The sequence below is a fragment of the Periplaneta americana genome, chromosome 14 (assembly GCF_040183065.1).
Source record: "Periplaneta americana isolate PAMFEO1 chromosome 14, P.americana_PAMFEO1_priV1, whole genome shotgun sequence".
Taxonomy (NCBI): Eukaryota; Metazoa; Arthropoda; class Insecta; order Blattodea; family Blattidae; genus Periplaneta; species Periplaneta americana.
This window is the reverse complement of record NC_091130.1, coordinates 68,328,816-68,472,994: the sequence shown is the minus strand read 5'-3', so window position 1 is coordinate 68,472,994 and position 144,179 is coordinate 68,328,816. Positions and strand designations below refer to the sequence as shown.

The 144,179-nt window shown below is 34.9% G+C and overlaps 1 protein-coding gene across 1 annotated transcript; it reads right to left on the bottom strand.

Moving 5' to 3' along the window:
- Positions 1-33,496: 33,496 nt before the first annotated feature.
- Positions 33,497-99,039, bottom strand: LOC138713409 (tektin-B1). Its single transcript, XM_069845491.1, has 7 exons — positions 98,869-99,039; positions 53,704-53,922; positions 50,639-50,858; positions 44,325-44,539; positions 40,965-41,187; positions 38,746-38,969; positions 33,497-34,152 (listed from the first exon to the last, which is right to left on the bottom strand). The coding sequence occupies exons 2-7, from the start codon at positions 53,904-53,906 to the stop codon at positions 33,957-33,959; spliced, it is 1,281 nt and encodes a 426-aa protein (XP_069701592.1). The 5' UTR covers positions 53,907-53,922; positions 98,869-99,039; the 3' UTR covers positions 33,497-33,956.
- Positions 99,040-144,179: the final 45,140 nt, after the last annotated feature.

The following is a 144,179-nucleotide window of genomic DNA, read 5'->3' as shown; positions in this document are numbered from 1 at the left end:
CAGTTGAAAAATGATACTTAGTGCACCGGTACATGAGTGATTTAATATACATTAAAATAATTTTGAAACCTTGTTCACAACACCCGGAAATCTAACATTGAAAAACTGAGTCATAAGACTGGAAAATGCATCTAGTGAAGCAGCTATCTTAACTTTTGGGAATATAAAACATCAATGCAACGAGAAAAAAAATACTTTAAGGACACATTAAATACTTTCAATAATGTAATACCCTATTAATAAACTACAAACAGGAATATCATTGGTCACACGATACACGTAAAACGTATGAAAAAGTAATGTATAACTCCAGTATACCGATTATTTTAATATAATGATTATCTAACACAACCCAAGCTTCTCTCTACAAAGGTGAAACTACACTGTACTGTACAGGGAATAATGAGAAATAGCACAATGCCGGTAAGGAAAACGGGAATACCCGCGAAAATCTGTCTCAAACAAACTTTGTTAATATCAATTTTCAAGCGTTAAATGTGTGATGAGATTGCGCTATTTAAATTGCATTAAATTATTTCATACACTGGACTTACGTACAGGGTGATTCACGAGGATTTACTGTCCCTTACGGAGCTTATTTTCCCAAAATCTTCTGAGCAAAAAATGTCATATAAACATGTTTCCTAATCTCAATATTTTCAGATTTGCACTAATTTGAATTTGTTTGTAAAATATCACTATTCTTTAGTTTTAATGCTAAAAGAATTTTACAAATAAAGAATGAACTATTCAGGAGTATCATTTCTTTAAATTAGCTAGTATTCTGAAGCTAAAAATGTGTGTGAATTCCATAGTTGTTTCGTTCAGATTTTTTTTTCCGATTTTTATCTACAAAATTACATTTGTCTTATGCATTTATCACAACAATTGTTACAAATCACGCCACTCTTGTAAATTCTTCAAGACTGTAATTAGAATCTATAATTAAACTATAAAGAATCAAGTTCCTAAAGTCGTGCACGTGATTTGTAACAATTTTTGTGATAAGTGCATAAGAATAATGTAATTTTTAGTTAAAAATTGAAAAACAAAATCTGTACAAACCAATTAACAATATATGTTTAGCTTCAGAACATTAGCCAACTAAAGAAATTATACTTCTGAATAGTTCAATCTCTATTTGTAATATTCTTTTACCCTTAAAACTAAAGAAAAAAGGTATTTGTCTTCGGAAATAAACCCTGTAAGTGGCGGTAAATGCTCTTGAATCACTCTGTAGAATCCATACAATGGATATAGGTCTATATGGCATTAATTATTTTAAGTTTCGATTAAGTTCTCTCACATGTAAATTCAAGTAGGGACACTTAAAGGAAATTCAAATCTGAGTACAGAGATTTGTGGATGGAGAATTATCTCTGAATTAGAATCAAGTGGGAGGGGGAGAGAGAGGAAGGACTGAGAGCAAAGTAAGTTCATTCTTGGAGGGACAGAAAATGTGACTGCATTAGCAAACCCTTTTGCGTACGCCTTGGGTAATATCGTATCATTTTACAATCATCAATATTTATTGTTAATATACTAAGATTACTTTTTTCGTAACTGTTTGTGATTCTTATATTTTGTGTAACAATTCTTTTTCAGATTGCAAACACGGTGTACGCCTACTTCGCTTTACTAAAGCGGCTGATACAATAAATAGTAACGCCATGCACTGGCCATTCGTTATCTCGTGAAACCAAATGCGTGCGTCTCCGAACCTTATGGTGGAGGTTAGTTTGCTAATTAGCTGCAAGTGAAAGCGTAGCGAGAGAGTGAAGCTTCTCAGTTCACTTTGTTCTTCCCCTCACGCGCAATTATCACGCGACAAGGAATGGCCTATGACTGCTATGAATATGAAAAAATTAGTTTAGCGTATTTCATGATAACGCTTTATGCACGAAAACACTGTCTCTGCACAATTTGTGTCATTGCAAGTAGGGAAGAATTAACAAATTATGAATTGATTATGTGAACACATATATGTTATGCATCGGAAATGTTCATGTAGATTCTTGATAAAATGAGGACAGTTAGTGAATGATCCTGGAATTTAACTTGTAAGCCGAAACTCATCATTAAAACTGAAGAAGGAGCAGATATAAAAAACAAAGATAAGAAAGGGAAAGGTAGAAGTACATGGAGTAGAATGAAGAGCAAGAGGAAATGAAAGAAGAGAAAATTAAATAGTAGGAACAGGAAGATGAAGAGCAAACGAAGAAATGAGAAAGAAGAGGAGAAACAGTAGAATATAAGTACTGGAATAAAATGGATCCTAAGATTAAAAACAAAAAAGTGAAGAAATAAACAAATCGAAATCCTACACAAATTAAAAAAATTAAATAAGCAGGAAGTAGTCACAACACAAATTAAATCGGATGGTATATAAATGAAGAATATACATATTTTTTTTTTACCAGGTCTCTTCTGACGAGGCTTTTTTTGTAACCCACTTTGAGATTGGGACGCCTGGAAGGCGGAGTTATGGTGCCCCGATTATTATGATAGGATGACTATGAATATGTGGCGCCAGGAGAAGTCTTAAACTTATACTTAACCTAATTTTCAGACCATGGACGAACACAGGAACAATTCTCTTACGTAAAAATTTCTGTGTTCTCATCGGGAATCGAAACCGGGACCTCATCGTGAACTGTAATCAGAATCTCTGACCATAAGGCTAGTTAATGAGGAATAAATACATACACTGATTTGGTAGTAAAGAGAGAATATCATCGAAATGATAGCCGTCCAAATCTTGGATTTAAAATATCGGCATCCAATCAATTCAAATGAACAAAAAACTAAATGTAAATTAATGTTAAAAAAATACATAATTAAATTTTAAAAAAGAATATTCTGCGACAAGATGTAGTGGCTGTCAAAACGATAAAAATTTATTGAAAATAAATAATATACATAATATACATTGACATCAAGCCTGCAGTGGTAGTATTTGCAAATATTGTACAATTTATGAACCAACTATCCCTTATTACAAAACATCATATAAACTCATGGATATAGAAGTATCGGATTAATGGTAGGCGCTAGAGGACCATAACAAAACAATTCGTCTCATTGTGTCATAAATTTGGAGTCCCAACAACAACAACAACAACAACAACAACAACAACAGTAAAATTAAGGAAATTTCTATGACAGCTTTGAAGGGTTCTCTGCAGATTTTACGGCGACACTTGTACTTCAATACAAATTACAATTGAATTTTCTTATTCTATTTTATTTTTCTGTTTTTTATTTTACTGCAAATATTCATTATTGTAAACAAATTTCTTGTAAGACATTTTTAATATCACATCTTAAATATTACTGTTCAACATTCTTCGTCTTCGGCAACCTCAAGAAGATTAAAAATTATTATTATTGTTGACGACGATATTATGTTTTTGTGTAGTGACGATGCCAGAAACAGATAGGCCTACTTGTAATTATTAGGCTAATAAAGACCTATCTTTATCTAATGTTAATAACGCACAAAACTAGGTTATGTTTTGTAACAAATAAAAATAGCAATAAAAACTATCAGCTTAAACACAAACATTGTAGTCATTATCTAAGGCTTATATTACAACTTTAATAAAATAGTGTATCAATCTTAACATCATTATATATTGTCGGCTTACAAGCAAAACACATTAAGTAAAAAATATTACCCCTAAAAAGAACAGGCATTTTGAAACCTCTTAACAAAACTGAATGCTCAAAAGGTTTCTTTTTAGTAAGTTGTTTCTCTTTATGTGCTTTTAATTGTCCAATTCTAATTTTATATACATACATTATGTAGGCTACATTATATACGCCTTTTTCTCAGAAGTAATAGTTTTGACTTAATGTGTTTTGTTTGTGAACCGACGATATTGTGTTCAACATAATATGCACGATGTAATTGAGTTTCTTAAATATCATGTGTAATAGAGATCATAACTCAATACTTATTACAAATTCACAATTTTAGTAAGGAAGTGATAATAAATTATTATTATTATAATATTATTATTATTATTATTATTATTATTATTATTCCTATCGTCATAATCATCACCATAGTGTGAACTTCGACATTAGTAGTGTGTTATACGTACATCCGTTCATAGTTTTCTGTGGAAGGGCAGATCTTTCACTGCGAATCCAGCTTTCCTCAATCTTCCCTCTTTTCCTTTTTTTCTCCTCCTCTCCGCATGTGTAATCTATATATACATACTCCCAAAATGTTGAGCCTTATAAATAGAAACAATGTAATTTTGGAACTCTAACAATGAGACGACGAGACATATCTATTAGTCCCCCTAGAAGAGAGTGGCATGGGCTGAGGACTGGCCTGGCACATAGACCGCTGATCGCTTGGGTGGGTCCATTGTAATGTGCATTCCCTAAGGTCCTATGTGCCCAAGATTCTCCTGCGGGCCACCCCCGAACAACCCTATAGTCTGCAGAATTCTTTTACCTTTCCACGTATGCGTCACCGCTGACCCTCAAGCTCAGTCCCACAGTATCATGAGCCCCAAGGAAGATCCCACGGTACAGAGCACTACCACCAGCAGCTAATGACCCCATACAACGGTGTCCAAGTTAGTTGATGGCCCGAAGTATGAGAAAGAAACGGAGATGATGGAGAAAGAGGGTAAGTGTACGACGAAGGTTACTCAGCATTCCCTAAGGAAAGCTCGGGAAAAACCACAAATAGGTAACTTTTTCCAACCAGGATTTGAACCGGTGTCCGCTCATTTCACGGTCAGACATGCTAACCCTTTACTCCACACGAGGAATATCTGTTGCCTGCCTTGAAGTATGGCCACACTTGAAGCACATGAAAAGATAACTTTAGTTAAATAATTCAATTGAATTTTGGTTGATTGATTTTGTTTCTAATTGGAGACGCGTCTAGCAATGAAGCCATTAAGAGACCTAGCTTACCAATATTTGCATATGATGTTTTCTTTTGCTATGAGAGCTCTACAGGATGCAAAGTGTTTATCACTCAAGGTAATTTTTAATTGGTTTATTTTACGACACTTTACCAACTGCAATGATTATGTCTAGCATGCGAGTGAAATGGGGATGATAATACCAGCGAAATGAGTCCACGGTCAAGCGCCAAAAGTTATCCAGCATTTGATCTTAATGGTTGAGGGAAAACCACGGAAAAATATCAACCAGGTAACTTATCCAAATTAGCATTTGAATCCGGACCCGCTCGTTTCACTGTCAGACATGCAAACTGTACTCCACAGCGGTGGACTTGTCCAGGATATCTTTTTCGTGACATAACGGGATAGTTTGGCGTGTTGACAACATGTAGTTCATGTCAACTGAATTATTCATGTATTCTATTTTTATTTTTAACCTAATAACAGTTAGTGATAATGTTTGTGACTGTTCAAGACACTCTGCTGGGAGCTCACGGGTGACTTACATAGCAATCGGAGAATGTCGTGTTGGCAAAATCCGCTGGAGGGATGTACAATATTTGGATGGCCAATAGGAAATTCACATCATCCATCTCTGTGGTATATCCGGGGTTCAAACTCCACTCGTAGGGATTCCTCTTAGCTCTCTCTCCTTGTAATTGTACACATAATCCATCACTCATAATCTGGATACCGAAGTACTTACGTCCGCCCCCTTCGTGTACACACACACACACACACACACACACACACACGACATACGGTACGCTGTTAGTTAATTTCTTCAAACAAAACTAATGTAACATCACCCATACAACAAAACCACTTAAGGAGCTCTTGACTTTCTTCTATCGCTAAAATCAGTGATTATCAACAAACGTCGATTGCAGTTCATAAAAATCCAACTAAAAATAAATAATAATTCATTCTTCAGCGCTTAGTGAATCGGTTACTGTAAGGATAGCACGAGTGATATCAAACGACGTTCAGAACCTGAATTGAATCCTCTGTGAGAAAGCGATTATTTTCGGATGTAGAAAATGGATCACAGTTTTCAATTTCTGGAAAAGTTATTACCACTGTTAGAAAATTAGCCTACATTTAGAGCGCCATTGTAAAACACACCATATTAGTCTATATGGAGATGTCGTAGGAATTAATCGTGAAGCTCTTCTGAGTGATCTTAGTAATAAATTTGGGATAGAAGCCTAGATCATGTATACCGAGATTGCTCGGCCTTATAGGCTTTGACAGTAACAACTTTTTATCAGGTTTACTATGCTGCCATCTAGTTATTACATAAGGAGTCATGTCATAACTCCCATTTGAATTGCATTAGCGACTGTACTGCCATCTCGCGTTCGTTTATGGCGGACGTGTGGCGATCCTGGCGGCTGTTCTCTTCAAAGTGCTACCGGTTTTAACATAGGGATGAGCTATCTGTTATATATACAGGGTGTTTAAAAAATACGGGGCATAATTTCAGGTATGTATTTCCCACATGCAGACAATCAAAATAGTTCATTACAACATGTGTCCGAAAATGCTTTATTTCCGAGTTATGGCCTTCACAACATTGAAATTCACCGGAACGTTTTTCTTTCCGCAGGTCGTTGCCGTCAAATGAGACAATAAGAGGGCACTCTGACAGTTCATTCCGAGGCGAAAGTTACATTCAGTGTTGTGTAGGCGTTAGACTGTGCGACATGTATTCAAATCAAGAGCTGGCAGAGATACACTTCATGTACGATAAGGCGGACGGCAATGCTGCGCTGGATCGTCGTTTGTACCAGGAGAGGTATCCACAGCGACAATGTCCAGATCGGAAGACATTTGTACGTCTTCATTACCGTCTGTGCGAGTTGGAAAATTTAACTCTCCTGGTTTGGGAAGGGGACGACCAAGATCTACAACTCCAGAAGTACAGGAGGAGATTCTGGGGGCTGTGAACATGACTCCTTCTATCAGCACACGAAGGGTAGCGTTGCAAGTCAATGTTCCTCATACGACTGTCTGGAGACTGTTGAAAGAGTATCAATTGTATCCTTATTATTTGCAACGTGTACAGGCCCTGTCACCAGCAGATTACCCTGCACGAGTTAGGTTCTGTCAGTGGTTCTTGCAGCAGAGTGGTGTAAATCCGAACTTTCCTGCCTTAGTATTATTTACAGATGAAGCACAGTTCACACGAGATGGCATAACAAATTTCCACAATCAGCATGTATGAGCGTATGAAAACCCACGTGCAACTGTTCCATCTCATCACCAGGTGCGGTTCTCCCTCAACATGTGGGCCGGTATCATTGGTGATCGATTAGTTGGACCCCATGTACAGTACTTGTAAACAGACTTACGGGGCAGGCGTACACAAACTTCCTGGAAAACACCATACCTCATGTTTTAGAAGACACTCCACTGATCAATCGTCAACACATTCACTTCTTGCATGATGGCTCTCCTGCACACTTCAGTCGTACGGCTCGCCGGTACTTGGATCGAAGGTTTCTTGACCGATGGATAGGTAGAGGTGGCCCAGTTGCTTGGCCTCCACGCTCACCTGATCTGAACCCTCTCGATTTCTACTTGTGGGGCCATTTAAAATCATTGGTTTATTCGTCTCCAGTGCCTGATTTGGAATCCCTTCGGAATCGAATTGTGGCATGTTCTGAGGACATACGCAATACTCCTGGAGTTTGGGATCGTGTTCGCAGGTCAATGAGACATCGATGTGAGGTCTGTATTCAAGCAGGAGGTGGACATTTTGAACATCTTCTGTAATGACAACGACCTGCGGAAAGAAAAAACGTTCCGGTGAATTTCAATGTTGTGAAGGCCATAACTCGGAAATGAAGTATTTCCGGACACATGTTGTAATGAACTATTTTGATTGTCTACATGTGGGAAATACATACCTGAAAATATGCCCCGTATTTTTTAAACATCCTGTATATGTATATATATATATTTATTTATATATATGATTTAGGATAGAAGTAACTTTATTAATCCTACTGTATGCCATGAATATGTTATGTATTTTATCAGATATCTCTCTTCTAGAAAAAAATTGTTTTTATTTTAATTTCTTTCTCAAAGACGCCATTTCTTCACTTTATATTCTTTGTAAATATGTTGATATTTTTGAATCAGCTAATATATTTACATTTAAAGAAAAATGCTGAAAATATAAATAATTTCAATGTTTGAACAATTAAAGCTAACTATTATACACGTAAGTAACTTATTTCACTTTGTACCACTGAAACAACTCCATAATTCTTTATCCATCCTCACCCCATTCAGCTGGGAACCGATTCTACGGGCATGAGATGTGCCCGACGTTTCAGCTTTGCACAATGCATGAATCCTCAAACTCTTCAACAGTACTCGTGTTTTATTTAACGACGCTTTCAGTTACTAAGGTTAGTCAGTAGTCAAAATTGAATGTGGACAAGAAGTGACCTACAAATTATGCCCCGAGCCCTCTATCAAGAACAATATTCTTTTACGAACCGTAAATATACGACACGGGCAACTCAGGTTCACTTCCTTCGCTCAGTAAACCATGCTAAGGATTTTATCGCGGCCCTCGGATCCAACGAATAATATGGTTACAGCTGTATCACAGAGGACGGCTTTTGTTTTCGAGGTATATGTCACCGTCAAATTGGATAACATCGCTTTGTCTGTCTGTCTGTCTGTCTGTCTGTCTGTCTGTCTATCTATCTACATATTTATTTATTATTAATATTTGTGTGCTGAACAACAGCCAGAGGCCAATTATAGTTCAGCACAATAAACAGATAGAAGATACAAAGATGCGAGAATAAACAAAATAATATCTTAAACAAACAAAAACATACATAAATAGAATTGATAACAAGAACAGTAAATACTAATAAGCGAAAACTATACTTTAAAAGGATCTAAATTGTTCCCATGCAAATTGGCATATTTTATGCATCTACAGACTGAAGAAAGAGATTTTGAATTTCTGTTGTAAAAATGTTATGAAATCTTAAACCATTAGTAGGAATACGAAGGCTGATATTGTTTATGATAGCCTCACAATCAATATCACCCTTGATAACTTTGCAAAAAATTGATAATGAAGATTTTCACGTCTAGAATAAAGGCTACAACAGTTAAAATATTTACAGATAATCTCATAATTAAAAACAGAGGAATTTGGTATAAATGGAGAAGCACATAAGGAAATAAATTTTCTTTGAATATTTTCTAGCTTCACCGAATCAGTTGAAGTAATGGAATACCAGACTACAGATCCATATTCAAATTTAGATGGAACCAAAGTAAAATACAGAATTAATAGAGACGCAGGAGTAGAAAAAGAATAAGTTATAGATTTTATTAAACTAAGCATTCTTATTATAGAGTTATAAATATATTGAACATGATCATAAAAATATAATTTAGGCTCAAGTAATACACCAAGATCTTTAATAGAATTTTTCCTAATAATACAGACGTTATTAAGAGAATAATTGAATTTTATGGAAGTAGTTTTTCGTGAGTAAGAAATGACAAAAGTTTTTGTTTCATTAATTTTCATTCCGTTATCGTCAGATCAAAGTTCAATAGAGTTAATATCATTTTGAAAAGTTTGGCAATCTGGAATAATAATAATAATAATAATAATAATAATAATAATAATAATAATAATAATAATAGCAAAACAAAGAAAATAGATTATAAGGGCTCCACGGTTGTACTTTAAGTTAAACGGAGTTCTTCAGTGGACAAACTTTGAAAAACATTGGCTTAATCTACGAGTATCATCTCACAAATTGTTTCAAAGTTGTTTTTCACATATTGTATTATTTACATCAACCTCTAGCAAAGAACTTGTGATTATAATAACGCTTAGTGTAATTAATTTCGTTCAATACATTTTCATGAACTGTGTTATCGTGGCAAAACCGATGAATATTGTATATGTTTTGAAGCTTTTCGATTACTAGCAACGGGGTGTTATACATTATTAACTCAGTCTTTCTTTTCGCATGCAAATTGCAAGTTGAATGATATATATTTGCTTCGTATAATTACAAAGAGGAACATGCAGACTTCCATTTAGTTATTACATAATATAGACCTACTGCACGCCGCCGATATGTCGGTAGCTACATCAAAGTGTTGTTCCTTCACAGAAAAGAAACTATCACACGACCATTCCTTGTTTATTAATTTGTACCATCACAGGGAATTTGCTAGACATATGTGACCTTGTGAAACTAAGTACAGAGTGCGCGGCGAAGATTTCGTTCACAATATACGAGTCCTGTATTCCACAATGGGGTGGTGTAGAGGCAAAGAAATAAATAGTTATCAGGCTTTGACTGAGGTGATGAGTCGTCTTGTTTTGATTGACTCATTTGCTTCGCTTTTCTTTTCGTGCCTGGACCCGGGAAGGATCCTGCTCTTATGCTTACATTGGCCCATTGTGTGCCTTATATAATCCGATGACTATCAAGTCCGACAGGTGACCTGGGTGGCGTTCATGAATGCGATGCTGATAGGTAGGCCACTGTTCCTCAGCCCCTGATAGAATCAGGTCCCATTCGCAGCTGAGTAGCTTGATAAGCCCCAGTTTCTTTCCCCCTTTATTGCATACATCGTTGACTAGTAATACATATTACACTAATCACACCTCAGATCTATACAAACAAGTATTGAATAATTTCAAGGAAAAAATTGTTCCGGAGCCGGGTATCGAACCAGAGACCTTTGGCTGACCGCGCCAACGCTCTATAAATTAAGCTACCCAGGAACTGTAACGAACACCGGCTCAATTTTTCCCTCTCTATCCACATACCTCCCGACATGGAGCTATACCTGAAAAACCCAGATCACGTATATAGCAGATTGATCATCCCTATGTTAAAATTGGTAGCACTTTGAAGAGAACAATCGCAGGAGCGCCACCCGTCCGCCGTAAACGAACACGAGCTGGCAGTACAGTCGCTAATGCAATTCAAATGGGAGTTATGACGTGACTCCTTATGTAATAACTAGATGGCAGCATAGTAAACCTGACAAAAGTTGTTACCGTCAAAGTCTATAAGGCCGAGCAATCTGGCTATATATGATCTAGGCTGAAAGCCAAATTTACAAAATATACGTCACTGTTCGTTACCAGAAAACCACAATTCAAGTCACAGAGAGAGTTTCATTCTGGCGTCTTGTTAGCCCACCCATGAGGTATGTGGATATAAAGGGAAAAGTTGAGCCGGTGTCGATTTCAGTTCCAGGATAGTTCAGTCGGTAGAGCGTCTGTGCGCTCAGCCAAATGTCTCTGGTTCGATACCCGACACCGGAACAATTTTGCCCTTGAAATTATTCTAGTCACCTTCACCTACCTGAAAGCCAGATTTGCAAACAATTATTGTTCTTCCTCTGACACATCGTAAAGTGAGATGTACAGATGTACTTATCAATCAGAACCTCAGTAAGAGGATAGTTTTATCTATAGTGATACAAAAATACACCATAAAATAATTGGCCGGTAGTCTCAGAAACTAATTTGTTTAAATATAGGATTCTGAAGCATGAATATCGCGGTACAGGGAAGCTGGTTCTGTTATAAATATTATTACAGAATACAAACACTTTTAACGTGAAACTATTATCAGTTAGACATTCGAAGAATCTGGTCACACTTTCAGTTAATACAGTGATGTCATTAATTACAGTAGGCCTTCGATGACTGAAATAATTGTGTGTTTAAAACAAAAGAGTATCGAATCCACCCAGCCGTGATAAAATATAAGGGGAAAACAATTGAATGTGACATTATAATGAAATAATTTTGTAATGTGTAAAAGCTGAACAAAATATCGGATGGAATTTGTAGAGGACAAAGCGGACGTTACATAGGGTATTTCTCGGGATACTGCCACAGTCTAGTATATAGTCACGAAGCTCAATATGTAGTAAACTTGCATCCATAGATAGTTGCTAACCACTAGGATCGCTAGTATCGCCTCATTACAGACAATGCGAAATAGTACCGGCATAATCTATTGTTCCTAGCACCCTCAAAACTCAAGCTTCGTGGCTATATACTAGACTGTGATACTGCCGTGTTCATCTTTCATTCTACCAACATTCATCTTCTCATTTTATCTAATATCTTCAGTGCTTAAAAATACGCTGGAGTGAAGTTTTGAGGATATTACCGGTTTCTGATGCTGTTATAAAAAGGATTTACAGAAGCTAAGGATGTTCGAGAATAATGTGCTTAGGAAAATATTTGCGGCTAAGAAGGATGAAGTTACAGGAGAATGGAGAAAGTTACACAACGCAGAACTGCAAACATTTTATTCTTCACTGACATAATTAGGAATATTAAATCCAGACGTTTGAGATGGGCAGGGCATGTAGCACGTATGGGCGAATCCAGAAATGCATATAGAGTGTTAGTTGGGAGACCGGAGGGAAAAAGACCTTTGGAGAGCCCGAGACGTAGACGAAAGGATAATAGGCCTAATATTAAAATGGATTTGAGGGAGGTGGGATATCATGGTAGAGTCTTCCTCAGGTTAGGGACCGATGGTAGGCTTATGTGAGGGCTGCAATGAATCTTCGGATTCCTATTCTTATTGGGCAGAAGTGTGTCTTACAAATCGCAATTTCTGAGATGTAATTCATTTGCTAGTCAGGATCAAATAGATCTGATTTCTTCCACTCTCCCAGATCTGCGTTAAGACGTCTTCTATTGTAATGACTGACATCAGATCTTCTTATGAAAAGTTAATTAGTTATTGACATGTTTCCGAGTTCTAATACAGAAGTTAATTTAGTGCCTATAATTTCATTAAGCAGGAAGATTTTCAATTATCTGTACCTCTGATGTGATGAGTACATTACATTTTATTTATGTTTTGCGTGATGAATTTAATCTGTGTGGAACAGCGAGCCATATAAGTTACTGTGTATATGTACATGACGGTTAATAATTACGGTAACCCTTCTTGTTGACTTGACTTGTCATCCAACTTCACATAATCACTTTAGGTACAGTTTATATGCATGGATCTCTATCATTAACTAAATAAAAACACGTATTATATTATGTTAATATCACGTACGTCCAACCAGTAAAGAACCATGAAGTAATTGATATTTGTTATTGGAACTTTTTCTGTCAGTTAATCAAAATCTTTTAATTTATACAATACCGATATTAAATTAATTTTTAATTCTTCTTTCCTTGTTATGCCCTATTAAACTGTAGGCTACTGCGTTACTATTGTATTTCATTCTAATTCATTTTTCTGTAACGTTTTTTATTAATTTATGTTTTTACTTTTTATTCTTTATGGTCTAATGTAACTTCAAATTTTGTTTCATATGCATATCTTGTTTTCAAATTATACAGGGACATCATTTCATTTTTATTTCATTTTTATTGTACCTGAGTTTTCGAATGTACTTCACTCCCACACCCTCTACTAGTAAATTTCCAATCGTCCTCCAAACAGAACGAAGGCCGCGTATTCAGTCGAAGTCGCCTTACGGTCATAGTAAACAATACTGATTTACGTAGTGAGTATAGTACGTTCCAGAAATATGTTCGCGTTTTCCAGTGACGAAAGAGTTTTCAATATTGGATCAAATTTTTGCACAGGTACTGTCGTCCGTTTGCCTACGTCGCATTCCGGTTTTCCCCACCGGCTTCCACTCGCCCCTCTGTAAAGGCTAGTGGCTGGACTGTCTTAGCTCTTTTCTGAAAACATTAATTTGTGTTAGAAATTGGACGTCTACGTAATATTATACAACTGTTTAAAATAACTTAAATAAAACGGTCTCGTCAAGTAATTAACTGTCACGTGATTCCCCCCTTTTTACGACCCTGCGATAAAATCAACTGGACGGACAGCAGATAGCATGTTTGAGTAATTTTATCTTTTGGGATCGGGCAGAAGTGAAGACTGAATTTACAGTATGTAAGGTACTCTTTTATAGAGTAAGTACAGAATTTTTTCAACATACGTTACTAGTAGGCCTACGAAGGACGACACTGCTAATTGTAATTAGGTACAGTAGTCTACAGTGCGATAATATGTACAAAATAACTGAAGTCTGTATCGAAAAGAACGGCCACAATTTTCAAAAATGCGTTTAAATATCCATATCATGATTATTTTTCAATTAACTTCATTCTCTAAATTGTACGCTAATGTGCTTTAGACAGTATAATATACACTGCATAAAGAATACGTCCGAATGGATAGCTCAGTTCGTGAGTAAAAGCACTTATTGTTAATACAGTACTACTGTACTTTGATTAAACAAAAACCTAATGAAAATTATCAAATTCAAAATCGCGATATTTCCTAGTTTACGTAAATGGATGAACTACGTTTCTTCTCTCCTATATCTAGTAAGGTGATTTGTTTGTATTTTACGCCAGTATCATCGAACTCTAGTCGTGGAAAGGAGTAGGAAACAGTGTTTCAGGTTCTCAACCGTTAATCGAAAGGTATAGCCAGGTTAATATTAGAAATGTTAGTAAAAATAAAATTATGTCCCTGCACATGTTTCCTGTACTTGTCTCGGTTTGTGCACTTTGTCTTTTGACAGCTACTTTTTAGGAAGTTGAATAAAGTTAAGGTGGGTTAGGATGGTTACCAACTCGTATTTCCCGTGATGTTCTGGCTCTCATATTTCTGTAGATTTCTCTCTCATTGTTTGTATCATTTAATAAAAAGTTATAATTTTTAAGTGCTAACATAACATTTTATAGGTAGGCCTAGTTTGATATTAAAAAGTAGGCATTAAAAATGAATTATATCAAGCAGTGAAATCATTTTAGTTTATATATAACGGATAAGAATGTTTACTTAATCTCAGACATATGGCAGACCTTAACATTTTTGTTAATAAAATGTACTATATAGATTGTAAATTATTGAACTGTACTGTTATAATTAGATAGGTATAATGTCAAATAATAATAATAATAATAATAATAATAATAATAATAATAATAATAATGATGATAATAATGATAATGATAATCATAATAATAAATGTTTATTCTAGTGGTGTTAAGGCTATCAGGCCTTCTCTTCCACGCCACGAGGAATGTGTAGCCTATCATACAAAATTTTAGGAAAGCAGCAAAGAAACTAATTAATAACGCTCAATTACACAAAACAAAAACGTTTACGATTACAGTAACACAAAACAAAAAACATAATACAAAAACATTAAAAATTTTAAATTTGTACACTACTAAACAAAGCTTAAGATCCATAGTAATATTATTAATCTAAAAAGGGTAACTAAAAGAGGAGTAACTAGTAATGCAAACACTAAATACAATTATGAATGATTAGAAAAAGTCTGTAATCGACACATCTAGTAACTTACTAATAACAGGGATGTAGTGGAGGTGGAGCGGAGCGGACGCTTCGGGACTTTGTTCGAAGGTGGACCGGAGCTCCGGTACTGATTTGGAATTTTAAAATCTGTTTTGACATCACAATAGGCCTACTTTCCGAGCTAACGATATCTTAGTTAATGTCAGAATATTTAGTGATTATATTTTCTGTGCTTCCTTTAGAAAATCGGAAGTAGAAGGTCGCGAGACTACTAGAAGCGTAGACAGGGTGTGTGGTAAGAGATGGAGGAAGAATCAGTGACAGGACAACTACCAAACTAAACTTTAGTGCCTGCGCGAAATGATCACATTCCTAATTCACTTTCGTTTCGTATCGTATTTCGTTAGTTTTCGCGTATTTGTACGATACAAGAGATTGTGGTCATCAACTCGATGCCCTGTGACGTCATCTCAGGCAGCTCTGAAGCCCGCTGCGCTCGTGTTTCGCTGCCGCGGGCACAGCGGAGGCTTGCAATGGTGGTTGCTTTTTCGTGATAAATATTTCTCATACTGATCAAATTAAACTTAAAGTAATGTGAATGCCTTATACTGGTATTTACATTTATGAAAGCAATTGGTTGATAAGTTAGGGATGAAATGAAAGCTGAATAAAACTAAATACTATAGCCTACTGCATTTTAAATTTCTACTTTTTCTTTTCATTTTGTTAATGCATGACCATTAGTAAAAATATTTCTTGATCTTCTGTAATCCTAATTTTACGAGATTTTTTAGCCTCTTTATTGCGTACTGATTGCTCAATATTATGCACTATGATCTGGGCATGATCTGAGAAAATTCTGTAGATTGTAGTCAGATGAATTAGCTAGTTCTGTGATGGGATTTACTTATTTTTATTAAAGAAAACAATGTTCGTATATGTATGTGGATCCGAACATGCACAGTCTGTCGAAAGCTGCTGACGAAGCCTTGAAAATCTGACTAATGGAAAATGTGAATAAAAATCACACAGACATTTTCCTACTTTTATACAGTACTTATATCACCTTCAGTTCATTATCACACTATCAGTCTATCACATCTAGCTGAAGCTAAGCAGGAGCACAATCTGCATCCACAGTAGATTTTTAGTAGGTTATTTTACGACGCTTTATCAACAGCTTAGGTTATTTAGCATCTGAATGAGATGAAGGTGATAATGCCGGTGAAATGAGTCCGGGGTCCAGCACCGAAAGTTACCCAGCATTTGCTCATCTTGGGTTGAGGGAAAACCCCGGAAAAAACCTCAACCAGGTAACTTACCCCGACCGGGAATCGAACCCGGGCCACCTGGTTTCGCGGCTAGACGCGCTGACCGTTACTCCACAAGTGTGGACTTCCACCGAAGATGGTCTATGATAGAGATAGGGAAAAATAACATAATAGTACTTTCAAAACAGTTCCGAGAAAATAACAGTTCCAGAAAAAGAACTATAGGTCGGAACACTCTGTTCCAAAATATCAGTAGGAGTTTTTGACAAAATCTTTCTCATAGGAACTGGAGTACTGTGTAACGTACTGTCCAACTACTGTATCTTGTCTGGAACACTCCAGATACTCTCTCAGAGACCATAACAGTTCCAGCCTAAATGTTCTCCTTGGATGTACAGTAGTTCCTTCAGAATTGAGTATGTTTGAAGAAGAGCGAAATTTTTTTACTACAATGAATTTGCAGGGCGCGTTTCAATATTAAATAATCAATCTGATTGACGAATCAGCTTCAGTTACATTGTTTGCTATTAATATAGCAATAAGAATAAAAAGAAAATCAAATTGTGAGATTGTGCCTATTATTATTATTATTATTATTATTATTATTATTATTATTATTATTATTATTACTAAGACTACTACTATTATTTCAAAGTCACTGTTTTACTATATAAAATGAAAAAAGTTACACAAATTTGTATACCGCACTGTATTGTGTTATAAAATTTGTATATTGTAACATGTCTGCCTTCTGAAGGATACACTGGACGGAATGGTGAACAGGAGAAGAGTTTGGGGCAGAAGAAGATATCAGATGATAGACGACATTAAGATATTATATGGATCATATGCGGAGACTAAGAGGAAGGCAGAAAATAGAAAGACTGGAGAATGGTGGATTTGCAGTGATATACCTGCCCTTGGGCAGAACACTATGAATGAATGAATGAATGACTATGGTAATAACAGTGCAAGTCCACACCTGTGGAGTAACGGTCAGCGCGTCTGGCCGCGAAACCAGGTGGCCCGGGTTCGAATCCCGGTCGGGGCAAGTTACCTGGTTTTTTTCCGGGGTTTTCCCTCAACCCAATACGAGCAAATGCTGGGTAACTTTCGGTGCTGGACCCCGGACTCATTTCACCGGCATTATCACCTTCATTTCATTCAGACGCTAAATAACCTAGAAGTTGATACAGCGTCGTAAAATAACCCAATAAAAACAGTGCAAATGTAGCTCAACTAATTTCAATGTTTATTACAAATAAATTAAGAAGCTTTAATAGAGACTAATATCACGTAGTAGCCTAGTAATATCCCCTATTTAACAGGAGGAATGATCAAATTATTGCGATGTCTTATGGTTTGTATAAATTACTGTTACACCTGACTGTAACAGCTGTCGTGGTTCGAATTGCTTATGGTCTAAGATTTTTGAAAACGGAACTAGTTCCGAAACAATATAAAATGTTGGTGATTATTACTTTGTCAGACGCTTGCTGTTATTTCTGAACTGTTCTTTGAAACTAGTACTTTCTTGGAAACGAAACTCTTGGAAAAGTTCCAGAAAAAGAAAGATTTTTCCCAATGCTAGACTATGAAAATCTTGGAATCTGACATCATACGTTCAACTCTTGAAACTGTGAATGAAATTCCTGACGACTGTTGAGACATAGCCTACTACTTCTATTCAACATTGCAGCTAGCTTCTGCCAAGAGCCGCTACTGAACGGGAGATAGGGTTGTATAATGCCGAGCACGAGGTAATGCACGCTTGCCCCGCACGGAACCAGAGTTGAGCGCCCATGTCCGTTTTCAGTCGAGTTGATGATCACTGATCTATGGTGTTACCTACCGAAATGTGTTGTGTTTGTTTCCCAATTATTTTACGAAGTGAATTTTAAACAGTTAATTTACTGTCTATAACGTGACTAAAAGACTGCTTGAAACTTCTGTTTTTATCTATTGCCCTTCAGAAAATATGTAACAAAATAAAGATAAACAAAAAAACACTAACTGGTTTCTTTTCTCGTGCCATTGGTGTTACTAGTGGAGTTACAAAAGCTTCCTCTTCTAATATTGTTGATATCTCAAGCCCTTGCTTCTATTTGATGAACCTAGTAATTCAACCAGAGATAGCCTACTGTTATAAAAGACCAGTTCTGGTATGACTGCGAAGAATATTCAACGTCATAATGTTCAAAATAGTGAAAGCCAAAAAGTCGGCCTGCATGGTGAGTGGTCGAATGTATGGAATGAAGAAAATATGTGGTCAAGAAAAAAAGAAACTTATCCGGGATTGATTGTAAGCAATGTAAGCTAGGCTGTAAAGTATGTCATGAAGTAACTACATTAGGTGCATTAAAAAAGAGTGTTATTTCTGTACCTAATGAATGGCGCTCATATTTAGTAAATTACTACGGATCGAACAGATCAGCTTAAGTCACTACGAAAACAAAATCATTGAAGATAAGAAATCCAATGCTCATATATAGCACAAAAAATTATTGATACGTCTGAAAAGCAATCATTTGAAAATGTTGGCGAATAAACAAGTGCAGCCCACCGCGAAGCAACAAAAGCGAAATTTATATCAGCTTATTACATTGCGCAGAATGATCACCCTTACAGTGACCATTTCGGTTTACCTGAGCTTCAGAAGCTAACTGGAATAGGTATTGATTGGTGTTGCCTTGCATTCTACTTACAGTCTTACTTTATGGCATTTATTTCTTTGTCTTTTTTTTTTTTTTGCATTCAAACCTTCCCCCTTTCCCAAAGGTTAAAAAATATACAGAGCTCCGGCACTGTAAAGTTTGGGACTACAACACTGATTAATAATGAATTTTATTAGACGAAAAATGCTTTTCTAAATTAATTTTGAATTTCGATAGCATCTGGAGATCCCTGATGTCACTAGGTAGAGAATTCCAAAGACGAAGTAATGATGCTGTATAGGAGGATAGTACAATGATGTGCTGTGATGAGGAATAGAAAGAAATATTTGATTCTGATTCCATAGCCTACTATTGTGAGAAACTGAAAACATGCAGCTAGGTAAGTAGGCATAGAGGTATGCAAGAGTTTAAATAGCAGTGTCAGTGAATCAGAGTCGTGCAGATTGGTCCAAGTCCACGGGCTTGCCCTCCGCTGACCGCAACAGGCTGAACAGTGTCGCACGGAACTAGCCCGTGCCGTCACCCTGCACCACTGCACGGGTCGCGTCGGACTGCTTGTGGAGCGGTTTAGTGCAGTGGACTTGTTTGTATCAAAGCATGAGCCCAAGCTTCCGCTATCAGTTACTTATGAATTGAGTTGCCGAGGGGTTTGTGCTTGTATGTACGGTTCGATCAGCTACTGTTTCAAACATTTGATTTCTTTTTTTCAAGATGAGTCCAAATAATGGTGCATCACAAAGAAAATACAGTCTCTGTGAGGCTGCTATTACGCTGTCAAAGTTCTTTGACAAAGAATATTATGATAAAATATTACATCAAAGATCTTTGATAAAGATAGGATTTGAGGTATATTACACTACATGAAATCTTTTCAGAAGATTTTATCAAACATGACCTAAAATTAGGAACAAATCTCTCCTAACACTTGTTCCACAACAATGAACACGCGTTCCGTGGATTTGTTGACACTGTTATTTACGCGTTAAGTTTATAACACCATGAATAAATATCTGGTCAGGGCTTAAACCATGGATTGCAAGACGTGATAAGAGAGGTATACATCTAAACTTATTGAAAGAGCTACAATGAGAGGACTTGATAAGTTATACAAATTATTATAAAATATTATTTACTTACAAATGGCTTTTAACGAACCCGCAGGTTCATTGCCACCCTACATAACCCCGCCATTGGTCACTATCCTGTGCAAGATTAATCCAGTCTCTATCATCATATCCCACTTTCCTCAAATCCATTTTAATATTATCCTCCCATCTACGTCTCGGCCTCCCCAAAGATCTTTTTCCCTCCGGCCTCCCAACTAACACTCTATATGCATTTCTGGATTTGCCCATATAATATTAATATTATATTATAAAAATATTTATTTACATTTCATTTGCTTCATACTCTGATGTCAGAATTTTTGTGGTAGCAACAGTCCAGTTATATTTGCGTGCCGCCATATTTGTTTCACGGTATATAAATATTTTATCAAAGATAACAAGCTGCACTCACATTTAATAAAAGATCTTTTATCAAAGGAACTTTTATAAAAGAAAACCCATTACACTGTCATATATTGTATAATATATATTTTATAAAAAAAAGATCTTTGCAAAAATATTTTGATAGTGTAATAGCAGCCCGGAAAAACTTTATCACAGACACCAGCCATTAAAACATACATTCTAAAATACAATCTCTCTAGAGAAAAAGCAGTGAAGGAGAAAATCGCAGTAAGAAAGTTAAAAAATACAGAGTCGGATGAAAATTTTAAGAACTACCATAGGGACAGTTTTTAAATCTGTGTTCGACAGCAGTGGAAAATATTTTAATTTTGCACAGTGTCCGGTGTGCTCATGCCACACATCAAGCGAAAGCACAACTAGCGCCAAGCAGGAAAACAGTAGAATGCAATCAACTGGTGGGATGATGTCACTACAGTGCTGAGACGAGTGCTGAGGAGTGCGGTGGACTAAGCTGGGCTGCGAAGCCCACCGCAATAGGCTAGGAAGCGGCCGCGCCAAGCAGTATTTGTCATGGGTGGTCTGGGCTGCTTATGCATTAGAACTGACAGTGCTGCGCTGAGGGCCAATCTGCACGACTCTGGAGTGAATACATGATTTTTCGTTCCTTCATGCTAACCCATGATATAAGCTTGAGGGATGGTGTTACATGACCAAATTTGTGCGTATTGCAGATGAATCTTATACACATATTACACAGGTCTACAAAATGAAACAAATAAACATACAATAACATACCCACAACATATACTTAATACACAATTACAGTTCAATACCCACACATTATTCGATGTCATGATACGTCATGACACACAAACAACCAGCCCCCACCATACGAGCAACACATCCCCACCCTTATAACTGACGAATGCAAATCGCAGAATTCAAGATCACCAGTAGTTCAGGAGACACTGATGAAGACGCAACATCGCGTCGAAACGGGCTGTCTGTCCAAGGTATATAACCTTTTTTAAAAAATTTTAACACTTTTTAACGTGTGACTAAACAATTTTATGTTTTTAACAAAGTGTTAACGTGAACTAGAATCAATCAAGAAATATTAATCGCCACAGAAGAAACAAAACTTTTCTAGATCATTTTTTCACTGTGATTACGGAAATGTCTTCACTTTTCTTCCATCACATACAGATTTGGAATTATAATTAACATATAAAATTCATGATTACTTAATAGAAACTATTTAGTACGGCAACATAAATACTTAGCGACTTTTGATAAAAGAGGACTTGACACACACATTATAAATATTATAATTGAGTTGTTACTGAACTTATATTAAAGGTAAAAGGTAAAGGTATCCCCGTCACATGCCATGAAGGCACTTGGGGGGCATGGAGGTAGAGCCCCATGCTTTCCATGACCTCGGCACTAGAATGAGGTGGTGTGGTCGGCACCACGCTCTGACCGCCTTTTACCCCCGGGAAAGACCCGGTACTCAATTTTATAGGACTGAACTTATATTAATATTTATAAATAACAAGAAAGTACATAAAGCTAGAAATGCTTTTGTGAACTTTTTTTGAGTCATCACGATATAACATCCAGCAATAATCCGCCATTATGGACTCATTCCAGAGCCCTTGGTAAAGTTTTTCCATTAACTTAATGTCTTGGTGGAATCTTTCACCCACATTTTCACTAACATCACCAAGGTTTGTTGAGAAAAAGTCTAAATGCGAATGCAGAAAACAGGGGCAGTTATTCAGGTGAAGTAGGTGAAGTGCTACTTTTCCTGTTTATGTGTAAAACACAATTTTATCTAGTATTAATAATTAATTCTAGTTATGACCGGTATCGTATTTATAAAATGAAATAAGTTTTCTTCTCAGTCGTTATGAACAGTGTTTAGTTGTATAAATTGTACCTGTAACCGTCCGTTGAATGGAATAATGCCAACTGTTACGAACGCCGAGCAGTGTCTATTTGAACTTATTTATTTATTTATTTATTTATTTATTTATTTATTTATTTATTTATTTATTTATCTAAACGATAACAGCTCCCTGTATTAACAGGCTGCCGCAGAGACAGAGCATATTGAGCAATAGGCAGTTGGAAGTATAAATAATATACATATGTTTAAGTTGAAGGGAGTCTTACAACAATGACAAGAAATGACTGAATAAATAAGTAGCTACTAATTAATTAGTTGAAGATCATTGTTGACAGTAGAGATGGTTGCGGAGTATAAATATTGATCCTCTCAGAGCTGCAATTGCCTTCCTATGTAGGCCGAAACGTTGCCAGGTCTGGAAGAAGAAACTGGGAATAGTTCCGCGCTCTCCAACCATAAGGCCTATTACTTCAATTTGTTGTAGACCGTATTTGTCCATGAAATATGGAACGGTACGTAGAGGTGAAATTATTTGGGTTCCCATTCTCATACAGCACTTGGTTTCTATGGTAACGTGACGTCACTAGCTAAAGAAAGATTGTATGAGTGAAGTGCGTTTCTGAGTCTTTCAGTTACAGAGAACTGTCAGACTTGTAGGTGGAGTAACCAGTTTGCAGATCTAACGGTACTAATAAAAGAGAAGGGTTGAAACTGGTCTCCAAGGCCGGGGCATGGATAAAATTATGGTGAATGTAGAGTATCCAACGCCCACTGAACGAATATTTCACTTTTATCACTGCCAATGTTGCGCTATAATCGTATATGCAAGGTAGGCTATAACAAAAACCTAAACTAACCAAACCTAACCTGTCAAAGAAGCAACAAGTTATACTAAATATGTGTAAAATTGGCCTATGTCTCTATAGTGGGCGGGACATAAGTAACATTGACCAAAATTATATATTCATCCATGACTGGGGCCTATTGTTTAAGGGCTGTGAAATTTTACAGTATGTACTACCTGGCTCGAGAATAGTATTCTCATTCCCTGTGTCCAAGCAGCCACCCCTGCAGTGGTAAATTAGCTGGCTCCATGTTATTTTATCAGGAATACACCTCACATACATGTGCAAAGTTTAAAACTTGTTTTCCGCGGCATGTATTATTTCTTCTCATGAGCTCAGCAGTTTTGTTCGAGCTCTTGTATTTGAAAGTTTAATGCGCGCGTGAATGTACACGTCATGTAGTTTAATACTGTGTACGTATACAGTATATTAACTTATTATTTAATGTATTTAGAGTATATTAGTGATAAGTAGACTTCGTGGAATTGCCACGAGAATCACAAAGTTTACTGCGCACACAATATAGACTGTATGAAAGGGGCGTGAAAAGGATTGAGTATGCCTCTGATGTAAACACTGAGCAGTATACTGCGGTTACAATAAAACCTGTTTTCTTCATTCAAGAAATATAATGAATGATCATTGAAGTAGGAAATGTCTAAACATGTAAATTCACAATTATTTTATAGTGAGATATATTCTTGAAAATGTGCATTGCAGTGAAGAGTTAGTACATTTTGAGCAACTGCAAAGTAATTTCCACGGATGGTCACTTAAACAGTTTTTATATTGAGAAATGTACGTTCAACATCACACGATGTAATATGTGCATATTTGAAGAACAGAAAGTCACTAATTTTTAGTACATCTTGTCGTGACCTGATAGTACATCATTTATAATACAAAGTTGTGAATAGGCAGAATTTTTAGCAATAATGTCTCTCAACTTACATTTCACTTTTTCTGAAATTAGTGAATTGTCATTTTGGATAACGGTTTGTGATACTTTATCCACTATAATAAGGGCTTCTGAGAGTTGTAGTTAGAGACGATTCCAACAGGGTGATGCTTTTGGACACGATTTTAAAATTAGAATCAATGAACTCAATATCTTCCAATATTCAGAAGGCAATGAGTTTACAGCGGAACTGTCTGTGCTGTGCAATGCATCAATTACCGTAAAGTGGGGTGACTTTGAACAGTAATTTATCTCCTTTCTAAATTAAATTCTGTACCCAATTGCGAAAAAACTGTTTAAGTTGTCAATAAATTAGTTCAGTTTTTTCGCAATAGGGTACAGCATTTAGTTTAGAAGGCCGCTAAATTACTGTTCAAAGTCACCTCGGCGTTCAAAGTCACCCCACTTTACGGTACCTCCATTATTTTGCTGCGGAGGTAAGGGTATTCCAGGGGCAATTGTTTGTAACAGCAACACACTCATTATAGTATGTTTGATTGAATTCTTGTCTGTAATGAACAAATGTTACGCTTTGACTATTCCAACCACAGTAATGCAAAAACAAGTGCTTACATAGGTATACATTAGCTGTAGCTGCTCTATTTTTTGGACCAGTCACATCTCTTAACATGAACTGCTTATACTACAAGTCCGGAAGGTCGCTCATCTCTTCTATACTATCGTACATCGGCAACCTGACTGCATGCTGCGTGTGGCAATTCAACGAAGTCTAGTGATAAGTATATATATAGTGTATTAATCCTACATCTAAGTCTATATTATATGTTTAATCACCATAGTGCTATTATACAAATACGAGTACTTAGGTACCAGTACACCGAAAATGTTGATAAATGAGTGCGAAATATGTATTCCGAAAATGACACAGTTGTAATTTATTAGAAATGCCGTTTTGTACACTTAAATATGAGGATAAAAAAAAAGATGTTTTAAATTCTGAATGACCTACAGTCCATTGTTCTTTGTTTTAAAAAGTGCTAAGAAAATAGAGAAATTGTATAAAATAACTTAAAAAAAAAAGTCTTCCGATGAAAGAAGTTTTTCTTTTTCAAAATATTGAAAATTTCACTAGAAATGCTACATCAAAGGAGAGATTTCCATCACTAGCCCCATAGTTTTGCATAGAGATATACTGTCCAACGTCAGTGTTAAACTCAGACATTTTATGAAGACACCATCGACAAGTTTGTTGCTTTGAAAGATAGGAGGATTGACTTGGTATGCAAGAAATTGGGTGAGTCCTGAAATAAATTAGTTTTCCTGTTTGCATGTATTCTAGAACTATAAAATTGAACTATAGTTTACGGATAGTAGGCCTACTTATAACATTGGTAAAACTGTTCATGCATTTATTTATGTGAAAGCACTTCACCTATTTTTTTACGGCAAGTCGCTACTGGCAGAAAATGAAGTTTCAATGACATTTTGTAGCATTCAAAGTATTTTCAACCATTTCTTCCTCCTGCAGCTCCCTTGCCTGTGGCCTTATTAAATTAACTAAATTGTTCACTCAGATACAAAAATCCTCTTGAATTTCTCTTCCTAAGTGTTTTTACAAAGCTTCTAGCCAAGCAAGCTTTATACAGAGTGAATGGTAACCTCTGTACCAAAATGAAACTGGTAATAGATCATGAGGAAAGACTTCAAAAATCTAAAAAACGTTTTTCTCTAACGTTCACCGTTTTCGAGGAAATTATTATGTTTCTATGAATCATTTGGCAACATCACTGCTGCTGCAATAACTCTAAGCAAGCGCAGCCTGCACTCCTTACCTTCCCCTCCCCTTCTTCTGTACTCAATCGGTAACGCGCAACGTGCACAGCGTTGCAAGATTTATTTCAACAATTTTCGCTATTATTCAACTTAAATTCACGGCTAAACGATTTAATTTGAAAAAAAAAAAAAAAGATTCAAGACATTAACAGTTCAGATTATTTTTACCTATCTGCTTGTATAGCAATCAGCCATTTCTCTTGGGCCATTACTGCAATAGAGCGCTCAAACATCGGGCAAAAACTTTTTTCCTGCTTAACAGTGCTTCATCGAAGGAAAAGTGTAATATAAATTTTGTTATATTTAACATGTAGAATCACCTCTTAAATTTTGGTGCAGAGGTTACCATCCACTCTATATGTAGGGGTGGAAGCAGCATCATTTTTTAGTCAAACCGTGTAAGTGGTTCTTGGTGTTCAAGCACGTCTGATATAATGTTCTTCTGCATTTCTACTGTCCCATAGGCACAGGAAGCAGCATAATTTTGTAAAGTGCCCTTGCATACCCATTAACAGATCAAAGACTTATATCTCCACAGATTTTGCACTGGTGGAGACTATTGAATAGCTTCTAGTACTACAGTCATATTTTCATAACTCTCTTTTAAATGAACAGAGTGGGCAATGGGTGTGGAAGGTTTTAAATTTTCATTGTGCAAAACAACTGCTTTCAAATTCCGTTGGGAAGAGTCAATAAACTATCTCCAATATGCTGCTGCTTTATTCCTCATACAGATCGTTCATATCATTACAGAACACTATCAGACCATCTAACCAGATATGGGCATTTGAAGAGATGCGCCATACTACTCTGATTGGGGCAACACGCATCACCTGTTAACGTCAAACCCAGTGATGGATCACATGAAGAAATTTAAACAGGACGAAAATATACACAATATTCTGGAATGTCGTTTTTATAAATAACAACACTGGAAAAAAAATAAAATGTTCAAAATAAATACAGATTATATTAAAAATAGCTGAAACATAACTGTTTTCCTAACTTATTATTACTATAAAACCTTGTAAAAATGAAATAAACATGCAAATTTCCAGAACTGTTAAAGTTTAATGTTATATTAATTATTCTTCTTCGTCACTTAAATCGAACAAGCTTTTAAAAATTTGGAGTTATGCCTGGCATTACAATTGTGAGCTAGTAGAATAAATTCTCGTCTGAAATGCGTGATCTTGATTTGGATTTTGAAATGGCCAATTGAGGAAAAAAATACAAACAAAGAAGGAATTTTCATAACAAAATTCCGAAAATGTGGATATTTTAATTTAAAAATTTAATGGGAAGCATACATACAGTAGCCTACAGTACTCTTTACTGTGACCTAATGGTTAGATATGTTCTGAGGGATAAAATAATACGTTAATATTTATATTTGTTCTGACTTGGCATTCCATTTTCTTTATATTTTTTTGTCAATTTTACTTTCTTTTCATATTTCAATGCATGATGTATCAATGAAAATTCATTTCATATTTTTCCATCTTGTACACTACACAAAACTTAAATTTTTTCAGCTGTTCTGCTCCAGCAACTGCCTCAAAGAGCGGAATTTTGCAGTGAGATCCACCGTTGATTGCCAGTGCTTCACCTTATCAGACTGCTATCGGTATAGAAAACATCTAGGGGCGGACATGGTGGGAGGATCATGTGGTTCTATTCGACTCCTTGCGAAATGTTCTACTAATGCCCATGTCTGAAAGGAAAGAATGTTTATAAAATTGTGGTCCTTGTTCTGTAATGGCTGATTCTGACATCTTATCGAGAAGATTTTTCTCCTTTAATCTGGAAGCTAGCAGTTCTGCATTGTCTTTTGAGAGTGAAAGGTCTCTAATGAGATCAATTAATTCAGATTGTGTAAATCGTTGTAGTTCGGAATTTTAAAACTGAGGAATGTAGTCTAGATCAGAAGAACATTGTAATTCTCCACGGGCAGTATTATCTTCAAATTCGATTTCTCGAAAATTTTCCATTTCATTTTCTGGAGGATTCGGAACTGATAAGTTATCGTCATGAGGAACTGGTCTCATTGCAGATGCAAGATTTAAATGTAACAATTTTATGTTTTTTCTTTGCTAAAATAAAGAACCCTTAATATTCACAGAAAAAAACTAGCAATATCAGGAAATAAGTGTACACAGCGATACACTGTGCCCTGCAAAGGAAGGGGCTGCAGCTGAGTGTAAGAAATTGAAAGCAGAGTAATTCGAGAATAAATAAAAAACTATACGTGATAGAAAATACTACAACCAGAAATTAACCCAGCACATCAATCTCTATGAAGTGGATCATTTAGTTTTATCGGCGAGAATTCATTGTTGACCTGTGTTATGAGTTATGAGCACGCTGCAATCTCGTAGTCATTCGGTCATTCAGCTAAGTACTGTAAGTTTTGTTGATTTTCTGCTCTCCTTTACATGTGTAACAAAATATAGTTAGTAACACTGCATCGTATAGCATATAGCAATTTGTAATATGGTCTGAGTGGGGAAGAAAATAACTCACAGAAAGTGGGGGGGGGGGTAATAGATGTACTGTGACCAGCGAACTGTTAATACTTGGCTGTTTCATTGATTATATGATGGAAGAGGTACATTTATAAATATGGGATTTATAATTTAATTTGCCCATCAATATATGTTTTCAAACATGATTCTACATTTCCAACGAAAAACCTTTGATGTCATCACAAACAAAAATCAACTTTTATGCTAGTTATAGAACCGACATCATTAATGGCGTTTGCTCATTATACTACAACGAACTGAAGTATTAGCAAGTCTAGTACTTACACTCACGAAGCTCAATACGTAGGGAATATGCATCCATAGATAGTTGCTAACCACTAGGATCACTACTGTCACCTCATCACAGACAATGTGAAATAGTGCTGGCACAGTCTATTGTTCCTAGTACTCTCATCATCTTAAGCTTCGTGACTGTATATAGTAGACTGGTATTAGGATTTATATGAAACAAACCAGAGGTTGCATACTGTAGAATTACCAACAGAAATAGAATTGTGGGGAGAAAAAAACACTATCACGGGGAAAAGGATAACAGACTACGGGGAAGAAAAAAACACTCTTATGTATTGTTACATGTGCTTCATGATAACATTTCCAGTACCGGTACAGTGTAAATCATTAGCGAGTGAAGTTCAGTTCTGTCATAATGATGAGGAATTGCATTAAGAAACCGAAAAAATAAACAGAAGAACAGCTACAGAAAGCCATCAGTGATATTAAGGTAAGTTCTACAAGCCACAATAAGCTTAGACCTATGTCAACTCAGACTGATTTTGAAGAGATTGCTGTAGGCCAAGATACTTGACAGTCTATTACGCATGCTCCAAGGTTTTTCGAAGACCTTTTCTTATCTAAAGTGGGAAGCAGTTCTTCGAAGCCCAGAGCACAAAAGCGAATGATTGTTCCAAATGCAGCTGCAATCACTTCTGAAAACAAAAACAGAAGGAGCATGCACCTACAAAACAGAAGACAGTAGACACCAACAGTGATGCTCATACCTCAGTAAAAACAAAGCAGCACACTATGAAGATGAAAAGTGACAGAAAATAGTTTACCTACAAAAAAGGATTGCTAGCAAAAGTGAATTATTATTTGATTTTAAATGTATGACTCATGAATCTACGTATTATTGTCATAGATAAAAAGGAAAAGCATACGTTTTCTTTTTCCTTACAGTTGTTATTGTCCCATCACCCCCACAGGTTGAGGAATTTACATCTCACCGAACTGTGTTCTATGCACTTCAAATAAAACAGTGAATCTCGACCACCACAACAGATGCACAGCCTTATTCCTACATAATACTTACCGGTACTTACTTACAAATGGCTTTTAAGGAACCCGGAAGTTCATTGCTGCCCTCACATCAGTCTGCTAACGATCCCTATCCTGTGCAAGATTAACCCAGTTTCTACTATCATATCCCACCTCCCTCAAATCCATTTAATATTATCCTCCCATCTACACCTCGGCCTCTCCAAATGTCCTTTTCCCTCCGGCCTCCCAACTAGCACTCTATTATATGCATTTCTAGATTCCCCCATACGTGCTGCATGTCCTGCCCATCTCAAACGTCTGGATTTAATGTTCCTAATTATGTCAGGTGAAGAATACAATGCGTGCAGTTCTGCATTGTGTAACTTTCTCCATTTTCCTGTACCTTCATCCCTCTGAGTTCCAAATATTTTCCTAAGAACCTTAATCTCTGTTCCTCTCTTAAAGTAGATTTTCGTCGTTTCGTTTTCATAAAAAAAAAAAAAAAACAAAAAAGATATTTTGAATTCAATATTTTCTAATGTTATCATAATAGGAAAAATAAGAGTTCTTGGAGTGTTAGTAAGAATTAGTTAAAGTATTCTTCCATTTTTTTTGTATTCAGTGATATCTTCATTATGTTGCTTCTGGATGAATCGAAATTAACTTTTAATTCATTGTTTTACGGAGTAGAATAAAAGACTTCGGTTAAAATTATATATATATATATATATATATATATATATATATATATATATATATATATAATTTATAGGGCCTAGAATTTAGATAGCCTTTTTTGCTAAGAAATCTGTTGTTTCATTATCCTTTGTACCAAAAACAGAGAGGATTCACTGTAGGGTAATCTTTTAATTCACTCTGTTTAGTCTAAAATGTGCATCATTTTTCTGCAATCTCTATTATTTAATCCAGTCCCTACCATCATATCCCACCTTCCTCAATTCTATTTTAATATTATCCTGCCATCTACGTCTCGGCCTCCCCAACTTTCCCTTTTTCCCTCATTTCTTCCAACTAATACTCTATATGCATTTCTAGATTCATCCATACATGCTACATGCTCTCCCCATCTCAAACGTCTGGATTTAATGGTCCTCATTATATTAGGTAAAGAATACAATGTGTGCAGTTCTACGTTGTGTAAATTTCTCCATTCTCCTGTAACTTAATCCCTCTTAGTCTCAAATATTTTCTTAAGCACCTTTTCTCGAACATCTTTAACCTCCGTTCCTCTCTCAAAGTGAGAGTCCAAGTTTCACAACCATACCGAACAACTGGTACTGCAACTGTTTTATAAATTCTAACTTTCAGATTTTTCGAGAGTAGACTGGATGATAAAAGCTCCTGAACCAAATAATAACAGCTATTTCTCATATTTATTCTGCATTTAATTTCCTCCCAACTGTCATTTATATTTGTTACTGTTGCTCCAAAGTACTTTAATTTTTCCACCTTTTCAAAGGATACATTTCCAATTTTTATATTTAATTACATTTCGTACAATATTCTGGTCACGAGACATAACCATATACTTTGTTTTTTCGAGGTTTTACTTCCAAACTAATCTCTTTACTTATTTAAAGTAAAATTCCCGTGTTTTCTCTAATCGTTTGTGGATTTTCTCCTAACATATTCACATCATCCACATAAACAAGCAGCTGATGTAACCCGTTCAGTTCCAAACCCTCCCTGTTTTCCTGGACTTTCTTAATGGCATATTCTAGGACAAAATTAAAAAGTAAAGGTGATAGTGCATCTCCTTCCTTCAGTCCACAGTAAATTGGAAAAGCATCAGACAGAAACTAACCTACACGGACTCTGCTGTACATTTCATTGAGACACATTTTAATTAATCGAACTAGTTTCTAGGGAATATGAAATTTAATAAGATTATTATATAAAACTTCTCTCTTAACCGAATCGTATACCTTTTTAAATCTACGAATAATTGATGTACCATGCCCTTATACTCTCATTTTTTCTCCAATATCTGTTGAATACGAAAACTCTGATCAGTATTCGATCTATTATGCTTAAAACCACATTGATGATCTACAATAATTTCATCTACATATAGAGTTATTCTTCTCAAAAGAATATTCGACAAAATTTTGTATATCAACAAAAGTGATATTCCTCGAAAGTTACTACAGTTAGTCTCCCCCCCTCCCTTTCTTAAATATAGGTACAATTATTATGGACTCCTTCCATTGGTCGGGTACAATTTTCTTCTCCAAAATAGCATGTATAAGCTTAAAAATATCACTAGATAATGCATTTCCATCCTCTTGTATTAGTTCTGATAGAATTTGATCGATACCTGGAGACTTGTACTTTTTCAGATTTTCTATCACAATTCTGATTTCAGAAAGTTTGGGTTTTGGGTATATATTTTAATTTTATCTCGAACATTACTATTTGGTCTATGCACATTTAGTAGTTGCCCAAAATAGTTTTCCATCTGTAATCTTCATCTTACGATGTTTGGTGACGTATACACGTCTGTTGATGTGACATATTAATGAATTTAAATACTATTATAGTCACAATCACAGGAGAACAGGAAGTCGCAGGTTCGATTCCCGCTCGAGGTTGTGAAATTTTTCTTTCATACCATGGCATGATTGTGACTATAATAGTATTTAAATTCAGTTTTCCATCTGTTCAGGATGGAATGAGAGTTTGCAAGCAAGTCACCTTTCTCATCTTTGATCACGTTTATCCTTGCTTGATATCCTTTCTTAAATTCCTTTATGCCCTTATAGACCTATAAATCTCTAATGTTTTTATTCCTACTATTTATTTCTACTTCACTGAGTTATTCCTTCAAATAATCTCTCTTTTTGTTCCTAAGTGTACGACTTGCTTCCCGTCTTTCATTGAAATAATTATCTCTGTTTGCCTGGGCTGGATTCTGTACGAATTTCAATTTTGCCTGTTTCCTTCTTTCAACTACCATGCAACAATCTTCTTCAAACCACGGTTTCTTTTTCTTAATTTTATAATAGCCTATGCTCTGCTCAGCTACAATTTTGATACTTTCCCACACGTTATTAGTATCTAATTCTCCTGAACTTCGTCGAAACTTCCTAAAGTGGGAAACCTATTTGAAATTTCGATTTGATAAGAATTTTCTCTCACTCTACATTTTCATCATTTCGATTATTGTCTGGAAGAAATGAAAAAATAGCATCCAGGGGAATATTGTCTTCGTCTCAAAGGGAAATGCAGCAAGAAGTGATGGGTCATTACATAAGCAGTTGCCAAAAATGTTTGGAACAAGAAGACAAACAACTTCAGCAATTCCTTTCTAAATTTGAATGAATAGATTCTAAATGATGTCTTAACTGCTCATATTTAATCATATTTTATGTTAATAGTGGTTTGTTGAATAATCATTACTGCATTATCTCCATAACCAACATGTGAGAGTGCGCCTGGAGATGGTCAGAGTTGCTGCTTTTCGGTTGGGAGATAATTTCCTTATACTGTACAATAATTTTCATATTTAATAGATGTAATTCCAAGTACAGAAATAAAATGACATGTTTTACATGTTGCTATTTTTTATATCTTGCAGTACAACATAGACATTATTGATTCATATCTGTGAGATTTAACAAAATTGAAAGTAAGCTCTTATTCTGACAAAAACGACTAGACGAGTATGATTTATCATTCTTTTCTCTTCACTGATGAGAGTCCGTGAGATTGCTAGAATTGATTTAGCCTACATTAATTTAGTAATAATACAATAACGATTCCAGACAATTTAACTCACACTTTTTGGTTCTAGAAATGAGTAGACACTTGCTTCAGTGCATTAAAAAAAATCACAAGTATCTTGTAAATAATAAAAACTGTGAATAAAAACATTTATAAATAAAAACATAAATAATTTGTCTAAATTGAGGTTATAAAAGTAAAATTATGACTTTGGTATTTCATCCTCCATTCTGGTGAGCTGAATGTTACGTTCAGTCTGGGCTGTGGAAGTCTTATCTACTTTCTTCAATGTCTCTCTCATGTCAAGACATCGGAGATCAGTCATCAGGGCATGTTCCTTGTTAGTGACATCTTGGTCCAGGAGAATCATATGAGCTTCAAGAGCATTGTATGTGGCCCTGAAAGGAATGATAAATGCTATTGATATTTTGTTTTATAAAGAGAGGAATAATAATAATAATAATAATAATAATAATAATAATAATAATAATAATAATAATAATAATTTATTTATTTATTTATTCTGGTGTAGTTAAGGCCATCAGGCCTTCTCTTCCACACCACCAGAAATACAAATACAATAACAGAAATAAAAAGGGGAAAAAAACACTATAAACGAAGTAAAGTCACACAAAAATATACACAGGTTGCAGTCATAAAAACTTTGAATGAGTGATTAAGTATAATTAATTGTATCCTAATTAACTAACATAAACAAGAAACTTGCGATTTTAATCTGGAGTAAAAAACACAAATCAACACTTCTAGCAATATCTAAAAAGCATTAAACAAGACAAAATTTTCCAATTTAATTTTGAATTGTGATAAAGTCCGGCAGTCCCTGACATCACTAGGTGACGAATTCCAGAGACGTGGTATTTCTACAGTGTAGGAGGATGAGTATAGAGACGTCCTATGATGAGGGATAGAAAGAAGTGCTTGATGCCGGTTTCGAAGAGTTGTAAGAAATTGAAAGCGCGATAAGAGATAATTCGGAGTAGAAGTATGCATGATTCTAAATAGAAGAGACAGTGAATGTATTGTTCTTCGTTCCTTCAGACGCACCCATGAAAGTAACTGGAGGGAAGGTGTTATATGGTCAAATTTACGAGTATTGCAGATGAATCTTATGCACACATTATGAACACGTTGTAGTCTCTCAGCTAAGAGCGAACTTACATTAGTTAGTAAGGAATCGCAATAATCAAAATGGGACATTACAAGCGTCTGAATAAGATTCTTTTTTAGACTAAGTGGTAGAAATTCTTTCATATGAAACAAAGAGTGAAGTTGAGAAAATATTTTTTTGCAAGTGTGTGTCACTTGCGTGTTCCAATTTAGATCGCTATCCATAAAAATGCCAAGATTTTTAACTGTTTCACTGTATTTAACAATAATCCCATTCAATATTATATGTGGTATAGTACCACTATCAAGAGTACTTCGTAGACGATTATGTCCCATTACGATTGCTTGCGATTTCTCTGGATTTAACCTTGATCCAAATTTGTGTGCCCACAGTGAAATCGAATTTAAGTCTTCGTTTATTTTATTTACTGCGTCACTAGTCTCGACAGGGTGAAAATGCAAATAAATTTGCAAGTCGTCAGCATACATATGGTATTTGCAGTGTTTTATCATTTTAGTCACGTCATTAATATAAATCATGAAGAGTAAAGGTCCGAGAACTGATCCTTGTTGAATTCCAGATTTCACGACACATCATCTTGAAGAATAATCGCATGCAATGACACATTGTTGACGTTCGCGAAGGTAGGATTCAAACCAAGTAACAGAACTTTCAGAAAGATTCAGAAGTCTTAATTTACATAATAGAAGGTCCGTGTCAACTGTATCAAATGCCTTACTGAAGTCAAGTAATGTCAGTAATGTTAATTTACGTTCATCTGTGACTTCACATATATCCTCATTCACTTTTAGTAGTGCTGTAGTCGTACTATGTCCATTTCTGAACCCGGATTGGTATTCATCCAGTAAGGCATGTTCGGTTAGATAGTTCATTAGTTGTTTGTGAACAATACGTTCCAGAGCTTTTGATAGGGCAGGTAGGATACTAATTGGACGGAAATCATTTGCACATAATGGGGTTTTAATTTTAGGGATCAGACGGATAAAGGCTTTCTTCCAGAGATTCGTGTAGGTAGAAGTTATGAGTGAGGCGTTGAATATATGTCGGCAGTATTATGTCCAATATTTTCTTCAATAATATTATACTAATATTATCCACACCTTCAGCTTTAGAAGTAATACGTTTTATTGCCGTTCTTACTTCAGTATCTGTGACATAAGTGAAGAAAAATATTTCTCTATCCGGAATTGGAGTCATTTGTAATTCGTTAACTGTCTGCTATTTGTCAACCGTATCCAAGGTTATTGACTGCACAGTTGCAAAATGGTCATTTAGTTCTTCAAAAGAAATTGGTACACTGTCTACCTGAGTCCTGGAATTTCCTAAACCAATTGTCCGTAATAATAATAATAATAATAATAATAATAATAATAATAATAATAATAATAAGGCCGTGTCTCAAAGCTCAAGTCCATACCAGACACTAGTGACTAGCAACTAGGTGACTTGTAAACTATACACTAGAGAGCTTTGGAAATGTATGCTTGAAACATAGTCTTCTTCATAGATTATTTTTCTAAAAACGATGACATTACAGTGCAGCACTAAATTAGAAGGCAGTGTCCTAATGCAGTTCATTACGAGTTATATGGAAAAGATAAGGGCTTAACATATTACAGTAATGTTTAAATCATTCTACAGAAGGTACCATACTAACAATATCAGTGTTCAAAGTTAACGTGTTATTCTACATTATATTTACATTATTTCACTTCCAAAGCATTTTCAGATTCCATAACCCCATTTGCTGATGAGGTATCCATGTTTGTTTAGTGAACAAGTCATCAATCAAGCAAGCATTTTCGTTGACTAGCTACTACAGACTTGATTGCTATGCACTATGTAGCTTTGGATCATGACTTCTGACGTCACATCCGGCTATTTAGTCAACAATCTAGTTCACTTCAGCTGAAAATGTAACTTTGAGACACGGCCTAATAATGATAATAATAATAATAATAATAATAATAATAATAATAATAATAATAATAATAATAATAATAATTTAATAAATCAGGATTCAAACTGAAGGAGAAAATGAGGAAAATTTCTTCCTAGACAACCAAAAACATACGGTTTTCTTCTCATAAACTGCTTATCCCAACCAATGATAATAATAATTGCATCTCCTTCTCTTCTAATGCATTTCAGAAGCAAATATGTGCATAATGATAGCCTATATTAAGACACAATTTTATGTTTAAGGGAGGTCTACAGAGAATTCATGACATTAAAAAAAAATAAAATAAATTAAAAAAAGATAATATCCTAATAATTTTTCTTTTTTTTTCTGTGAATGGCTCCTAATGCCCTACTCTATGCGTTTCCAAAGTTCCAAGTGCGTAAGACGATTGGAAACCCTCCTAATGACGTCCAAATTAAAGATCTATAAAGGTCTACGCTCTTGAAATGTTAACTTTGAAGTTATTTTTCTCAGATATAATGTTTGTGTACTTCTTTGCACCCAAATCGCCAAGGTTTCTACAATTATGTAGCTAAGAATGTTTTTTCTATCTTTTTCTGTATATTCACTATATCACGCTTAACAATTCTGTGCGTGATTTTTTTTTCTAACTCTTCAACTTTTAAAAGAAAAAATATAAATGTGGTAAAAAAAAACAATTTTTAAAAACTATTGTTATTTCACAAATTATTTTTCTTCCCTGTCATCTGGGATTGTTTAAAAAATGAATATATAGTTCTCTTCCTAACACAGCGGTGATGCTGTATAAAAATATTCAGACTGATTGAACGAAAATTGTAAAAAGAGTAGAATTTTTTAAATTTGCCCCTTTTTATATAAAAAATGAACAACTGAAAAAATAAGTATAGGATGAAAGCTAAATTTTAAATTAACTTTATTAGGGTGCTAAGATACATATATGTGCACAAAAAACGAAAGCTGTGACTCAAAAAAACGCAGAAAATTAAATTTTTTCCATAGTTCTCCCCTAAACCAGTAGTGTGTTCCTCTAGCCTTCGACCACTCTCAAGAAACCAGCATTTAAAATAAAAATTTAATAGTAGCAGTTGGTAGTTGGTAGATGGTGGTGGAAGTGGTGGTAGTTGGTGGTGGTGATGGTAGTAAGTGATGGTAGTAGTTCGTGATAGTAGGTGGTGGTAGTAGTAGTTAGTGGTGGTAGTAATAGTGGTAGTAGTATTTAAATATGTATAAGTTACAAACTGCCGAAGGGAAAAAGACCTTTGGAGAGGCCGAGATATAGATGGATTAAAATGAATTTGAGAAAGGTGGGATATGATAATAGAGACTGGATTAATCTTGCTCAGGATAGGAACCAATGGTGGGATTATGTGAGGGCGGCAATGAACCTCCAGGTTCCTTAAAACCAGTAAGTAAGTATAAGTTACAAACTATTGACATTATTGGATTTTTAGTGGGTGCTAGAGGCACGATTACAAAAAATTTTATTAATGTCTGCAAAGAGTTCAATCTTCAATCTTCTTTGGTCAAGACTGTTTCTTTGACAGCTCTAAAATATTCAGTCTATCTTCTGAGAAATCACATATATAAAGTAAATTAATATCACAATAATAACAATTATTGTATTCTTCACGGAAAGATTTTCATAAAATTGTATGCATTTACTAATATTTGAATATTTTGTATACTTTGTCCATCAGGGCAACCCTTTTTAGGGGAAGTTTGGTTAAAAAAAATAATAATAACAATAATAATAATAATAATAATAATAATAATAATAATAATAATCTTAATTAAATTAATTGGCTCTGTAATATCTGCAAAGTTGTTTGATTCCTTCTAGTTTTTACGGCCCTCCTTATCCACAGTAGCTAAAGTGCAAACATAGATGAGACTTACTTTCCATCATTTATCTTCTTGATGAGATCTTCACGGGTTTGACGTAATTGCAGCACCTCATCTGCCAACCCATACTGAACATCATCTTGAACTAGTTCTGGACCAGGTCGAAACATGCGGTTTTCTAGTCTAGTTTCTGCTAGCTTTACCGAATTTGTCTTCTCCAGAAGGGCTTGTTCCAAGTCGTCTATTTCTTTCAGCATCTTCTCCATTTCGTCCATCATCTGTAAAGTTTATACAAGTATGTATGTATGTATGTATGTATGTATATTTCTTTTTTTAATATTATGCCATAACAGAGTCTAACAAACTCTTTGACAGATTGATGTTACCACATATGTTTATATTTTGTAAGAAAGGCATAAAGAAGTGTAATAATTTTATTTTCTAATCTTATAGAATTAGAGCCCTGTCCTCAATATGGAAAACTTTAATTATTAATAGAACATGTAACCAGAAATGGACAAGAAGTATTTATATTGTACAAAAATATTTTGGCATTTCGTCATTTAATTGTAACATTTAGCAGCATAATATTATCTCATGTAGTGTCTTTCATGGAAGAAGACTAAAATAGAAAATGGTATTTATTATTATGTTTTGTATAACATTCCTTGAAATACAATCCCGTTATTACTTGCTTACTCTTCACATTATAGTAAGTCAGATATGTATGCAAGCAGAAATTAATAGTCTGTTTATGTTTTAAAGAAGCTTTACTCAGTCTTGCTGCTTTATTTTAAATCTTTTTTTAAATTTTCAATCATGAGATTTCTTTCCTGGTGATGGTGGTGGTTGGTGGTGGTCTTTTAATACATGAATTATCTCTTGGTATCTACTAGTCAGTGTCGAAAATACTGATTGTTATGCATTAGTGTATCTAATATCCATTGGCGAAAATACTGATTGTTATGTATTAGTGTATCTACTATCCAGTGGCGAAAATACTGATTTTTATGTATTAATATAGATAATTCCACGTTAAGAGAAAAGTATTGGTTTCATGGACCTTGCCTAATAAATCGTAGAAGCTATGTGGTAGGTTGACGTTTCGATGGCATCTGGTCATTTAATGAAATAGCCACGTTTATTCAATGCTTTTTTCTTAATGTGGGATCCTCTATAATGTATCTACTATCCAGTGGCGAAAGTATTGATTGTTATGTATTAATATATCTACTATTAATGGCGAAAATACTGGCGATTAGTACCGTCATTTCCCATAACTATGGTCCTGGAACACAACTATATGGTCCATTCAAATTTTGTACTCCATAACATAGTACCGGTACCTCGTTTATCTATATTTTTGCTGTACCGGTACTGTAGTTTGAAGTCAAGTCACTGCAGCTATCTATGAACGGTCTATATTACTTCTACAATGTTCTTCGATTAGTTGTATTGTGGACCATAGTTGTGTTCCAGGACTATAGTTATGGGAAATGACGGTACTGTATCTACTATTCAGTGGCGAAAATATTGATTGTTATGGATTAGTGTATCTACTATCCAGTGGCGAAAATACTGATTGTTATGTTCTAATGTATCTACTATTCAGTGGCGAAAATATTGTTTGTTATGGATTAGTACTGTATCTACTATCCAGTGGCGAAAATACTGATTGTTATCATATGTACCGGTATTAGTGTATCTACTATCCAGTGGCGAAAATACTGTTTGTTACCATATGTATTAGTGTATCTACTATCCAGTGGCGAAAATAATGATTATCGATTAGTACTGTAGGCTATCTAAACTTTCAGAACGGCCCCGAGGTTCACTCAGCCTCCTATAAAATTGAGTACCGGGTCTTTCCCGGGGGTAAAAGGCGGTCAGAGCATGGTGCCGACCACACTACCTCATTCTAGTGCCGAGGTCATGGAAAGTATGGGGCTCTACCTCCATGCCCCCCAAGTGCCTTCATGGCATGTTACGGGGATACCTTTTACCTTTTTACTGTAGGCTATCTACTATCCAGTGACAAAAATATCGGTACTGATTGTTATTGATTAGTAGTGTAGGCTATCTACTATCCAGTGCGAAAATACTGATTGTTAGTACTGTAAGCTATCTAGTATCCACTGACGAAAATACTGATTGTTATGGATTAGTACTGTATCTACTATCCAGTGGTGAAAATACTTATTGTTACCGGTATGTATTTGTGTATCTGTTATCCAGTGGCGAAAATACTGATTGTTATCGATTAGTATACAAACCTTTTTCCTCTGCCACTGAAGTTCATTCTTCTGGCGTTGGGTCTCATAGATACGACGGCGAAGCCCATAGTCTGTTGCATCTTGCTGAGCCCTCACATCATTATGAACTTTCTCTCTTGAGCAATACATGGCTTCACGCAGTCTTCCAGAGGCGGAAATCTCATTATCAGCCTTCAGCTTGTTGTATCGGGAATGCTCTAGCCAAGCATCATATGGAATGCAACTGCAAGTGTAAGCATTCCCATAATGAATGAATGGTTTAGTGGAAACAAACTATTATTTCATGTTGATAATACGAGTCTAGTAAAATTTAGTACACATACTAGCTAAAATATTAGATTAAATGGATCTGATCTGAAAACTGTAAGCACAGAGTTTCTTGGATTGGAATTGAGTAATCACTTGAACTTTTATTGGCGATATACATACCATTAAAATGGATACTTCACATATTTTCAATCTATATTGAAATACGAATTAATATTCTGGAGTAACTCATTTGAAGCTGAACACAATTTTTGTTTTACAAAAGAAAACTCTAAAGATACGGTAATACAAGTGTGCATAAAAAAAAAAAGAACATCATGCAGTACCATAAAAGGATTTTCAAAAATTCAGAAATATTGGTCCTTCCTTGTGAGTACATTTCTTTCCTGATGATATTTATGTTAAAATCTAAAATACATTTGGTACTCATACCAGTATTGGTACTAATGAGAACATTCATAATTTTAATACAAGATACAAATCAGATCTCCATTCTCCATCTACCCTCTGTTAGTCTTAGCTGTTATAAAAAACGAGTTCACTATTCATGTATTAAGGTCTTTGGTACGTAATTATCTTACAGCTTCGAAGGGCCAAGAGAAAAGGTTGAGAATAGAATTAACAAAATTTTCCCATATTCATACCTTGTACTCATGGTTTAATAATTGTTAATGCATGTAAATTGAATTAATCTTCTTATACTAGGCCTATATATTGTAGAACCTGCTGTAACTTCTGTTTTGTTCTACAGTATTTCTCAAAGCTACAATGTGGATGTAAGACCTATGGAATACAATAAATGAAATGAAATAATACATAAATAAATTTAACAATGTCATGAGCTGATCAACTCTTCAGGCCACTTTCAGTTTCCTATATCTATACACTGTAGAACAGACAGAATTAAATAAAGTTGGGAGAGTTCTTTTCTTTACATCAACTGGAATATATTCATCACAGCTATGTAAACTCTATTTCGCTTACATGGAGCATTTAGAATATAAACATGATCTCTATGTAGAACATACAGCTTAATTTCATTCACATTTCTGACCATAACTTACGTGACATGAATATGGACACACAATATGAACTCTTAACCTCACAATTTTCTATTGGCTAAGGACTTGTAGAATGGTTCTAGTGACCTTCAACAAAGATTTCCTGTTAGAAATGGCTTAGATATTTTTATTTTTCATTCTAATTGGAAATCAACATAATGTAAATTACAGTACAGGTACTATACATATGGTAGGCCTGCTAGGTAAGTAGGAACACTCCTTATAGTTTTCACATTTTTAATTTTATGAAGAAACTTTACATACAAAAGTTGTAGGGAACATAAGAAGGAATATTTTGAACATATTTCCAAAAATTATATTTTTCATTTATAGTGCGCCAAGGAGTCTGTTCTTTTTTTTATAATATATTGTACTTATTTTCCCATTTATGGATTCTTTAGGTGTAAAAAGGTACCTACCTAAAAAAAATACCGTACCAGTCAATAAAAAAATCACATTCATGACTTACAAAATGGATATGCACCATTGAAATTTAACTACTATACCAGTATAATATTAATACAAGATATAGAATCTGAAGAAAGAACAACCATTAAAAATAATTTAACAGTGTTTTAATTGTATTATATGTTGATATCAGTTCACAGGTGGTGTTCAAAATGGCCTCTGTTCACTGTCAAGCAATGCATATGGTAAATCTGTCTTGGATCCACTGTTCGATTGATTTGTTTTATCTCATCTCATCCCTAATTCTTCGTTTCAATGCTTTCAAGTCTAGTGGTCGATCATGGTAGGATACCCACTTCAAATTGCCCCACAAGAAAAAAATAATGATGGGTTCAAATGAGGGATTTTGGGAGCAATTCAATATACTTCCTCTTTGGCTGTCCATCGTCCTAGAAATTGTTATTCGATTCTTTTTTATTAGCTTTTGTCTGTGATTATTTAATTCATGGATCCCTTATTCTACATACCGTACCTAGTGATAAAATAATACAAGCTTACTGAAGCATTTCTCTTTATTATGTAGCCTACACATACATTGGGATAATATATTTGAGGTACTGGCAATTTTTACAAAATATGGGTTAGAAATGGTAAATATGATGCTATAAGTTTTGCATCCAGAAGAATTAAAAGTAAGTACATGGTGTTATTAAAAAGACAACTCTTTGGCACACACTTTATTGATAAAAAAACATTGCTTTTGAAAACATTTCAAAATATTACTTTTTTTTTAACCCCTATAACTTTTGAGCACTGGTAGGTTTTATGTATACAGAGTTTCTTCATAAAATTAAAAATAGTAAATCTAACGAGTGTTCCATACTTCTTAGTTACCTTGTATAGAAATCTTGTCATCATATTAATGATTAGAATTAAATACAAGGGTACCTAATTTAAAATTTGTGAAAGCAGAACCTCGGAGTATGATATAATTTCACTTCCATGCCTAGTACTAACTACGCTCAGGAACAGAAATATAGATAGAATAACTAACATAAAGAGCTCATTATAATCCACATGCCCTTTATTGTCAATTTTTATTGCTGGAGAAATGTTCAGAATAAACATTATTCATTTTTTATGAGCTTTCAATGTGCAGAACTTCAATATTCGATGTGAGAATTTCCATTGTGTCATCTACCTGAGAAATATGAAAGCTTATCAGTTATCACATTGAATTGATCAAAGATAAAAGGTCATGAATACCGGTACGTTTTCAAGGTGTGCACCAATGGCAATCAAAAGTTATTATGGGGGAAAAAAAAAAAAAAAAAAAAAAAAAAAAAAAAAAAAAAAAAAAAAAAAAAACAATCCCATATACTGACCATACAGACATCTGAGTGACTTGATAACACTTTATTTATCTCCCATTAACCAGATGGTAGAAGAGGATCGACTAAGTAAGTAAGTAAAAGTAAAATAGACTGAAATGACCATGACTCGAGAGAATACGGTTCATCTTACAATTCTTCATTGCTTTTTTAATTTTTCTGTTGTATTTAAAAGGGACCAGTCTGTACCTATATGAATCGTTGAGTATTATTAAAATAAAAAATCTACAAACTCTTTTGGCATCCGCAGAGGATCAGGCTTGTAGCTTGTGCCAGCACAATCTTTAGTCATCTCTAGGTTTTCTTTATCAATGGATATTGTGTCTTTCTTATTGCTGATATCAAGCTGTAACTTGAACTGAATTTCTCTCAGTCTGTTAAGTTGTTCCCATGCAGTTTGGCATTTGTTTGTCAGCATTGCCTTCAAACACTCCAACACACCAAGTTCCTGTAAGAATAAATCTCAACAAATGACAAAATCAATACTGATGGCAACAATAATAAGCAGAAAAAGAAGGAAACAGAGTTCAAAGAGAGTTCTTACTTTCTTTTGAGCTTCAGTTTTCTATTTCACACTGCAGACTTTGAAATGAAAAGTTCTGTTATTTATTTTAGTGTCGAAATTTCATTCATGTAGTATAGCTTCATTGTTAAGAAAGTCCCACTATCAAAATAAGAACTTTGAATTGAACTGTGATCCAGAAGATCAAGACTTAACACTACCAAAAATTGACCACCTTTATTTCATTGATAACCAATTCTTTCTAACAATTGAGGCAGTTAGAAGCAAAGGGGTGCAAGTGACATTTCTAAAAAATGATTAAAATGCATCAAGGGTAAACTAAAGCATTTAAAATTTCAGTGGTAAAGGGATATATCTTTTAACCACATTAACATTTAAAATTAAAACTTCACGGAATTTACGTATGCTTAGTAACTTTTAATCACATTTTATGGAAAGTAACTTAAGTGAACTTACACCCCTTTGCTTCTGACCGCCTCAATTGATATGAAGGGATGTACCTTTTCTGATTTCTGTTAGTCACTTTCAATTCACTTACTCTCACTAGTGAAGGACGTTGATTACTAAGATATTATTTTTAAAATTCCAAGTTACATCGGAAATGACAAAGTTGATAGAAATAATTGCGAGTAGTACTGGTATTCCGAAGCTATTATTTAAAATATTTCGGGGTTCTGAAATAGCATTGTTAAGTTTGTTGTATTATTTAATGGTACCGTAATTAACAGAGAATAGAAAAAGTAACACATAATAAGAATTGGATTTTGATTTAAAATTTAAAACAATGTTGAAAAAGGCATATATATTATAAATGAACACAATTTCTCCAAGATCTGTTTAATGCAGAGATATAAGCATTAGCTTTATACCGTAGTACAGCTTTTCTATCTTCTTGTCCCCTAATTTTGTGGTGTTTGGTCAGAACATGATAACTTCAAAAAAAAAAAAAAGCTATTTTGAGTTTGAGATACAAGCATTTTTGTTTTTATTTTCCTTTAAAAATACATAAGAATTTTAGTTTACATACAAATGTGAATGAAAATAACGCAGATTAGGTCACTGTTTAATTATCACATGCTCATGCTTCTCTATAGCTTTTAAGTAGCCTAACCCAATGAAATGAACAGGTATTTTCTTGAATCTGTGGAGCATATCATTTCAGAGATCAGTTCTTCACATATAACAGCAGAAGTTCTTCTAACAAGCACACCTGTGCAAGTGCCAGAGATAGGTTTCAAATGGCAGTATACGTCATGTGAGGATATAGTTAATATTGTGAACAAAATGAAAGCATCAAACAGCAAAGATATTTATGGAATATCCAATAATTTCCTGAAGCAAGTGATTAATTATATCGTATATCCATTGACAGTGTGCATCAACGATTGTCTGGAAATGGGGATATTTCCAAATAGTCAAAAATACTCGAGGATTTGCCCAGTATACAAGAAAGGTGAGAAAGAGAATCCAAGTAGTTATAGGCCGGTATCTATTATTCCTATTTTCGGAAAAGTGTTAGAATGTGTAATGAAGACTCAATTGGCAAATTATTTTGAAGGAAATGACTTATTGTGTCATACGCAGTTTGGTTTTCGTAAAGGTAGAACAACAGTTGATGCTATCTTATCACTGCTGGAATCAGCATACAATGGTTTTGAAGATAAAATGTACTCTGAGATCACGTTATGCGACCTAACAAAAGCTTTTGACTGCGTTTCACATGACATTTTAAGACTTAAGCTACAATACTATGGTATAAATGGAAGGGAGTTGGATCTCCTCTCATCATATCTGTCTGGCAGAAAACAAATAGTAGAAATTCAAGGGATCAGGTCTTTTGAAGGAGAAGTGCAACATGGTGTCCCACAGGGTTCCATCTTAGGACCTTTCTTATTCCTAATTATTGTAAATGATTTAAGTTATAACACTATGGCCAAATCAACATTATATGCAGATGACACTTCTTTTATAACATGTTCGACTAGTGCAGCAGAACTGCGTCAGCTAACCTCAAATACAGTTTTGGAAGCAGCAGAATGGTTCAGAGCAAATAAGTTAATTTTAAACGAGGAGAAGACTCAAAAATTAATTTTGTCATTGAAAAAAGAAGAAGGGTCTGAAGAAAAGGCAGTAAAGTTACTTGGTATCCATCTTGATACAAAACTAACCTGGGATTGCCACATTGAATACATCTCTCGGAGACTGTCCAGAGTCCTGTATCTCTTAAGAGGAATTAGAGATAAAATACCCGGGCAGTACCTAAGAAGTGTTTATTTTGCTTTTTTTCATAGCATATTGAAGTATGGAATCCTGGTGTGGGGAAACAGCAATAAACTTATTGAAGTCCTGCTCATTCAGAAGAAAGCAATAAGAATTATCACACATGAACCAAGCAAAGCACATTGTAAACCACTGTTCATACAGGAGTCCATCTTAACAGTTGTTAATGAATATATTCTGGAACTCCTTCTTTACATCAAGAAAAATCTTTATGGCTTCACCAGTAGGATGGATAAACATGAGTATAATACTCGGAATAAAGAAAAACTGGACATACCATTTTGCAGACTATCCAAAGTTAAAAGTAGTCCTAACATGTTGGGCTGTAGAATGTTCAACATGTTTCCACAGGAAGCACAGGAAGTGTCACTTGACATATTCAAAGTCAAAGTGAAAACGTGGCTTCTTAGAAACCCATTCTATTCTGTACAAGAATATTTTGAATCAGAAAAGCAAGCTGTTGATATTTTTTAGGTTTCTTTCTCTGAATTGTATTATTATTCTGTAATATATTAGGAAATTCTCATAAATTGTTAATCAAATCAATATCTGTGATCAGTGTGTTACAATTTTCATCTAGATATTAGCCTAATTTTGATAATCTTGACTCTCAATTGTAAACTCTAAGGAGTATTTGTGATCATTTTGTTTTATGTTTAGTGTTGTAATAGAATAATTTTCATTTTTGCACTATAATTTCACACGTGTAATTTGACAATGTCATTAGTTTTTGCTATAACGACAGCTAATAAATACTATACTATACTATACTATACCAGTAGATGTAGATAACAGGAAATGGCCATTTTGGAGTGTTCATGTTCTGACCAAATACCACAGAATTATGCTGTGGTGTATTAGCTCTTTTCAAGAACAGGTTTTTATGTGACAGAATGGAAAAAGGCAGAATTATGATGAGCATGGAAAATACAGAATGAACTCTTCAAATTTCTTTTCAGGAGATTAAAAATTATAACCTAGTCAAGCTTGTATGTATACTCCAATCGCTAGTGAAAGAATGTCTTGGTAACTATAATACACCACTAAGAAACAAGAAACAAGTTGAACATAGAAGTTCCAAGTGCTAGACTTACTAAAATAGCCAACAACTGTAAAAATCTAAGTACAATTAAGGTCTTTAATGCATTAGGCACCTCTCTCAGCAAGGTCAGTCTCTGAACGAAGATTGAAAATAGTACCAGTACCTAGTTAAAACGTGACCAGAAGAAATACAATACATAAATCAGATCTTCATCTACCCTCTGTTAGTCTAAGCTGTTTTAAAAAAGGAGTTCGCTATTCATGTATAACAGTCTTCAATGCACTGCCTAATAATCTTAAAGATTTGAAGAACAACGAGAAAAGGTTCAGAAAAGAATTAACCAAATTTCTACATACTCATACCTTCTACACAATTGATGAATTGTTTATGCTTGTGAATTGAATTATTCTACTTAAATGACATGTACAATTTTATATAGCTCAACTAAAATATGTTTTTATATTGACTTAATCTGTTTACTATGTATTGTATTTTTTGTTTAGCATAACTGATGAATTGTATGTACTGTATACGTCAACTGATGAATTGTTTAAGCTTATAAATTGAATTAATCTACTTCATATGAATTGTATAGCTTAACGAAAATAAGTTTGTAAATTGAACTAATTTGATTGTATATGTTTGTATAGTTTGGCTGATGAATTGTATATGTTCTTAAAATGATTACTAGTCTGTGTAGCTCTACTGATGAATTATATATAGACCTACTGTAAATTGAATGGTAATATGTATAGCTCAACTGATGAATTGTTTATGATTATAAATTGAATTAATCTACTTGATATTAATTGCACAAATTTGTATAGCTTAATGAAAGTATGCTACTTTGTATTGTATATATTTGTATAGTTTTGGCCGATGAATTGTATATGCTTTAAATTGAATAGTAATCTATATAGCTCTACTGATAAATTGTTTGTGTTTGTAATTTGAAGTAGTTTGCATGATATGTATTATCAATTTCTGTATATCACAACTGGTTGAATTGTTTATACCTTAAATTTAATTAAATTGTTTTGTATTATAATATAGCTCAACTTATGAATGATCGTTTGCGTTTGTAAATTTAATAATCTGATTGGCTATGTATTGTATACTTTTAGTAGAGCCATCGATGTAGCTCAGTCGGCAGACTCGCTGGGCTGCTGTTCCGGAGCTGCGTTCGGGCTTGGGTTGGATCCCCCTTTGGACTTTGGTTTCTTCCGAGGTTTTCCACAGCCATGGGACTGAAACCGGATGGTCTATGGCGAGTCCTTGGCATCAACACCTTTGATTTGATTACCCCCTTTGATTTGATTACGGTACCTGGTTGGGTTTTTCCGAGGTTTCCCCCACCGAAAAGGCAAATGCCGGGTAATATTTTGGCGAATCCTCGGACCTCATTTCATCTCACTACATCTCGCCAAAATGTAAAAAAATTGTACAACATTGTAAAAATTGTAGAAAATTACTAAATTGTAAAACTATAAAAATTTGTAAAAATTGTAATTGTAATATTGTAAAATGTTGACATGTTCCACATCTTAAAGCTTCATTGCTCATGTAAGATCTATGGAATAAAATAAATGAATGAATGAATGAATGAAATAGCATCTTACTCATATGAAGAATTTCTAGATTCTGATAAATCTGACTTGGTGTTTTAGACCTGAATTTTAGTATTTTTTATGTTATTGTCATTATAATTTCACTTATTTGATCATTAACTTTTTATTGTATTTTGTGTAGTGAAACATATATTGTGTTAAACTCGATTTGATGAAGTTGAGTGTATTTTGTAATGATTAACGACTAAATAAATACCGTATGAATATGTATTTATTTAATAGCATACAGTTAGTGAGCACAAATATGTGCAATTGACAAAATCAATAAATAGAATACCGGTACTTATATAAAATAAAAATATAAAATAAACGAGCAGAGGGCATAAAAGGCGATAAAATCGTATCAGAAACACTCAACAACATTAACATTGAAAAACTCGTTAATATCATAAAAAGGTTTGTTCATTGACTAATCAGAGTAAGTATGTTAAAACACCTCCTTCCAGTTTTATCTCTTCTAGACTACATTTATATACAGTGTGTAAAGTCAGGATTTTAAGCATAAGATTACCTTCAAAATTTGTCTAAAAATTACCATCACGTTTATAAGAATATTATTTTATCCATAGAATTTATAACTAGTGCTCTTTTTTTTTTCTCTAACATACCGGTATATAAAATTTTTTTCACAAACAAAATTTCATATAAACAAGTGTATTATACAAAAGCACTGTGATGTAATATGGCAGTCGAAATGAATATTGTAGTAAGATTTGAAAGATAAAGCACATTATAATTGCAGCCAGTATTTTTCATATTGTTCGTCGAGTATACATTTTTTATAAGAAATGTTGTTAAATGTGTTAAATGTTGCTCACTGGCAGAAGGAAGTTATGAGATTCAATAAAAATAAATACAAAAATATTCTTTAATAAATGAGCATTTGTTATTATCATGAGGGAATATTTTCGAACTGTAAACCTGTGTATGTGAAAATTGTTCTCATTAATCATTATCTAAGTATTGTAATCTGAAGTTGTAGGAAATCTAAAGATTCTCCATATTTTTATTATTTCGTCCATACTGACAGATTACAGCTATCAGTATGCATTTGTTCAAGAAGAAAATGCTTACATTCTTCAATTCGGCATCGCCTTCATCAAGCAGAACAAGATCATTGCCATAACGGCTGTCCCTTTGTCTGATGCATTCAGCTAGAGTACTGAGATGTGAAGCAATATTTTCCAGTTCCCTCTCTGTTGCTGCTTTCTCTTCTATTAATTTTGCTATTTCATTATCAACTCCTTGCAAACATTGTTCCAGCACATCATGCCAGCGAGACACTTCTGTAAGTCTGCAAGTACAAATTTCTTATTAAAAACTGTATAAAATATTATTACAAAAAAACATTCAAATAAAGTTGTCTAAGACAGACAAAATATTTTCATATCGTGATATTAATGACATTACGGTTCCAAGTAACAGACACGTGCATATGTGTATAAATTGAGTTCAGAATTCCATTACTAAGTTTTCAATAAATCATGATGTCATATCTTACAAAAATAAGGTACTAAAAATTAAGTTGACGGTTTTATTTTGTAAAATAAATGAATAATAAAATAATAGTTGCAAAAATTGAAATTGTAATGTTTAACACTAGTGTTTACTAAGGCAAAATTAAGGACGTTCTTCAGAAAGTTCTGTAATTGTGTATTCGTCTGAAACAGATGAGTTACAAAAAAATTTAACATGATATCAATTTTATAACTGGTACCGTCAACGGGGGTAACATTGGCCCATTAAGGATAACTTTGGTCCAACAGAGAATATATATATTTGAATTTTTATATCTCCCACAAAATGTTGTACCTATATCCAGTGGTGGCTCGTGATAAAATATTATGTGTTCACAATTTTGTGTTCCATAATCGAAGTGAATTTGAAATCATACGTTTAGCCTAATATGAAATGTCATGATTCCATTGTTTCACTATCGAAAAAAACCGTATATAAATTCAAAACAACATATAATAATAATAATAATAATAATAATAATAATAATAATAATAATAATAATAATAATAATAATGAAACCCAGTCTTTTATTTCCAATTTTTCCTGGTAAGCCAGTTTACCCAGTTCTTTCCTGTTCAAAATTGCTTGAACAGAGTTCATTGTTTACATTTATTAAAAATTAATACATACCACAATGCCGTTATTTTCAAAGCGTGTGTTCAGTAATATATTTTGGTTCACAACACACTGATACACTATAACCTATACCAGTACTGTAATTCCATTCGCATAGATTGATTACTATACATATATGCCAGTAAATATTATTTTCAAATAATATACACCACCATACAGATATTTAAATTTATACAGCCATCACATTCAGCCAGCACGTGTTTGAAAGCCAAACTATGCTATTATGCTGATACTAAAGTATAGTAATTCATAAACTACACTCTCGTAGCAGCACTGTACACACATCCACATAAAGTAAACGTTCCGACAGAGAGATGCTGACACCTGTAGGCTAAAATACAGACTATTAAATTTCCTCCTCGAGATATAGACGTGAATGATAGGCATTGATGTACCTGACATCTGTAGGATAGATTCACTGTTCACTTATCACTTTGTGCTCTTGACGAGTCATAAGCAGCCAGCGAAAGACAATTTTCTCCTGCGCATGAGTGAAATTCCTGTAACATTCTTGAAAAGAGCACGAGTTGTACATGAACGTATGTTGCCAAGTTTACATAAGAAGTTTATGCAAGATGCAGGAAGTTTAAAATACTCGATTCTGATATTATACATCCCCACTACGCCAATACGGTATTAAATAATAAAACTAGTCGCGCATTAATGGAAACAAGGTGTTCACGTACTCTTGTGCTCTTATTGATGCACTGCCACTGCCTATATCTTAATAGTCTCAACTGTACTGTGTCAATGGCAGCTTCAGCCAGTAAAACAGTTTAACCAAGTACTTTCAGAACTTACCTGTAGACAGCATCATTATTTTAAATGAATCAATTGTTTGGTAGTGTGAAAAATACTCTGGAAACTTTTATATGGTGAAACGATATTTCCAACAGAAAAAATTTGGTCTGTACCAAGAACGTTGGTAAATATAATTCACAAAGTACTTTAAATTTGAAATTTAATACATTATTTGCCTATTGATTATATTTTGAAAAATAAGAAAGGCTGAATACATATAGATGTGCCGGGAAATAGGCCATATTCAAATTATTCGTAGGAGAAACTAAACCAATGCTTAGATGACATCAGGAATGGTGTGAAAACAGAGAGGGCAGCAGCTGCATCACCATAAAAAATAAACTCAAAGGCAATCTTAATACAAAACCAGGCCAGCCAACAATATTTACAAATGAAGAGGATGTATTTGCAAAACATCTCGAAAAGATGGCAGAATTTGGATTTCCAATGGACAAATAAAATCTACGAATGACAATAAAGAGCTATCTTCATAAAACAGGACACATATGCCTAGTTGCGAGTGGGCAAAACTTTTTCTGAAACGTCATCTTAACTTAATAGTCAGATTATGGAGCAATATTAAAAAGGATCGTGCAACAATTTACGAAAAGATAATTCATGAATATAATAATATATAAAATACCAGTATATGTGTGAAAGTTCAATCTTTGCTTCACTTGATGTATAAATGTCAAATTATTTCAGTACCGGTACCGTATTCGAAGCTTATCTTTCATTTATTTATTGATGTATTGGCAAGAGTTGTAACTGCAGGAATATCAGTGATTTACAATACCGATATCTTAAATTATTTTCACAAGATCTCACAAGAGAGAATTGGCCTAGTGAGAGTTTTGTATAACTTCAACAGTATCTGTTTCTTTACTTCTAAAGGTTTCATTAGTGTTTTTATAATGCCTGAAATTTTGTTATTCATACCAGATTCATTATCATAAATGACGAGAAATATCCACGGTAAATAAAACAGTTGATTCCTTGTAATATTTTGTTATTAAAGTATACTAGTAACTTAGTAGAGATTGGATCTTTCACATTAAATGCAAACATTTTTGTTTTCCCAGCTGGAATTTCTATACTTATCAGTCACTCATTTTATGAAATGACTTACTGTTACATTTAAGAGTGAAATGAAATATAATTTTTAGTAAAATGGCCAGTATTACCTGTCCTGCAGGCGAGCATCATTGTGGTAGGTGCCCCACTTGGTCTTCAGTCTTGTCTCATTGCGCAACTGGCGTCCCTCAGCTCTCAAATTGAAGGAGTCACCTCGCCGAGTGTCTGCAGTTTGACGCATTTCCCAAGTTCGCGCATACCAGTCAGGCAGAGCAATGTGCTCTGTTGGCTTCTCAAATGTTACAATAGACATTTTGCTTCACCAAGCCCTGTTTTGAGAGACAAATCTTTAAACTTTTATTTATTTGTTTGTTTGTTTATTTAATATAACAGGATTAAGGTCATAAGGCCTTCTCTTACATCCTACCAGATAACACACATAAATACAAAAAAATACAAACACTGGCAAAAATAATATTGTTGTTACTCAGTACATTCTGATTTTCTACTTGTTGAATATTTGTTTGGTGTATTCTGCAATTTGTACTTGTAGTTGAAGATTTTTCTTGTTCAGTACATTCTGCTATTTTTGTTATCTACTTGTAGTTGAAGATTCTTCCTTACTACATTACCACTCACTTTGACGGTGAATTGGAGGCAGTAAATACAGCCCTAAAGCAATGACTTTGTCATATAAACAAAATCAATAAAGTGGTAATCCTATGTGACTCAAAATCAGCCCTTGAAGCAATAAAAACATACACTTTCATAAGTAGCAGAATAAATTAAATAGGCCTACATCACTCTTTGAAACTTCTAAAAAGTTTAAACAAGACTATCTCTTTTCAATGTATTTTTTCCCATGGCGGAATATATGGTAATGATTTGGAAGACTCACCAGCAAAAAGGGAACACAAATAAAAAACATTAGCAACAATGCAATTTTTCTCCACACAGCAAAACTATTAATCAATAGAGGAATAAATGAATCGATCAGAAATGAGTATGACTTTAAAAGTCAAAATACATGTTGAAAAACATTTGTACACTAGCAGAATATGATCCCTGATTCTTCCTAAAATACAATCACAGCACTCTTCAGAATGTACACTGGACATGATCGTCTGATGGCACACCTGTATCGTCTCAACATCTATCCCTCACCACACTGTGCATTGTGTGAAACTCCAGATTCCGTCATGAATGGAGAACATTTATTACAATGCAAAGTAAACTGCACACCAGAGGAGCAATTTGTTAAATATTATTGGGAAGCCAGAAAGCAAATGGAGGAGATCCAATATTCCAGAGCATTAGCAATTTACTACTAACTAACATTCTTCTATTTCTTCATCTCAAACAGCAGAAATAACTAAAATGCTCTCTCAATTATTATCACTCAATAAAAGAATTGTATTCCAATGGATACCATCCCATTGTGGAATCCTGGGAAACGAGAATGCGGATGCTTTAGCAAAGAAGGGCAGCACTGCTACTTACAGACCTGTTACTAAATCTACGTATTACTCTGTGAAGAGATTTATTAAATCTACATACTTAGACTTCAACAAACAAAATTTGATAACTCAATCCCAAGGGAAAAAATGGAACTCTCTGCATCAAAATCCACAGTTAATTCCCGATTTACCACGAAAATCGTCTATAGCTGCATTTAGATTGGCAACAGGCCATGATTGTTTGGCCAAACACCTGCATAGAATTGGAATATATCAGTCCCCTAACTGCCCATTGTGCAACTCAAACCAAGAGATGGATTCGGAACACCTCAAAATCTGTGCTTCAGTGGCTGGTCATGATAATATCTTTGAAAAATATTGGAGTGCAAGAGGTCAAATGACTTTATTGTCAAATGCCTAGCATTAGAAAACAACAACAACATTCTTCTATTTGTACTTGTAGTTGAAGATTGTTGTTGTTTAGTACATTCTGCAATTTGTACTTGTAAGTTGATCAGCTCCAGTAGCTGTACTACGAATTCTATTGTATTTTTACAGAATTGCTTCACATAGGTAATGTGGAAATTTGAAATATGTCATGGAACTCATGATAGAAAATTGCAATGTGGCCAAATCTCCCGCTTCTAAGACTTGTAATATTTTGACTAATTTCTTATATATTGAACTTTGTATTCCTAGTTAATATTATATGTACCGGTAATATTTAAATTCTGGAATCATGCTTCATCTATATTCTGCATAAAACTCTCGTTTAGCCCTCTGCTCAGTATGCAGCCATAAGAAGATAAGCTAACTTGGGTGTCGGTTGAATATGTTCGTTTATTTGCTTAATTCTTCCACAATATCATTATTTTTTAATGCTTATGTTACGTGATTAGGGACCTTTTGTAGTTGAATTAGTTCTCCTGGTTTGAATTATTGTTTTGAAACAATCAGTAAATCTGAATTTCTGTACAAGAAATTATGAAGCTTAAAATGTACAGATATTCTTGTCGATGACTGTGATGATAGTGGTGGTGTTGACATTACTGTATAAGTGGTCGGTAAGAAATATTAGTATACGTCATGTTCATTTCTAATATTCTGAATACATCCTGATTAAGATTTGATTGCGAAAAAAAGTTTCATTCAGTAGGAGAGATGAAATCAGTTCAGCAATTAGGTACCAGTCTACTGTTTGTAGACGATTGAGTAGCTAATTCAGAAGACAACTTACAGCAGAAAATACATAAATAGAACTCCTGTGGCGAAAATCTGTACCATAGTTTAAAAATATATACTTGGGAAACGTACATTTTTGGATTCATATTTTTAAGAACTAAAGTAGAAATAGAAATAAAGTAGAATAGAGTAATGGAATAAGTTTCCAATTTTAGCTGTCTTGGATATATGTCTCATACATAAAACATGAACAGTATTAGTAAGTAAAATAATTGATAGCAGCAATTAATAGGACATTACTGGTACTGGTATTATAAAAGTACACAGCAGGACAGAATTAAAATTTACAAACTTATGGTTCAGAAATTTAGACACTCAAGCAGTTACAACAAACAGACTTTGCAGAAGTTACTTAGATCATTGGTTGCTTATATCTGCTAGACTCCTGGACCATAAAGAAGTGAAGATACGATTGCTAGGACTAAAGACTTCAACCATACGATAAATAATATAAAAATATAGACTTAATTGGTATGAACATTTATTAAGGATGAAGCCACATTGAATTCCAATTCAATTTTGTAATTATAGGCTACCAGTAGGTAGGTTTATACTGGTACTAAAAGAATAACTGAATATAGATAAACTGAAGAAAGTGCTGGAGGGACCTTATTACTGTACTGGTAATGGGCCTGCATTTGAATTTTTTAAGCTGGAAGAAGCCAGTAAGCCTTACCCGTAGGTATAGTCTGTAATTAATAGATTCTGGTTCCTCTATATGAATAAGATTGCCACAGAGTGCAATAGATCAGTTAATTATAAATCCAAATGTATTCCAGCATGAAACTGAAAATTTTGACTCAGGTATTTCTGATCACTATGGACAGAAAATTACTCTAACCTTGAACAACTTGAAAATAAATCGTAGTAATTATAGTTATAATATATCCAGAATATACAGTCAAGAGAACATAACATATTTGAATAACTTACTAGGCAAAGAAGATTGGGTCGATGTACTTACATAAAATCATGTTGACGCAACCTATAATACATTTGTTGAGACATTAAAGTATTATATGAATATTGCAATGCCAGTAAAAAAAAAAAATAAAAATCAATAACAAAAATAAGTCAACATGGATAACAAAAGGTATCCGTATTTCTAGTGAAAAATTACATTGTCTAAGCAAATTAATGAAGGAAAAATATGTCACTGACAACTTTAAGTTATATTTTAGAAATTACAAGAAGATATATAATAAAGTGATTAGGATGGCCAAAAAACTACATAACGGAAATATAATTAAGAATTCCATTAATAAGTCGAATACTATTTGGAATATAATACAACACGAAATTCAGGGTTCTGTAAGAGAAAAGAGTAATTACAGTATTAACAGTAATGGTGTGGTTACTGCAAATCCAGTTATCATAGCTCAAAAATTCAATGATTACTTTGTAAACTTTGCTAGTAACTTAATTAGCAACAGTAAGCCAATAATAACAAACACTTCTAAAAAAACTGCAAACAAAAATGTGATCTACCCCTCCATTTACTTCCAACCGACAACTGAAAATGAACTACTTTCTATAATAAATAACATGAAAAACAAAAGGTCCTCAGGTTTAGACGAATGGTCAAACTTTTTACTAAAGAAGTGTTTTTCACATCTCGTTAAACCATTATGTCACTTCATAAATCTGTCACTGAATGAAGGTTATTTCCCACAAAGTTTAAAAATAGCAAAAATAATACCAATATACAAAAAAGGACCAAAAACAGAGATAGAAAATTATAGGCCAATTGCATTACTATCGGTATTTTCAGAAGTTACAGAGAAGGTTGTACACAATAGAGCTACAGCCTTTATTAATAAATTCAAAATTTTATCAAATGCTCAAAATGGGTTTCAAAAAGGGAAATCAACTAGCAATGCAATTCAGAATGTTATTGAAGAAATATATGAAAAATTGGAAAATAGAGAACAATGCGTGGGAATTTTTCTTGATTTATCCAAAGCCTTTGATCTAGTTGATCATTCGATTCTCATCAATAAATTATCAAAGTATGGAATAAGAGGAACTCCACTTAAATGGTTTGAATCCTCTTTACAAAATAGAAAACAATTAGTAGAAATTGAATATCTGGATAGCAAATCAAAATTAAACAAAATTAGCCACTCTAATCTACAAAATATTAATTATGGAGTCTCACAAGGTTCAATACTAGGTCCTCTGCTATTTTTGTTATATATTAATGATTTAGTAGAATGTTGTGGAAATGTTAATGCTAAATTTTCTCTTTTTGCTGATGATACAAATGTGTTAATCTCAAGAAAGAATAAACAGCAGCTCCAAGCAAATACAAATTTTATTACAGAACAGGTAACAACATGGTTTGAAGAAAATAAATTACTAATCGATAAAAGTAAAAGCATTGCAATTGGATTTCATCATAAATTGAATAGAAACGTAGACTTTCCAGATTTATATTTAGGAAGCGATCTAATAACATATGCAACGAATATTAAATTTCTTGGTGTGTTTATAAATAATAATCTTGATTGGGAGTCACATGTTGACTGCTTATCTAAAAAACTCTCTCAGATATGCTTTGCAATTTACACCCTCAGGTCATCTGTGAATATAGATATACTTAGAATTTCATATTTTGCTCATTTTAATTATTTATTGTCATACGGTATAACTTTTTGGGGAAAATCTAACCATTGTTCCAGAATATTCCAAATTCAAAAGAAAGTCATAAGAATTATGTTAAATCTCCCCACCAACACAAGCTGTAGATCTTATTTCAAAATTCTAAACATTCTCACGGTAAGTTACCATACATTTATATATACGAGATTTTGATTTGCGTCCATAAACAACTCCAAAACTTTACCAGAAATGAACAAATCCACAATCACTGTACAAGAAGAAGGTCTAATTTGCACCTGTTTGGACACAAAAGTTCTCTTTTTAAAAAAAGTTTCTCCTATAACAGCAGACTTCTTTATAATAAATTACCTGGGTCAATTAAACACTTAAATGCTGATGTTAAATTCAAAAAAGAATTAAAGAAATTTCTTATGGATGGTTGTTTTTATTCAGTACAAGCATATCTTGAATGTTAGTATTTACAGTTATTAAATGTTATGTTGTACGTATATATTTATTAATAGTAGATGATAAAGGTTTCATAGATAATTATTCATTCTAGGTTTATTGTGCGAAGATTTGACAATTTTAGTGGTAGTGCTCAATCATTTGTCAGTTTAATACACCATGTTATATATATTAGCATTATTTTGTAAATGTGTATTAGTTTTAGAACTGTTTTTAGTATTAATTTGACGTGTCCAACATCATCCTGTATGATCATTAGGACGAAATAAAATACGTACATACATACATACATACATACATACATACATACATACATACATACATACATACATACATACATACATACATACATACATACATACGTACGTACTATTCTTCATTAATGCATTAGAGTTACAACCTTTTCAAATCTCATGGTGTGTAGTTATTAGAAATATTGAAATTAAATAAACTAATGTCTTGTGTCTTTTAATAGCGAAAGTTTTTTTTTTTTACAAGTCATTATTAGAAAACTGATGTGTTTATGAAGGAAGACTTAGCTGGACATCAACATTATGTTGGAGTAAAATTAAAATTTTACAAATCATAACCTTACAACAAGATACCTTGATGATGTAGGCCTACGGTACCCGTAATTCTTAATCAAAGAGTGCTGTTTAATGATAGTTGTTGGAGAAACATAAATCTGACCCTTTTTTCATTCAATCTTGAATCTTGTTTTATACAGTATAATCTGCATAAAAGAGAACCTGATTAAACCGGAAATCTATCTTAAATGTACAGTAATTTTTCTTTGATCTCCTGAAATTATAGGGCATTTTAAAGGTACAGTTTAAAACGGAAACCTATCTAATATGAAAACAGAACAATATTGCCACATTGTCTACATGTTGACTACATATTATAGTCTTGATTATTTAATGAGGACGGTGAGGCCTCATATATATATATATATATATATATATATATATATATATATATATATATATATATACACACACACACACACACATGTAGACTACGTGGCAATAAATATATATATATATACATATATTTTGCCAGTTCCATGAAGAAAAAATTATTGAATAAAATGGAATTCCTACCAGAGTAATGCAATAAAATTAAAACCAAATACTATCAAAATGACAGGTAAGAAATTATACCACTCACTAGCTTTCTGAACAGGCTGTTGAGTGTGATGCAACGCTTTTTCTGTGGCGCTAGTACCTACTGAAAACCTTGAGTTCCAGACCTACCCTGTTACAACTTCAATCTGTTAGTGTGGTTGTGCTGTAAGTGTTATCCTTTGTTATTGACAATGGCAGGAGAGAAACATAAATTCTTACTTAGATGAAAAAATTAAGCTCATAGAAGCAGATGAAATTCGGAAGCAATATATTCCGCAATTGGAGGAATTTTCATTCATTCACTCATTCATTCATTCATTCATTCATTCATTCATTCATTCATTCATTCATTCATTCATTCATTCATTCATTCAGTGTACTGCCCAAGGGCAGGTCTTTCACTGCAAACCCAGCATTTTCCAATCTTTCCTATTTTCTGCCTTCCTCTTTGTTTCCTCATATGACCCATATATCTTAATGTTGTCTATCATCTGATATCTTTTTCTGCCACGAAATCTTCTCCCGTTCACCATTCCTTCCAGTGCATTCTTCAGTAGGCAGTTTCTTCTCAGCCAGTGACCCAACCAATTCCTTTTCCTCTTCCTGTTCAGTTTCAGCATCATTCTTTCTTCACCCACTCTTTCCAACGCAGCTTTATTTCTTATTCTGCCTGTCCATTTCACATGTTCCATGAATTTTCATTAACCACAAATAATTTAGAACTACAGTACTATTATGTCTTTCATCAACTCCACTTAGATTGAGAAGCTGGAAAAGCTATGAAGCAAAAAAATATTGAAGGACTTCGGATAAAAATGTTATATCGCTTTATAACGCTAAAGTGCCTTTACGTGTTAAGAAATAGCTGTTTTCATACTATAATGCGTATTATGTTGTACTTGCTTATTTATTTTTTCATTATAAGTTCTTAAAATTTAAATTTTCAATGTGGATACTGAAATAGCAACACAGAAGTATAAAAAAAATCAGTGATCTTTGTATAAAATAGAAACCTTCCTAAAAACAGAAATTATTTCTGATCCCAAGTACCAGTACTTCCGGTTTAGGCAGATTTCACTATATTATGTGTATCTGCTATAAGTTGCATGAGTGATATAGGGGATTTGGGATGGGAATTCATGAAAAAATATTACAGTGATATCGTTCATTGAAATTACTACCTTTTTTTTTTTTTTAAATGATTTCAGTACAAGAATGGGAGTTATTTCAGTTTTTGTTTGGGAAGGGAGAAATGTTTTAGGGAAGATCTTATAGGGTAAATGCGCGTATTATTCTTAGCTATTATCTATAATAATTATATCTGAAATTATTTCAGTTAAGTTCATTGTAATCTCTGTTATTCTCCATTTTTCTGTATAATTTCTCTCTATGAGTAGTTTATAGTACAGTAATTTTTGTTGCTTTCATTTTTTTTGTATAATTTCAGTCTAGCTGTGGATCAATGTAATGTCTGTTATTTCCAATTTGTTGTATAATTTCAATCTAAGTGGAGTTCATTGCAGTTGTTATTCTTAATTATTTTGTGTAATTTCAATCTATTAATATTTAATTTTAAGGTTTTGACAATATCAGAAACTTGTAGTTTACTGTATGCAAGTCTACTGAATTCTAATAAATATTATTATTATTATTATTATTATTATTATTATTATTATTATTATTATTATTATTATTATTATTATTATTATTATTATTATTTAGGTATGAACAAATGAACGTGTACTACACAATTTTAATGATGAAGAAATTTTAATTTCAATTAAAAAAATAAAATGTACGATGCTTTATTTCCAATAGGTAGCAACCACTAATGCAGCAAAGTATAATGCTTTTATTTCATTTAAGCAAAGTCATTAACTAGTTCGTCCTTTATTTCGAGGCAATTACGCACACAGCTGCCCCTCCCCCCACATATGTCGCAGATTCAAAACCATTCAATGTGGAAGAAAGGTGTTCCGAGCATGTTTAATCAACAGACCTAATTATGACATTATATTTTATTTGTAACTAATTTCGAAACAAATGCATATTCTTAGTGTACTTAATTAACTAATCTAACTGTAACATTATTTTGATTTGTTTTTTAGATAACTTCGAAGGAAAATTTGAAACCTAACAGCAAAAGTACGAGATTGCCGTATCCCTGAAGAACAACAGAATGGTCATATGAAGGAAACTGAGTAGGGAAGATCGGGGCAAGTTCGGCAGTAGGGGGAACTTCGTCATAGCATTTGTTTCGAAGACCTGAGCAAATAAGGGCTTGTTCAGAGGGTAGTGTATTGAGAAAACATGGCCTCTTGCTGTGAATAACGCTTGTGTGGTATGGAGAGATAGTTGCAGATTTGACAGGTAAATATATTTTTTTAACTCATGGCTTATTGTAATTATGATGTTGAATGTCTTAAAGAACCCATAACGATAACATTGACGATATTAGTGAGTGGCATCATTATTTAGAACGACTAAATCTGTATCAGACTATGAGCTTGCCAAGCTGGTTCCAAGCCCCTAGTAAGGGTACTGATTAACAATTTTTTTCTTGCCGATTGGGGGAACTTCGGCAGTAAGCTGCCGATCTTGCCCCATGGAAAAGAGGAAGAGGATAGTGTTTCTGTATTGTTTTTTAACTATATAAAATAAGTAATTAGAACATTTAAAGTAATTTAAAGCAATTATTCGAAGGTCACTCCAAAAGTAATGCACAATATTTGAAAATTGCATTTTGTCCTATAGCTAAACTATTTTCACAGAACGTAGATACATCCTTTAGGAACAAAATGTCACTTTTCCACGTAATCCCTGTTCCTTTTAACTGCATTACTCCACATTGGAACAAGGTCTTGTATATCTACCCGATAAAAGTCTGAACCACCACGTTTTAGCCACTCTTTAGCAGCTTGCACGAGGGAGTCGTCATCTTCAACATTTTTCCGCGAAGAGATTCCTTCAGTTTACCAAAGAGATGATAATCGCATGGTGCCAGATCAGGACTGTAAGGCGGATGTTTCAGTGTTGCCCATCCAAGTTTTCTGATCTGGTCTGTGATCTTGTGACTGACATGTGACCGTGCGTTGTCGTGCAATAGCAGAACATCCTGCTTCTCCCGATGTGGTCGAACACGGCTCAGTCGTGCTTGAAGTTTCTTGACAGTTGTCACATACATGTCAGAATTAATGGTGGTTCCGTGTGGCATGATGCCCACAAGCAAGAGCCCTTCTGAATTGTAAAACACAGTAGCCATAACTTTTTTCTGCTGAAGGCGTAGTTTTGAATTTCTTTTTCTTTGGTGAATTAGCATAATGCCACTCTGCCTCTTTGTCTCCGGTTGAAAATGGTGGAGCCATGTTTCATCTCCTTTCACAATTCTTGCAAGAAAGTCATCTCCACCATTCTCATACTTGTCCAAAAGTTCCCTGAACATATTTTTCGAGTTCCTTTGTGGGCTTCTGTCAACATCCTCGGAACCCACCTGGCACAAATCTTGGAGTGACAATTCTTTCACTGTTACTCGTTTGTCAGCCACAACCATGTTGTCAAAACGCTGCACATTATCAAGACTTCGTGCAGTGCAGGGTCTGCCGCTGCGAGGAGTATCCCGAATATTGGCTTGTCCTCTTTCACCAGATAATCTGCTTGCCCACCGACTAACCCTACTGCAATCGACAGCTGCATCTCCATACACCTTTTTCAACATCTTATGAATTTTTCCCACAGTCTCGTTTTCACAGCACAGGAACTCGATAACAGCACGTTGCTTCTGACGAATGTCAAGTACAGCAACCATCTTGAAGGAGTGCTATCATGGAGCCACTAACGAGAACGACTTAAATTAAAAATGAATACAAACGGGAAGGCCGTATCTATGGCCTTTATAAACTGCAAAGGTGTAGAATAAAAAATAAATTTAAAAAATGTAGTGCATTATTTTTGGAGTGACCCTCGTACACTTTAGTTGCCTATTTATTACCAGTTAAATGGTTCTAAATTACAAGTGGAAAACTGAAAACAAATATGACCAGGACGCACTCAAGAAAGCTCTATGTGAGCATAATAAGAGAAGATAAACCTGACATCTGCCGAAAAAAATTATGGAGTGCCATGAACTACACTTCAGTATTCGCTGAAAGTAGATTTTTCAGCACCAGGTGTATAAAATAAAGTCAGGTTTAAAAGAGTGTTTGCTTCAGATATGGCTGGAAATTTGAAGCAGCATGCAATCTGCAGAAAATGTTTTTCGGAAAGTGTAGAGTGGAATTTCGAAGATTAGCCTTCGGATTCGCAGAATCCAATCATGTAGAGCATTCTTTCAACACAAACCAGAAGATGGCTGGATCTGCCTGACTTGAGGCTTTCATGAAGTCAAAAAATTGTCTAAACAAAGATTAGCCACAAATATGATGGACATATGAACATGTACAGACATGAAAATTTTATTTGGACACTTCATTTGTAATATGTTCAGATGCTAAATTTAGTCCTATGAGAGTTTGTTATATTGTAAATGAAATCTGAACTCGGAAATAAGCTATTTTGTTGAGGATACAAATACTGACGAAGTTGCCCCAGAGTGCGGGGCAACTTCGGCAAATGTAGCGTCTTTAATTTATTTTTGTTCTTAATTCAATGCTTCACTTTTTTGTAATTTCTGATCCATATGCATAATATAAATATATCAAGTGTATTTATCATTAAGATTTTGAAACATAAATTGTCTTTTTATTGTACTTATGCGAGTAGCTTATGTAGCTTAACGTGCCGAACTTGCCCCGACCTCCCCTAAGTATGCTAATAAGAATTGAAGTCTATTTCTTAATATAAATTGGAACGTTTTTCTTTACTTTAATATCTATGTAAACTATATATTCTTTTAATTAAAATGAAACATCTTATATTGTTCTTTCATTATATCTGAAACAAGTAAAATGATTACAGTATAACAAAGCGCCTAAAAATTAACGTCGAAATCGACAAAGAAGTCTATCGTCAGCAAAATTTACGTACTGTTCTAAATAATTAAGCTTAGTAGAGCCTATTGATGTTGAAATATTTAAATGCTGGTATTACATGATTACCGTACAGCGTGAAATGAAATAGCTACTTACCTCCTTCAAATACACAATTTTATCACCTCTAGTTGCAGGATAGAATTCCAATTTGTTTCGTTTCCGTGGCAATAACAATAATCAATAACCATCACCGACAGTTGTAGGCTACTCATTCAAACAATATTACAGTTACCATGGCGACGTTGTTAGCCCACATGACTCCTCTTTCGACCGAAAGAAAATTGTTGCCTTCACGTGTTGTGTTACGCTACCAATAAGTTCTAATCTATAATAGGACGTAGGCACATTTATGGGAAATATGGTCCTAAGTGTACAAGAAAGTTGCTTGAGATATATGAGTATTATTTATTAGGCCTACTTGCTGATCATTTACACTCTCTGAAAGAGAATAACGTGAATTGTATGTTACAAATGTATAAGTGCTTATAACTTATTGAAGACAAATCTTTAGATAGAGCAGGGACGGGGAGTTCGTATTGTAAACAGAACAGTTTTCATGAGTACCTACATACAACAGCAACCAAGGTAAGGGAAGAAGCTAACAAGCAAACATTATCATGCTGGCAGATAAAAAAGTTAATTTTTTTTCTTCCACCATGTTAATAATGTCAAAACAAGTGCTTGTACAAATTTTCGCCACTTGAGCGCAATTACGAAGGCCGTAAAAAAATAAGTTTCCCTGTGGCCGTTTACTTGCTTACAGTACTTAGAAATGCTTTTTAAGGAACCCGGAGGTTCATTGCCGCCCTCATATAAGACAGCCATCGATCCCTATCCTGTGCAAGATTAATCCAGTCTCTATCATCATATCCCACCTCTCCCAAATCAGTTTTAATATTATCCTTCCCATTTACATCTTGGCCTCCCCAAAGATCTTTCCCCCCGGCCTCTCAACTCAACTCTCAACACACTATATGCAGTTCTGGATTCGCCCATATATGCTACATGCTCCGCCCATCTCAACCGTCTGGATTTAATGTTCCTAATTATGTCAGGCGAAGAATATAATGTGTGCAGTTCTGCGTTGCATAGCTTTCTCCATTCTCCTGTAGCTTCATCTCTCTTAGCCCCAAATATTTTCCTAAGAATCTTACTCTCAAACATCCTTAACCTCTGTTTCTCTCTCAAAGTGAGAGTCCAAGTTTCACAACCATACAGAACAACCGGTGATATAACTGTTTTATAAATTCTAATTTTCAACTTTTTTGAGAGCAGATTGGATGACAAAAGCTTCTCTTACTTACTTACTGGCTTTTAAGGAACCCGGAGGTTCATTGCCGCCCTCACATAAGCCCGCCATTGGTCCCTATCCTGAGCAAGATTCAAAACCTTATTCCTTTACTGTAGTCGTGCCAGAGAATCAGTCCCATTCCGAGGCTTATTTGAAGGATTCGTAACAAGCTGTTTTTTTACGGTGATGGGTTGTTAGCCCTTCGCCCAACCCCCAAGCTGGAGGACCACCCCTCATCGGCTGTCCGCGACTGCTTATTCAATATATTCACAGCTACCCAAGCTTCTCTACCGAATAATAATAGACATTTCTCATATTTATTCTGCATTTAATTTCCTCCCGAGTGTAATTTATATCTGTTACTGTTGCTCCAAGATATTTGAATTTTTCCACCTCTTCAAAGGATAAATTTCCAATTTTTGTATTTCTATTTCGCACAATATTCTGGTCACGAGACATAATCATATACTTCGTCTTTTCGGGTTTACTTCCAAACCTATCGCTTTACTTTCTCAAGTAAAATTCCCGTGTGTTCCTTAATAGTTTGTGAATTTCCTCCTAACATATTCAGGTCATCCACATAGACAAGAGGCTGATGTAACCCGTTCAATTCCAAACCCTCTCTGTTATCCTGAACTTTCCTAATGGCATATTATAGAGCGAAGTTAAAAAGTAAAGGTGATGGTTCATTTCCTTGCTTTAGCCTATAGTGAATTGGAAAAGCATCAGACAGAAACTGGCCTATAGACTACGGACTCTGCTGTATGTTTCACTAAGACACATTTTAATTAATCAAATTAGTTGCTTCGGAATACCAACTTCTATAAGAATATTATATAAAACTTCCCTCTTAATGGAGTCATATCCCTTTTTTTAAATCTATTAATAACTGATGTACTATAGGCCTACCCTTATACTCCCATTTTTTCTCCAATATCTGTCGAATACAAAAAAATCTGATCAATAGCTAGTCGATTTATTACGCCTAAAACCACACTGATGATCCCTAATAATTTCATTTACATATTATGGAGTCAATCTTCTCAAAAGAATATTGGACAACATTTTGTACGACGTCAACAAAAGTGATATTCCTCGAAAGTTACTACAGATAGTCTCTCCCTTCTTAAAAATAGGTACCCACAATTATGGACACCTTCCATTGTTCTGCTACAATTTCCTTTTCCCAAATAGCAAACACAAGCATGATAAATTTCGCTATATAATGCTAATCTTTGTGTTCGTTTACAGAAAAAACACAATTTCATTGGAAAAATTTATTGGAACAGATACAACAACTGTTGAGCTATTTTTAAACAAATTTCTCACTGGAATAGAAACATTTGTCATACCATGGGATCTACAGAGAAGTGCAGACGGCTGTCACACACTGATTCCGATCCCAGGTGGCAGACTTCTGTGACACACAGGGAAACAAAAGTTAATCCCATGATATGACAAATGTCTCAATTCCAGTGGGGAATATGTTGAAAAATAGCTCAACAATTGCTGTATCTGTTCCAACAAATTGTTTAACGAAATAGTGTTTTCCTTGTGTAAATGGCCCCATGGAAACTTATTTTACGGCCCTCGTAATTACGCTCGTTTGGCCAAAATTTGATAAACACTTGGTTTGACATTACTACCATGATGGAAGAAAAAAAAAAACGTTTTTACCTGCCCCCAAGAGAATGTTTGCTTGTAAGCTGTGTGAGAGAGGTTGTTTCCCATCCTTGAGATAGAGCATTTTAAATATAAAATAATTAAAAATGGGAGTTCGTAAGTCAATAACCTAATAATGATAAAACATACATTTGAATTAAAACAGTCGTTACTATTAGTAATTTTTCTACAAAGCTCTGCGAAATGATTAAAACGCATAAGCTAAATTTAAATTTGTCTGTAGCCACTGTATCACATTAAAATTAGCGTCGTGCATTATAGGAGCTATGTTCAGTTCAAGTTTGCCGAGTATGGCGAAGTTAGATATTTGCCGATGTTCGCTCTGGAGAAGAAGATCTGTCGTGTTTGTTCCATTTTGTTATAAAAATATTCGCTGACCTCTACTCCCACCCCTTTATGTTCTAACCGCTTAGGGATTTTAGCACAGATTTTGCGATTAGTTTTTTATATGAAATAAGACCAAGCTTGTGATGTCTTGTTGTCTCTCTCGTGTTCGAACATTGCAAGACACTAATTCAAATAAATTAGTAAGTTATACTTGTTTGAGTGTTTAATGTAACATTTATTTTTTAATTCCTAGTAATAACAATAACAATAGGCTATTAATATTATTATCAGTAATATTATGGCAAGTCTGATAATACACACTAGAGAAGAGATTAGAGTCTACTATACTGCTTACACTTGAGAAATGCACACTGACAATAGTAATCGTCAGGAAACACACTAAAAGAAAAGAACTGGAAGATGTTAATGTAACATCATGCCCTCGACTTCCGTAATACAAAGCTTGTGTGTGCTTGTGGGTGTGTGTACGTGCTTGTGCGTGTCTGTAAGCCTCTTATGTGCATGTGTGTATGTGTATATATATATATATCTATGTGCGTGTGTATATACGCGTTTGTGCGTATGTAGCCTACGTGTAGGATATGTATGTATTAATGTATGTGTGTATGTGTGTGTGCGCGAGTGTGCGTGTTTCCTCGAATAAAATGTGTTTTCCGTTCGTCAATGCTAGCCGTCAAACACAGATCTAGAGGCAGTGCTTGGTCCACGTGCAATTTGCTACTGGCTGACCTTGTGTTACATTTTAATTGTAGTGTTACAACTATTGAGTACAGTAATTTATTCTCAATTACTTTTCTTGAAATCGTAGTTCTTTGGTATTGGCGTCAGTCTCCAGTCGCGACGTTACGACATTAGTGAATGTCAAGCTCAGGGCTGGCTCCAGTAGCCTATTGAATGTTTTAAATGTCGACCTTTGAACAAGTTGAAAATTTACTTTGTGAACATTTGCGTCTCTCTTTGATGTAGAAGTTTCTAATTCGTTAGAGTCTCAGAGTAGTAACACTAATGGCATTTAGTTTGTAATCAATTTATTACATAACGTGGAATGTGTCATGTGACGTTAGATAAATAGGCCTATTTTAGATATGCACTAGGAAAAGTAATTGATGATTATCTTCCTGACAAAGTCCAAGAACAGGGCTTCAAATAATCATGATATCAAGTCTCCATCGAAATGTTTAAAAAATTAGCTACAACTCCTGGCAAATCTTGAGATATCCCACATTAGCAAGCTGAAAGAATTTAGGAATAGTAAGAAAATAACTTGGCACATAGACATAGAGCATCACTGAAAGAAACCACTGAAGAAATAATAAAGATGAACAAACATATCGAGATAACAAATAACAGGCATCATTAGAACAGCTAAAATTGCAGCTTAAAAAGAGAGACAGAAAGGTCTAGCCATGGTTTGATACTACATGCTACAGGAAGAGATGCGAAGTGCTAAACCACTTACACTTAGTCAAAAAAAAAAAAATGAAGTCCTCAGAAACTATACAATAATATACAAATAATGAATAAAAGAAAATTAAAGTGAAAGAACATCTGAACAAATGTGAAGTGGAAGAGAGGGAAATTGGAAGTGTAATTAAGTAAATTAGATATTTCATGTTTTTCAATGTTGTGGGTTGGGAGTAGTATCACGGGTACTGTAATTGTAGGAGTATTATAGAAATAAATTTATGGAAAAGGTAATAAAAGAGGAAATTTAGGAGTGAAGAGAGAAAGTTAAATACGTAAATAAATGGAGGACAGAATAGTAGGGAAATAGTAAGTGATGTGTTGTAAAATAGAGAAAATGGAAATGTAAACAAATAATTTCCGAGAAAATATCTGGAAAATAATGATTAAGAGCAGATAGATTTGAGAATAGAGAATAAAATAAATAAATAATATAAATTATTAAGGAAGGGAATATGTAATATTTAATAGGAAAGCGAGAAATGGAAGGGAGACACTCTAGGTATGAGAGAGAGAATTGAATAGGATAGAGAGGGAAGAATAGATAGCAATTCATTTAAAACAGAAGAATAGGAAGTAATCAGAAAATACTTGGCAAATGAATATATTAATAAAAAAGGATGATATGTATTAAAGGGATGGTGGATCGAAAAGCAGGAATGTGATGGTCCACCGTAACTATGAAGTGTAAAGTTGGCTGACAAATATCATATCAAATATCATATCATACAACAATATGGCCAGGCTAGAAGACAACATAAATTACTAGTAAAATAGAAGAAAGTAGTGCACGTGGAAGTAGAATGGAGAAGACTAGTCGAAGAAGCAGTGAAGGATCCATATGTAGCAATGAAATCCAGAAAGCCGAAATTTTCACAGAAAACATCTATGAGCAGTGGTGATATTCGGCCGGTTCGCACCGGTTCACCGGATGAATATCACCATTGTCTATGAGTAAGTGGAAGGAACACTTCCAGCAAACTTAAACAACAGACATACTGACAGAGCATGCTCCACAACCGCAATAACAGTTGGAGATTTCTAAAAAATTACACGTAACCCATTTACACATAATTCTGGCCTGTACGTATGTAGTTTTACACAGATCCTGGCAAAATTACATTTACTTATAAATAAGTTAATTCTGAATTGTACGCAACTAATTTGTAAGCAATTCGCTTTTGTAAATAGTAATTTTTAAGTTGAATTTAAATTATTGTGAGTATTATTGTTCGCTTTGATACACAATAAAGTTTCATTTTAACTTCACATGATTTGTCTTACGACATTGAATACATTTTAATCATTTCCCACAATCCTTATAAAGGACTTGTACCGACAAGACAAAAAATTCAAACAGGCGAATACAGAGTCGGAATGCTTCGTCTTTACACGCTAGCTTATCTTCTTCCTCACGGGACATGTTCCAAACATTTGAAAACAGTTGTAGGTCACCCAGTATCTGTCTAGCAATCATATAAAAGGAAGAGCTAGGTCTACTCGCTAGAAGACGAAGTTAGATTTATAAAAGTTGAGGAAAATTCCAAGGTAAAACTGACATTGCAAGAGATTTGTAAGAAGCATGTATAGGCTAATGTAAAAAAAATAATTAAGATTCTTGAAGTCTAAGTTCATGGTTGAATAAAAAAAATCATAGTAAATATAGGTATACAGGTTTATGGATAGCGAATTTTTATAATTAGCGTTCAATTGCTAATCACTTTCTATTGATGAAAACACATTTGGACAAGTTAAAAGAATCAAGTGCTCCCAGCTCTCTATACTCTGTTAAGGGATGTAGGACTGAGTGTTTGCAAAAAAATGTTCAAAAAATCAATTTTCGGTGTTTTGTAAGAAAATATTCCTTGGACACTTAGGAAGTTGACAGTAAGAAGTTTTTTTTTTTTTTTTTTTTTTTTTGCCTCTACGTCTTCTTTGAGGTCTAGGAGCAATTTTTATATAGACCTGCTCCATATGTTAGTAATGTATCTTTTTCACAAATTTGACTTTTTCTCGAAACTACGTTTTTGATGTTCAAAATACTCCGAGTTCGTATGAAAAATTATGAACATACTGTAGCCTATTGAAATATAATGTGCGTGGAACATTTTGATTATATCCTGATTGAGGTTCTGGCTGATATGTGCATCTATTATCAGATTTATCAGGCAGTAGATCTCACTTCACAAAATTTATCAGAGGAAGAACAATTGAGGACATGGCCCGAATAAGGGCGTATAACGAAAAATGGTGTTTTAAGATAAACGCGATTTACGCGTTAAGAAGTTTGCTACGCCGATCGAATTCAAGTTTAAACAAATATTCAGGAACACATCCTTATTTAAATTCTTTTTGAAATAAATGTAATAAAGATAACTGTTGGAAACAGTATCACATTTCTGTAATAAAAATATTTGTGCAACTTTTTATACGCCCTTTTTCCGACAATAACGTTATTTGTAATTAATATGCGTAACAAACTTGTAAACCTCTGCAAAACTGGTTTATTGAAAGACATAATCTTTTTACATCAGTTATATCACAGTTTCTTAAAACATATCTCCCCTTTGCATTTATTGTACTTCAGTAATTGCACACCCTAATGAAAATAGAGAATCTACATAACTTAAACATGTATAAATAGAAATATGTTTATTTTTTTACTTTTCTTTCTTCTTTTCTTTGTTATCATGCGTCATCAGACGTGTCTTCCGCTACTGTTGATGCTGTTGTCATTTGTTCAAACACTGTATTCATACTATACGTTGCCTTCTTCATCCAAGAATGGATAGAGACTTCTTACGTCCTTTTTCTTGGAGGGGTTAATAGGTACTGGTTTCATTTGTGGTGGATTCAAACTCTTCATCTCTAACAATTCCTCTGGAGTCTTCCAGATATTAAAGTAAATGAAAGATGATGAGTACGAGGTTGACGCTGAAAGTACGCCAGAAGGACTACACAGAAACTGTTGGTATTTATGCATCAGGAAGGTCATTCCTTTGCAGACAAGAAGCAAGAAAGGAATCTTGTTGAATTTTAGCATTCCTACCCCAAAATAATCTAAAATGAATTGTTGATCATCTCCAGACATATTGTGAAGACAAGTTTTAATACACATTTTCTTATCGAAACAAGTGATTTTCCTACTATTTCAGTTCCTTTAGAAGTCGTGCATGATTCACCATTGTTTCTATTAGTTTTCCGTTCTTCTGTTTTCCACTTGTGTTTGTCCACAGCTTTCTTTTCTCCTTTGTTTTCAGACATGGTTTACGTGTAGTACAAGAGATACACTCGTGAGCAACCTGCTTGAACTGACTCACTATGGTCCGTCCCAGGAGTCTGTAGAGTAGAAAGACAAAAGAAGACTTCTGCGCAAGTGATATGTGGGAGGACTATGGCTAATGACTGCTCTGGGGGAGGCATTGCTTGAACGAAGCGAGCAATCGCTTGTAGGGAGGGAATAATTTTTACCTGAACTCTACTCTACCTTCTACCACGAGCATTTTATCCCTTAGCTGCCTCGAGTTGATGCTGCCCGCAATACACTCCGGCACAGAAAGACTCCGCCCCCATATGCACGAAGTTACTCTACAGATTCCTGGGACGGACCATAGAACAAAGTGAGGTTCCCAGTTACACTGACGCACGCGCAGCACTATGACAAAACATGTCTCTGTCGTGTGTAATGAACCTAGACATACAAAATTTTACTACGATGTACTGTAGAGAGCCTACTAACAAATTCAGAAATAATCAGAAAAGGGGCGTATAGCGGTAAGCACCCTAATTCGGACCATGTCCTCAATTGTTTGTATACATCTGAAGACTGATTAGTGTAACATGTAGCTAATCGACGATGTATGTAGTGGAGGGGAAAAGGAACTGGCCATTCTACTCCATTATCTCCTGGATTTGTTGTTCCATAAGTGGTGCCTTGTTGGTATCACTTGAGGTTCAGACCTGTCTTCGGATAGTTGACTAAACAACAAATTTGTATAATTAAAATAAAATTAACTTTGAAATTAGCAGTACGATTGAGTTTAAAATTTGCACATACCTCATCCTCAGCGCAAATTAATTAATTGGCATTGAAATTGTAAAAATTTCACAACTCAGCCATAGTGTCCCTTAAAACTTATTTCTAGTCATTCGAAAATTAGCTTATATTTAAACTTTATTTAAACGTAGTTCAGAGTTGTGCGTAATTTAAATCATTCCCCTTCAGTTAGCCTACGTATAGCCCAGGTTTTACTGTTAGGACTATTATATTATACTTTTATAGTATGTAATATTATTATATAAGGTGATAGCTTTATGAAATCCCTTTCCTTGCGACTTGGTATGTAATTTTTGCGTTGAGTAAGAATGCATTTAAGGATCAAATACAGGATGAGTACACCCTCTTCATAGATAAAGGAGCGAGAACGGACGTATGGAATGACGCAATGGAAGAACGGGAAATGGGAGGAGAAATAGAAGTACGTGCGACCGCGCTCCTTTGCAAGGAAATCTGGGGTTATGTGGAAGAATCTATGTGAGCTTCAAGGCTTTTGGTCACTTGTCTCTCTGAGCTTTTACCGTTCCTTTGAAGAAACTTAGAAGAATTTTGAAGGGGAAAAGCCGAAAATGAAAAAATAATATCTGCCACATGAGTATATAAAATGAGGATGAGGATGAATGGTGAGATACGGACTACATAGAAAATCACGGGGCACGAGCTTTATCTTACACTTCTGTTTCCATGGTACTACGAGTGACATCAGAGTAAATATTTCCTGTCATAACGTTGCATTTGTTCTCTCTTTCTAGGTCAAATGTAGATGTTTCATATTACAAAAAAACAACCGGTAATGACTGTGAAAACGTATATCTCCATCAAGGACATATTCTTTTTGCTTTCTATAGGCCCTAATGAGAAGATAAGAATATAGATGTCACAAATGTTTCTTAGGTAACTTTATAATACCTTCCTGATGACAGGTATGGAAGAGTTTAATAACCTCATCACACTATGTAAGCCAGTTACTTTCAGTAAAAAAGTGGCGTAGTGAATAACAAGACATGCATTCACAAGTCAATGCGAACGAACTTAGCGACAGCATTTCCTCCTTATTTTACACGCATATTTTGTCGTTCTTTCTTTCTCTGGTTCTTCCTCTAGTTTTTTTTTGTGCAAGCTGCTGTATTCGCTCTCTTGGCGACTGCTTATCTGAAAACTTCAATGATAAAGGCCACATTATCTTCCATAGGTAAAATTACGAATATTACTTATCTTAATCCTAATAAAAGGATTCTCTTCGTGTATGTTAAGTATTGGTAGTTTGTGTCCACAACAGTAGTATCAGCCAATGGAGTAGTTCAGGTGGTAATGCGTTTTCCTGCTGCTCCTGAGCTAAAATCGGGCATGGGTTCGATTCCCGCTTGGGCTGATTAAGTTATCTGGTTGGGTTTTTATCGAGGTTTCCCCTAATCTTAAAACGAATGTCGGGTGATAACAAAGCGAAGTCTCGACTTCATCTCGACAAATACTTCTGTCACAATGCTAAATAACTTGGTAGTTGTTACAGCGTCATTAAATAACAGACTGAAAAAGAAATGTCTTATCAATGTATCTATTACTGTCACAACCAACACTATTATTATTAGGCCTGGACCGCCTCACAATTCATAATTACGAATAATGTCGGTTTTTTAAGTTTTGTATATTGTAAGGTTTTAATGACTTTCTTTAATTGGGTAATGAATTTACAGGACGCTATGGTTATTATCAATGACAGTCATCAATTGTTAGTATAAAGCAGGGTTATTTTGCAGTTAATTTTATATTTCAGATGTGTCTAGTAATATCATAAAATAATGTTATAAATTTCAATCAAAGATAGTTGTGTCTTTGATTGAAATTTATAACATTATTTTATGATAAAGCAGGGTTGCAGAACTGGGGAAGAGGGGGGTGGAAGCCTGGGGAAAGAGTTAGTTCCCCCATACACAAGGCCGGAGCCTTTAGTGACGTTTGTGTGACGTTTCGCATACACACTGTTCTCTCTTGTCTTCTCCCTCTACCGTACAATGACTCAAGGGTTGCAGGGAAGGGATGAGTTACGTGTTCCGCCTTATGATGTGTGTGCTTCAATTGTAGTACAGTTTTGCTCTCTGATATAGAGGATATAAAATGTAGCTGATAAAGTTTGAGATTTAAGTCCTTCGAAAGAACTACTGGAAACAAAAAACTGCTGCCGCGACTCGTAAAATATATGAAGTCGAGAGTGAAGGTGTTGTTAGGGTTGTTAGTGAGCGTGTAGCATAACGTTGGTTCCAGCATTTTAATAATGTAGAAGAAGTTAAAGATTTGCAAGTCCTGGAAGACCTAAGTTATGGAATACTGAGAGCTCTGGAAGAAATTCCACAAATAATACTAGTAGGCTGTCGGAAGATCTAGTTCTTCAAAAGATACAACACATCGGCACATTTAGACGCTTAGAAAATCATACAGAATTTATAGATCTGCTCCTCATGAATTGACACCTGAACAAGCTCAACACGGAGTGATTATCATTCGTCAGCTTATTGCTAATCTCATATATATTATACATTTATCAGGAGAATTGTCACATGTGATGAAATATGAGTATTACCGCAACTCTGACACCTCAAAACATTGGCTCGATCTCCATCAACCTGCCAAAGTCGTCGTTAAACAAAATCGGTTCGGGCCCAAAGTAATGTTATGACGTAGAGCCCGGATGTTTGGCAAAATGCCTTTTTTACTGGGTGGAAGTAAATCATTATTTGCATAGATATAAATGTGATTTGAAGCAAATGAAAGTTATAGAGCCAATTTTTATTTTGCCTTTTTAAGGTGTTTCTTTCTAATAAATGCCTTTTTTTTTGCCATTTTAAAGCAATATTTCTTGTTTATTTGGAATTTTATAATTAATTGTAAATACTTGAAATTTATTGTATGTATTTTCATTGTAACTTTTTATATATGTATTTGTTTTCTGGATCCTTGTGGTCATCCTTATTGAAGGCAGATGGTTTTATTTTATTGAATGTGTATGACATTTAAATATTTGAAACAATGACTAGAGCGCTTTCAGAATAAGAAGGCATATAAGGCGGAGCTAATTCACGCCGGTCTATGTCGACTAGCCAATGCTAGTGAGGCGGTGTTGCCCAGTTAAATCGTCGCGAAGCCTCGCTGAAGTGTCGCGTATTTCTTTCTTTCTTGTGCACACAATAATTATACCTAGGATTGTATTTTAAGCTGTATCATTCGATAGAGCTTCGAAATCTGAATCTGACGGTACAAGAACGGAATTCGTACGTCATCTGGTTCGCATGTTATCGCTTAAACTGGTAATATGCTGTGAAGTCTCTCCCTGTAAACAGAGATCGATTTGTTTCTTTTCAAATTCAGACGTGGACTGTTTTCTGTGTGTACTGAAGAGCCTTTATTGAACAATAATAATTACATACAGTAGCAATGTCTCTTGAAAGGATTCAAGTGGATCTAGTGTTTCGTATGTTACACGCAAAAGGAAAATTCTACACTCACAGTCGAAGGTAGGCTATGGTAGAATTTACACTTTCCACCGTAATATTACACACAGTGTAAGAAGAAATATCGCAAAAAGTATGAGGTAATTGGTTGATATTGTAAAGATCAACACCCTCCTCCCTTTTTCAATTATTATTAATTATAAGAAAGAGTATTGACAAGCTCCCTTAAGAACAATGGAACTTTTTAAGATGAAACAATAATTAATTACATTTCCAGTGGCACAACTATGGGGGTGGTGAGAGGGTAAGATTTACCCCCAAAAAATTAGAGATGTAAATAATACAATTTTTACACTCCTAAGATATTAGAAAGCTTTATAGTACAGTTTTTACCTTTCATTGTGGCCAAAATTTAAAGTTTATAATTTTTATTTTATTTTAATGACATAGGAGAACTTGAAAGTCATTTTACTACAGTAACAAAAATAACAAAATTCGAACTATTGCATTGAGGCAATGACACGAAGTTAATGTCCTTTTTGTCTGTTCAAAACGTCACAACAATGAATTGGACGGAGTTACGCAATAAGAGACTAAGCGACAGACACCTGTTTTCTAAATATTGACCATTAAAGTAAATATGGTTATTTATTAAACATTTTACACAAGAACTATTGTAACAGTCATACTATTAAAAATAGCACAAATAATAATAAGAAAAAGCTAACCGATTTTTAATATCGGACCAGCAGCTGAGTTTTTATAAGTGCTAGGTTTTGGTTTTTTCTATTTATCGATCGAAGTATTATTAATATTATGCTGTTATTATGAAGAGGTCTGTCACTAAATTATTTCAAGATCACAATAAAAAACGACAAATGGAAGAGAACGGTAAAAACATACAGTAATATATTTACTGTATATATTCTGTGTAATCTTCACTTTGTTCTTATCAGAAGTGGACATTTTGTAATTGATTACACGATTACAGTCACAATTACTAAAACTATTATTTATCAGAAGTGCGAAGGAGGTAAAAATATGAGTTTCAACTTCATGTTTTAAATTTATTTTTTTATTGTTTACTATAAACTTTATAAACATAGCATTATAAATCCCCTCCCATCACAATGATGGAAAGAATTGTCATGAAAATTGCACATGACAAAATTCTTACATCTCCCCCCAAACAAATTACGTTGCGCCACTGCACATTTCACTTATAAAATATATATTGCCATGCTAGGGTCGAGGAGATTTTATAATTCCAAAATTCAATTGGCATTTTAAAAACTTTGAGTTACGATACATTTATTTTATTCTATACAATGTACACTTTTACTTAATAGGCTATAGAATGTTTACCGTCAATATTTCCAATATGATATTATTGGGTTGCGGTTTTACATTCACTTGTTTACATGCTGCATTATACTTATATTGCCATAGACCACAGTGATAAAATATAGAACCATGGACCTCTAGGTAGGTGTAAGCTAGAAATTAAATTAAATTAAACTAGATAGGTAGGCCTATGCTTAATTTTAACAGAGACGAGGTAAAGAATCTTCATTTTCAATATGAGTAATAAATTACGTATTTAAAGGTATGCTTACGTTGTACGATACATAGTCCGCCCTTACAAAAATACGCTTACTGTAACGTTCTGTTTCCTCCGGAGAAATGAAGAGTAAATTCATGATTGCTGTGCAAGGAAGTTTGGACATTTGAATGCACTTTCTCGCTTACAGTTTTTCAGGCGAGAATATCCACATGCCAGGCAGTGCAATACAACCTTAAATTTTTAAAAATTAAGTCACAGTTTTTCTCTCATTACGAGCAACAAAGTACACTACGTTTTTACATATCTGTCGCTTTATTTCGCAAGCTAGTGATTCCAAGATCTACCGATTTTTAAAGAGACTAAATAATGAAAATTGGGATAAAAATGACTTTAGTATGAGTATTTAGCATGACACAATGATGGAAACAAGACTCTCCCTCCGCTAGCGGATATTTTCCGTCCTTGTCACACGTATCTGCTGACTGTCTTTTACGTCTCACGTAACATGTGCCAACGCTGTACAGCAGCGAGCACTGTATTGGCTTAGCTCATATGCCTTCTTATTCTGAAACCGCTATAGGCCTAACTTTACTAACAATAGTAATCTTGCTAATAATTGTGCTTTAATACTACTGGTGTAATATGAATAATGATCGACAATAATATAATATGGTCATGTCTTCACGATATCAACAATCAACTTCATAATTTTATGAGGAGGTTGGTTGCGTCTCTTCTGATGGCTCTACTAGACGTGCTGATATCATCATAATTGATCGGCAGAAGGATAAGGGTGTCATTCTTGATCCCACAATCCGTTTCGAGATACACGAGCAACAGCCACAAGAGGTGTGTCATGAAAAACAAGTCATCTATGAGCCTTGTTGTCAGCATCTTGGAGCACAATACCACATCACACATTGCACAGTTTTTGGGCTCATCAACTTAAACAATTTAAAATTTCTGATGCAACGATTGATGCCATAGGATGTCATGTGTTAAAATCATCCTTAGCTATAATTAGTAATCATTTGTACCCAACAAACTTTTATTGTAAGTGATTTCCTATGTTTTCATATCATTTATCTTAATGTTTTCTTTTTCCTTTCAAATTGTCACACAGTTGGTTTTCTTGATTATTCTTTATGAATTGATTAGCAGGCCGATCTATTCGAACCCTTATTTAGGGCGGCTTTTTTATTAAATAAGTTATTAAGCTCGTTCCTATAGTAGTTGTCACGTAGCATTTTCAATTGTTTGCTTTCATATTTTCAAATCTTACTGTTATAATTTTGTGCTACACGTGTTTATTATTGTAGGAGAAAGAAATTTGAGTGAGGAACAGTCAGTTATTGTCGGGTGACAGAAGGTATAAGATCGGTTAGTTAGAATGCCTAAATTCAGTAAACCATTGCAAAGTAAACTTCATGCTTATGTTAGTGAATTTGGTGCCCATGTGTTTTCAACCGATGGGAACAGTTTTGTTATATGAGATTTGTGAAAAGACAGTTAATCACGAAAAAAGTCTTTTATAAGTCAACATGTGTCATCTACGAAGTAAATATGTGAGTTACGTTGATACAATTTAAATCTGTTGCAAAAATATAATTATTATGCTTTTTTTTAAATTTATAATGCTTTTTTCAAAGATTATTGTGCTTTTTTACGTTTTATTACCTTTTTTGCCTGCCCATTTTAATTGTTATAAATTCCTAAACAGCCGGGCTCTAGTTATGAGTCTGATGGAATTCTGAAGGTGTGATTCACCGGGATTTTGTTCCAAACGGACGTACATACAGCCAATGTGCACCGTTACTCTCAACATCTAGAACGAGTTCATGAAGTTTCGAGAGAGAGGTACCCGGTATTAGTTAATCGAAATAGAATTCTCTTGCAAGACCCCATCCACTCGAATAACCACGGAATAAATCTAGGAATTGGGAAGAATCGAAATGCTACCACATTCGGCATATAGTCCTGATCTTGCGCCTTCAATTACCATCTATTTCGATCCATGGCCCACTTTCTAAGTGGAAGAAATTTCCAAAACCTGGAAGCAGTTGAAATGGGTATCACAGAATTATTCGCATCAAAACCAGAAACTGGCACCTTCGTGCGATAACAACCTCCCGTCTCTCGCCTTGAGTATATTTCGCTGTCCACAGGTTTACTGTCTTTGCCCTACTTTATTTCTGTCAAGTCATTCCAAAACCCCTGCATCCTCTACATTGTACAATATGTCCTTGAGTAGAAGAGTAAACTGGTTCTGACGTAGTTTTCCCCATGTATTTTGTAACGTCTACGTGGTACCTTCATGGAGTGTAGGCCTATAGGCCTGTTTCTCTTTACTTCATTGTCTACAGAGTTTCATCGTGCGATCTCATTTTTTGTTGGAGATTCTTTATGAGAAAAAGACCCCGCAAGAAATGTTGGTACTCTCAACTGACTGCATTTACTGTACAAAAACCGGTATTATAGAGTTTCTTTAATTTTTCCATAAACGGCCTCTGATGGTAGCTTTTATGTGTTTCCAGGATTGTGTTGTAACCGGTCTAGGGCTAGCGAGTAATACTCATGTTCTGATACTGCGCAAGGCGTGGGTTCGAATACTGCTTCGACTCATTACGTGATGTGGATTTTCCGAAATTTCCGCCAATTGTAAGGAAATTCCATAGCCAGTGCTGGACTCATTTCGCGAAAAGCCACCTCACTACTACTAATAACCACACAATTCAAAAAGCGCGTTAAACTATAGATCTGGACTGGAATGAATGGTTGGACGAGGAATATACTGTTTCTTATTATTTTTATTGAATTTAATTTTTAAGTTAAAAAGCTTAAATTTATTTTTTGTTATTTTAAGATAACGTTTTCTTTATTGGTTCTATATTTATGGATTATAATGGATATTCTATTAAATGTTGGTAATTCGATTTTGTAGCGTGAATTTGTCTAAGTCCATTTCGGGCAGCGCCTGGTACATTAGGGAAAGGATGTGTATTTTGCACCTAATTTAACCCTTGAATATATTTTTGTTATAAATTAGTTATAACATTTTTGACTTATAAAAACATATAGAAAGCAACAAACAAAACATGGGAAAAACAGAACGTAGTCGTGCAAAATCTAAGCTTTCTGGAACCAACCGAAACGTTCCGAAGGGACGTAGTGTATGGTAACCGGTCTTTTTTTTTTCTGTCTAAGATTTTACATAGCTATTTAATGCAAATTTTCGAAGAATTATTTACACATGTTTACTTAAACAGCATAATAATTTATAAATGAAGTTAAATATCGTCTTTTTTACATTGTTATATCCTTTTCCTTTTTCTTCTTTCTTTCTTACTGCCGTCTTTATTAATTTTCTTATACTAATGAATAGCTGTTTCATGTGAAATTAGGAATTTGTGCTTGCGTTAGGATATACAATATCTGTCCCTGTTAAGCGAGGTAACGAGATCAAATGTAAAATATAATATAAGAATGTTATGTAACTTAGTAATGTAGCTAATAATATGTGAAACTACTTATTTTTTTATAATGCAGAAAATTTAGCTGTTATTAGAAAATATGTGTCATTGACGTAAAATATATTTTTGGCATGAAACGTCTATGTTCGAGGTACAAAGGAGAAAAATGGTAACGTTTCGACATGGAAGGTTTTCACGTCACTCTTGGTACAGTCCATTTTATTTCATGGAGTGCAGTTTCGTAGAAAGGACTTTGTCGACAGATCTTCTACTGCCCCCTACTAATTGGTTGCCATAAATAAATGTCTTCCTTACTGTGACGGAAATCTTGTCTTCGCCTGTTAGTAACCAATCACAACCCTCGTTCAGAAGAATTGACAGGCTCCCTTCAAATCCACGTGGAGGCAGAGTTGCCACATCTTTTCTGAATTCTAATAATCCCGTCAGTAGCACGAGAGTATCATTGAGACATGTGGATAATGAAGTTATGTTACCTACGAATAAACTCCAGTAAAATACAGCAGTCATTGAGCGGTCAGCTCTTGATATTACGTTCTCTTCTTCAAAACACGTGGCTTCCAGATGGGGATGACGGCCACGAATACTCTCATTTCGAAGGTCGTCAGGGTTGTAGCAACTGTGTAATGTTGGACGAGGGGACAGGATGGAATGGTCAGAGATGTTTGTCTAGGAAGTCGTAAATCTGTAAGTGGGTGTTCAAAGGAGCCACCGAACTGCACTCCATGATATAAAATGGACTAGACCATAGAAACAGAAGTGTAAGATGAACTTCGTACCTCGTGGTTTTTCACGAGGTCCGTCTCTCTCCTTTTTTATTTAATGTGCATCGAGGTTTTACACTGGGCTCGCACTTTTGGACATTGACTTCGCCGTCGATCTTCACTATGAATCTTGATGTCTGTCCAGCGGCCTATACTCCCCAGGCTCTTACGTATGTTTACTATGTAAACGCGATTAGTATTAAAATTACAAACATCATAATGATACAGTTTATAACTAGGCCTACTACTGTAATGGATTTAAAAAGCGAACTGCTCCGCATATGGTCACTCCCAAATCAGCCAATCCAAGTCATAAAAGCGTGCCTATAATAAAATGTTAATTCAATACATAGGGAACAGGGCTAACGGCATCAGCACCTAATTCTAAAGCGTGCATTGATTTAAGATTAACATGGAGGCATGAGATAATTACTCTGGCTGCCATTATACTTCACTCTGGCTCCACCTCTGTCTGATTCGATTCGAGGTTTTCCACACAATAGTCATGGGGGCATTGGGTATATGGGTTATGAATATCAAATAAAGTACTTACACTACAGTGTTAAAGTAGGTACTAGGTACATATTGTATTTTATTACTTTAATTCGAGTGCAGAAGCTCAACAATCATTGACAATTTCTTAAATACCCTGTCAGGTTTTCGCAATTATCAACATTTTCGTTGCCATGAGTTCCACAGTCTGTTTTCATGTGTGTGTGATTGTACTACTATTGCTCTACTGTAAATATTAGCCTCAACACGTGGAATTAGTCACAGCAAATATATCGCATTCTGATAAAGATCAAGGTTGTAATATGCCTGCTGTGAGAAAGTCTCTTATCGCGTAAGAATTTTCCATTGGTGTTAGGTATTTGTTGCCTTCCTGTCTTCTGGGTAGTCTAGTCTTGCTAGTATAAGCTTAACAATAAGCATTCAAATTGGGTAATGATTGTTATTAGATTATTTATTTAGGTTGTTTATTATTATTGTTATTATTATTATTATTATTATTATTATTATTATTATTATTATTATTATTATTGTTCTTAGTTTTTTTTAACTCATTCGATGTCAAGGTAATATACTCGTATTATAACACAGTGATATGATAGTCATGACTCATGACAAAGTCCCGGAAGTTCATGCATTTGTATACTTCTTCTTGCGGAGTATAATTACATGCTTACACATTATCTATACGAATTATCAATTTTTTAGTTTATTAAGCATGGTTTTATGTTGCACATAGACCCCTAATTACAAATTTAGTAATTTTTATAAATGCATAATATATTCATTACTTTAAGTCCTGGAAACATATTTGTAACATTTACAAGTTCTTTTCGTTGTGAAACACAACAATTCTGAGGATTTAGGGGAAACTCGGCTAATTCCGCAGTACGGGTCATTCCGCAGTAGTGCATATATGATTGTACTGTGGCTTTACAATAGCGTAAACGTAAGTTTTGAGAGGCTGTCAACAGGAGGCATGTCCTCTGCAGTGCTATAGAAAAAAAATCAAGGATATTGGAAGGTCGACACCTCTGTCGGCAATACAGTGGAACATCGAAAGTTGATTGTTTTTAGTGTTTTGCTACACAGGTGTGAAGAAAGTGAGTATTGCTACATATAAATTGTTCCTTTTATGTTATTTTCATAATGTATTTCATAATTATTTACTACTGCGGAATTAGCCAAGTCCTGTTGCGGATTTATCCGCACTGTTTCGGAATTACCCGAGTTCTTTTTCAACTGTAATGTATGTACAGCTGTCAAAAGAAAAGTGGCCGCTCTCCTGAAACAAAGTTCCCTTCGGGTATCTTCGCTATAATTCGGAGACAGGCGATGTTACATGTTGTTGGACCACGTTGCCTGATATCTACAGTTATAATTGAAGTATTCTCTCTGTGATTCGATAGCGTAATGGTAGCGTTCAGGCCTCTTATTCATGAGGTCCTGCGTTTGACTACAACCTCGTGCTTTGTATGTTCTTTTTTGTTATGTTTTTGAGAGAGACAAACTATACATAATGGCTCCTTTCTCTTTTACGATTATTTTAGTAATTAACATCAGGTTCATTAATATATTATGCCATGACTTTATCATTATGATATTGTGGCTGCAAATGGAATGAAAAAAGATTTTATTTTCAATAAAAATATCTTTCGTGGCATAAACAAAACAAATTTACTGGCGTCGGCCTTAAAACACTCAAACAATTAAGCGTTCAAAAAACAAAACAAAAAGCCACAATTCAATATTTAGTCTATCTTCCTCTTATCTCGATCATCTTGCAGTCGAGTGGGCATGGATGTTTTTTTAATGTTATGTTTTATTTAACGACGCTCGCAACTGCAGAGGTTATATCAGCGTCGCCGGATGTGCCGGAATTTTGTCCCGCAGGAGTTCTTTTACATGCCAGTAAATCTACTGACATGAGCCTGTCGCATTTAAGCACACTTAAATGCCATCGACCTGGCCCGGGATCGAACCCGCAACCTTGGGCATAGAAGGCCAGCGCTATACCAACTCGCCAACCAGGTCGACTGAGGAGTGGGCATGGAATCGACTAGTCTTTGCAAATAGCGACTGTTCTTAGACACGATATTCCAGGCATTCCCAACATACCCACATACATAAGTGTTCTGTCCATGGGCAGGTCTTTCATTGCAAACCCAGCAATCTCCAATCTTTACTATTTTCTGCCTTCCTCTTAGTCTCCGCATATGATCCACATATCCTAATGTCGTCTATTATTCTTTTCAACCAGAGACCCAACCAATTCCTTTTTCTCTTTCTAATCAGTTTCAGCATCATTCTTTCTTCACTCACTTTTTCAAACACAATTTTATTTCTGTCTGTCCACTTCACACGCACCGTTCTTCACCACATCCACATTTCAAATGCTTCAATTCGTTTCTCTTCATTTCGTCGTAATGTCTATGTTCTTTCCCCATACAATGCCACAATCCACACAAAGCACTTCACTAGTCTCTTCCTTAGTTCTTTTTCCAGAGGTCCGCAGAATATCCTTCTTCTTCTAATAAAAGCTTCCTTTGTTCATGTTTGCAGTTTTTCTTGGGAAGGATAGGCCTAAATGCGGTAACATCCCGTTGCTTTCCGCATACCACTATCTCTTTCGCATCTTATTAAATTCCAGGGGACCCAAGCGTGGAGATGAGGAGAGTGGATTTGACTAATTGGGCCTCCGGACTTCACCGAAAGTCACGGCAAGGGTTAAATATTAATTCTATCAGGATGTTTGACCCGATCAGAGACCGGGAAATCTCAATTAGTCTTTGCCCCCCGCATCCTGAACTAGCTTCTACGAATCATCAGAAAATCTTAGAGTGTGATTGGGCCAATTTTTCCGAAAATGTTTCCACACTTTTGCCCTCGTAGCTCAGCGGACGAACGTCGAAATTTAGATGTCAACGTCTCAGGTTCAATTCCTCGTTACTCCTTTTCATTTTATTGTGGTTCAAGATAGTATAATGTAATAATACAAAAAGAAAAACTAATACCAGTATTATGCAACTGGATTTTTCCAAACCTAATATTAAATTTATGTTATTTATATCGCTAAAGAACGATTACAATATAAATAACTTGAATATTATTTATACAGTATCACTAAAGAACGATAACAGAATATAAATGATAAATATCGGTTTGTTTAATTAATATAAGACATTATATAATACGTATTCAATTATCTAAATAAAATAACCTATTTTACAAAGAAAGATGGTTATTTGTGTTATAATAATTACTTACATAAAATACAGATTATTTATATTGCGAAAGAACAATAACAATATAAATAACTTGAATATTATTTTGTAATGCTAATGAAGGAAAACAGAATATAAATGATAACTTGAATATTATTTATATCGCTAAAGAACGATGACAATATATAAAACGTGAATATTATTCATATCGGAATTTCACAGATTTATTACAGATGTATTTAAGAAGTTGTAGAAGAATAGTAATTAGTAACAGTGTCCTATTTATTCATCTTGGAGCCAAATTTGTAACTTTTAAAAGTGTGGTTACTATGTTGAAGTGTATGGTGTTGTAACGGATGCTTGATTTGTTATGTATGTGAGTCAGTTATGTGATGCTTGATGTCGTCGCAATTTTGTAATTATAGTTTGATTGTGTTTGTGTGACTATTGTGTATTAATTTATGATGTATGGTACGGAAAGCTGCATATTTGTGTTATAGAAGTGTTACGTATGTGTGTTGTTAATTTTTTTGTATGTTTCAAATTGATACCTGATATTTATTTTGCAATCGCAATGCCTAATTTACGGTTTGTTTATGTTTTGTTTACATCGCGTAAGCTAATTTAATTTTCTTTTCTATTTCTCTTTATCCTTATCTTTTTTGTTTATGAAACTATAGCCCTAACATACATATGTAAAATAGGGCTAACCACCATTGGAGATACAATAATAATAATTGTTATTCATATCGTTATAAAACGATAACAGAATACAAATGATGACTTGAATTTTATTCATATCTCTAAAGAACGATAACAAAATATAAATAACGTGATATCCATAAAGAACGATAACTGAATATAAATGATAATTTGAATAGCATTTACATCGCTAAAGAACGATTAAAAAATAAACTGAAAACTTGAAGAAGGCCCGAACCCACAACCTTTGAATCATTAAACAAGCCCATCTACCGCTGGCCTACGAGGCGTAGACATGGAACACTTTCATAGTTCGGGAACTGCTTGTACAAGCACATGCATCGTGTAACATCGCCGCGACCCGAAGTGGACTTTGAAAATATTCGCTGTTCACGAGTGCGGCCACTTTTTTTTTTTTTGACAGCTGTACAACTAAATATACGTGCATTTTAATAGGTCTCTTTATCTCATTTTGTAATGAAAGGTTTCATCCATGTCTACATACGCTACCTTGATAATATTTTTCAATAAATATTTTGATAAAAATATGAAGATTACTTCTTAATATTGCGAAATTAGTCGAGTCTCCCCTATATTTCAAACGTAATAGTCGGTTCCTAAGCAAGGGCAAACAAACCATACCATACCTTGTTAATTTTAGTCAATTACAAGGCATTAACAATGTAACTGCAACCCGGTGTGTGATAGATCTCAGAGAAGTTCTCAGAAAACACTCATTCCAGCTGGTGCCAGCTCGCACATAAAGGCAAAGGTGTTTGTACATTTGAAGAATGCCCCAAAGCCAACTCATGAATCTCCTTTAAAAAGTGTCTTTCGTCCTCGGAATACATCAATGCCATCAAGATATCTTGCAACGTCATCACAGTGAGATCTGTCCCTGGCAGAACCGTCAGTATTACACATTGTCGCCATCCTGGCTGCAGCGACACTGGGTCACTTGGCCACGTACTGGGGTTCTGTAAGAAGGGAGAGCTACTGTGTAACAACAGACACTATCGTGCCCGTACATCAAGAAACAGAGGATGGGAAGTACATGAGGAGATTCATTGTGTGTCTGAAGATGATTCTCATAGAAGAGTCGATATAATTGCCATCAATAGAAGAACCCCGAAAGCGATGGTCTTAGACCCTACGATTTGCTTTGAATGAGACACGAATCAAGCACTGCAGATAAATGATGATAAGCGAGCTAAAATATGTACCTTGTCTTCCATACCTCAGTGAAAAATATGGCATTTCGCTTTACAACTGGGATGTTACAGGCTTACTATTTGGAGCGAGGGGTTGTTTACCAAAATTTACATGTAATAACCTTGAATCCTTCAAAATTCCTTTTTATGAGGTTCAGAAGATTGTAATGGAAATTCTGAAGGCCTCTCTTCAAATTCTACACTACTATCTATATGTTAACACGTAAATTTTTGTTTTAATGTACAAAACGAATCATTATTTTGCTCGTTTCATTTCCTTTTATCTTTTATGTTTGTTAATTCCGGATCCCAGTGGTCAACCTCACTTGAGGACGGATGATTTGAAATAAATCTTAGTAGTATTAAATATTATGATTGGGTACTTTTATTTGTTACCTACGGATGCTGTTATCTTTATGGTCAAATCAGAACACACATTAAAGTGTAATTTTCCTAGCCTGATTCATACAACATCCCTAGAACATACTTTTCATGTCGTTGCTGAGACGTTACGTAATTGTTTTCCATTGGCAGATCTCCAAAAATTATTATTTTTTGTTAAATACACATCGGGAGTCGAGTTATTTAGATCAAGAGTACCTAATATTTCACATTCACCTGCACCAGTGTTACCCCGATTGGCAACGTGACTGATGCGGCCTTAATATCATTCTCAGCATCTACAATATTGGACTCGAGTGATGCTGCATATATTGAGATAGCTTGAAATATACTGGCAAGCAATGACTTGGAAGGGAATCTTATATATCTACTCATTTTTTCGGTTTACCAGAAACACTGAAGTCTCTGGAAACTGTTGACACTGCTTTACATATGTCACTAGCGGTTTTTGAAGAAACAAAATCTAATCTGAGTTTCGTTCCTAGAAATTTAGGACAAACAGTAAAGGAAAAAGTGACTAACATTATTAAAAAAATATGCATAAATAGATACCAACGATATTCGTAACATTCTCGAAGGAAAATTCTCCATCATACCAAAAACTTATCTCTTTTTGTGGAACATTAACATCTTTTAAATACGTCCCAGTAACTTCGTGTGACGTAGAAATAACCTTTTCACGAGATAAAAGCATGTTCATGGACAACAGATCCAGTTTCTCAATTGAAAACCTCAACCACGTGTTGATCATCTCTGATACTAAACAACGGAGCCATCTCTGCTTCAACCTCTAAGTCTAAGGAATAATGTACAGACCGATTATTTAGTCCTGACAGCTCAGCGACGCGAAATAGGGGAAGTAATAGGAGTAGTGGGGAGAGCTACGGAGTAGAGATAAGGACGAGCGGTCAGTAAAGAAATGCAGTATAGCTTAACTGTACTGGAAACACATCGCTCTACCGCATGCGTGACATCCGATCGCTCTGAATGCAAGCGACTGACTAACCTGAACTGAACACTCCTTGGCATAACTTAATAGACACGTCTGACCCAGGCGCACATTATCGGCGACTGTCAGGACTAAATAATCGTACTGTAAGTTCATACTCATTACCATTCGCGCTATTAGGCCTATAGGAAACTTAATATTTTTTTAAATTTATGATTTATATTAAATATTAAACTTTAATTGCATATTTTTTACTTTTTAAGAACATGCTTGCATTCGTATTTAGTAGTTTTTAGGCATGAACTTTCGGGCTGTAGTCATAAGTTTTGGAATAAAAAGGGATTTGTAATGAAGTGGCCTTGGTCTATTTCTAGTTATTTCAGTATTATTATGCTATGAAGATTAGTTGGTTGACTTCACGTCTGAAGTGATGAAAGAAAAGTCTCTCGCAGCGCCATATTTTAGGCAAGAAGACCCAAATGTTAACAGTTCACAGAAGCCTTAAGTGCCCGGACAATTTTTTTCCCGGTGTTCCCCATCATCCTCGAATTATCATGCAGGCTATTTGATCCAAGCTTCGCGGGTTCAAACCAGGTCGAGGACGATGGATTTTAAAGGAGATAAAAATCTTCCTGCGGGAGGGAAATAAAGCTAGGAGGTCCATGTTGTAGATTCATGTCACATAAAAACTTTATCCATGGTAAGAGTGCTCCAGATGCAATTTGTAGATCCAAGTTAATTTTCGATGCTAATAACCTCTGCAATTGGAACCGTCGTTAATTCACTCGCCCCTAAGCCGAGAACAATGCCCAACAATCCAGTTGTTTTACTGTTGTTGCTGTGGCAAATAAAATATAAATTAAGTTAAATGTTTTTTTAAATATAAATTCATACCAGAAATGATTTTCTGTTTGATCCTACAAATGCAAATTGAACTTACTGATTGTTGTTATGAATGTAATAGAGTTTGTTCCAGCAAACTGAGAAGATTCAGATTGAGGTGGACTTATGAACTCTGCAATTTTTGTCGATTGTGGAAGCTTGTAAAAATTTAGAGATATTTTGCAAGATTTTCTTGTAAGTGCTCTTCATTGCCTAGATGAAATACTACTAATGATAGAGAAGAAATATGGTGACATATCTAAATTCCTTGAAATTGTTTTATACCAGGATGAGCAAAGATGTACTGTATTATTATTCATCTATAAACTTACTTATTAAAGAAGTTGGAGTACTTTCAAAATCTTTACTGGCTTTTGAATAACCCTATGGTAGCTCGTAATGAAATATACCGGTAATTATGTTGTCATAGTAAGCGCTAGAAAGCACAATATAGGCTTACGTCAAGGCATCTTAATAAAGACAGTAAGATAATAAAATTAAACTATGTATACTTGACAAGGTACAGTGTGAAAGAAAAAAGGAAGTGAAACGCTATAGTTAAATTTCGTGTAATACCCATAGGGCAAAGAGCCATAGGACAAAGAATTTTCTTGGTCTCCCATTAGAATAATAGAAATGTAATCAAACTTTAGTCCTCCTAGAAATAACACACATGTTGTGGGGGATACTTTCACTATATCTAGATAGGTATGTTATTATTATTATTATTATTATTATTATTATTATTATTATTATTATATAATATAGTACAATAATATTAATAAAAGACACTAGTTTCTTTTTTGAGGGGTTTCATTCTTTCCGAGATTTTGGAGTCTCTTTTTTTCATTACTCTTAGGTAATTCATTGTGTATAACAGTGATACTCATTACGCGGCCCGCGCGTCGCATGTGGCTCTCAAAGACATTTATTGCGGCTCTTGAACTAATATTATTACTATTCCTTTTTCTGAGAATTATTTTTTAATTTTTGTAATAATGTGCAACTGGAGAAAACTTTGGTTACCATACATCTTTACAGCGACACGTAGGTCTATTTGTTTTCTTTGAAAAATGGTAGTGTCATATCTATGTGTTTATTATATCTTGATATAATAATGGGTTATAAACGTTTTTATCTTAACAGACATTACAATAGCATGCATTCAAATTTTTGGTAACAAGTATCCAAAACATTTTCAATCAAGAGTAGAAAAACTGAAGATGTTAAAAAATGTCCATAATATCTGAACAGAAAGTAATGTATTCCTCTGTACATAAAAACGAATTGACAACAAAAGCACCGCACAAAGTAAGAGAAATGGAGCCATTTACAGATATGTAAATTGTTAAGGAGTTCCTTCTAGCTGTATGTGACGTTTTATTTTCTGAATTTCCAATTTAAGAACAGATTACAGGTGAAATAAAACAACAAATCAACCTGCTCGTATTGATATGATTTTGCAGAAGAGTAGCAGAGTCCGACCTTCAATTTCAAAAGATCAATAATACGTAAACGTTAGTTGTTGTTACTTTATATTGAAATAATAATACTAATAATAATAATAATAATAATAATAATAATAATAACAATAATAGTAATTGTAATAATAATTGTAATAATAATAGTAATAATAATTTTAATAATAATAATAATAATAATAATAATAATAATAATAGGGGTAAAATAATTTAATAATAAAATTTCCCGCATTTTGTTGATCTTGAATACTGTGAAATGCATTGTGGCTCTCGGGAAATTACTATTTTTAACTTTTGGCTCTCCTTTAATTTCTAGTGATTACCACTGGTGTATTAATAATTATTGATACACGAAGTATTGAAACAAACATGGAAAATGTTCGTCCCGACTTCGTATCTTATTTCACAACTCTAGTTAGGAGTTTCTAGCTGCAAATGCATCGCTTGGGGCACAACGGAAAACGGTGATCTGCCACAGTCCAGCATGTTATGAGGAGACGCTTCTCGAGCTGCGAGGTTTTTTTTCGGCCATGGCATGCGTTGGTCTTGAGCACGGCTGCAACTGGTGACCTGAAATCGCTGGAGGGATTCCCGGGAAACGAGTCGTGTTTATGGCGGGGATGCAAGATATTGCAGTCGACACTGCAACTTACGAGATGTTTACGAGAACATAGCAGGAAAAGACCTTGGATAATAAATCTGGCAACGTTCCTTTAAGTGTAAGTGAATAATGATATATGTACAATAAAGCGCACGATAATTGAACGACCCGCACTAAAGGGCATACTAGAGGTCTTGTGTTCTCAAGTCAGCTGAACTCATAAACTATCAACTATCATTTTTCTATATACAATAAGGAATCTGCAAACGTCAATATTGGCGTTAGAACATAACGTAGCGTTCACATGCACTCTGTGTTAGTTATTGAAACATGTAGAAGAAGAAATTCCCCGTCCAAAAGGTGTAGCTTGTAACTGAAGTGCAATAATTTCCACCAGGTGTTCAAACGGCATTGACTTTTTCATTCCAGTTCCAGAGTGAGGCAACAACATAGTGTTTCATTAGCAACCATTCGTTAAAAACTTAACACCTTAATTTCACGCACGCAAAACGCATAAAATTATCGGTGTCATGCAAATAACACATATTTTCTCATTATTCATGTTGAACAATGCTACTAAATGTTATTTTACGTGATGAATAAAGTTATGCTCTATCACTGTCAAATACAGGCTTACCTTTTTTTTTTAAGTGACAAGCCTCCATTATTTCAACACGGTCACAGCAACATAATCATTGCATGATATTCAGGGATGGTAGATTTTCTCAATCAGGATAAATGCGAAATGTACCCAAATGCTGTCAAAACAAGTAATCTTGTGTTTAAAGGTATGTTAAGTATATTATTGTAGATTTTTAATCCTCGATGAAATGCGAAGTGAATATGTTTTTGCGAATTAAAAGCGAAATTACATTTTATGAGGAGTTTTTTTTTTTTTTTTTTTTTTTTTTTTGTAAAAATAAATCTATCTATAGGTCCCGCCTCATACAGGTGCTTACATTTATTCAAACAGTTTGGTCAACCCTTCGTTTTAGCTTTTACAGTACGAACAGCACAGGAATATGATCTATAGTGATGATCACGTAGGTGTAGTTCCTAAAAATCTAATTTGGCCGTCTCTAATACCAGATATCACCAAAGAGGGTAAATAACAATCTACGTACTGAAATAATAATAATAATAATAATAATAATAATAATAATAATAATAATAATAATAATAATGCAGTATACAAGTTCTTGCTTATTTACCACATCTCATCTCTATGTTGCGAGGTGTTTCCTAAATGGTTCAATAATTTATGATATAGGATATTTTCCTCCTGGACTTCTCGCATATTATGTTAGTAATTTAGATTAGTGTCCCGCGCCGTGGAGTCGTGGTCTAAGGCATCCTGCCTGAGACTCGCGTTACGGAATGCGCGCTGGTTCGAGTCTTCATGGGGGAAGAAATTTTCTCATGAAATTTCGGCCAGTGTATGGGACTGGTGCCCACCCAGCATCGTGATGCACTTGGGGAGCAAAATCCTGTTACGCAAACCAGCTATAACGGCTGGGGGGCTCATCGTGCTAACCACATGATACCTCCATTCTGGTTGGATGATCGTCCACCTCTGCTTCGGCATGTGGCCATGAAGCCAGCAGCCGGCTGGTCGGTCTTGGCCCTTCGTGGGCTGTAGCGCCACAGATTATTATTAATTAAGATTAGTATGAAATTCATTGCTTTGACTAAACAGTTTACGATTCATGAGATCTAACCTAAAAATATATTTACTTGCTTGCATTTTCATCAGTTTTTTTTTACTGCAAACCGAAATCGTTGCTTCAAACATAACAGTTAGAAAATAACTGCCAGTTGTAGTATTTTTCAGTACCCGAAATTCGAAACGAAGTTGGTGAAAGAAAATTCAATCTGAGAGCTGGAAAATTACTATAATCCAATAGCATATGTAGTAATAGAGGAAGAATGGTTAGGTTTCACCCTTACGGAATTAAGTAATGTGATCCGGATTATACATGTTACCCTCTTTGTTGTTATCTGTACCGTTATTTAGAGTTTTCAACTAATCTGTCTGGTGCTGGTGGTAGAATATTACTGCCTTATGCTATCTCTTTAGACCCAGTGTTCACTCACAAGTTGTATGTAGTAGCGGATGTTTGTTATTGAGTAGCAAAATGAATCGGGATAAAATCACACCATATCTTTTGGAATGTTTCTTAATGTTCACAATTTCACTGTAATTTTATACGTTATTTTATTTTTTATTCTTTTAAAGAATTTTAATTTTAAAGTCCAGAAAATACACCTGATAACACATTGATGACATTGAATTTCTACCACCAAATTTTCCATACAAATTTTCCGTCACAAAACGCTGAAAAATGCTGAAGTCTAACATTAAAAATCCAATAAAATGTTAAAATCTATTTGTAAAGTGCTAACGTTTTTATTTTAAGTTGCAAAAATCGATCATCTCCAATAATAGGCCTATTATAGAGCTACAGTATATTGCACACGTTCCGTAATAATTCAGTTGTTTTATCAAGCTGCAAGTGACACTACTGGTTCTAGTTTATCCTATTGAATTATTATTCATGGCATAAAGAACTTACTGAAGAAATTACGATTATTTACTCTTCTTCCAAACGTGAAAATAAGTTTTCATTTTCTCAGTTGCACACAAAAGCATTCTTTGTAATTGCAAAAAGTATGGCATTTATAAATTGAAAGGTTTAAGAGGATGAGGGACCTGAGTATGCGTTAAGTCGATTATTCCGTACGATTTAAAATTATGTGACTGTAACAAGAATTCGTAGGCTACACAGTGTGAATTGAAATGTAAATACTATCGGCTAATCGTTGACACAATGGCGATTGTTACATGACTGTACTAGATTTCATACTAAAAGCATAAGAGCGATTGTTATATGACTATACAAGATTTCATACAAAAAGTAAATAATCGTTGACATAAGAGCTATTATTATGTGACTGTGCAAGATTTCATACACAACGTAAATTATCGGTTACAAAAGGGCGATTATTATGTGACTGTACAAGATTTAATATACACTGGAAATAATCATTGACATAAGGGCGATTATTATGTGACTGTTCAAGATTTCGTACACAACGTAAATTATTGTTGACAAAAGGGCGATTATTATGTGATTGCACAAGATTTCATATACAACGGAAATAATCGTTGGCATAAGGGCGATTATTAAGTGACTGTTCAAGATTTCGTATACAACATAAATATAATCGTTGAGAAAAGGGCGATTATTATGTGACTGTACAAGATTTCGTAGTCTACACAACGTAAATAATCGTTGAGAAAAGAGTGATTATTATCTGACTGTACAATATTTCATATACAAAGGAAATAATCGTTGGCATAAGGGCGATTATTATGTGACTGTTCAAGATTTCGTACACAACGTAAATAATCGTTGACAAAAGGGCGACTGTTAGAAGCTGTTCCACCATAGTTGAAGCATGGCCTTGTCATTTGCGCAGGTTACGCGAAAGTCCTATGGAGTAGAACGTTTTCGTCTACAGCGCATCCAAGGTCATGCTTCAATCACCATGGAACGGCTTCTATTGACTGTAAATGATTTCATAAACAACGGAAGGAAGGCATTTAATTCAGAAAATGCCCAAATTTATGTGAGAGAAAGACAGTACTGTAGGTCTGTGGTCCATTTCCTCGAGGCATATTGAATAGAGAATGGTACCAGAGGAACCGCGTGGAAAATTACGAGGCACGTAACAGTTCTGCTTACACTTCTGTTTCTGTGGCCTATCAAGTGGTCAGTCCTCTCTGGGCTCTTACATCTGTTCACAATATGAACGTAAATTTATTCAAAATTTTAAACATTACAGTAAATCGGTTAATAATTAAGAGCATTAGGTCTACATCAGCGGTGACTGAAACTCAAGCTGCAGTGATTACATGCGACGACAGCCTATGAAGTAAGGAGACGGAGGAAAGGTACTTGGCATGAAAACTACAACCAGTGGTGGTTCCTGCACTAACATCTTGATCAATCCCGCGGATAAAAATTTCAAGCTCTGCTGTATCAGTAATGTCATTGCTGTCATAAAGAGCCAGTGAATAATATACGAGTTTTCTTGCTTCTTTTTTTAACCTTCCTCTTGAATATAATAAGAGATTTTCTACATCCTTCTCTCGGTACTTTGTCGAGAAATTCGTAGTTTTTTGAAAATTAAAAACTTTTTACGAACAAGTTATTTAAGCTATTTTAATCATTACTCTTTTGAAAAATTCTGTTCTATTAAAAGGCTTTAGATCACGAGATATTTCAAACCACATTAGGTAGCTGACTTACTTACATTTATTTGTCTCACCTTTCTCTTCCTGGTTATCACTTAAGACAAGTCAATGCCTGGCGATTAACAGTTCGTTGGTGCATAATACTGAATCAGTTTTTCTACAATATTTTTATTAAATGAATATCTATTAGATAGTTACCCTCATCTAAAGATTAAGGAGATCAAAATTGAGATGAAACCTAATAATTTTATCCTTCTAGGGAGAAGACCTAAAAATATCACTATTCATGCAAGTACAAAAGAATTATAGAAACACATACTTAGTGGTCAGTAATAATAATAATAATAATAATAATAATAATAATAATAATAATAATAATAATAATAATAAAAATAATAATAATACATTATTAAGCGTGGCAATTAATGTTTCTATATACTCCTAATTGAACCGTTGAGCAAAGTAAAGATATTACATTTTGTCAGACAGAACAATAAAAAAGTTCTCCTCATTCTTTACGAAACCACCTCTTACTGCTTGTAGAGACAGAGTTTGTAGAGCGACATGATGCCGCCGCTGCTTGCCTTCAGCAATGTATAGAAAACTCCTCGTACCCGTTTAAATGTCAGTGATTACACGATGTAATCACGACACCCGCTTTGGTTACCGCTGGTCTACATTAAAAAGGGTGGATTGTTCTGCACATGCTTGATTTTAAATTACACGTAAAAATTGTATAACATTTCTTTTTCTATAGTGCATAGGGGAAGTAATGTAATGCATAAACTGCAAACAAATCGAGGCTAACGGTTTAGTAGCTAGGTACCTGGATAAATGAGTGCACTAATCTTGAAATAATAATCTGCCTGCTATTGAATTTACTCACTATGGCTCCATCCCTTTTCCATTTTGATTTGATGGTACTACTAGTGACGTCAGAGTAAAGCTTTCAGTGAGAACGTTACAATTTTTCTCTTTTGTACATTGAACATAGACATTTCACGTCAGAAGTAAAAAAAAAAACTTACAGCGAGTCCATGTGGCAGGGATATATATCTCCTCTTGCTCTGTCGGGAATCGAACCAGTGCTGCTGAATTGTAGCCGAAGAACAACCTTTGCGTGTAACATGAATCACAATAAATGTGATGTTCCCATTAGCACAACTTCGTTTTTCCGCTCCTGAGCACTACATGAAACGGTGTGGAGTTCCGCTATTTATTGCGAACCTCTAATCGGCGATTTTTTTTATCTTGTGTATACAGTTTGTCTGCGTGTATGGCTAGTTTTTACGCTGCGTTTTGCCCTTCGCATGTTCTTGCTTACATAACTGATCTGTGTAAGTTACGCTGGATAGTTGCATTGCGTACTTGGTTGCATGCTCTGAAACAAATTACATTTTTTGTATCTCTCTTTGGTGCAGTGCTGCAGTGGTACTCCTCTTATCATGTGACATTCTGCTTTAATCTGGTTTTATTTCTTCGCCTTCATTTGTTAGCAACATAATCTCGTTTTACGATTCAGTCTTCCTCTTCAGTTAAACTAGTATTGACTTCATCGTTTTCTACAAAACAAATTCAATACAGTGGACTCTTGCTAATTCGGCCATTCCTTGCACTGAGGAGTGCCGGATTAATGAGAGTGCTTAAAATATCATTGAATTTAATATTATAAGCTGCGCCAACCATGTCACTTGCACTTCTAAATCGAAACTAGAACATTCTACATGTGGCCTGCGCGTGTATACGTACCGTAAATAAATACAATATATAAGCCTATTAGCTCTATCAGGGCCTCAGGCAGGATGACCCACGTATCAGAGTGTCACTCAGGTCACCTGTGAGACTTAGACGATCATTGTGTATATATATGGCAAATAATTGCCCCCAAAGCGTACCTAGTGCATGCACCCGTTCCGCGTACAGCCCTCGATGAGCCAGTCAGCCAGCATTGATCCATTCTGGGTCCAGTCCACGAATAGAGTGGTATCCGCTACAAGCGTCGAAGTTGAAGTTGTTTTCGATATGTGATTCGTTCCCATAGACTTGTAACTTTCCGCCTGTTATGTCTGTTTGTTTCCACCTACTGCAGTTAAAGTTGTTTTCGATATGTGATTGGTTTCCATAGACTTGTAACTTTCCGCCTGTTATGTTTGTTTCCACCTACCGCAGTTGAAGTTGTTTTCGATATGTGATTAGTTTCCATAGAATTGTAACTTTCCGCCTGTTATGTCTGTTTGTTTCCACCTACCGCAGTTAAAGTTGTTTTCGATATGTATTAGTTTCCATAGACTTGTAACTTTCAGCCTGTTATGTATGTTCCTTTCCACCTACCGTAGTTGAAGTTGTTTTCGATATGTGATTAGTTTCCATAGACTTGTAACTTTCAGCCTGTTATGTTTGTTTGTTTCCACCTACCGCAGTTGAAGTTGTTTTCGATATGTGATTAGTTTCCATAGACTTGTAACTTTCCGCCTGTTATGTCTGTTTCCAAGTAATCTCATAAACCCTCAAATTAATGTGTAAAATTATACGGCCCTCAAAAACTAAAGCAATTTTTATTTCCAACGATTCGTGGATGAAAACAGTGTACGTTACATTTTCATAATCATCATCGACTTATATGGTTGAGCGATTTTGGTACTTATCACCTCCTACTTTACATTTTATATAAATAAAACGAACTACAAAGTTAAAAAATGCCCTTCATGTGGTGCTGCAAAAATTATGTTAATTATTTTAATGGAAATGCAGTCATATTTTCAGTATTCCTGTTACCGAAAATATGGTTATGGGTACTTCCACACGTGTACAACATTTCTCCTGAACTATTGATTTTTGTTCATATTCAGTATTTCCAGCCAATTTATTGGGGTGTGACGCATATGAAATGTAATAACTTAATAAATGATCAGCCTTACAGTAAAACCCCGATTATCCGTCACCGTATTAACCGATTGGTGGATTATCCGACTGTATTTCTCTCTTGCTCTTTTTGTTCTGCAGAAAAAATATGAAGTACTGTACATTATAATCTTTTAGTACGAATTTTTTTCTACAGAATAATTTTTACAAACCTTTATCCTTACGCAGTATGATCTACTTTTCGAGTGGTCGTACTGTCTAACTTGTATGCAAATATATTCCACAGGTGTCAAAAGAAAACGTGTTTGCTACGAAGAAACAGTGCAAGTAATAGAGTGGTTTGGGAAAAGAGAAACTGTCACATCACAATACGAGATAGGAATTACAACTGTGCGCGATCTAATGAAAAACAAAATATAAAGTACATCAAATTTGAAAATCTACAACATGAGACCTCTACTATTGTTATTTTTCCACAGACAGCCGTCATAAGGAGTTTCCTTGGCCATTAAAACCCCGTCGTTGATAACTATACTTAAATTAGTGAACTTATGATCCACTACCTAGCGTGTTAAACGAAAAGACCACAGGGAAAATTACGAAACTGTATCATGCACTTAGTTTATGAACATCTTTTATAGTACGGATTATCAGATTTTTTAGATTAACCGTTCACTCCACCCCCCCCTCATTACCACGGATAATGGAAGTTCTACTGTATTTAGAAATCAACACAAAAATAATATTTATTTAAAGTGGAAGTGTAAGATTACGTAAACAATTGACATTATATAGTTCGTATTAGAAAGAAGATTATTTCGCCATAAAAATTAATGATCATCTACAGAGTTGTTTGTAATCTTCGCCAATATCTCTGTCTCTGGTCTCCATTCCACTATCATCCCATAGCATTCTCCGTCGTTTGGCGTTGGTCTAGTTAGGTGTCAGCTTGAGTTTTATAATGGCATCTTCAGAAATTGATGTCGAAATTGACTTCTTGAAAATATTGAACCAAGTGACACTTTTTCCTTACGCATCTGTCTTCGTTTAAAAAATGCGTAATGATTCAGAAATCTGTTCAGTACAACTCGTATAGACATGGATGATCATCAACGCAGTGAGTCTCTGAAATCGAGGAACCTTGTCTTAACTAGTACCGCGACCGTTTGTTGTTTTTCTGGGAACTCATTACCCAAGATACTGACATGGAAATTTATCTGCTACATTGATAGAGGGGAAATTTAATTTCTTAGTTGATAGATGCCACCACATGGGAACAACACCATTTTAAAATTAAGTTAGTATAGGTTATAAAGTTGTGATTATCTTCAATTAAGGTAAATTTTTAGAGAAAACAAACGGGAATGAATTATGTCTGCACGGATGCTCTAAAAAAGGAAACTTTTCAAAACTTTTATTATAATTTCCCAACAAAGTGTGTAGAGGAGCACAAGGCAAACACAGGGCCTAATTTTTATCAGAAATGAGATAGAGCAAGATTACAGGAAGCTAATTTAATTTATTAGGATGGAAAACATATAAAGCTGAACAAGATTAGAAAACAGTGTGTTGTGTGTTTATGTTGTGCTAGTACCATGGCTTTTACCGCCGATGCATTGCATGTGATTAAACTTCAGTCAAATTATGAGAGATAGCCATAAAATCAGTGATGACCTTCGCAGTGTAGTAATACGTACTAGGATGCAATCGTAGGACGAGAAATATTAAAGGCGAACTTACGTTACATAATGTGATGATGACGATGAGAATACAAAAACACATCACACAACTGAGGGTTCTGACATAATACGTTTTTGAATTTGATTATTTTACCTCTTATATTTTTATTTAATTTATGTTTTTCAAGTGGAACTTTTCCTGATCCTTTAAAAATAAGTAATTGCTTTAGTTCTGCCTATGTTTAAAGAAGGGTAAAGTTCAGGATAACAGAGAGGGTTTGGAATTGAACGGGTTCCATCAGCTTCTTGTCTATGCGGATGACTTGAATATGTTAGGAGAAAATCCACAAACGATTAGGCAAAACGGGGAAATTCTACTTGAAGCAAGTAAAACGATAGGGTTGGAAGTAAATCCCGAAAAGACTAAGTATATGATTATGTCTCGTGACGAGAATATTGTACGAAATGCAAATGTAAAAATTGGAAATTTATCCTTCGAAAAGGTGGAAAAATTCAAATATCTTGGAGCAACAGTAACAAATATAAATGACACTCGGGAGGAAATTAAACGCAGAATAAACATGGGAAATGCCTGTTATTATTCGGTTGAGAAGCTTTTATAATAATAATAATAATAATAATAATAATAATAATAATAATAATAATAATAATGACTTATTTCAGCTGGCAGAGTTAAGGCCGTAAGGCCTTCTCTTCCACTCAACCAGCAAAAAGAGTATGTACATATGCATGAACTTACAAAGAATTCAACAATTTGATTTAGATTAGAGTTACATGTATACAAGAGTTTGTCATCTAGTCTGCTGTCAAAAAATCTGAAAGTTAGAATTTATAAAACAGTTATATTACCGGTTGTCCTATAATGGTTGTGAAGCTTGGACTCTCACTTTGAGAGAGGAACAGAGATTAAGAATAAGGTTCTTAGAAAAATATTTGGGGCTAAGAGGGATGAAGTTACAGGAGAATGGAGAAACTTACACAACGCAGAGCTGCACGCATTGCATTCTTCACCTGACATAAAATCCAGACGTTTGAGATGGGCAGGGCATGTAGCACCTATGGGTGAATACAGAAATGCATATAGAGTGTTAGTTGGGAGGCCAGAGGGAAAAAGAACTTTGGGAATGCAGAGACGTAGATGGGAGGATAATATTAAAATGGATTTGAGGAAGGTGGGATATGATGGTAGAGACTGGATTAATCTTTCTCAGGATAGGGACCAATGGCGGGCTTATGTAAGGGCGGCAATAAACCTCCGGGTTCCTTAAAAGCCAGTAAGTAGTAGTAGTAATATTTTGAATATAACTAACTATTGGTCAATTTGGTTACTTAGTTCCTTGTCTAAAACATTTGAAAAAAAAAAAAATTTAGGCTCCTAAAATTCTTTAAATCTTGTGATTAATTTCAGGTCATTAATTGATCGTCCCAATCAAAGTGTCTAAATTTTATGGAATTTATTTATCATTGTATTTATTATAACATAGGCTATTTACTGTTGACATTTATTTCTATTTAAGTCGTGCTTTTGATTCGATTAATCATAGCTTTTCTTAAGGATAAATTATTTTATCTAGGTATAATTCATTCATAGTTTCCTGCCCAAGGGTAAGGTCTTTCATTGCAAAACTATCATTCTCCTATCTTTCTTCTTTTCCGCCTTTCTTTTTGTCTCCGCATTTTTGCCACGAACGTTTTTCCCGTTCACCGTTCTTTCTAATGCACAATGCATCTTTTAGTGGACAGTTTCTTCTTAGTCATTGACCCAGCCAATTTCCTTTTCTCTTTCTGATCAGTTTAAGCATTATTCTTTCTTCACCCACTCTTTCTACACAGCATCATTTCTTATTCTGCCTGTCCATTTCACACGCTCCATTCTTCTCCGTGTCCATATTTCAAACACTTTTAATTGTTCCTCTTCATTTCTTCGTAATGTTCATGTTTCTGCTTACAATGTCACACCACATATAAAAATGATCTAATTATGTCTTATGTAAAATGTAGAATAGCCTTTATTAAATTTAAGAATTGTCTAACAAATATCGTTTAGATTTAGGTTTCCTCAGGGCTCGATATTAGGCCTTTACTTTTTATTTTTATGTATTAATGATCTAGAAACAATTTGGTTGTTGATTGTTTGACTCTATATGCTTATGATAGCTCTGTCGCCGTTTGTAGTAAAACAGCGACACTTTTCGATGTAAAGTTTGTAATGCTACCTGCTGGTTTAAAAATGGTGTCATTCTAATAATTTTTTTGTTAGTGTAGAGAAAACTTCATGTTTACTATATAATAATGTTAATTTTTAATATCTACTGTTAAAATGTAATAACTTTCTTCTTAAATTTTCCATAAAAGCTATATTTCTTGGTGTGGTACTCGATGATCTTAGTTGGTCTTTTTATATTGAGAACCTTTGTAATAGACTCAGTAAGGTCTGTTTTGCTATTACATGTCTAAAGAATGTATTGGATTATAAAAATATTTTAAATGTATTCTATGTTATGGTATGGTCTATTCTATTATTTCTTACATCATCTTAATTTGGACTCCTTCTGATGGTCTATAGGTAATTATTATTAATTCAAAATTGTCTGTTACTTATGATTTCTAGAATTAAATCCAGAGGTTCTGTTAAGAAACTTATTATCTAAACATGAGATATTAACTGTTTATTTATTTACTTATTTACTTATTTATTTACTTATTTATTTATTTATTTCGTCCCCTTGATTGATATTTTAGTGCCTTCCTTGGGCATCTTGAAGGCAGGATAAGAAGTACCCCCACTTATTTAGAAGTAACAGTGATTTGCATGACCATTGTACTAGACAAAGAAATGATGTGCATATGAACGATTACAGAACAACTAGGCTTAAATGTTTCATTTCTATTACTTGCACTGTTAACAGAACTGTAAATAAATTGCGTAAGGAGATCGTCAACATTAATAACATAACATTATTTACGAGTAAAAATAGTTTGAAGAAATATCTTTGTGCTACACGATATTATAGTTTTAATGAATTCTTTCGTAACTAGTTTTTCTTTGACGAGTCTATCTGTGATTTATGTATGATGATTGACAATAAATATATACTGTACTATATTATACAACATATGATAGATACAACTACAAACAGCAAACTTGGAAGTTTCAATATCTTATTTATCTATGGAGGGCTGGCGTTCATGGCGCAAATCAAACCGATGTATCACGAGTTAAACCATCCTCGGAGAGAAGAATGAAATGAGATAGGTTGAGATATGAGCAGGGTTAGGTTTTTTGATGGAAATTTTTCACAATTTTAGAGAAAAATAAATAAAATATCGTACTTATGGTTAAAAATGTTACAGTAATTTCCTGAATATATCATGATTATTATTTTTCATCATGTACGAGTATTTTCATACACTCATACACAATCTTAATTAACAATATTCTTATACACTTGCAATATTCGTGGCGAAATAATAATAATAATAATAATAATAATAATAATAATAATAATAATAATAATAATAATACTTTTTAAATCAGCCATAGTGTTACTGAACTCATATTTTTAACAAAACCCATTTATCAAAAACGAATAATAGAATTTCTAAAATAATAAAATTTGTCTCCCCATTATTCTGCAGCTAGCATATTCAGGACTAACATATGTATTTTTAAAAATAATTTTAAAATGCTCTTTTTTCGTTTTTATCTAAAACATCAGCTACTATTACAATAATTCCAATAAGTGTAGTTACAGGTAATGCTGTTCGATTAACATCTAGTAATCTGAATATATTAACTTCTATTTCAAAAATGAAAATTTTTCGCAGAAACAGTCAACTTTCACGAAAATTCGGGACAAATTTAGTCTTCTATCATAAATCAGACACATTTATAATAAAATGTACATATAGGCCTACTTCTTGGTACAATTATCAGTCACATTTTGCGTTAATCGCCAATAAAAAAAAAAGACCCGACCATGGGTATGAAGCGCGAGTTGGGATAGATATAAAAGAGGATAAATATATGCAGTGTATCTATTTATAGTTTTCGTTGCAAATTCAATTTAAACTTTAAAGGCCCGAAGCTACATAACAAGAAAGTATAGCGGCGAACAGAAGGTAAGTGGGTGCATTGCACAGTGATCTACCTTCCCTTATAAATACATTTCTTACGCATGTGTGAACCATTGGATGAAGTTCTTAAAATTCAGAATGAAAAAACCTCAAGGAACATAATTGTAGCGAAACGCATAATGTTTAATCAGAAAGTATGTGTCACCTTCATGAAAATCTTCATTTTACATTCTGTGTTTGATAGCGAAAATATTCTGTGCTATGTTCTGGGTGTAGTGGTATTTTCGTCTATCGCTTTAATCCTGTTTATTCGTCCAATCTGTGGCTTATACACATCCTTATTTGTTACGTCATGCATAATTTCCTTTAGCATGATATCCTTTTTACAAACCAATATCCCCATTTTGCTTCCGTTTTCCTGCTGCGGTTTTAGAAAGAAAACTATACTTGGCTTCTTTATGTCTTTTCTTGCAAACAGAACTGTAGAAAATAATACACACGAGGCCACAACACTAATAATATTAATCATATTTCAGAGTTAGGAAAAATGCTTTCTTATTATAGCATTTCATTCATACTGCTCTGCCCAAGGGCAGGTCCCTTCACTGCAAACCCAGCATTGCCCAGTCTTTCCTATTTTCTGCCTCCCTCTTTGTCTCCGCATATGATCCATATATCTTAATGTCGTCTATCATCTGATATTTTCTTCTGCCCAGAACTCTTCTCCCGTTCACCATTCCTTCCAGTGCATCCTTCAGTAGGCAGTTTCTTCTCAACCAGTGACCCAGCCAATTCCTTTTCCTCTTTCTGATCAGTTTCAGCATCATTATTTCTTCATCCACTCTTTCCAATACATCTTCGTTTCTTACTCTGTTCATTTCACACGCTTCATCCTTCTCCATATCCACATTTCAAATGCTTGTTTTCACTTCGTCTGTAATGTCCAGTCCATGTTTCTCTCCCCATATAATGCTACACTCCACACAAAGCACTTTACTAGTCTATTCCTAAGTTATTTCTCCAGAGGTCCGCAGAAGATGCTCCTTTTTCTATTAAAAGCTTCCTTTGCCATTGCTATTCTCCTTTTGACTTCCTGGCAGCAGCTCATGTTACTGCTTATAGTACACCCCAAGTATTTGAGCTGTCCACTTGCTCTACTGCTTTAGAATTCGCAAGTTTACCTTCTTAATTTTTTTCCTATGACCATGGGCTTTGTCTTTTTTTTTTGGCATTTATCTTCATTCCATACTGCATTATACCATTAGTGTGCAGGAAAAAGAAAAAGTTGGAGATATTTTCAGTGTTTTATTGTTTTTTCACGACACTTTAAATTTTCTACAGTTAAAAAATTAGTGATCAATTGTTTTAGGTGATATTTCTATTTATATATAATTCCTTTCCTTGAAAGAAATTACATGTACCTCATCGTGTCCATTGCACCGTAATTAAGGCATAATAGTTCGGAGACACTTGTAGTTTTAATAATAATTTTTGTTAATGTAAGATACACGTCCGTCTGCCCTGGAACCTTCGCCGAATTAACTCTGCTTCTAAGAGACGGAAAATTATGAAATTAAATGATTAAAACTTACTCAAAATTTGTGTCACAATATCACTGCAATTAAATTTCTCAATTATTTAGCAATCGTTTCATGAAAATATTGATTTGTTATGATTGTTCGAATGAAATGTAGTTACTGGAAAATGGCACAGAAAACGTACTATGTAAATATCTCGATAACGTGATTTTGTAAGATGACTGCCAAAATGTCTCTTGTAAGTTAAATTTTTAAATTTGTACGTTAACATATTATTAACAGGGACAGTTTTGATTTGAAAATTTTTTGACGACATGCTCATAACAAAAGAGTATTTAGTCGAAATTTCATTTTGAGGTTATGACGTCTTCTGTTCTCTCTCTCTCTCTCTCTCATATGGATATAACAGGAAGTTTTGAAAAGCAAAAAATTGTTCCGAAATATTATGAATAATTTCAAAATCTATCATAGTACAGCGCCGATGATAATTTAAAATATTATTGGGAAAGATACTTACGTCGTTATCGACATCGATAGGCTATTTGCAGGGACAGTCAAATTTCTACACATTTAGAGGACAAGACTAATATTCTTTCAATCATTACACTGCTCTCTTAAATTGGCTGAGCATTGGAAATTAAATCAATGGCTTTCTCAAAATACGCTATGAAATGTTTCAAATTAAATAATTCTTGTCTCGAAAATCAATAAAAAGCGAGAAAAATTGTTTTAAACTTTTTGTTTGAAATATCTCAAAGAATAACCACTTGAAATTAATGACATTACTTATGGTTCACTCTGTATATGCAGTAGGCTATATATGCTGAGTGTGACGTTATCGCAAAATACAGATGTCATGTTTGATTTCCATACTGATTGTCCAGTGACATTTCGTCCACAGTATTTATGTTCACCATAAATTTTCGTCCAGTTGAGATTTTAGTCCATAACAATTTTGTGCACCTCTTTCAACTTATAAAAATCGTCCACTGTATGATTTCGTCCACCATATTGAAATGTCTTCAGACATTTTTGTCAATTTTATGTATTTTTAGTCCATAATATTTATGGTTCATTGTAGGATTAATGTATTATTTACATAATTATATTAGGCTACTTTATTTCAGTAATATACAATGAAAGTAACTACAAATTTAATTTTAGGAGGAAATAAAAAACATTAAGTACTCAACAAAATTTTTATTGTAAATGATTTCCTACGTTTTCTTATCTTAATGTTTTTTCTTTTTCTTTCCAAGTGTCACAAAATTGTTTTGTTTACCTATTATTCTTTTTGAATTGATTAGTAGGCCGATCTATCGAACCCTTATTTAGGGCGGCTTTTGTTTATACAATTTATCTATCTATTAATCATTTTCTACTTCTCTCTTCATCCCTCTCTTCGGTATTGTACAAAACTTTAATCTGTAATTAGTTGATGGCACACAAATATAAATCGATCACTTTTTGCTTTCTGTTGACAGTACCTAATAATGAATTTGTTTCGTAAATTCAGTAGTACTTCCCGATCTTCAATTGCCTGAATTCTTCCCTTATTACGACTGCGGAAGATTCATTAGGGTGTTATTCGGCCCTTCTTTTGATTCCTGCCATAACGTTTTTCGCGCCAACTTCAGCCCTATTCCCAACATGTGCTTACCTTCCTTATATGGATATGAACATATATATTCCTATTTGTGATACAACGAGCATTACATACGAGTATATCACGATTTTCGCACCGTGAATACTATCGGTCTCCATTTTTGTTGGATGAGTGCAACTAATACATGTATATACATCTTGATTACACAACTTTTAACACTATATCACTTCGGAAAACGTATTATGTGTCTTTCACATGTTAAACTTTATATTAGGTCTACCTCGTTAACATGTTTCACAGACATGGAAATTCTACACATCTAACCAAACAGCCAGAAACTAAACACACTAGAAGAATATGAAATATACAGACACACAAAAACACATCCAAATGAAATTCTCAACACACAACTCAATTTCAGAACACACACACACACTCTTTGACTCCACATTACACTACACAAACACACCCCCACAGGAAAAACAAACAAAAGGCGCCAAGACCAGCAGCAACCAGTTCTGAAGATGGCCGATAGCAGATGAAGCATGTTAACGAGGTAATGTAAAATTTAACACGTGAAAGACAAATAGTACGTTTTCCGAAGTGATATATGTAATTTTTATAAGCTATTCTATCCTTTCCTTTAGACGAAAGAAGTAAATATGTCATTATAATGTCTTTGAAATTGTACTGTAAAGGTTCCTCATTAAGAGTTCTGGCACATAGATTAAATTTTATTTCATTATCATGGAAACCATAAGAAAGCACATTAACAATGAAGAAATTGTTTTTTATTATCTGCAATTCAACTTGTCTTGTATTTAGTTGTATGGACAAAATTTTAAATGGACTTTTGAAAAAATATTAATTGATGATATTGAAAATGGACGAATCCTTTATGGATAAACAAAAGTGGACGAAATGTCCGTGTACCAAATGAAGATGGACTGTATGACTGTGGACAATATAAAATGGACAAACTGACCTGGAATTGTCATGTATCGCTTTTGTGTTCACAATCCGCTCAACAAATGGCAAAACAACCAATTCATGGCCTCAGTCCCTAAATCTTCCTAGAGAGCAAGATAATCATTCTAGGTAGGTTTTAAATTTGTGTTTATGCCGATAGGAATAGGTACTCAGTAGCGTAATGGGCAATCGTAGAGAACTTACTATACCTGTTCAGAAGTCATGACATCTCGGTGTTTATTAGTCATGGACGCTGTGGACTGTACTGGGCTGAGTGCAACTACCAAATATTTCATTCATAGTGAAACGCATTTACCGAATGAATCGTTCGATTGTTTTCATTAGATTCTGTTATTTTCTTTTTTTGGTTTGTACATAGAATGAATTCATTCCATTCTTTAGGAAATTGTCAAACAATTTCTTCGTTCTAATAATCGAATTATTCAATACATTTTATTCGATAGTTTTCGATACAATCGTCACAGGAAAATACTCCTTCAGGAGAGAAAACAGAATAGAGGACACTGCTGTAATGCCCAGAAACATATTTTATTTCAGTTTTGGAGTAATGGATGCAATAAGAATTGAGAAAAATTGAAATTCATTGAAGTATTTTATTAACAAAAAGTTTATATTACATAGAATAATTCTATATAACAATAATACACATAATATATCAAACACATGAATAAAGAAAAGCACTTCCGTAAGCGCATTGTGATTATTGTAAGTTATAAAATATATAATGAAAAAAAAAAAGAACTTGTTTAATTATAAATATCGACGGTTCAGTTCGAAAGGAAAACAACTCAAAATTAAAAATTTTGAGGAAACTTCATTTTAAATCTTCATGTTGCTGTGAAGTTTTTTTTTTAAGTAAGGTTATTTTACGACGCTGTATCAACATCTTAGATTATTTAGCGTCTGAATGAGATGAAGGTGATAATGCCGGTGAAATGAGTCCGGGGTCCAGCACTGAAAGTTACCCAGCATTTGCTCAAATTGGGTTGAGGGAAAACCCCCGGAAAACCTCAACCAGGTAACTTGCCACCTGGTTTCGCGGCCAGACGCGCTAACCATTACTCCACAGGTGTGGACTGCTGCTGTGAAAAAACCTATTAACATGTTATAATTTGATACTTACAGTAAATATGAAACATCATTAAGAGAATTTGGAGTAATTTCAATGATCGTTGGATTTTTCACAGAACAATGAAACTTTGAAATGCTTCTCAAAATTTTGTTTACTTTTTGAACTGACCCGTCCATATAATGAGAAGTATATTCTACTTAATTGAGAATTAAATAGATCTACATGTTTTTAAATATGTATCAGACTGTACATTATCTCAAACTAAAAATAATATACTAAAAGACAAGCAATGGATGAGATGCATACAATTTAATCTCTACGCATGTGTTAGCGGCTGGTTTTTTCTTTTTTCTTTTTTGCATATAAATCAACCGCAGAGAGAGAAATTTATCGTGGGTTGAGAAGTAAAATGAATTCATTGAAAAGTATTGTTACAATTATAATCCAAAAATAATTATATTTCTTATAACATGTTTTTTTTTTACATTGCAAAATAAATACATGTTTATTACTCAAATATAAGCATACAAGATTCGTCTTTTAGATCAGAAATATCGTAAATCTTTGAAGAAGTATGTCTATAATTTATATTCACTCTTGTTTATATTTAGTTGAATATGTAATGATTATTTTTCAGAAAAATGTTACACTTAGGTGGGATATATAAATAAATGTTAATACAGTAAAAATTTAAACGTTATTACGTCTTTCGTTGCAAATCCAGGTAACATAGTTCTATGGTGCGTTACTTACAAAGCTTGAAACTTTAAATACATAATCTCTAGCAACAATTTGTTGATAAAAGCGTTACAAGAACGTCGAAGGTAAACACATTATATTAGAACTCTCAATTTATCTCTAGAATATATTGATTATTATTTATTGGGCACTAGACATAATAATACATTGTTTGGGTAAATAAAAGATTAAACACAATTAATTATAATTCACAGGAATAACTACTCCCAGATAAAATTAATTCCTCGTGTGACCAGTATTTCAATTCATAATAGTATCTATCATACGAATCACAGTGGAAGAAGTAGTAGGGCCTAATATATTTTACTGAAGTAGGTTCGTAACTGTTCAGAGAGTTTAATTAAATAATTTAAATTTCATTCTCTCACACTCAGAATGCAGAAAAAAATAATTACATGTTTTGTGTATTGTACCTGTAGGGGCTACAATTAAACAGACTATATTAGCCGCATCATTACAATTTAACTGACAAGGAAACATTCCACATCATGTCGAATGTTTGTACAGGAGTGAATAGGATAATTATTGTAAAATAAACGAGTAGTCTGTAAAATTGTAGGCCTATCTGCCTATACAAACTGTAAGACACAAAAACGGATTGAAATATAGCTGAAAATTTTCGTTTTACTAGCATTGAAATAATGTTTACTTGTCGCTAACGAAAGTAAGATTTAGACAACTTACACTGCAGTAAAGGAAGCTTGCTAATATTTGAATTACACTTTAACTACATCAGTGTCGAAGACCAAATTTTCATATTTGTTCTACAGGTTAAGACAAATTTCAAGATCGCTAAGAGCTCTAAATCAAGCAAATGTGTTCCAACTGGCCCTTCCAAAAGAAAAAGACTTCCTAATAGAAAATAGCAAGCTATTTTTATGCGGAATTTTGTGGCTTACAGCTTGTATTGAAGATGATAGTTTCCTTTACAGCACCTTTCAGGGGAAGTTTTGATCTGATGATACAGTAACTTCTCTTGTGAGACTTTTTTATTTGTATGGAGGAATTTATAAATTTCAAAATACTGAATCCACAATCATGTCAATGTCAATCAAAAATGTATTATCATCGAATTTTTAATGAATATATAGGCCTACACATTTATTTGAAAATTCTTAGAAAACATACTTCGAAATGGCGCTGCTATATTTGATCTCCAAATGGCTGGCAGGAGCATCTGACGTGGTCTTCAGCGTTGACAGTTACGTATGCTGAACTTTGGATTGCCTTATTATAAGTGCGGAAGATCAGCTCCACATCCTTCACCTCGGAAGGGCCACAGCCGTAATCTGGGTTGCTGCAGTACCCAGCCTTGCTGTCGCATCTCCTTAGAACAGTCGCAGGTGGAGTGTACCTCGTAAAAGGTTCCAATTGAATACCCAAGTCTGTCACTTGAACGAGTCTTCTTTGTGGCTCGCCGCAGGTGAAATTAAAAACCCTGGACGCATGCTCCTGTACTAAACTGACATGTGCAATTCTAGATCTGTTGGATTGCACAGATATTGCTGGAAAAATAACCGCTAATGTTATAACTGTTGGATAAAACACACTGTATACCAGCGTCACCATGATTGCTGCAAAACTGGTGAGAGCTGTTGGACGTAACGAGCAGAAACAGATACTGCGTCTGTTTCCGTTGAACACTCCATTGTCTCTGTTCTGTGACGCCAAAAGGAAGTTTATTTTTCCTTCAAAATTGTTTTCCTGCTGTTTGTTATCTTCATTTCACGAGTAAACTACATTATGTAGGCCTATTCATATTGTATCATTAGTAGGGTTCGGATTTTGTACTTTTTCCTACATGGCTTCATAGGCTATGTGAAGATTTTTTTTCACGTTCAGAGAATATATATATGCAATAGAAACACTCTAATTAAAAATTCATTCCGATCCGAACCTGGTCTGATTAGCATATGTTCGATTATTCGGAATTACATTTCCGGAGGTAGCCATGGTAGCCATGTACCTGAATATACCGAGTAGTAACTTATTATTTCTTTTTATTATCATTCAACAACTTGTAATGCTTTTAAAATAGTGTTATTGCTATTATTTTTTGTTAAGTTTATTTATACGCGCTTTAACATCTGCAGTCATATTTTAGGATCTTTGTGTGACCGTTTGGGAAAACGAGGTAAGGCCGGGGTTTCGTAAGCTTTCGAGATCTGAAAAGTGACTTACAATTCGCGTTTAGTGAATTACTTTTGCAATACCTAAAAAAAAAATCAAAGAAAGAAAGGAAAAGTAAAAATTGCATTTCTGTATTTTTCAATAGTTTGATGATTTTATGAAAAAATTTATTTTTGGCTTTTCAAGTAGCATATGATTTGGTCGTTAGGTTGGATTGCTAATGACTTAGAATTTAACCTGTGGGTAATTTCCTAAGCATTCGAGGTCTGAAAAGTCACTTGTAGTTCGCGTTTAGTGAATAATTACTTGTCTCAATACCTGAATAAATCAAAGCAAAGTAACAAAAACAGTATAGGTTGTATTGGAGAGACAGCCGGAAGTTTTACGCGTGAATACGTCTCCCGGGATGGGATATCGAATGTAAGGTATAAGAATGAAGAAATGTACTCACGTTTAGTAGTCCAGTGCTTACTTACTTATGGCTTTCAAGGAACCCGGAGATTCATTGCCGCCCTCACATAAGCCCGCCATCGGTCCCTATCCTGAGCAAGATTAATCCAGTACCTACCATCCAAGAGGAGTACTCCTCTTGCTACCATCATATCCTACCTCCCTCAAATCCATTTTAATGTTATTCTCCCATCTATGTCTCGGCCTCCCCAAAGGTCTTATTCCCTCCGGCCTCCCAACTAACACACTATATGCATTTCTGGACTCTCCCATATGTGCTCCATGCCCTGCCCATCTCAAACGTCTGGATTTAATGTTCCTAATTATATTAGGTGAAGAATAAAATGCCTGCAGTTCTGCTTTGTGTAACTTTTCCATTCTCTAACTTCATAACCTTAGCCCCAAATATTTTCCTAAGCACTTTATTCTCAAATACCTTTAACCTATGTTCCTCTCTCAAAGTAAGAGCCCAAGTTTCACAACTATACCTACAGAACAACCGGTAATACAACTGTTTTATAAATTCTAACTTTCAGATTTTTTAAGAGCAGACAGTATGATAAAACTTCTCAACCGAATAATAACACGCATTTCTTATATTTATTCTGCGTTTAATTTCCTCCCGAGTGTCACTTATATTTGTTACTGTTGCTCCAAGATATTTTAATTTTTTCACCTTTTCAAAGGATAAACTTCCAATTTTTATATTTCATTTCGTACAATATTCTGGTCACGAGACATAATCATATAATTTGCCTTTCCGGAATTTACTTCCAAACTTAGCTCTTTATATGCTTCAAGTAAAATTCCCGCGTTTTTCCTAATCGTTTGTGGATTTTCTCCTAACATATCCACGTCATCCGCATAAAGAAGGAGCTGATGTAACCCGTTCAATTCCAAACCCTCTCTCTTTTCCTGGACGTTCCTAATGGCATATTATAGAGTGAAGTTAAAAAGTAAAGGTGATAGTGTATCGTTGACACTACTGCGAACTTTCTATCGCTTCGCATTCTCGAGTCATTTCATCTCGCCAAAAAATCATAATCTTGTAAAATCTTGACTTGTTCCAGTTTATAAAACTTCAGTACTAATGTAAGATCTATGGAATACAATAAACGAAATGAAATGAAAAAAAAATGTTACATGGCCTCGGCTGCCGCGCGATCGCCAATTCGTGCCTAAACTTTCCTTCTCCTGCGTATCGCTACATGATGTCATCCACTCCAACCAAAGAGTTTGTAATACTTACTAGAGACACATACCCGTGAGTGGCAGGCAAGGAAAATGTCACAAATTGAATCGGCTGACATCCGCCATTAGAGGGAGTGTTTGCGGCGCGAAATTCGAAAACAATACCACAATACATTGATGTAGCCTGATGATAGACACTGTTTTAAACATCTTTTACCAAGGATGGATCGTGATGAAATAAATATGAATGGCAGAGGAGCGCTGTATTTATTGAAATATTATATGATTCATCTTTGGCGATAATATAAAAAATTAATTAAATCACCCATGATAAGCAAGTGAAATATTGAATAATGGCAATGTCAACATGAATAATTATTGTCAGTATTACCAGTATTGTTTAAGGCCACAATAATAGATATCCACTGTAATATTTAAAATAATCTATACTTTTGTCCTTTCATGCAAAGGAAAAGGAAGGTATATGGTGCTTAGAAAATGTTTAGTGGTGAAATATGAGATCATCAAAAGTCTGGAACCACTGATTTAAAAAATTGTAAGAATAAATTTTTATCATCATAATCTATTAATCTACAGCTAAAATAAATTATATTATTATTATTATTATTATTATTATTATTATTATTATTATTATTATTATTATTAATTGTATAGTTGATGACCACCAGGTTAGAGGTCAGTACAGAGTTTTTTAATGCAGCAGTAGTAGTAGCAGGCCTAGTAGCAGTGATATAATAGTAGGCCTAATAGTAGTCGTAACAGTAGGCCTAATGGTAATGGTAATAGTAGGACTAGTGTTAGTAATATTAGTAGGCCTAGTAGTAGCGATATAATAGAGGCCTAGTAGTAGTAGTAACAGTAGGGCTAGTAGTAGTAGTAGTAGGCCTAGTAATAGTAGTAGGCCTAGTAATAGTAGTAGGCCTATTAATAGTAGGCCTAGTATAGTAGTAGGCCAAGTAGTAGTAGTAGTAGTAGTAGTAGGCCTGGTATTAGTGGTATTAGTAGGCCTAGTAGTAGTGATATAATAGAGGCCTAGTAGTAGTAGTAGTCCTAGGCCAAGTATTGGTGGTATTAGTATCCCTAGTAGGCTAGTAGTGGTGGCAAGGCAAGTTCTGGTAGTGGTGGTGGTAATAAATTGGTTGTCATCGGCTATACTTTCAACAATAAACTAGAAGTACATACTCTACAAAACGAGAACATATATGATATCATTTATTCTGAAACAAAACAGTTTAATATAGATGCTGTCTGAGGATTTTCTTGTGCACTTTGCTATTATAATCCATTGTAATATGATGGCACCTAACCCTTACATACATTGTTGAAATAAACCTTATAAACCTGATTAATGTGTTTCTGGAAAAAAACTTTATCCAAGAAATGTTCCGATATTCTGTAAACACATTCAAAGGAGGAACTGCATTTAGAACATTCTTCCAATATTAAGAGATGCATGCTTTCCTGGGCATCCTACAATAGTAGGCTATGTTAGAACAATATTTGCGGCGCAGTATTTCACCATTTTCTTATTATTTCCCTTCAAGTGTACTTATATTTATTCATACTCCTCAAATAAGCATGAACTGCTCGCACTCCCGGCGAAGCATCAACTCCCTTTAATGGCGGCCAAACTGCGGTTCAATTTTGTACGCGAAACTAGCGCCGTTGGTGTCTCTAGTTATATATTACAAACTCTTTGACTCCAACTCAAGGTCACGTTGGGTACATTGATTCTTTGTCTGTCGATCGCCGTTTACTGCATTGGAATATATTGTGTAGTTTAGAAATAATAGGCGCGACGAAACTGGCTTCCAAATGTTTCGGTTGACTTTCTGAGCTGGCACTCTAGCAATGTTCACTTCAAATCGCATTTTTATATTTCGCAGTAGGTTGATGATTTTTTATGGAAAAAGTGATTGTTTGGCTAATGACTCGGAATTCAATCTGCACGTAAGCAACGTCTTAAAAAGTCAGGTAATGGTACGTAATATAGCCTACTAATTGTATAAATACATACCGTAATATTTAGGCCTACTTGAATCAGGGATTGCAGAAACAGCACTATTTGTGGCGAAATGAGTTTATTCGAGTTTCATGGACTGTTGATACAGGGCTATCATTCCATGCAGGAACCACATATATCAATATAACCGTCTCACATTTGGAGACCTGTGAAATCCTGGAAGAGCGCAGAAACAACTCATGTCGAAGACATGTGCCGACACATTGGTTCCAATTCCTGACGGATGACATCTACGATACAAGGATACAAAAATTGATCCCACTGAATGACAAATGTCTCAATTCTGGTGGGGAATATGTTGAAAAATAACTCAACATTTGCTATATCTGTTCCAATAAAACTTTCCATGAAATTTTGTTCTCTCTCTGTAAACGGCCCCAGGGAAACTTATTTTTACGGCCTTCGTGATTGCGCTCGAGTGGCCAGCATTTGTGTAAGCACTTCTTTTGACATTATTAAAAAGATGGAAGAAAAAAAATTAATTTTTTATCTGTCCCCATGAGAATGTTTGCTTGTCAGTACAAAGGAGAATACCATATTTACCTTCTTCATTGGCATATCCAGACAAAATCGTGCCAATTCAAAGAGAGAAGCTTGATGATGTACGCAAACTAATGTGTTACATACCACACGAATATAAAGAATTTTAAATAATATTCTTCAGTGGCCTATTGTGGAAAAATAAGTTCATTTATATGCTGAATATATGTATTAATTACATAGTAGGCCTATGCATATATTAGGCCTATATCCCTAATTTGACAAATAAACTTTAGTTGAACTGAAATTATTATATTACAATTTTGATTTCTTGCAGAAACAGCACATGTCAAGCTAATATATATTGATTTATTGCATTAACAATTCATTAGATTTCAATAAATTTAGTACAAAACGATACATCTATTAGACTTCTGTCTGAAGAAGCCAGTACTGTAACCAATGATGTGGTCTACGACCAGTAATACCGTTTTTTGTGTCAACTGAAAAATTAGTTTTCATGACATGTGCTGTTTCTGGAATCCCCGATTCACTTACAGTTCACCCTGCACTGTAAGTAAATAGCCTATTACAGTCCTTTTGCAATGGTAAATGGTCGACCTGGTTGGCGAGTTGGTATAGCGCTGGCCTTCTATGCCCCAGGTTGCGGGTTCGATCCCGGGCCAGGTCGATGGCATTTAAGTGTGCTTAAATGCGACAGGCTCATGTCAGTAGATTTACTGGCATGTAAAAGAACTCCTGCGGGACATAATTCCGGCACATCCGGTGACGCTGATATAACCTCTGCAGTTGCGAGCGTCGTTAAATAAAACATAACATAACATAGCCATGGTAAGTAGTAAATGAATTGTAAGTTCAGCTTACTCTCACAGAAATTTGTTAAACGTAACAAAGAGCCCTTCATTAAAGTTAATGACTACATCGGTTAACCTGGTCAGGCCTTGAAAGAATTCGCAACGAAAAGAACAGTAAACATAATTGTAGCCTACGTATAAAATTAACTTACCCAAGACATAGCGGTTCGGGTGCTTGCTACCCAGCTTATTCCATTTCTCTTAGATATACCATACAAGAAACAAAATGAAAACGTAGTTGGTGTCAATTATGTCGTTCATCGACGTTAGGTATTCTTGATTTCATGTAAAGACTTGTTAATTCTTTATCAAAATTATATTATGTGCATGACTCTCTGATAATTTAACTTATAGATACTGAACAATGAACATGAATATAATCCAGTAGTTTAGGAGAAATCATTGCACAGAGAAGACGCACAGACTGCAATTCGAAAACCACTTTTTTCGATATTTATGGATGATGAAAATGTGTATTTCTTTGCAGTACTGCAATACTTTCTTCTATCAGAAAAGAAAGAATGAAACATTTAGCTTCGAAATATAAATTATACAGTGTGAGTATATTTACCATGTGTTTTTGTAAGCATAGGACATAGGAATTCAACATTGTCATAAGAAACCTACGAGTATGTATAAAACAATGAAGAATATCTCTTGTTTTACAAATTGTCAAAGCCTATGACCGTGTGCGCTATGTAACTACGCGAACGTAATGTTCTAAATGACTGTGTGCTCTACTATGTGACAGTTTAAAAGGGTAAAATCTTAAAATTGTGGGCGATGTAACCACCCCTGTTTGAACGAAACATCTTGTTCTGTATTCAACAAAGTTGAGAAAGTAGGAGCATATTTTTTCTGTAATTTATTCGTGAAATGTAATTCCAAGAACCATGCATATTGTAACGTGTTTAGAGCAGTAGTGACCAAGTCGTGTTCTTTTTGCAAGAGCCCTGCATTATCTTATTCTTTTATTTCAAATTCTGCGCACCGCTACCCCAATCTACTTGGCTTCTCGTTTTCAAAATTTATCCGCATATCATCAGCTAAGTACCAAGTCTCATCATAACAATTTACTCATTATACCCTACCACAAGACATCTTTGTATTCTTCATCCTATACAGTTTCAGTTGCTAGAAATTGGAACTCGCTTCCGAGTGATGTAAGGAGTTGTTGGACAACAACTTCATTTAGGTCAAAATTACATAAATTGTTACTTTACAGATTAATGACTGATTAATATTTGTTTCTTATAATGAAACTAACATCTGTCCATTCTTATTATTATCATTCATTTCTCTAAATAGATTACAAAACCCCTAAAGGCAAAATTTCATTACATTAATATTCTCATTATATAAATATATTTTAGATTTATATTTTTTCTCCCTATAACATAGTTTTAGTAAATTTATATTAAATTAATTCTTACCATTTTACTAGCTATCTCAAATTAATTATAATTGATTGAATTAAATTAGCTCATAAATTAAGTTATTACTTTATCTTATAGGTTTATCTAAATTTAAATAAACATGTACTAGTCGTTAAAACTTAACTGAAGAATATTGCTGGAGAATCTTTTAAGTTTAATGTAAATATTCGTAATTTAAATATGTATTGTATTGATTAAGCCTGGTTGAGTGGAAGAGAAGGCCTTATGGCCTTAACTCTGCCAGCGAAAATAAAACATTCTATTCTATTCTCTTCTCTGCACACGAACAGTATGCGAGAGCAAATCGTTCCAATACTTGCAATGCCAACTTTGCTATATTTTTTGCTCAGGAGTGCACGTGAATGCACACAATTCTTCATAAGAATAAGTTGAGTTGGTCACCAATGGTTTAGAGTATGCAGATGTTGAGGAAACTCGTTTCTCGATTTCAATATACATGCAGCTGCAAGAATTAATCAGATTCGCAGTCCGGTCTAATGATGGTTAGTTTCTTTTGTGATGAATCCTTCCATGCATTTGTAAATTTCATATAGACAAATGAAAAGAAACAAACATTTCAGCAGAAAATGTTGCGCCTCAAATTATTACGCTATCATTTATAGCAGTAACGTCTACATCAGACATAACACAACTTTAGACTTGCTGTTAAGTATATTTAACAGATAAATATTTATTTATGTCACTGAATTCAGCGATTTACAGCATATGTTGAACGACTTACATTGAGAGACAAAAAGGCGCATTCACTTTAAAAATAGAAAAGAAAAAGTAATAGTACTCGTAGTGGAATGCTTATCGGAGAACACACATGCTGCATAACGCTATCCAACTCGTCTCCAGATTCTCTCCCTGCCGTCTGGGGATCTCCGGCAGAACCTGGACTCATCGAAGAACAGCTGTCCATTCCACATGTTCATGGGCAAATTGAAGACGAGTTATTCGAAGATCTGAGGTCAATGCTGGATCTGTTGCAGGTTGGCATGGTTTTAGGAATACTTTCCATAGACATCTCTGAACTATCATCACACTTACATTGACACCCATCAGTAGAGTCCTCTTTTGGTTACTTTGAATACAAGTTAGGTGTACGTCGATCATACTAGCTTGGTACGGAAATCAAATTGAGAGTCAACAGTTGATGCTACGGTCTATCCCCATACACTTCAGTACCGTGTGTTTACATCTATTAGTGTACCGGTACCTACGTGTGTGTGTATAAGTCGGTGAACAACGGGAATGGAATGGAATGGAATTTACGGAAGGGGAATACTATGGCCCAGCACTGCGACCTGTTTGTGCTAACCCTCAAGCTAGACGTATTCCCAAATCCATACCGGCTGACTGCACTAAGGTTCGAGCAGGCAACCCCTTCTCATCTCTAGGCCAGCCTTCTCCGTGTGTCGTCAGCCGGTGATCGGGGAATGCTATGGAATGATGATGAAGTGGAGGAATGGTGACGGAATGATGTAGATGCCTAATATGGAGAAAAACGGGAGAACCCCGAGAAAATCCTAACTGCGACCTTGTCCGCCACAAGCGTCACTATGGATTTTTCAATGAAAAATCTCAGACTTGACCAAGACTCGAACCCGGGCTGCCTGCGGCACAACAGGCATAGCACTAATGTACAAAATACCACTTGCATTTAATAACAATAATAATGAAGTATTTATTTAAAGGCAGCTTATATGCAATTATACAGAGACATCATTTTATTTTTACTTCAATTTTTATTGTACCTGAGTTTTTGAATGTACTTCACTCCCACCCCTTCTACTAGTAAACTTCCAACCGTTCACGACACAGAGCCGAGGACGCGTAAGCAGTACTGAGTGAGTACAGTAGGTTCCAGAAATATGTTCGCGTTTTCCAGTGACGAAAGAGCTTTCAATATTGAATCATATTTTCGCACAGGTACTATCGTCGTTTGCCTACGTCGCATCCGGGTTTCCCCCACCTGCTTCTGTTCGCTCCTCTGTAAAGTCTAGTAGCTGGGCTGTCTTAGCTCTTTTCTGAAAACATTAATTTCTGTTAGGAATTGGACGTCTACGTAATATTACACAAGTATTTAAAATAACTTAAATAAAAGGGTCTCGTTAAGTAATTAACTGTCACGTGATTCCCTCCCCCCTTTCTACGACCCCGCGACAAAACCACTTGAACGGACAGTAGATAGCATTTCTGAGTAATTTTATCTTTTCGGATCGGGCAGAAGTGAAGATTGAATTTACAGTACGTAAGGTACTCTTTTATAGAGTAGGTATAGAATTATTTCAACATGAGTTACTCGTACGAAGGACGAAACTGGTAATTGGAATTAGGTACAATAGTCTATAGTGTGATAATATGCACAAAAGAACTGAAGCCTGTATCGAAATGAACGGCCACCATTTTCAAAAATGTGTTTAAATATCCATATTATGATTATTTTTCAATTTAACTTCGTTCTCTATATTGTACGCTAATGTGCTGTAGACAGTATAATATACACTGCATAATGAATACGTTCGCATGGATAGCTCAATTCGTGAGTAAAAACACTAAGTGTTAATACAGTACTGTATTTTGATTAAACAAAAATCGTAATGAAAATTATCAAACTCAAAATTGCGATATTTCCTAGTTTACGTAAATGGATGAACTACTTTTCTTCCCTCCTATACCTACTCCAGTCATGGAAGGGGTAGCAAACGGTGTTTCCTGTTTCAATCGTTAATAGAAAGGTATAGCCAGATTAATATTAAAAATGTTAGTAAAAATAAAATGATGTCCCTGTATATTAGTTGGTTATTTAACGACGCTGTATCAACTACTAAGTTATTTTGCGTCGATGAGATTGGTGATAGCGAGATGATATTTGACGAGATGAGACCGAGGATTCGCCATAGATTACCTTGGATTCACATTACGGTTGGGGAAAACCTCGGAAAAAACCCAACCAGGTAATCAGCCCAAGCGGGGACCGAACCCGCGCCCGAACGCAACTGCAGATTGGTAGGCAAGCGGCTTAACAGAATGAGCCACGCCGGTGGGTAATATATATTACCACGGTTAGACAAAACTAAAAATTTTCAAGAACCAGCTCCTTTATTTTCGGGAGCTACCACATTTTTCCAACACATGCAAAAAGAAAACCATTCGAGCTAAGATGATACATTTACTGAAATATATTAAAGAATATTAAATATCTGTGCAATGAAAACACACGCTCTCAGGGACGCTCTGTGTTCTCCGCTGAAGATACGTAGTGACAATATCTTGAGATGTGCAACAAAATTTGTAGCAATAATATTCTAAGAAGCACATTCGAATTTCTTCATACAACCGTGTTTGTTCACATGATGTGGGCCTATTAGTCGTAGATACATTAAGGAAATCGAAGTCTTGAAAACAAATTTAAACTCTAAACAATGGCACTACATAAACATTTTTAGTCGCCATGGCTATATGCTGCCCAAAATTTGTCTATCCCTAATTTTTACAATCAGTAAAACGCATTAAGATACTTTAAATTTAATTAAATGTTGGAATTAACAAATAAAAAATAAATGTCGGCACAAACTTGAAATAAAACAAATTATGAGTGCGTGCTTTACAAGTCTCTACAAATTACAATGAATTGCTGCAAACATTTTAAGGTTTAAAATGAAAATTGTTTCCTTCTTCCTAATAAAATACATGTTCTTCTTTCCTAAGGAAGTGCTGGTTACCAAATTCCTTTATTAGAGCACTAATCTGCAAGCCCCCAGCTTTGTTTTGTTTTTGCATGTTCATTGAAAGCAGATCTGAACTGTGCAGTAAGGTTGAGTGCCGCCTATCTATACACTATTGCGGGTTGCTTGGAAACTTTAGGTAATCAAACGCAGAACTCTAACCATCACATTCTGAAGGCGATTTCGGTCTTCCATCGAAGTTGTATGACGATTTGTTAAATTATGCAACACTGTAAATCTATTATCACGAGCTGTGGTTTTCTGTTTTCAGCCAGATCCAGGTTTCCTAGAGTAACTTTGCGTTTCTCTAAACCTTTTTACTGCTTCCCCAACCGTTGACTAAATTTACGAGCACCTACGGCGGCAGCAGCAGCAAATTGCAAACTGCGACTATCATCACTAACTTCTGCTCTGAGCGGCATACTTGCAAACGAATTTAATGTTGAAATGACAGAATCAACATTCACCGGCAACGTTTCTCACAACAGACACAGTAGAGAAGTATTACAACAATGAAAAACTTGGAAAAATTTATGATCACGGAACTTGTGCGTTTTGAGCCGAAACGGAAATAAAATATGGATTTTGACCCAATTTTGAAAGAAAGCCCAGACAAGAAAGGAATTTCATATCTTGTCACTAGTTAAAAGATTATATCGTCATAGCTAGAGGAAAGTGCCCTAAACCGGACTCCTCCCCTTAAAGTGGACCCCCAGTCTCCTGGCTCTGCATTCTCTTGAACTCTAGCAGAACTAAGTGTAAATAGTAGTTTAGGCTTCTACCACTCTGTAGCGGAGCACACACGTCGCCCGCGTGCTACATTTTTAGTTTTTTCTCCTAGATATTGGCAGGTAAGCATTCGATCTATATATATATATATATATATATATATATATATATATATATATATATATATATATATCTTTAAATGGTAAGGTTTAAGGTTACTGCTTGTCATTAAACCGTTCAATTTATATGTTTGGTTAAAAATCTATTGAGTTAACAAAGTGTTGGCTATAGTCGCGTAAACCGGACCCCCTTCAGTTGCCTAAACCGGACCTCTTATTTTTTCATGTTTAAAGTCTACCTGTATTTGTACACACTCTTATTCTTTTGGAATTCTGTTCCAAATTTCAAGAGGATAATGGGGAAGGAAGGAACAAATTTTACAGCGTACCATTCAGGGTGGATCCAAATAAACTCCTTCACTCTGTGGTTTCGACACATCATCGAGTTTGCCAATCCAACAAAGGAAAAAACCTGTGCTGTTGCTCTTGAATGGCCACTTTAGCCACACAGAATATTGATCTGATCAACTTGGCAAAAACAAATCATGTTACCATTGTGTCGCTGCCACCTCACTCTTCACACACACTACAATCTTTGGACAAAACTTTCATGGTTCCCCTGAAAGTTCACTACAGCAAGGAAATCAGGCAGTGGTTAAGGCACAATGAACGTGCTGTCAGTGCTTTTGATGCAATAGACCTGTTTGGCAAAGCCTATATTAGATGCCAAATAGCCCAAATAGCAATCAATGTATTTAAAGCAACCCTTGAACAAGAAGCTGTTTTCAGATGCCGAATACATTGAAGAGGCAAACAAAAAACGAGATTTCTCTTTCTATGAATCTGTGTTAAAGAAACGAACAGCAGAAAATCAGAGCTTTCCAGAGAACGGAGAAGAATGTGATGTGAACGAACCACGAGTTATTGTAGAGTTTGACCCAAATCAACGATCAACATCTTCGGTAGGTCAGGGTGTTCCTCTGTCATCAGCTACACTTGAGGATCCTCAGGGTTCTACATCTTCTAAGACAAGCCCGTTTGACATCTCTCCCATTGCAAAATTTAAAAAGAGGTTCTCGAATAGGGGGCGAAAGATCTGCAGTTCTACGATCATCACATCTACGTCTTATGAAGCCCAATTGGTGGAAGATAAGAAAGCTAAAGAAGCAATGGAAGCTGAACAACAAGCACGGAATCGTGCTTAAGGACGCAAAAGCAATGGCGGCCAGAGACGTGGTTCAGAAGTACAGCCTTCAAGAAAAGGGAAAGGGCTCGTGAAAAATCGTCTAAATTTTGTGAAAAATGTGAGAATCAAGCACTGAATATGAAAACAACGTGACCTCTGGAATATCTGAATTGGATCTCTTCTCGAAAGTTTTCCCATCCAAAGATGATGCTTGGTATATGTGTTTTGTGACAGAAAATTTTCGGAGGATTCTAAAGGGGAACTTTGAGTCATTTGTGTTATGTGCTGGGACTGAAAAGGACATGAACATCTGCGATTTTTGTCGCTAAACGATTTAATTCTGTTGTACGTTTTGTGTATCTTTTTTGAATACATCCTATATCTCCTTTTAAAAACTAAAACCTGTAATTATAATATTATGCTTATACTTTGAAACTAGATTATGTTTTCTCTTATTTAATACCTTTTTCCAAATTTGTTTAGTGTTATTTTGTTTAATTTTACAAGGGGTCCGATTTCGGCAACTATTTTTCAAATCGCCAAAGTATAAGGTTATTGAAAATAATTTTTTTTCATACCAATTTTTAATTATATTTTCTAAAAGTAAAATGTAAATGGTGCATAACATTATAAAGTAAAATTTACATGCTTTTAAAACATAATTTTTTACTGTTTTATATTTTAAAAAAATCAAAAACAAAATGGGGGTCCGGTTTTGGGCACTTTCCTCTATAGGCTATAGGCCTACAAGTCGAAGGGATAGATTATTACATAAAAATATATATTAATTTCTAAGTGAGCAGCTTTTTTGCCTCTTGAGTATATTTTTTTAAACACGTCTAGACAGAATTCTTCTTTATTTTTTAATTATGTGCCTAAGGAACCTCATAATGGCTCGATTATTAGCCTAGGCTACAAATGCCGTCACCAAAGTGGTCAGCTGACACTTTTTGATAGTGTCGTCATCCTGTATGTACACAAGACAACACGTAGCCTGTTTTATTATATATTTTATGCTCGACCATGCCGAAATGTAGTAATTATACACCTGGTAGCAGTCCTTTAATGCATGTCATTAAAGTACGCCTATTCATTAAAGTTCAGGTTTTCGATAATTCTCGGATATGCAATCGAAAGACAACGAGGGAAACGTCACGGAGGCTGGAAATCCAATACTGTCGCAGAAGGTTATGTTCTGTTACTATAATAATTAGCGTTAATTATAAATAATATTCAAATAAATTCAATTTGTCATCTCGTTTTTCAATTCTAAATCAGTTTCCAGGTTATATCGAAATTAGTTCATGTTATTCTGTAGATTATAGCAAGGTCAATGACATTATTGTTCCTCGGAAAAAAAATCAATACTTTCGCGTCTGCGCACATCTCACAATTTACGAGCGATGCACAAGGTCACTTCCACTCTTCAGTTAGATACGAATAAAATGAATACTTCTGAATAATTTCAAGTTAGGAATATGGTCGAGTATAAAAGTCGTATGAAACTTACCTATAATGGTAATTAAGACGCTCGTATGAAAATTATGAAACGAGCGCAAGTGTCTTAATTACTATAATTATAGGCTCGTTGCATAATGTACTATTACTTCAGTATATTTGGGAGTTCGAATATTTTGATCGAAATTCTCATTTCTTTTTTTGTTGGGATTGCGCGGTAACATCGCGGTTAAAGCGTAACGCTGTAAGCCGAAAGATTGCAGGTTCCACTCCAGATGGAGTCATGAATTTTCTACATTGATCTAATCCTTCTAATCGAACTCGTGATCTTCCGGCTTGCGGAGCAATGTCTTAACTGCGACGCCAGCGCCGTCATATCCCTTTTATCATATCTTATTTAGAGTAGCATTGAAGTAGTGTTCAAAAAGCGACTTTAAGCCTTTTGTCTACCGTAATTCCTGTAGGCAGCGAACCCGGTTCTTTGACGAAAGGACGTCTGCCAATTAACTGAACCATGGCCGTGACAGTTGTCTGGAAGATAGCGATATTGAAGTTGCATGTCTGTGGAAGTGATCCAGCAATGTGCACAGGAGCATCATGTGATTGCTTGTTCAGGGAACGTAATCTACACAGTAATTTGTTTGTTGTCCTTTCTAGCAGCAGTGAACTGTGTAAATTACACAACTCTCTTTGATATAAAGCCGCGCTGTGTGCGCATCGTCTCTCACCTCTCTATAAAGTATGAGAGTTATTATTTTTCTTTTTTTGTTGGAATTTCAAAGCTAGACGCTTTCATAATTGCAACAACGAAGATGCGAGTGTGTCATTGTAATAAAGTGCACCTGGCCACACATCCTCAGCTTTAGAATTTATCATTCATAAGAATTTCGTACACGAAGACAACCCCAAATAGAGCAATCAGGTGTCGCTCTTGGCGTCCACGGAGTCACCGGTCTGTGATCGTGAGCATTACAGAAAAAAAAGTTATGTGCGGCTGGCCATCGCCATAATGCACAACGAAGCACCTATGCCAGCTGGAGGTCCGCGAGTGATTTGGAATGTGTCCTTAAACTCATTAACTTAGTTTAACTTCATCACTTTCTCTGTTTTATATCTGCTTGCTGGAATATTTTTTGCTTGTCTCAGACTTTTCAGACACAGAGTTTAACAGGAATGAGTTCCCCTGAAGAACTTCTCTTGGCTTGCAAGTCTTGCGTACCGGTACCCATCCGACATTTTTTAAATTCTAATCTACAGGTTCCAACTTTAATTATGTTCACCGTTCAGGATAAAACTGAAGCGGTTATAAAGAAATTAAACATCTGGGCTCTCTGACAAGCAAACATTCTCATGGGGACAGACAAAAAAAAAATATATATTTTTTTTATTTCACCATGTTAATAATCTCAAAACAAGTGCTTATACAAATTTTGGCCACTCGACTGCAATTACGAGGCCGTTCAGAAAGTAATTTCCCCTGGGGCCATTTACAAAAAGAAAACACAATTTCGTGGAAAGATTTACTGGAACAGAGTACAGCAATTGTTGCGCTATTTTCCAACATATTTCCCACCAGAACTGAGACATTTGTGAGTTCTACAGAGACGGCTGTAACACATTGGTTCCAATCCCAGGCAGCAGACTTCTACGACACAGGGACACAAAAAATTGATCCCATGGTATGATAAATGTCTCAATTCCAGTGGGGAACATGATGAAAAATAGCGCAACAATTGCTGTAACTGTCTCAATAAATCTTTCCATGAAATTGTGTTTTCTTTCTGTAAATGGCCCCGGGGAAAATTACTTTCTGGACGGCCTCGTAATTGTGATCGAGTTGCCAAAATTTGTATAAGCACTTGTTTTGACATTATTAACATTGTGGAAGAAACAAATTTAACTTTTTTTTTATTTGTCCCCGTGAGAATGCTTGTGAGATATCAATAGAGAATTCGTTTCATTTCCCATTCTCATTGCCTTTCTTGCAAGACATGATGAAATCTAGTTCGATAGGCGTATCTTTGAAAGTATAAAAAAAGCATCTTTCCTGTCGATCCGGAGCTGGCTAAGGCGTGAGTTAGATTCCCGCTTGGGCTGGTTACATGGTTGAGTTTTTCCGAGATTTCTCTACTGTAAGGCGAATGTCAGGTAATCTATGGCGAATCCTCGCCAAATACCATCTCGCTTTCACCAATTCCATCGACTCTAAATAACCAAGTAGTTGATATAGCGTCGTTAAATAACCAACTAAAAAAAAGAATATTATCCTTTCTATAGTTAATGGAAAAAAAAAAAAACAATTGTGTGTAAAAAATGTTGTTAGTAGCAAATAATAATTTCCCCATCGAAAAGAAGAGGAGCTGTCAGAATTATTAGAATTGTCTTCTGATTCTAACTTGAAAATCGTGTTTTCTGCATCGTTCCTGTTCCAATCTTGCTCGCATGCACCATCCATATGTTTTTCCATGCTTCCCTAATTGCAATACAACATTAAACGCCATTTGCCTCGACGTATTTGTCTTAGATACATTTTCTGCTCTAGTCTTCTTAAAAATCAAACAGGCTATAGACGTAAACTTCATGTTGATGTAGTCTTGCGACTTAGAATACCTGCAATAAAATTCAGCCACACTTCGCAAAGTACCATCAACCTTCCCACTGATATAAGTCTAAACGAGTGAATTAATTTTTCACAACAGTGGCATAACCATCCCACTGATACTTTAATGGTAAGGCTAAAAAACTGGATTCAATTCTCACAGCAAAGATATAATATACCTAACGTAAAAACTTTGTAGCATATGTATGTACTTTCATATTCAAAAGCTAAAACTGAAATTTAATGTCTCTGTCAATTTATTAACGACATTTAATTCACTACATTATATAAAATAAGTTTACTGAGCAGAACATGATTACCGGCCTAAAATATACAAAACATTTTGGGGGTCCGCCAAAACGAAATCCGAGCTGCAAGAGATTGTGACACTCAAAAGTTTGAAAGTACTGAACTACGCTATTCTGTACCAGTTTTTCATTTCATAAAAATTAGGGTGGTCTTTATTTTTAAACTTCTGAAACTTATATCTGACACCTATTAGATTAATTTCATTATGCATAAAAATAATAGAGAACAAAATGTAGACCTACATTTATTTTTTTTCTATCACAAAGTAATTAATTTTAAAATATGTAAAAGTGATGTGCAATCTTATGTAAATATAGCCTAGGCCTATATTGAAAAAGTTCTGTTATTGTGAAGAAGTTAATCTGAAAGAATCATAGCCTATAGGGTAAACATTGGTAATTTCGTGGCAGTGGGTATTTCGTGATACTTTTTCTTTGCTCTTTTGTGAACTAACCAATGGTGTTACGAGATCCAAATTTCCGCCAAGGGATTGCATATGTTGTCTAGTTTCCAGAAACATACAGCTAAGCTTTGTGTGACTATTGTAGTTGCTTCAGTGAGCTTTTATGTTTGCAGAGAGCAAGTTTGCGTCGACTTCTCAGGCATACAAATTTTGTGGATGTTTGTAATTACATTACAGGCTTATTACTAAAGGTAAGCATGTGATATTTAGTACAAAGATTTATTGTATCTTCATGAAATTTTAGGATATGTTTTAGGAATTTTAGATACATCTGTAGTCGCCATATAGGCTTAGCTTTACTGATAGAAATCTTAGCTGTTTGAGGCGAAATTTTGTTGAACATTAAGTGTTACAATTTTTAAAATAGTATAAAATGTATTACAATAGGAATTTTAGAAATCTGAAGACAAGATGTGATAACAAAAAAGAAAATGGAGACTCAATGGGTTCAGTATAGCTTCTGTTTCATTTGTTATCATGCTAAGTGTCAATGATAAGTGCTAGATGACTTGCAAGAATTGTGACAGAAGATGGAACATGGCTCCACCATTTTGGACCGGAGACAGAGGCAGACAATGGAGTGGCATCATGCAAATTCACCAAAGAAATAGAAATTCAAAAGTACACCTTCGGCAGGAAACGTTATGGCTACTGTGTTTTTCGATTCAGAGGGACTCTTGCTTGTGGACATCATGCCATACGGAACCAACATTAATTCTGACGGGTATGTTGCAACTCTCAAGAAACTTCAAGTTCGACTGAGTCGTGTTCGACGACATCGGGAGAAGCAGGATGTTCTGCTATTGCACGACAACGCACAGCCATATGTCAGTCACAAGACCACAGACCAGATCAGAAAATTCGGATAGACAACACTGAAACATCCGCCTTACAGTCCTGAACTAGAACCGTGCGATTACCATCTCTTTGGTAAACTGAAGGATCCCTTCGCGGAACGAGGTTAGAAGATGACTCCCTTGTGCACGCTTCTAAAGAGTGGCTCAGACGTGTTGGTCCAGACTTTTACAGTGCTGGTCTACAGGCCCTCGTTCCTAGGTTACGTAAGGCAGTTGAAAGGGACAGGGATTATGTGGAAAAGTGACATTTTGTTCCTTAAGGATGCATCTACATTCTGTGAAAATAGCAAAGCTGTAGGATTAAAATATAATTTTTAAACAAACGTTATGCATTACTTTTGGAGTTACCCTAGTAATATAGGCTATAGTAAAGTCCGTAATAGAAGTGTTCACCCTTTCATGGCAAAGAAGATCCCTTTTCAATTTCAATTTTTACTTTGATTTCATTCTTATTATGTGTTGATATGTATTTCTATGTTTTCTTGCTATGAATATTAGACGGAATTACTATGTTTGAAGTCTTGTAACAATAAATGAGAATTTCATTTGACTTTAATGAATTTTTCCACAATTCTTCTACCTCTCACGAAATTATCAATGCAATATCACGAAATTACCAAGGTTGTCACGAAATAACCAACCTTTCAGCTTAAGTTGTAAAAGTGGTTTTTGGCACATATTCAAGAACGTATCCAATCTTTTATGTCTCCAGATTTGTACAGCAAGTTATCGTCTTTTAGATGAAAAAATCGGAATAAAGATATATTTACACATTTGCATTTTAAATTAGTTTTCATGAAATTATCACGAAATTACCAATGTTTACCCTACAACGTAGATAACTATAGGCTTATTGGAATTGTATTAATTTCCATTTTGTATCTTAGCCGCATCTTTGACTACAGTGCTATCACTGGCCTTCTCTTCAGGCGATCCGAGTTCGTTCCTCGATCAGATCTGGGTGGAATTTATGGTGGAAAAAACAGACGTTGTAGAAGGTTTTTCTGAAGTATTCCCGTTTCCCTCTTTCCTTACACTAACACTCTCTACTTTCCCTCATTTCGTTTATCATCTGTAATAGTAAAAATAGGTTGAGGTAATGTCCATTGCTGATTTAGGTTCTAAGGGCTTGGGGCTCCAGGGTCTGGATTCGGACTCGACAGTAGGCGATGGAACCTTACCTTCAAGGCCCAGGAAGGATGGCCCGCCCGTCAGCGTCGAATTGACAAATGCCACTTGGAACATCCGTAGACTTAGACAGTGATCACATAGGCGTATAGAGCGTTCAATGGGCCTAAACGGCCTAAGTACAAGGATCCATCCCGGATCAAGTCCTCCTGAAATCATTTAATAGATATCGCAGTTGAAAAATCCCGTGTTAATATTTTTCAGTCTTCACCACACTTGGTACAGTTTGTTTTTGTTTCCAAGTACAATGGAACATATTCAGGATGTGACAATGTAACAATTGGAGAAATAAATTTTACACGTATAAGCTAAGGACCACCCTAATGTATAGTCCGGGTCAGCTTGCTTAATACCATTTTTACCCCATTACTACATAAGCTAGTGTATTATGGTGATTTTCTAGTTTGTAGGTTGAATTTTCTTTTGCCAACTTCGTTTCGAATTTCGGTACTGAGAAATATTACAACTGGTAGTGATTTTATAACTGTTATGTTGGCAGCAGTGACAAAAGTTGTCGTTAGTTTAAATTCTGAAAATTCAAATTGTTCTAGATTTCTCAGCCCATTACTGGAAGCTAGTGAAATTTGAACCTATTAATAACTAATTAATATCAGTATTAATATTAATACATACGTGGTACAGTCATTAAGTTCTGACACTGACGCCTGAAGGGTAGGCACCCACAAGAATCTGGTTGTCTCAGAAGATGCCGCGTGATACGGCGTACACTTAAACAGATCGACATCCTCCCTCAATATAGTCGCCGTTGGCCGCTATGCACGTCTGCCAACGTTCGTGTAGCTGCTGGAAGCACCGCTGAAAGATGTTGGCAGGAAGATGCCGTACGGCTTCTCTTGTGGCAGTCATGACCTTTTCGGCCGCATAAAAATTACGCCCTCGTAGGATTGATTTCATGAGGGGAAAGAGAAAAAAAATCGCATGGTGCGAGATCAGGTGAGTACGGAGGGTGTGGCAAAACAGCGACCTGTTGCCTTGCAAGTTCCTCTTGGACAAGGATGGAGCGATGTGCAGGGGCGTTGTCGTGTAGCAACAGCCAATTCTTCCTATGCCAAGGCTCAGGACGCTTACGACGAATTGAATTGCTTAAACGGCCAAGAATCTCTTTGTAGAGGATCTTGTCTACAGTTGCACCTTGTGGGATGAATTCTATGTGAACAATTCCATTTGAATAAAAAAAAAACTGTTAAAGCATCACCTTGCCTTTTGACCTGTCTTATTGCGGATTTTTCTGTCGTGGAAATAATGGCGTTTTCCAGGTGGCGGATTGTCGCTTCAGTTGCGGATCGTAAAGGAAACACCATGTTTCGTCTCCAGTTATGATTGGTTATAGCAGTTTCGCTTAATTTCTGAAAGAACGTGACGTTTGCCCGTTGCTCAAACTGCAACATACTCGAGTTCCGACGCGCGCATTCAAATCACCGTCACAACAAAGGCCGTAGTTCTGCTTACAGTGCATGCACTCAACTGTCTCTTGTTGGGTCGAGAGACTAACTGACAAGGTATCATACCATGGCGCCACCTATGCGCTATAGTGCACCACAACGCCACTATGCGCTCAGTATTAGAACTTAATGACTGTACCACGTACATGTAGGCTAATAGTTATTGTATGTGTTGCTTTGTGTTGTAGTTACAATTTCAAGATTAGAGTCAGGTAGGCTGAGTGTAAATAAATATAACATGTTTCGTGTGATACATTCTCTTGGGTAATCGATAGAAATACCATTTCACATTTTAATTAATTTCTTTCGTGTTTAAACATTTATTACAATAATTGAGTAAATATCCTTAAACATAACTTACATTTCAAAGTGGCATTCGTTTTCGGAATTCGTACTAATCATTTCACGTGATTAAACAAAATACATTTTTAGTTTAGGTCTCGTGAATCGTAAACTGTTTAGTCAAAGCAATGAATTTCATATTGTTAGACAAAATACATTTTAATATTAAATCATACCGTCGGTCGGCGATCAAAACCTCGTAACTCCAATTACAAGTAAAATCGGTTTTTTGCCATAACCTGGCAACAAATAACATTTCTCATGTTCTATTAAAGCATTGTGACTCCAAATCTTACAGAAGCCATCTACTGACCAATTACAAAGACCTCGTATCTCCTTAGCATTTAATCTCAGACTCAAAACCTCGGATCTCCAGCAGACTGGAATCACGAGGTTTCCACTGCTCTTAATCTCAGACTCGAAAGCTCGGAACTCCATTGGGTGGGATATTACGAGGTTTTAGATACCATGCTGATTGATCATTTGCAGACTGAAACTGACATACGAGGCATTGCGACTGATGCTACGTTAAAAATATTGTACTCTGTCTAGTGATCAGTATGACAATAATCTGCTGCAAACTTCGGTGTTACAGAACACAACAGTTCAGAAATTGTGCCTGCAGTGTATGGAAATAATACGCAAAATAAAGGGAACTGAAATGGCGTTTTATTAGGCCTAAAAGATGAATAAATAAATATATAATTAAATAATAAATGAATGAATGAATAAATAAATAAATAATTAAATGCTCTAATTACATTCTTTTTATTTAGAACAAGATAAATATTAAACACCATTATTATGGTTCCGCTGTAAACTTCGGTGTTACAGAACATAACACTTTAGAAATTAGTCTGCTCTCTGTGGAGGTATTGCAAAAAATCCTGCTACAGGCATCAGAATATCCAATACCTCCGTTCAACTCAGTAGTAATACTAAGGCTGATAAGAGTAGTGAAGAGGAATCCACTAACAGTAGTTGTGTTGAACACTATATGCCAAAAATAATAGCTTTTAGAACGAAGGTGAATCAGAAAACGAAAATGGAGGGAAGATAAATGGACGAAGTAAATGACACTTGAAATTAATTGTTGCTGCACTGGTATACATTATTTTGTAATGGTTTGTTGAAATGGTAATGAAACAATATTTTTTTTTTCATTTACTATTAGCAATAAAGTGGCAGAACTTAATATATAAGAAATCAGGATGCGGCTAATGGAAACTGATAGTCAACAAGAAACAACGAATGAAAGAACTATATCACATGGAGCTGGCGAAAGATGAGGCAGAAAAATGGAGATAGGGAGTAGAAAGATGCATTCGTGTAATGCAAAAAGTAGGTTTTGTAAAATAATTTCAGAAAATCAACAAAAGACAATTTTCGATAATTTCTGGACTAATCTGTCATGGGAGGAAAAAAGATGTTTGTAATAGGGCTTGTAGATTGTATTCCAGTTCAGCGTCGAAGGAGAGATTCAAAAGAATCAAATCGATTTTATACTATGCCCAATTATTTTTCATTGGCAGTAAAAGACAGAAAGTCTGCAAGACCACGTTTCTTAACACATTTTCCATAGGGGAATGTGTCTGTAAGAAATGGGACCTAAGCTAACTCTAAATCTACCACCAAACCAAAGAAGCTGTTAATAGTAAAAAAAAGGTAATGACTTAAGAATGAATACTTCTCTACTTTTTCTGAGCTGCCTGAATTGGAGTTCTATCATTACCAAACTACTTCCAGAAAAATATATTTTGAACCAAATTGGCAGAGTAAAGCTGCCCTCTACAAAGAATATGAGACATTCTATACAGAAAAAAAATCACAGACCTCAATAAATATATTTATGTAGGTATGTGATTGAGGAACAAAATTTAAGTCTATTTTCACCTAAAAAAAACAACACTGTCATTTGTGCTGCTTTCGTGATGCATGAAATGTTGATGATGAAAAATATTAGTATCATATTCTTACAAAATATGAAGCAAGAAAGTCTAAGGAAGCAGACAAAAAAAGACACTAAAAGAGTACTGACTATTGACTTGCAGGATGTACTTCTGTGCTTATCTCTCCATGACTCAGCTCTGTACCATTAAGACGAAACTGAAACTGCATAACTTTACGCTGTTTGATTCACAATGAAAATATGTATTTTGTTATCGATGGCATGAGCTGAAGATAGACTAAATTCTAATTAATTTACCAGTATAATAGTGAGTTTTATTTACAAAAAAGTACCTGAAGTTGAAGTAATTTTGTATAGTGATGAATGTACTTAACAAACCAGAAGTAGTATTTTGGCAAATGATTTAATCGCCTTAACCATGAGAATTATTCAGGAGTTTCTTGAGAAAGGTTACAATCAAATGAAGTGTGGTTCTGTTCACTCTACAATAGAAAGAAAATTAAGCAACTGGTAAATTTACACACCTGCAGTGTATGTTGAAGCATGCAAAACTGTCAGACAAAAAATTAACCATACATCATGTAATATCGTCACTATGACTTCTTCAAAGTATGTAGTAAAGTTTCGAGGCACTTCTCCATTGGACTTATTTCAAAAGCAGGAGACCCAACTGTCGCCGACAATTCGGGAATAATTATTGAATACAAACTGAATTTGAATTGTGCATGGGACATTATTTCTAAAAGGATGCCAAAGAACAGAGAAAATGTGTCTTTACCACAGCTTTATACAAATTCTCACCTACTTGCAGTAAATAAATAAAATTATGCCTCATGATTTCAATGTATTCTACGACTTCCTGCAAAACGTCGGCAGACACTTTCTTCCAGTTTAGTGGAAAGTATATAATTTTATATAAATCCCAACACAACGAACAACAGAAATATTTATAAAATTGGGAAATTAAAAATTAAAATTGTCTTTACATAGTTTATGTTAATTTTTTAACACTTTGTATAATGGTTATCTGTAAAGTTTGTATTCATTTTTATCGTCGTTAAATTTTTCATAAAATATACAAACATACCTGTATTCCACTTAAGTGTAGTCACTTACTAATTTGGCATCCACGTAGTTGTGAAAAACTATTGAGATTACTTAAAAGAACATAAAGTATACGAAAGAAGTGTGTTCATTTAGTAAAAACCACGTAAATCCAAAGTCCTAACCAGTAACAAAAACCCGTAACTCCACCACACACAAATGTATATAATTTACAGTATATACTGTTATCGTACATTTAATGTATCACATTTCGGTTGCTAAATTCAAAACCACATCGATTTTGCTTTAAAAACACAGTCACAGCAACATTATTTCTTTCTCCTGTAAAATTTACAATTTTGGAGTTACGAGGTTTTGATCACCAGCCGACGATACACTAATCTACTAACTACTAACATAACGTGCGAGAGGACCAGAAGAAAAATATACTCCTTCACAAATTATTGAATCTTTTAGAAAAAACCTCCCCAATATGAGATGTGGTAAATAAGCAAGACATCGTTATTGTTAATACTACATTATTATTATTATTATTATTATTATTATTATTATTATTATTATTATTATTATTATTGTACATGGCATTGTGTGATTTTATCCTCTTTTGGTGATATCTAGTATTAGTTGGCAACACTAAAGAGACGGCCAAATTAGTCTTTTAGGAACTACTCTTACGTGATCCTCAGTATAAAACGAAATGGAAAGTGTTGTGTTGTTGGAGTGAAATTTGTAAAGTTGAAGGAATCTGAAGGAGAACTTTGAGAAAGCCTTCACTCTTCGATAATTTTCATTTCAAATACCACTTTAGCCAACTCTGGAATCGAACCCGAGTTCTTGATGGACAATTCTGCGTTGAAAGGCTCGACTACATGAGAGGTCAACCAGGCGCTCCTACCGCCTCCACAGTGCGCATCGTTGACGGATAGTTGCATATGCTTCTCGTAACACTATTACCGATCTTCACTTGTTAAAGAGCATAGATATCCGCTTTGTGATTTGTTTAACAAACGTGACCAGCATATGTTAGCATTCGTTTAGATTTATGAGTAAGCAATGCATTGGCGAATAGAATTACATCTCGACAAGTGATTAGATCAACATATTATGAGTTAACAATTCGTCTCAGAAGAGTGTTTGCTTTCTTTTTAAAGCAGGTTTTGTACTAAACCTGTTCATGTCTTACTAAGGAAGTATCAAGTACGACCAGTTCTTCTGCACTGACTATACATCCCGGGGAATCCCCGAACAAGTAATTACACCCGTCTCAACAAGAGAGAGAAACATTTCACAGAAGCCATGAAGCGCGTATTGTGGTTGGATACAATCAACTCTAGTAGAGAAACACACACAAACAACATACTTTCTAATTCCGTATATACGGTTAAGCGATCACTCAGTAATAATAATAATAATAATAATAATAATGGTTTGTTGTTCTATATTACAAGAAAATTAAAGTAACACACAACTCGATTTCAGAACACAGACACTTTTTTATACCACATTACATTACACAAACACACCTCCACAGGAAACGCAATCAGAAGGCAAGAAGACTATCCAGTACTGAGGACAGCCCACAGGCTGAAACTAGTCAACAAGGTACCCTACCTAGTATTTAACATGTGAAAGCAATATAAACTTTATATTCCGAAATGATACAGTGTTAAAAGTTGTGTAATCAATGTGTATACAAAATTAAAAGCCATATAAGTTACTCTATAATTAGCTCACTCCCGATAAAAAGCAAAAGTAACCATAGACCTATGTACGAGTACATCAAGATAATAAGCTTACAAAAATTAAATAAGATATATTACAAAACGAAATAAGATTAATAATTAAAACATAAAAATGAAGGCAACATTCTTAAGAGTTCATTTTTCTGCCAGAGAAAGCTTTGCAAAACTTATTCATACACTTCCTTTTTAAACTCAAAATTATTCATTAATTTTTATTAATACAAAAATTGTAATAAACATTGGCCGAAATTAGAGCCATGTCTCAGACAGACCTATTTTGGTATTACATTGATGTTCAGTTTATGGGAGACAAGTAGCACATCTTCATGTATAATCTTCCTCCTCCTCCTTCTCCTCCTCCTCCTCCTCCTCCTCCTCCTCCTCCTCCTCCTCCTCCTCCTCAGGAATTAGGCCAAATGCAATGGTCTGTCCCAGCCTCTTCTAAAAGTGTTTTGCCCTCTTGTTTTCGTCTTCATACATTTCTGTACCCTATAGGTACCGGTATTTCGTTTAATAATATTTTAGGTAGGCGTTCTTCGTTCATTCTTTATTAAGTGTCCATACCAATTGACGTTTTGTTCCGAAATGTTTGTTTTTAAATGTACACATATTTAGTTCTTTGCCAATGTCTATATTTTTATTTTGATCTAAGAGGATAAATCCAGCTACCGGTATCAATAATATAGAATAAATGTATTAATTTAACGAATACTTTGTTTTGTTTTTGTGATAAGATATTAATAATATATTATTTGCAATTTTTTATATCTGAAACTTTAAAATCTTTACATATGGTATTTGTTGCTAATTTAAACGTTTATTAAGTTTATTTGAACAAATTCGTCCCCGTTGTGCCAGAACTAAGTCCAAAATTTGCCTTTTTCAGTTTTGCCCACATGCAGAGTCTATATGTCAGTCTTTTTCTGATGGTGTAATTCACTGTGTCCTATGACGTATGGTTCTTAGTTAAACGACCTTCAAAATATCTCGCCAAGTGTTTGGTCTATACACTGAATAAAGGCAAAACTCGTCATGTGGACATAGTGAGATTTTATTGGATGAAGGTAGCACATTTTCTGTCAAAGTAATATCGTCCCCATTGTGCCAGAATTCACTAAGTCCAAAATGGTTATTTGTGGGAAATCGAAGTTATAATTATGATGGAGTGTGATTCGATGTACAGCGCAATCGAAAAAGCAAAGAAGAACATTCCTGTTTACAGCATACACGACTGACTGAACATCATACGGGAAGCTCGTACTAAAAGATCAAAGAAAAATCCTTACCACGTTGTACAGTTGAGACATGGTGATTTTTTGACCTTGAACTTCTTTCTAAGTCTTTGATTAGGAACCGAACTCATGACACAAATGGAAGGAAAGTTAACTGACTGAAAGTGAAAACTTTCCGTTATGAAAAAGAGAATCGTGGTAAAATTCTTTACAGTTATGGTTATGATGGGAACTTTTCAGTCATTAACACTTCTGGTAAAAGGTAAAAGGTAAAGGTATCCCCGTAACTTGCCATGAAGGCGCTTGGGGGGCATGGAGGTAGAGCCCCATGCTTTCCATAACCTCGGCACTAGAATGAGGTGGTGTGGTCAGCACCACGCTCTGACCGCCTTTCACCCCCGGGAAAGACCTGGTACTCAATTTTATAGGAGGCTGAGTGAACCTCGGGGCAGTTCTGAAAGTTTGGCAAGGAGAAAAAATCCTGTCACCACCTGGGATCGAACCCCGGACCTTCCAGTCCGTAGCCAGCTGCTCTACCAATTAACACTTCTGGTATTGGCAGGAAACCGAAAGGTGACCTTGTCAACTAGAACAAGGGGCCATTACCCATAACTGAGGCAAAGAAGAAAGATCTTATTAGACTTTGCACAATTTGTGCTACACCCTCTGAATTTCATCCTTGGTTGCAATCCCTACCCACATCCAAAAAACGCAAAGTATCTCGCTTCTGGGTCAGCTGCTGAAGAGTATTATGAAGGTGAATCAGACGAAGTTTAATCAAAGAATTTTAGTGATTTGAATGACATTGTTCTAGTACTAGTATGTTCAGGTTACAATAATTAATTAAAGAAAGGAACATATTTTTATTGAACAATTTAAACACAGTAAATGGTAATTAGTGTATTATGTGTTAGCGTAAACTAATTTTCTTAATTTTATTAATATTAAATTTAAATAAATCTTATATAACAATTTATAATATTATCATATATTAACAGTAATCTTGCTTCAATTGTGTAGTTGTCTTTCCAAAAATAAATTTACATTAATTATATAAATAAATTGGCCAAGGTTTCATGTAACTACATGTTTTACTATACACTTATCCTAAGTATGTAATGAATCTCATGCATTCATTTGCAAAAACAAAATTTAAAAAGGGAAATAAAAGTATATTCAAGTGTTTTAGAAGCCAGACCTTCGATGAAATCATGTTGTCATAAAATTACACAATAATCTGATAGGCCTACTTTAATCGAAAATCAGAATGTTGATACTTAAACAAAACTATAACTTCGATTTCCCACACATAACAGTTTTGGACTTAATGAGGTCTGGCACAACGAGCGTGAAATTTTAATTATTCTCTTATTAAGTTACTGTAGGGGGAACATAAGACATTTCGTTATACGAGGTGCGGCAAAGGAGTTGGACGGTTTTAGAAGGCCGGTTTCTAAGTAACATGGGGGTTATGGATATCGATCGACCATCGTTTGTTAGCATTTTGAAGTCTTTTGTGTAATCATGGAGGCGTGGAGTGCTGAGGATCGTGCTCTTATAGTCGAGACATTTTTCAATAATGGTGATTCATTTGTGAAAAAACAGCGTGTCTTTCGTCTCCATTTTAATGTTGGCCGCCACGGAGCCGTTCGTAGTCGCAATGCCATATTGAGATGATAAAAACTTTCGTTTAACATCATCAGCTTCCAATAAGAAACACCAGGCCATGTTTGAGTGCCAGAAAACATTGAGCGAGTAAGAGAGGCATTTATGAGGAGTCCACATCGATCAACTAGACGTCAGGCTACAGCGCAACGATTTGCAGATCGTTGTGCGCGACGAATCTTACATTTAGATCTCAGGTTTCATCCTTATAAACTCATGATTTTCAGCAATTAAATGAGAAGACTATACCCAACGTAAGATATTCGCCGAGATAATACTCAATATGTTGGCAGATGAAATGGTTGTGTTCATGAATGACGAGGCGCATTTGCATTTGAATGGTTATGTAAGTAAACAAAACTATAGATACTGGGCGTCCGAAAATCCTACAGAACTAACTACACGAGCGACCGCTTTACAGGCAAAGGTTACAGTTTGGTCTGCCGTGTCTAGATTCTGTATTATAGATCCTTATTTTTCTTTAGGAAAATGGGAACACTGTGACAGTGAATAGTGAACGCTACGTCGAAGAAATGCTGACGAGATTTCTTCAACCGCAACTGCGTAGGCATATTCGTGGGATTAATAGGCAGATGGTATGATTTCAGCAAGATGGTGCCACGGTGCGTGAAGTGCGGAGCATCGTGCTCTTATCGTCGAGACATTTTTTCAAGAATGGTGATGAGTTGTGAAAACACAGCGTGTCTTTCGTCTCCATTATAATGTTGGCCGCCACGGAGCTCATACGACAGAAAATTCCATGACACTTCTGAGCAGCATGTTCCCAGGGCACATACTAATTTCTCGGCGCGGTGACATTTCCTGGCCTTCCCGTTCACCCGACCTTACAATCTGCGACTATTTTCTGTGGGGTTACCTGAAGTCAAAAGTGTATGTAAACAGGCCCCGAACAATAGATAACCTGAAGATTGCCATTGCCCAGGAAATCACCAACATTGGTGGCGAAATATTGGAAAGAGCGATGTGTAACTTTAGGGAAAGACTTGAAGAGTACATGGAGAGGGACGGATAACATTTGAGGGACGTAATTTTCAAGACAACCTAAATGTATGTACAGTTGTCAAAAGAAAAAGTGGCCGCTCTCCTGAAACAAAGTTCCCTTCGGGTA

Coding starts and splice junctions, on each gene's coding strand:
- LOC138713409 (XM_069845491.1), bottom strand. CDS start 53,906: ATGTCTATTGTAACATTTGAGAAGCCAACAGAGCACATTGCTCTGCCT. Junction 44,540..50,638: donor GCGATGCCGAATTGAAGAAT/GTAAGCATTTTC, acceptor TTATTCTTACAG/GAACTTGGTGTGTTGGAGTG. Junction 38,970..40,964: donor TTCAGTGGCAGAGGAAAAAG/GTTTGTATACTA, acceptor TAAACTTTACAG/ATGATGGACGAAATGGAGAA.